The sequence below is a fragment of the Chelonoidis abingdonii genome, chromosome 3 (genome assembly GCF_003597395.2).
Source record: "Chelonoidis abingdonii isolate Lonesome George chromosome 3, CheloAbing_2.0, whole genome shotgun sequence".
Classification (NCBI taxonomy): Eukaryota; Metazoa; Chordata; order Testudines; family Testudinidae; genus Chelonoidis; species Chelonoidis abingdonii.
Window position 1 is genome coordinate 121,580,232 of NC_133771.1, and position 144,179 is coordinate 121,724,410.

At 41.8% G+C, this 144,179-nt stretch overlaps 2 protein-coding genes across 2 annotated transcripts in view; one reads left to right on the forward strand and one right to left on the reverse strand.

Moving 5' to 3' along the window:
* The first annotated feature begins 58,712 nt into the window (after positions 1-58,712).
* OPRM1 (opioid receptor mu 1) lies at positions 58,713-94,903 on the forward strand. The gene is made up of 4 exons (XM_032770825.2): positions 58,713-59,080; positions 83,972-84,324; positions 88,821-89,341; positions 94,120-94,903. Exons 1-4 carry the CDS (start codon positions 58,776-58,778, stop codon positions 94,156-94,158), a joined length of 1,218 nt encoding a protein of 405 aa, XP_032626716.1. The 5' UTR covers positions 58,713-58,775; the 3' UTR covers positions 94,159-94,903.
* Positions 94,904-139,515: 44,612 nt separating this feature from the next.
* IPCEF1 (interaction protein for cytohesin exchange factors 1) overlaps positions 139,516-144,179 on the reverse strand; it is a 125,659-nt gene continuing 120,995 nt past the window's right edge. The window contains exon 12 of the mRNA XM_032770821.2: positions 139,516-140,519. Coding sequence (XP_032626712.1) covers positions 140,355-140,519 — 165 coding nt within the window. The 3' untranslated portion in view covers positions 139,516-140,354. The remainder of the gene's footprint in view (positions 140,520-144,179) is intronic.

A 144,179-nucleotide genomic window follows, 5' to 3' on the forward strand; every position in this document is an offset into this window, starting at 1 on the left:
CACTTAACTTACTTTAATTATCATCATTATCAAAGTTATGGTAGCACCTAGGAACCCCAAGCAAGGCTAATGGCTCCATTGTGTGCGATACCATACAAACAAAAAGACAATCCCCACCCCAGAGGGTTTATGCTATAGGTAACAGACAGAACCAAAGAACCAAACAGGGAGGGAGGACAAGGTACCAAAACAAACAAAAGGTAACAGAAATCACAGCCTCTCATTTACCTAACCAGCGTTAAACAGGAGCAACCTACAGGCATCACTTTTGAAGTAGGTTCTAAGGAGGAGGTTAAAAGAGGACAAAGTGATAGCTTAATGAATGAGGATATGAAGTATAGGAAGGCACTGTGGGGAAAAGCTTACTTTAAAATTAGAGGTTACTATATATAATTTTTCATCTCAAAATTCTCTCCCTTCAAGATGGTATAGGGTAAGACAACCACTTTCAACCATGGACATAGTTTAGGGGGCTGGAGGAGAAATTGCACCCCCAAACTACAAGCCTCAGGCATGCACAGAATTTGCATCTCCCAAGACACAGCCCCATTGGCCTGACTGGCGTTGCCGTTCCATCCCCAAATATAGAAGTCAAATTATGCCTGTGCGTTAAACCATTATCAATATTGCATGTTGGCAGCCACAGGGTTCAACACCTACTTGTCCTAAACACACACTTGCTAACCCAGCTTTGCCAGCTAGTGCTGATGACTAGTTGTGTCTGGGCCTACCATTAACCCACATTCCTTGCCACCAGTGCCAGAAATACTACTGTGTCTTGCCTCGAAGGTGTATGCAAGGGAAATCTCAATACAACAATACAGTCTGAAGGGTGAACCACATTATCAAGCCATTATCATTTAATTATTCAACACATTCTGGCTCCCTCCAAGCTGCAAATTCCTCACTGAACTGGCTTGTTTGTTATTTTAACCCAGTGTTCCACATCTTTTTTTCGGTTGGAGCTGCTTATTTCTGACATGTCTGCATCCAGGCTCCCCAAATCCCTGGCACTGTCGCTGCATCTCACCTGGATTTTTTGCCCATAGTCCCCCTCTCTCATTTGTCTGTCTGTTTTCTTTTTTCTCTCTCACTCACTTTTTTTTTTAAATAAGTATTTCTGCAGTTTGCTTTTTAGTTTTACTTCCCCACCACCACCACCACGCGCACACTTTTGTCTCTGGGCATATCTACACCACTATCAGGTGTGATTGCAGCACTTGTAGATGTACCCAAGCAAATTCTGAGTAACAATGGCAGTGGAGCTGTGGCAACATGCAGCTGACAGGCTCACCCTGTTTGTTCAGGGCCCCAGGTATACGTGAAAGCAGCTTCTGCCTGGGCTGCCACGGCTTCAGTGCTATTGCTATTCAAGCTGATTTAGATTTTTATCATCAGTTCAGGAAGGTAGGTCACTAGGAACTATGACTGCAATAAAGTATGGCTGGCATCTTCTTGGGTGTTTTCTCATCCCTAATTTGTATTGTGTGACAGATAAAGACCCATATTGCTGAAACATGGTCTCTTTGACTGTGATTTCTAGAACTCATTACTTTCCCCACTTCCAAACAACAATAAATGACCTCAGTTCAGGAAAGCACTTAACACATGCTTCAGTCCCACAGATTTCATATATAGAAGGATTACATACTTTCCTGGCTTTCAAAAATGGTAAAGAAAAAAGAAAAAAAAAAGGAATCACTCCAAGAGCTACCTACATATTCCAAGTTTCAAACAAATCAGTGAAAGAATTTTTTCCCCCTAAAGTTGCATATTAGGGGAGGATCTGGAATCATTGTAAGCTGTTTGGAGCAGGGACGTCTTTTTGTTCTGTGCTTGTACAAAGCCTAGCACAGTCGGGTCCTGGTCCATGGGCTCCTAGATGCTATTGCAGTAAAAATAGCTATACTAACAATAGTAGTTACAGTTGCCTAATACTTTCCATTGTAAGTCTCTCTTTTGATATATAACGTTGTGTATAATTCTGTTACTCAAGCTACCAGTGGGATAGACCATGCTATCTATGCACTACCCTGCACTAGGGGTGGCATGGTGCTGCACTTTTCCAGGGAGAGGAAAGCAGCTGAGTGCAAATCTCCCCAGTCCCAAAGCAGGTCATACAAGTAGGAAAGGCCTTTCAGTTCCCTGTGCTCCACTCCCCTCCCTCTGCAACCCCCCACAACATGTGCAGAAGGGCCAGGCAAAATGTAGCCTACAAAAGGGTCTGCTCCCATTCCTATGTGTCAATAAACAACTCTTACTGACACCAGTCACAGCGAGATTGGGCCTGGAGAGCAGAGTAACTGGAATAAAATGGCAAATTGCTCTTATGTGTTTCTAGATTCAACTGAGAAAATATATGTTAAATATTTGTAGATATTAAATTGATTTAGTGTCTGTATTTTATGAGTGGTATCGTAATTTTTCAAATGAATCATACGAAGATAGCTGGTGATGTTTCAATGCAGTGCCTGGACAATTTAGGAAAAAAATAATACATGGCTGGGTGGGAGGTGTGGGGATAGGGTTCTGTTAAATGGTTTTGCACTACTTAAAAACAATATAGCTGGTTTCTCCCTGTTTGGAGGAATCGGCTCAAGTCTCTCTATGTCATCTTAGTATCAATAAGCTGTTGCTAGGATGTGAATGTTTCCATGGCAATAGGTGAACTCTCTAGCTGCTCGACCAGCTAGAATTCCTTTCTCCCTCTCTCTCATATTAGTTCAGAAACTAAGAAATTCAGTAATGTATAAAATGAAAATAGAACATGGATGGGTAAATTCTGTATTGATTTGGACACTATGCAATCTGTTACTTCAATGTGACTGCAAGGGTTGGAAAGAAGCAAGAATCTGGCTGCAAGCATAGTTTGCTGCTTTCTTTTGATTCAGATTTCTAACATGGAGCCAGTACTGTAAGTACTATGCTCAGAAAATGGACAGAAATCTTGAACACAGGTTTTCTCATAAGAAGCTAAATTTTCAGTCCGGGCACTCTTTCCTCTCCCCTGTTTTGTTCTTTTTTTGGAGTACTTAAGAATGCAGAGCCACTTTTCAGCACACTCTGTGAACAGGAACAGGCTGTGGTGTGATTGCCACCTGTTGGGTCTGAAACTGCAACTGCAGTGTTGTGAACTGTGAGGTTTCTGGAGCTTCATGGATTGCGCTGTAGTGAAGTAATCAGGTGTCCTTTAAACAAGGTTTTCAGGCCCCTGGGGGATTTACAAAAAAAAAGAAAAACCCTAAAAAAAAATGTTTTGCTTTAGTTTATGTAACCCCTAAGCCTACGCTCCAGAGACTGGCTCCCTGAAACAGCTCTTGGCATTCTGAGCAGGTGAAAGTGGCAAAAGGTGGTTAGTGCAGATGCGCTACAAGAACCATGTCCCTGCCAGTTTTACAAAAAGCAGGATTTTGTCCCAGTTTCTGAGAAGCCCTCTTCAGAATCAGGTCTGCTGACTTTGCTGTTCCAGCTCCACCCGTGTAATTGATGGCAGGCTGGCTAACAAATATGCTCCTTAAAGACCACCCCACCAGACCTGTCACACATTTCCTCTCCTTCTTCCCACAAGACCTTCCAGTAATTGCTTGACCCTATCAGCAAAAGATCCACATTCCCCTCAGCTGACCAAATCCTCCTGGAAACACTCCAGGACACTCTGCTTACTGTGACTCAAGTATTTCTCTCCTCCTGGTGCGAGGTTTAGTTAGGGCGTTTTTAGCACTACACCATTTTTGTTGTTGTTGCCGCCAGGCACCTGCTTTTGCTTGTCACATTATTTAAACAAACACCCATTAAATCAGAAAGGGAAAAAAAGAGACACTGAAAACTCAAAAAAAAAAAAATCAAATGAATCTGCATTTTAACAAACTCCCTTACTCTCTCAATGGGAAAATCTCTTGCTTGAAAGTCTTTCAAATGGCATCAAAACTCTCTGTTGGGAAAAGAAGAGAGTAAGCCTGGTTGCTTTCATTTCTTAGTTTCTCTTCTTGCTGTTTCTTCTTAGATGAAGCAGAGACAAATGCACACAAGGGGGATGGAGTGAAGAATGGCAAAAGATAGGAAAATGAAGCTTTGGCCTCTAGTTTTTGTAGGTCATTTTCTAGAGGAGCACAAGCACAGCATATGACCCAACTAGCCACTGCTGGACCCTTGTTTCATATTCCTGGTTGTAAAAAAAAAACAAAAACAAAACAAACAAACAAACAAAAATAATCCATCTGTCTCGATCGCTCCAATTTTCTTCTCATCAGGCTTTAGAAGGCAAAACTTCCACTGCTAACAGGCTTCTCAGTCATTATGTTCAGCTTGCCTAACTGGTCACAGCAGGGAGTTGTTAGATGACATTTCTCCTGGCTACCTACAATGGACTTTTGTTAGACAGCAGGCAAAGAGAGGAAGGTAGGAGATATAAGCTGAGGTAAAAACAACACACAAGGAAGGGGGAATTAACAGAAACTTTAAGTTCACATCTTACATAGTTGCTCCAGACATGGCAATGGAGATGATCCCTTCTAGCTCCCTCTCTTTGTCTGGTATAGTCAGATCATCTTTCAGGAAGGAGGAGAAAAAAGGCTGAATGGACTGATGGTAAATCCCTGTAGCCCAGCAGGTAGTAGCAGTGGTGATGGTGAGCAATCACGGTGAGATGATTAGCCCTGCTAGAGATGACATCCCTGGGACTCCAATTACTTATGAAGACAACGCTCTTTGGTGAAATCTGATCTTTTCTGAATGCAAACTCACACAAAACAAAAATGGGGGAAGAATGTCAGACCCCACGTATGAGGTCGTCAGCCCACTACATCTCCCTCAAAATACTCAAGCTGAGCAATGTGCTAGACTGTCAATACGCTCAGCATATTTTTTAGGAACTATGTCTAAACATTTCTGGCATGTGATATTTCATATGTCTGTTTGCCAAATGGTTTGGGCACCATTCCTTGGTTATATAATATGAATAGATTTCCCAGGCATGCCTCCTAGGTAAACAGATTAAGGAAGTCACAAGCTAAGGAGAAATTTGTGTGGAACTCCTCTGCTAAAATATTTACAGTACATTGCTGCCTTTCAGCCTCTGCCCTAGGCTGTTCCTTTGTTTTCCAAAGTCAGTTGGACTGCATTCCATGGAGAAACTCCCAGTCAAAGGACCATCAGCAAATCCTAGGGTGTCCCAGATCACAGTGATGTTCCTCAGTATCACAGAACACATGACTGGGCAACAAAATGGCAAATGAAGTTTAATATGGATAAATGTAAAGTAATGCACATTGGAAAAAATAACCCCAACTATACATACAATATGATGGGGGCTAATTTAGCTACAAAAGTCAGGAAGTTCTTGGAGTCATCGTGGATAGCTCTCTGAAGATGTCCACGCAGTGTGCAGAGGTGGTCAAAAAAAGCAAACAGGATGTTAGGAATCATTAAAAAGGGATAGAGAATAAGACTGAGAATATATTATTGCCCTTATATAAATCCATGGTAAGCCCACATCTCGAATACTCTGTACAGATGTGTCTCCTCACCTCAGAAACATACTGGCACTAGAAAAGGTTCAGAAAAGGGCAACTAAAATGATTAGGGTTTGGAGGGGGTCCCATATGAGGAAAGATTAAGAGGCTAGGACTCTTCAGCTTGAAAAAAAGAGGATGATAGAGGTATATAAAATCATGAGTGATGTGGAGAAAGCGGATAAAGAAAAGTTATTTACTTATTCCCATAATACAAGAACTAGGGGTCATCAAATGAAATTAATAGGCAGCAGGTTTAAAACAAATAAAAGGAAGTTCTTCACGCAGCGCACAGTCAACTTGTGGAACCCTTACCTGAGGAGGTTGTGAAGGCTAGGACTATAACAGCGTTTAAAAAGGAACGATAAATTCATGATGGTTAAGTCCATAAATGGCTATTAGCCAGGATGGGTAAGGAGTGCCCCTAGCCTCTGTTTGTCAGAGGATGGAGATGGATGGCAGGAGAGTGATCACTTGATCATTGCCTGTTAGGTTCACTCCCTGTGGGGCACCTGGCATTGGCCACTGTCACTAGAGAGATACTAGGCTAGATGGATTTGGTCTGACCCGGTACGGCCATTCTTATGTTACATCTCCCCATACTTTTTGCTTTCCCTTACTCTGTCAGTCTATTGTTAATATCAGACAGATTATAGATATTGAATTTTGTGTTTTCCACCAGTATATGTGCTATTCAATGCCTTTGAAAAAACTGTTCCCGATTCACAGCTCTTCTGTTGTGGGAAGCCAGTGGAACAACACTGACCCATTTGCCTATCTGAAGTTTTCATAATTTTAAAATTGCTGTACTGATTTCCTATAAAGATCAGTTCCTCAGCTGGTGTAAGCATGTGTAGTGCCAGGAAAGTCAAAGACAGGCCTATTTACAAAAGATCCATGTAATTGTGCAGCTCTCATTGAGTCAGGCTTTGATGAAAATGGGAGAGTAGGCTACAGGATGCTAGGTCAACATCCTGTGTAATTGACATGCTGAGAAGCTGCAAGGTGAGGTTGTTGCTGGAAAAACAACTAACGATGTAAGAAAAAATCAGAGCTGCTTTTCGCTGTGAATGAAAAGGCTTCCGCCTGCCAAATTCAGACATTCATAGCTTTAAAATTTCTGCTCGTGTTGTTTTTGGATAGTTTCATTTAAATAAATGAAGGCTAAATTCAGAGGTGGCATAAATGGTGGGCTAAATTGGCTATCAGAATAAGCTGATTGCAATTTACAGCCCAAAAGTCTAATCCAAAGCTCACTGAGGTCCCTGAGAATCTAACCATAAACTTCAATGGATTTTGGAATAGGATCCAAGAGGGAATGAGGAGAAGGCGTGGCAAGAACATTTACTAATGAAGGCCAGGCAATGTAAGAAGGAATAAGTTCAAGCAGGGGTCCTGTGCTAATTTCATTTACACTAGAGAGCATTGCATGAAGTTCTGTGCAAGGTGCCAATATGTCAATAAACCCCAGTTTCTGTTTATTTCAATGACCCTGAGTGTACATGCCTTGCCTAACTGTTTGCAGGATCAGGCCCTCATAGAAGATTCATAGAGTCTAGGACTGGAAGGGACCTTGAGAGGTCATTGAGTCCAGTCTCCTGCCCTCATGGCTGAACCAAATACTATCTAGACCACCCTGGATAGACATCTATCTAACCTACTCTTAAATATCTCCAGAGATGGAGATTCCACAGCCTCCCTAGGCAATTTATTCCAGTGTTTAACCACCCTGACAGTTACAAACTTTTTCCTAATATCCAATCTAAACCTCCCTTGCTGCAGTTTAAGCCCATTGCTTCTTGTTCTATCCTTAGAGGCTAAGGTGAACAGGTTTTCTGCCTCCTCCTGATGACACCCTTTTAGATACCTGAAAACTGCTATATGTCCCCTCTCAGTCTTCTCTTTTCCAAACTAAATAAACCCAATTCTTTCAGCCTTCCTTCATAGACTCATAGACTCGTAGGTCAGAAGGGACCAATATGATCATCTAGTCTGACCTCCTGCACAAAGCAGGCCACAGAACCCTACCCATACACTTTTATAACAACCATATGTTATAACCCATGGCTGAGTTATTGAAGTCCTCAAAATTGTGTTGAAGACCTCAAGCTGCAGAGAATCCACCAGCAAGTGACCCAGGCCCACACTGCAGAGGAAGGTGAAAAACCTCCAGGGCCCTGCCAATCCGCCCTGGAGGAAATTCCTTCCCGACCCAAATAGGCGATCAGCTAACCCTGAGCATGTGGGCAAGACTTACCAGCCAGCACCCAGGAAAGAATTCTGCAGTATGCGAGCTCTACAGATCCACTCCATCCAACATACCTCACACCAGCAGCACCAGCCATTGAGCAGACTTATCTGCTGATAATCCAAGATCATTGCCCAAATTAAACTATCCATCATATCATCCCCTTCATATACTTATCAAGCTTAGTCTTAAAGCCAGACAATGTCTTTGCCCCACTACTTCCCTTGGAAGGCTGTTCCAGAACTTCACTCCCTAATGGTTAGAAACTCCAATTTGTCCAGATCATTTTGAATTTTGACCTTGTCCTCCAAAGCACTTGCAATCCCTCCCAGTTTGGTATCATCTGCAAACTTAATAAGAGTAGCTGTCATTTTCTCTTCTTCATAATAGGTGATGGAACATCTGGCTGTCAGAAGTCCATGTGACAGTCATTTTTCATGTCATGAATGAAGCCCTAGAAACTTGATCAGGAATCTGAGGATAACCTACTATTAGCAGCTTTTTTCATTTGTCTGTGTATCAAAAAAGCTAGCGTGTTTGAATGTGAAACTATGGAGACTTGGGCCTCCCTTCCTGTCTCCAGCATCTTCTAACCTACAGGAGCCCCAGAATTTACCTATTTCACCAGCATCCACACACAATGTCCCAACAGCCCTCTAAAACCGTAACTCTGTTCTATGGTGACACCATGAAGAAGGGAATGGGAAAAAAATATATCAATCTTATCTAAGTCCGCAAACACTAAAATATCTGAATAATTTCATGGTTTTTGAAAAGTGTCACTAGAGGGCAGAGTTAAGGTTTCTGATGAAGAAAAGTTCCATTATTTTTCATAAAGGGAGGGGGAAATGGGCATAAATCCTTATATAATCCAATGTGACCACTGCACAAGATTTCAGAGAGTTTTACTGGAGGGAGATTGGAATGCTATGTGACAGGGCAGAGTTAAGGTACTTTGGATGTCATAACTCTGCATTCCCGTACCTTGCTATGTTTGGATTTCTTTTAAGTTTATGCATTTATAAAATTCACAGTTAAGTTAAACACTTTACAGGGATATTGTAATGATCCCCAAACAAACCCTAAATTACTACTATGTATTTTCAACTTCAGAGTTTTTTTGGTCTGAGGTTAGATAGAGAGTTTGAATCACGACTGTGTTACTCCAGTTTTATTCTACTGTAATGCCATTAAAAGAATCAGATCACACTAGTGTAAAACTGGAACACAGCAGAGCATCAAACTCCAAATCTTGTACATAATCTCCAGCATTTATCCTTCACTTTCCCTATTTCACTTGTTTCAATCAGCCAGTTTAAACAAATTTCCTCTCATTACCAAGCAACTTGATGTCAATTTTCCAGTTGTTTAGCTATTTAAATTTTTTTTGATTCAAGACTTTCCCTGCTGTGTCATAAATATTGTCCTTTTATCTGCATTCATAGGGTTTTTATGCCTTGTTGTATAAGGTTCAGACTGTTCCCTTTTTATTGTTGTTACTCTAATGAAGCTCTGACACTTCTCTACTTAGAGCATCTCTATTTTTCCCCTGAGTAATGTAATGTAATACCTAATTTGTATGAACTGGAAATATGGCAGATCAGAGCATCTGTATTCCAGTTTAAGCTGAACAAGATCCAGCATCTACCCTGATTAAACATCTGGTGAAATAAGCAGATTCCAGCGTTTTCAAAGCCAAGCATCCTTTCCCTGCATTTGAAAAGCTTCTTTTCATGCCTCAGGAATAAAAGGGACCAAAAAATGCAGGTTGATGTCTAGGTGACTTAGTATCTTGTTCTTGGGTTATTTTGTCAGTAGGAAGTGATAGGACTCAGGTTTAAACTTCTGGTGAAGCTAAGTACGTTCACTGTCTGCAGGCCTGGGTCTCCTAGGGGAAGCTGAGGAGCTTGAGGGCTGCTCTAGTTTATGTCAGCTGCTAACTGCCCCAAGGAACCAGAACAGTAGCCATGGATCAACACAAAGTCCTGACCCCATGCCCCTCTACTTCCACACCAGTAGAAGGGAGAGGGTGGCATAGGAGCCTCTCTTTGGCTCCAGCCCCTCAGGGGATCCTCCTTACACCAGGCTAATTCTTCCTGGCCCAGATGTGCCAGCTTTATAGCCAGATTCTGGCAATGCAAAGAGGCCCCACCACATAAAATTTAGTCCTAACTCTAAAAAACTGCATGGAATGTTATTCTTTGCAACATGTGCAGGTGTTCTGTGGACCTCATCATGGGCTACCCAATACAATCTCATAGCATTCACTGACATCAGAAATAATATTCAGCAACAACATCTACCATATTGAAGGCAGTGCTCCTAGGGTTATCCTGATGGAAAGAAGTCAGGATCAGGATGAATTTTTATTCCACAGAGCTTTCATTTCTCTTTGAATTGTTCATACTCTGGTGTGCAAAACTTTGGGGAACCTCACCCATTCATAGAATATCAAGGTTGGAAGGAACCTCAGGAAGTCATCTAATCTAACCCCCTACTCAGAGCAGGACCAACCTCCAGCCAGATTTTTTGCCCCAATCCCTAAATGGCCTCCCTCAAGGATTGAGCTTACAACCCTGGGTTTAGCAGGCTAATGCTCAAACCACTGAGCTATTCCTCCCCCCATTCTTAAGCTAAAGCTGTCTAAAGAGCAATGCTCGTCCTGTGGAAAAATATACATGTAAAGCTATTTGGTGACAGGGATACAGGAGACCTGGGTGGTCTTCCCTGCTCTGCCACTGTCTTGCTGGAGGACCTTGGGGAAGTCATTTCACCTCTCTGTATCTCCATTTGCCATCCCACCATTTCACTTTTTTGTCTATTTAAACTGTCAGCTCTATGTGGCAGGGACTACTGTTTACTGTGTGGCTCTACAATGGCTAGTATACTGAAGCCCCCACTCTTGGTTGGGCCTTCTAGGTGGTATTTTTTTGCAAAAAAATTAGTAATTTTTGACATAGTTACATTTGAGGGAATGTCTTCCATCAGCTCAAACAAACCTCATATGGATGAAAAAATGCAGTTCGAAGTTTCTTCTTGGACCCAGAAAACGATGTAATACTGCACTGATTCCTTTTAATTATTTGTATTGGCTTGCTATAACTCCTCTTACAGTGGCTCAATAAAAAGTCTGTGTGGTATGGGTTCTCACTCTGATGTCTTGACAAGGTGGTGATGTCAGATCTGTGTCTTGTTTATTGTATGTCCTATGTTTTGGTGATAGGTGTCTTTGCTTTGTTAGTACAGGAAAAGTTTACAAGACTTTTTCCTTCAGGATGTTGAGAGTAAGGGGGTCTAGGATTTTCTTAAATAATTTGTAAAAGCAAAGAGTCCTGCAGCACTTTATAGCTTTCATGGGTGAATACCAACTTCGTCGGATGCATGTCATGCATCCGACAAAGTTGGTATTCACCCACGAAAGCTCATGCTCCAATACATCTGTTAGTCTATAAGGAGCCGCAGGACTCTCTGCTGCTTTTACAGATCCAGACTAACATGGCTACCCCTCTGATACTCAGATTATTTAAGTATCTAAGACACACTGATAAGCTTGTCTTAGATTTCTGCTTCACTATAAAAATAAAGCTTACATTTTTTCCAACTCAAATGCATCCTAGAATGATGCATCTCCAAAGTTTTCATGCTGTGGGCTACTCTGAGAAAGAAATATCCTGTTTGACTCCCCTGTCAATACTTCAGTCACTCAGGCTTAGTTCTTAAACTGTTTTAATTTTGAGGACAAGCTACAGATGATTTGTAGGTACCTGGTAATCCCTGACCACAGTTTGAGAATCACAGAAATCCCAGATTAAAGTCTGTGGATGTAATAGTTTAAATCCCATCATTACAAAAAACATCAGACACTTTAGTTCAATTGAGGATCAAATTTGTGAAACCTGGGGGATGAGTCACTATTTAGATATACTAGATCTTCTATATATGGGAGATTGCATTATAACCATCAAGCTGGTTGTTTAAGAATTGACTCTAAGAGCCATAGAGATAAGATCATAAAATCTCTACAGCTTGACATAAAGGACTAAGCCCCTAAATGGGCATCTGTACCAAACTCACAACTTTGATGGATCAGGCACAGAGAGGGACCTAAAGTATACACCAAACTCTGGTTTACTTTTGCACCTAGTTTTCCTTATGCCATTTTCATCAATCTGACTTTCATGAAGGTTTTATAAAATCAAAGTTTTAAAAAGTGTTTATTTGAAATTTGCAAAATGGAAGAGGTTTGCAGATGTTGTGCAGGGCTTTTCCATGTGTCACCAACATCTCTCTATGCAGCTTCAGAGGATCCAGCTGGACAGTAGTTCAGAGAGACCCCAACATCCCAACCTTCTATTCACTCTCATTTGATTAAAAACACTTACAAATAAAGTACTTGGAAAGCTGATTAGAAGCTACAGCTATGAAGAAATCTAAAGTATACAGCAGAGGCCAATCCTTACTTTGAGGGTTGACTGAATTCTGAGTTCATGTTGACTTCAGAGGGAATTATTTGCACAGAAGGAATGCAAAAAACCTCAATTTATTTATAACATAAGAATGGCCATACTGCTTCAGACTAATCCATTTAGCTCACTATCCTATTTTCCGGCAATGGCCAGTGCCAGTTGCTTCAAAGAGAATGAACACAACAGGGCAATCAAGTGAGGCAGACCCTGTTCTTCAGCCCCAGCTTCTGCCACTCAGAGGATTAAAGACACCCAGAGCTTGGGGATACGTCCCTGATTATCTCGGCTAATGGTCAATGGAGGACTAAGGTTTGTTTAAATACTGTTGGCCAGATTTTCAGCAGTCCTCCCTAATTATATCAACAATATTGGTAGACATCTGTTTTGAAAGCATAGGAGAACTAGGAGATCTTCAATTATCTGAAACTCAAAAAAAAAAGTCCTACAAAAAAAGTGAAAGCTAGGTAAAGTTACACAGAATGACACCACACAAACATGTTGGGACAAAATTAGAAAGGCCAAGGCACAAAATGAGATTGAACTAGCTAGAGATACAAAGGGTAACAAGAAAATATTCGACAAATACATCAGAAGCAAAAAGGAAGAGCAAGGACAGGGTAGGCCCATTACTCAATGAGAGGAGAAAAAACAGAAAAAGTACTAAATGACTGTTTCAGTTTTCAATTACTACTCAGCTTTTTGGTGAACATCTAACTTAATGCCAGGAAAAATGAAGTGGGATCAGAGGCTGAAATGGGGACAGAACAAATTAAAATTAGACAAGTGTGATATCTTCAAGTTGGCAGGGCTTGATGAAATACATCTTAGAATACTCCAGGAGCTGGCTGAGCAGATATCTGAACCCATAGCGATTATCTTTGAAAAGTCATGGAAGACAGGAAGACTGGAAAAGGACAAACAGTGCCAATCTATAAAATAAAAAAAAAAAAGGAGGAATAAAGAGAACCTGGGAATTATGGACCAGTCATCTTAACTTCAGTAGCTGGAATAAATAAAAGCAATCAATTTGCAAACATCTAGAAGATAAGGTGATAAGCAACAGGCAGCATGGATTTGTCAAGAACAAATTGTGTCAAACCAACCTGATAGCTTTCTTTGGGTATGGCTACACTTACAGCTGTACAGTGCTGACACGGGAGCATTCCCACGGCAGCGCTTTGAAGTGCAGTGTGGTTGTGGCGCAAGTGCTGGGAGAGAGCTCTCCCAGCACTGCAGGTACTCCACCTCCCCGTGGGGATTAGTTTACCACCTCTGAGCGAGAAAGTTGCAGCGCTGTAAAGCGCCAGTGTAGCCAAGGCCTTTGACAGGGTAACAAGCCTTCTGGATAAACAGAAAGCAGTAGATGTGGTATATCTTGACTTTAGTAAGGCTTTTGATACTGTCTTGCATGACGTTCTCATAAACTAGGGAACTACAACTTAGACAGAGCTACTTTAAGGTGGGAAAACCAATCCCAGAGTAGTTATCAGTGGTCCAGCTTCCAAGGTGGAAGGGCATATTGGGTGGGGTCCCACAGGGATCAGTCCTAGTTCTGGTGCTGTTCAATATCTTCACTGATTTAGATAATGGCATAGAGAATATACTTAAAGTTTGTGGATGATACCAAACTGGATGGGAGGAGGTTGCATGTGCTTTGGAAGGATAGGATTAAAAATTATCAAGACAAACTGGGGAAATGGTCTGAAGTAAATTGGATGATATTCAATAAGGACAAATGCAAAGTACTCCAGTTAGGAAGGAACAATCAGTTGCACATACACAAAATGGGAAATGACTGCCTAAGAAGGAGTACTTCGGAAAGGAATGTGGGGGTTATAGTGGATCACAAGCTAAATATATGAGTCAGTGTAATACTGTTTCAAAAATTAAGAAAAAAACCACACATTCTGGGATATATTAGCAGGAGTGTTGTAAGCAAGACATGAGAAGTAATTCTTCTGCTCTACTCCATGCTGATCAGCCCAGGGACGCCTAGAGGAGGTGGGGGCAATTTGCCCCAAGCCCCGGGGCTCCGCAAGGGGCCCCCAATAGAACGGCTGAGGCTCCCACCCTGGCCCTGGCCCGACCCCACCTCCACCGCTCTCACGGAGCCTCAGCGCATTCAGGACATCCCTGGATAGTGCTGCAGCATGGCTCTGGCGGGGCCAGAGCTCCTCCCCGCTCAGAGCTGCATGATAAGGGGGAAGGGCTGCGAGCTTCAGGCAGATGGAGCTCAGGCCCCACTGGAGCTCAGAGGGAATCACATGAGAAGAGCAATAACCTACACCACCTACCTCCTTCCCAACCCTACCAAGGGAGACTCTGCCCCCCTGCATCCCCTGAGGCTTCAGAGGGGTTAATTCAGTGGTTCTCAAAACTTTTGTACTAGTGACCCCTTTCGCACAGCAAACCTCTGAGTGCGATCCCTGCCCCCAATAAATATATTGAAGTGTTTTCAGTTTAACACTATTATAGATGCTGGAAGCAAAGTGGAGTTTGAGGTGGAGACTGACAGCTCACAACCCCCAGTAATAACCTCGTGACCCCCTGAGGGGTCCTAACCCCAGTTTGAGAACCCGGTGTCCATTCACATGCATATGATATTTTGAGCATTTCAGTTTTCACAATTTAGGCTCATCCTGGATTCTGGAACAAGCTCAAATGCTCAGTTCATGGAGTATGTACATAAACTATGATAAAGACAAACCCATAGTAACCGTCTCCAGTTTGTGAGGGACCCCATGGAGCCAGTCTCTAGGAAACAGATAAATGCATGGAGGTTAAGTCCATTAATGACTATTAGCCAGGATGGGTAAGGAATGGTATACCTAGCCTCTGTTTGTCAGAGGGTGGAGATGGATGACAGGAGAGAGATCACTTGATTGTTACCTGTTAGGTTCACTCCCTCTGTGGCACTTGGTATTGGCTATTGTCGGTAGACAGGATACTGGGCTGGATGGACCTTTGGTTTGACCCAGTATGGCTGTTATGTTCTAACCTAAATGAAACCAAAGTTAGGGAGACAGATGAGTCAAGGAAGCCAGCAGAGTATCAGAAACCTGCAAAAATTTCTGAATGGATGGGCTTAGGCGTTTGGTCACAAGCTGATGTGGTTCAAAAGTTTGGGATTTTTTTTAAGTAGAATTTTTTTTTTATTGTTTCTTTAAGCAAACACACACAACAAGCAGCAAATATTTGGCCACACATTTCTGAAACCCTAAACCATATTCAGGTTTTGGTAGATTAATTTCAGTTTTTCAATTAAAAAAAATTTTGAAGGAAAGCAGACACTGTCCGTGATTTTTTTCTGCTTTTTAAAAACCCCTTGTTTTCAATCCAAAAACGTTTTGATGGAAAATTTGTCCAAACCTTTTAATGAGCTTTAGTGCTTTTTAGCACTAGCTGATGCTGAGAACCAGTGATACCGTGTAAAGAAGTTCTCAAAACTGGGTTTGTGCTGAGATGTGGAAGGTTTATTTTTCCCCAGGGCCGCCTGTGGCAGGGGGAGCAAGTGGGGCAATTTGCTCTGGGCCCTACAGGGGCCCCCCACAAGAATATAGTATTGCAATTTTTTTTATAGAAGGGGCCCCCAAAATTGCTTTGCCCCAGGCCCCCTGAATCCTCTGGGTGGCCCTGATCAGGCCTCAACAGGAGTACTGTGTACAGTTCTGAGTACCACATTTCAGGAAATATGTGGACAAATTGGAGAAAGTCCAGAGAAGAGCAACAAAAATGATTAAAGGTCTAGAAAACATGACCTATGAGGGAAGACTGAAAAAACTGGGTTTGTTTAGTCTGGAGAAGGGAAGACAGAGGGGACATAATTTTCAAGAACATAAAAGGAAGAGGAGATAGAAAAATTGCTCTTGTTAACTTCTGAGGATAGGACAAGAAGTGATGGACTTAAACAGCAGCAAGGGAGGTTTAGGTTGAACATTAGACAATTAGGAAATTTTTCCAAGGTGGTTAAGACTGAAATAAATTGCCTAGGGAGGATGTGGAATCTGTCAGATTTAAGAGCAGGTTAGACAAGCATCTGTCAGAGATGGTCTAGATATTTAGTCCTGCTCTGAATGCAGCGGACTGGACCAGAAGACCTCTAGGTCCCTTCCAGTACTGTAATCACAACTAAAATTAGCATTTATGATTACATAAGTACACTAAAAATTCAACATTTGAACATTCAGTTATCAGGTATGCTTGCTTAAAACAAATGCACTGGCAACTATCACATCCTGTTAGAGAAGCCCATTATATATAATTTTATTTGCTACAATTCTGTAACTGATGCAATGTTTACACTACAGGGACTATCCCAGCATAGCTATGGCATAGTTATGCCAGTATAACCCCCCCCATCATGTCGATAAAGTCCACACCAATGGAAAGGGATTTTTCCATAGGTGTAGGAACACCAACCTCACAAGCCACGTGGCTACACAGATGAAAACATTCTTCCATTGACCTATTTGCATCTACACTGGGGGTTAGGTCAGCATATCTACCTTACTCATGGCTGTGAATTTTTCATACCCTGTCAACCTAAATTTTAAGTGTAGAGCAGGCCATAGGTCCATACCTAGGCGTATTCTGAAAGCCAGTATGAGACATTGAAATGACAAGAAACCAAGAAAAATAGCACTGCAAAACAGACAGGCAAGATTTTATTTTTTATTAGCATATTGGATATGTCGTCAGTAAAAAGAAATCCATTTCAGATAACTGTATTTATGAATAAGATTCCAAGGAACTGGGAACTGATAGTACCTCATGCCATTTCATGGTTGAAAAGGTGATAAAAATAACAGTTGAGTAAAAATATCAAGATCTCTGGTGAACTCTCATTTTTCAAAAATATGAGAGAAATAGCTTGACAGATTTGTATTAAACAAAATGTGGAACAAAGTTTCTCTTGAAGATATTATGCAATATTTATTACAGCTAATCTTTCATGCACCAACCAAGAATAAGTTACACAGCAGGTCTCACATTCTTTTCCTGTTCCTTCTACATTTCATAGTGTAGAAAATGTAATGGGGCCAGGCCACTTGTTTTAAATATAAAAACTGGATAATGTATTGTGAAATATAGGCTTCATTTGTCACATATTTTGAAGGCACATTTTGATAGTGTTTGATTAAAGCTATAATCAAAGTATTAAAGACATCCATGCGTTGTGACAAGAGTCTAGTGCCTTGGATGCAACACACCCACTGTGACTTGTGTTGCTATACACACACTTGTTAGCAGAATTACACTAATTTCTACAGCTGTATTGGACCGGTCCAAAAACTAAGAGCACACATTAGATTGTGTGCTCACAGAAAGAGAATCAGATTGTAGTCTGTATATTTATTTTCAAAAGTGTACTTCGTCATGAATGAGCCATCTTTTTTTTTATTAGATTGCTTCCCCCCAGTACTGCGTTTTGTTTTTGTTTTTTTAAGGAGTACCCTACATACATATTTGAAATGCAGTATTTTTAAATCAGCAGGAAAAAGACCACACTAAAGCACTAGCACTGATTTTGTACTTCTCTAAAGAAAAATGTGTCTCATGATTTCCCAAATAAATTCCGCAAGATACAGTTATGCTGGCTGTTAATGCCTGCCACCCATTAAGACTTTGATATGGATAGCCAGACTCAGTAGTAGTAGCCAGAGTCAGGAAACAGGAGTCAAGACTCAGCTGGGTCAGGGTACCAGGAGGTCAGAGGAAAGAGTCAAACTGGAGATCAGGAACCACATGTCATATCCCAGAAGTCAAGGTGGGTAGAGGGAAGCTGAGGAAGAGGGTGCAGGAAGCACAAGACAGATGGACCAGAGAAAGGTGGAGGCCAGTTGTTCAGACAGCTTCCTGTTTCTGACTTCAGTAAGGCCAGTGGACCATTCAGCCAGTCTGAGATTCTGCCAATTGGACCTCAGGGGGGAATCCTCTCACTGGGGCTGGGTTTCATGGGTCCCAGCTAATCAATTGTCAGCAGGCTGCCAGGTAGAAGGCTGGAGCATGGCTGATACTCTGAGCCTCAGTTTGAGATGGGTAGGGTTCTGTGGCCTGCTTTGTGCAGGAGGTCAGACTAGATGATCATATTGGTCCCTTCTGACCTACGAGTCTGTGAGGCAGAGTCATGACACTTATGTTAGGGTTGCCAGGTGTCTGAAATGCCCAGTCAAAAAGGGACCCTGGCGGCTCTGGTCAGTACTGCTGACTGGGCCATTAGAAGTCTGGTCAATGGCGCAACAGGGCTAAGGCAGGCTCCTTGCCTGCCGTGGCTCCACACAGCTCCTGGAAGCACAGCATGTCCCCCCTTCAGCTCCTACATGTAGGGGCAATCAGGGGGCTCTGCATGCTGCCCCTACCCCAAGGTCCAGCTCCGCAGCTCCCATTGGCCAGGAACCACAGCCAATGGGTGCTGTGAGGGCAGTGCCTGCAGATGGGGGAGCATGCAGAGCTGCCTGGCTGCACCTCCATGTAGGAGCTAGAGGGGAGATATGCTGCTGCTTCTGGGAGCTGCCTGAGTTAAGCACCACCCAGAGCCTGCACCCCCAACCCCTTCCTGTGCCCCAACCCCTGCCCCAGCCCTGATCCCCCTCCACCCTCTGAACCCCTCAGTCCCATTCCAGAGCACCCTCCTGACACCAAACCTCTCAGCCTCAGCCTGGAGCACCCTCCTGCACCCCCAGTACCTCATCCCCAGCCCCAAACCAAAGCCCACACCCTCAGCCAGAGCCTTTGCCCCTGCACGCCAGCTCCTTGCCCCAGCCCAGAGCTCCTTCCCACACCCTGAACCCTTCATTTCTGGCCCCACTCTGTAACCTGCACCCCCAGACCAGAGCCTGTACCTCCTCCCACATGCCAACCCCTGCCTCAGCCTGGAGCTCTCTCCCATGCTCCAAACCCTTGGCTCCACCCCAGCACCCCCTCCTGCACTCCAAACCCCACGTCCCAGCCAGAACCTTCATCCTGTCCCACATCCCAACCCACTGCCTCAGCCTGGAGCCCCCTCCCGCACCCTGAACTCCTTATTTCTGGCCCCAGCCTGAAGTCTGCACCCCCCAGCACCCTCACTCCCTCCTACACTCCACCCACCCCAGCCCAGTGAAAATGAGGGAGGGAGGGTGGGAAGAGCAAGCGACAGAGGGATGGAGTGAGCTGGGGCAGGGCAATGGTGTTCAGTTCTGTGCAAGTAGAAACTTCGCAGCCTTATTTTATGTAGAGAGATAACTGAAAACAACAGAAGCCGCCACTTAAGGGAATGAGCCACATGACAAGATCTGAAGGGTGGGGGGAGAAACAGGGAGAATCAGTGCTGTATGTGCCTTGCAAGTGTGGACGGTGAGTAAATTGCAGTGCTGTAAACCCACCACCAGCGCTGCAACTCTCCAGTGTAGCCAAGGCCTAATCCATCAAAATTGAAACAGCACTTAACAAGACAAAACCACATCCCTCAACCTTTATGCCCTCATTTGATTCACAGACAAAGATTGAAACAGGAGTGTTGTCCTATTGACTGCAGAGCACATCTGACACCACTTGGACTACTAGAGGATCAGACTGCTAATACAGACTGATAGACATAGGGCATGGCTACACTTACATTTTTGCAGCGCTGGTAGTTACAGCTGTGGTCGTACAGCTATGTAGGGTCAGCGCTGCAGTGTGTCCACACTGACAGTGACCAGCACTGCAGTGTGGCCACATTTGCAGCGCTGTTGGGAGTAGTGCATTGTGGGTAGCTATCCCAGCATTCAAGTGGCTGCAATGTGCTTTTCAAAGAGCGGGGTGGGGTGAGAGTGCGACAGGGATGCTTGCGGGAGACAGAGTGTGGGATTTTGGAGCAGAAACTGTGACAGCTCCGCCTGCCTTGCAAGTTCAAAAGGGAGGTGGGGTGGAGTGTGACAGGAGGTCAGGGATACAGAGAGAGAGTGATTTTTGGAGTAGACACTGGTGACAAGCTTCCCTGCCTTGCAATTCTGGCCATGTCCTCCCACCCCTCTCTGCGAATCACTCTTAAATGAAAGCTTCAGACCAGATAAGCAGGCTTCTCCGACGGGACTTCCCCCCCTTCCCCCGCCGTGCGTTTGTCTCCTCAAGCAACAGCTGTGAATTTCCAAAGCCTCGGCTTGGCTCGCTCGCTGCCAGCAAGGCAGCTGTGGTTTTTTTAGATAAGAGCTCCGAGGGGTACCTTCCGGTTTTGTTGTATACAGGATTGTGGGATACCTCCTATACCCTGGAGGCCAATAACAGCACTGGTGAGTGTCCAACACCCTGAATGAGCAGCCGCGCTCAGCAAGCGCTGGATTCGCTACACCCGTAGCGGACCAGGTGTACAGCCAGCGCTGCAGAAAGGGAGTTGCAGCGCTGGCTGAGCTCTGTAAGTGTGGACACCTGGTAAGTTGCAGCGCTGTAACCCCCTCACCAGCGCTGCAACTTGCAAGTGTAGCCAAGCCCATAGATTCAGAAGATGTTCCTCCCCTCTCAAAGCTGGATGTCTAGCTTGAGAATTTCTTAGCACTGAACAATACAGAGGCTGCTACACAGACTGTCTATGGCCATGACAGTCAACAGGAGAAAGTGCTTGATGTAATTGTATATCCCCAAAGGAGTTCCTTCCATGCAGTTGTTACTTGCAGACAGCTTTAACCCCATATACTACACCAGAGCTAGTATGGACTTTAATGCATCTGCCATCTAAGGTTATGGATCATATATCTGAAACCCAGTGTATGAAGATATATCTATATAAATACATACACATTCTGCTATGTATCCCTCTGGCTCAACTGCAAACTTTGAAAAGTCTGCAGACTAAAAGTTACAGATTTCCCAAGCTTCATTTAGCATGGTTGTATAGTTTACAAGCTCTGCCTTCACAGATTTGGACCACCACAAATAATTCCAACATTTATCCACCAAACTTCCCCCAAAAAGGGAAATGTGTTACTCTTATGAAGACCAACACGACACAAATATGGCATTTCTAGGATGTGGTGTCATCACATTATGAGGCGGCAAAAAGGAATTTTCCAAAAGTGAAAATTTATGATTTTGCAAATTGTTTTATATGACTAGCATTTGCTTTAACCACCTTCACCCCAAGTGCCTACAACTGCCCTCTGATCTCTCCTCCTGCAGTTCTTCTATAAAAAGGATGACAGTGGAGCTAGTTTCAAGCATATTAAGTTCAGTTTTGGCACAGTAAGAAACAAAATTGGACTTCTGATGGAAGACTACATGCAACTTTAACGGCCTCTCCAAAGGCATAAATTATGAATGTGAAAATGCATCTCTGCCACAAAAAACTACTTATTGTGGCAGTACAGAATAGTATTCTGAAGCAACAGGGATGCTGGGTGTGTTCATTTGTATGTCAGCCAGCATATTCTTCCAGCTAACAGTTCTCTATTTATGGTACTTGTGTCTGAGTGTTGGGAATAAACATGAAAGGTTTGAACATGTTTCTAGCTTCCATTCTGTGCATTTTTTAATCCTAGACTATGCAAAATTATATACATTTATAGTCATAATAACTTTGTTGTAATTGGATTTTCCATCTGCTGAAAATGTTACAATAGACGCTGTTAATCACACAAATCAGAGCCAAAATTTTAAAACCAAACTCTGGCTTCTTTCCATGAAGATCTATTTAAGTCCAAAGTGGATACTGGAATTAAGAGTGACATTAGATCAATCAGTCATGGGTCAACAAGTAAATATTAAGAGTGGTCTTATACAGTGAATGACACCACCAAGAAAATGCAGCAATATTATCTATTGTGATTGGAAGAGGAACTGCTCTGTAAAAGGGTTTTGCAAAAGTGCTAAATCTCTGAACAGTAAAACTCCTGCCTTAATTACACTACCCATCTCTAACAGTGTTCTTGAAGAGAAACTGACTTTTGGAAATACTGTAAGTATAGACAGAGTTTAGTGTCTTTCAAACAAGCAATGGCTAAATGCAATATGTACTTGATTAATTCTATTTGTGATTGAGGGTGGATTTCTGACAAATCAGAGAAAATAAAATGGGACATGGGTCAAGGCTATTTTCACACAGGGAAGAGGTTTCACATCCCTAGCTGATTAAAAACCCTACTAAATACAGGATGAAGGTGTTGGAAAGAAAGATAAGCACTGGGAAACAGATGAAAGGATACACTTAAATGGCAGCAAGAGCAGATCCATTGTCAGGACTTCATTTATTATACTGTCTTACATGTGAAGCAGCAAGAGTGTGCTTGGCTCTCCACAGGTCACTATGGCTTTGATCTTGCTGAGTGTTGAACTTTCTAGCCCAATCCAGCGCAGCGCTTAATTCAAGAGCTGAAAGGTAAGCTCATGCTTGTCCAATTGGCTTAGTGGGACTACTTACATGCTCTACTTTAAGCACACGCTTGGATAAGGCTAGTGAGATCAGTGCTTTGCAGGCTCCAATTCAGTAGACAGTCCCTACTCAAAGCTCTTAAGAACATATGTGCTTCACATGAAGCATGTGCTTAAATACTGTTTCTGAAATGGGGCCCAAAATGAAGTTACCCTCTGGTCTGAAAGACTTATGTGCTAAAAGAGAGACAACAAGATATTCTGGGAAACCCAAAGGAGGGGCAATTTGTTCGATTATTGTTGGTTTATTTGAGTATAATAGGGAAAGCAATCTTTAAGGCTGGACTTAGATACAGAGAGTGTGGTGAATTGGTATGAAAAAGGCATTCCATGCAGAAGAGGGGTGTGGTAAAAAGCATAATGCCCCATTTGTCACTTTCTCTCACTCTGTATTGAGACAGGTCCCATTGACAGCATGCAACTGGTAAGAGAACATGACTAGATGAGGTCAGAGATGTAGGTTGGAGTAGACTCACTTAAAGCCCAAAAGGAAAGAAGAGAAATCTAAATTTGATATGGTGGGCTACTAGAGGAGATAGACAACGCTCACATGCAGAACTGGGGACAGTATATTGAAAGAACAAAGAATTTAGGAAAAGGTTAAGAACGTGAGTTATGGACATGGTGACCAACACTGATGCAGGTTACTTGAGCTCTAATGCAGCTCACAGGGAATCGCCAAACATCATCCCTTAAAACCCGCCATCCAACCCCAAGAAAACCCTCTAGCTCTGAATTTCTCTCAGTCTTAAAGCACTGAAAAAAGATCTGCTCCCCTGCCTTCTGCAAACAAAGTAGTGCCTGTGCCTGATGGAACACAACTGATGTTGAAGTACCACTAGGTGTCTGCAGATAGTGTTGAAATTAAATCTATAGTTTCTACCCCACAAACCACCATGACTGAGATTCAGAGTGCACAGTAAACTCTATCCAGACAGATGATAGAAACAGAACTCAGAATTTCTGAAATAGGAGATAATTTCAAAAGAGAACAAGTTACAGGTTATGAAGAACTGTAACGATACCAAATATTGATGCCTACCTCATTGATATGGCTGACCTTGCAGCTAACAATGATTGGCATTCCATGGAAAGGAATGCTTGAAAAATGAAAAGCAATTGGGGCTGACTTTGGAGGTCTAAGATATGTCACTTTCTCTCCCACCCTTTATTCTAACTCTTACTTTATGCATTATAATGAATCTGATATTTGTTGTTTATGGAAAAAAGTTAAGTACACAAAGAACATGGAGTTGAGTGGTAAACAGTATTAATATCAGCTACTGTGCGTTTCATAAGAACGGCCATACTGGGTCAGACCAAAAGGTCCATCTAGCCCAGTATCCTGTCTGCCAACAGTGGCCAATGCCAGGTGCCCCAGAGGGAGTGAGCCTAACAAGTAACAATCAAGTGATCGCTTTCCTGCCATCCATCTCCATCCTCTGACAAACAGGCTAGGGACACCATTCCTTACCCATCCTGGCTAATAGCCATTAATGGACTTAACCTCCATGAATTTATCCAGTTCTCTTTTAAACGCTGTGCTAGTCCTAGCCTTCACAACCTTCTCCGGCAAGGAGTTTCACCAGGTTGGACATGTGCGTGTGTGAAGAACCACCTCCTTTTATTTGTTTTAAACCTGCTGCCCTTTAATTTTATTTCATGGCCCCTAATTCTTGTATTATGGAACAGTAAGTAAGTTTTCCTTATTTACTTTCTCCACAATCACTCATGTCATATCTCCCCCTTAGTCTCGTCTTTTCCAAGCTGAGAAATCCTAGCCTCTTCAATCTTCCTCATATGGGACCATTCCACCCCTGATCAATTTGTTGCATTCTCTGAACCTTTTTTAGGTCAGTGTATCTTTTTGAGATGAGAAGCGCCAACTCTGTACACAGTATTCAAGATGTGGACATACCATCGATTTAGATAAGGGCAAAAGATTCTCTGTCTTATTCTCTATCCCCTTTTTAATGATTCCTAACATCCTGTTTGCTTTTTTGACCACTGCTGCACATGCGTGGACATCTTCAGAGAACTATCCATGACGACTCCAAGATCTTTTTCCTGATTCGTTGTAGCTAAATTAGCCTCCCTCCCCCACCATATATGTATGTATAGTTTGGGTTATTGACCAATGTGCATTATTTACATTTATCCACATGAAATTTCATTTTCCTTTTGGTGCCCAATCACTTAGTTTGTGAGATCTTTTTAAAGTTCTTCAGTCCGTTTGGTCTTAACTTCTTGAGCAGTTTAGTATCATCTGCAAACTTTGCCACCTCACTGTTTACTCCTTTCTTCAGATCATTTATGAATAAGTTGAATAGGATTGGTCCTAGGACTGATCCTGGTGTACCACCACTAGTTACCCCTCTCCATTCTGAGATTTACCATATAATTCTACCTTTGTTCCCTGTCTTTAACCATTCTCAATCCATGAAAGGATCTTCCCTCTTATCCATGACAGCTTAATTTACGCAAGAGCCTTTGGTGAGGGATCCTGTCAAAGGCTTTCTGGAAATATAAGCACGCTTGTCCACTGGATCCCTTTTGTCCACGTTTGTGACCCCTTCAAGAACTAATAGATTAGTAACATGCGATTTCCCTTTACAGAAGTCATGTTTACTTTGCCCAACAATTTATGTTCTGCTGTGTGTCTGACCATTTTTTTCCCTTTACTGTTGTTTCAACTAATTTGCCAAATACTGATGTTAGACTTACTGGTCTGTAATTTCCAGGATCACCTCTAGAGCCCTTTTTAAATTTTGGTGTACATTAACTATCTTCCAGTCATTGGGTACAGAAGCCGATTTAACGGACAGGTTACAAACCATAGTTAATAGTGAAGTTGTGGAACATTGAGTTCCTTCAGAACTCTTGGGTGAATGCATCTGGTCCTGGTGACTTTACTTGTAAGTTTATCAATTAATTCCAAAATCTCCTCTATGCTCCAACGTAGTAGGCGTGTTTGGGAAAAGACCTATCTGGTTTCCACTTTTGGTTCTGAAAGCCGACGGGCATGATCCGGGGTTATCCCATTCTGTATCTTCCTTGGTTTGAAACAGTTTATAATCGTTCATTTTGTCCTTTGGCATTTCAGCTGCCACCTGTTCTAAGGGTCCACTGAGGTGTGACCTTAGCTCTACCATGTACTGGTCTTCAGAGATGCTGTACCCAATGCAGGCTCTTTCAAATTTTCTAAGGAGGTCTCAGTGTCATCACCTGCCTTGTAGTTGGGAAATTTCTTGTGCTGTGAGGAATAATTGGCGAGGGTTGTTAGGAGTGGTTGGGTTCTGTTGCTTAGCCTGTTCTAACTCAGTGCCTGCGATGGGCCTCCTCTGTTTTTCCATCTCTTGTTGGTTTTTTTCCCTTGGAGTTCTATCTGTTTTCTGTGGGCTGCGATCTTGTTGTTGTTTCTTTGGTGAGCTGCATTTTTGGCTTCTTGATTCTTTTTATGGGATGCTCATGGGCTTCTTGTTCGGCCTTAATAGTTCCATTCCTCTCCTATGTTCTTTTCGTTGTCTATGGCTTGTTGCAGTGCTCGGTCCTTTTTTCAGGGGATCTTTGGTAGTATGGTTCCTGTTTTCTTGTGTTGGGGTGCCCTCTGGTGGTATTGTCTGAACTGCTGGCTCTTCTGTTGTCTCCTGGCAACAGTGGCCTAGCAACCGTGTCCTTTTCTTCTTTCTGGCTACTGTTTTACTAGATAAAACCAGTTTATTTGCATGTGTGTATTGCTGGGTACTATATTCCCAATTGGCTTCTATTGCTTAACAATAGACCTTAATGTCTCCTTGCTTAAAATGCAACGCAAGCTAAGCAGAGAGAAAACAGAAAAAAATTTCTCTCTGACTCCTTTTTAAACCAAACCTTTCTCTCTGCTAAACCCCTAAGGGGAAAAGAAAATAATATCCTACTGGCTCTGGATTCTTACATCCCACCGCTCACCAATATCATAAGCATCTTTCTCAAATCTGGACCTTAGCGTCCAATCTGGGTGCTTAACATGAACCTCCCAGTTAATTACCAGCTTGGATCTTATCTCGCTGCCACAACCAGGAATCAGGGCCTGGTACACTTGAGCCCTCAAACCTTCTGGGGAAACCCCAAGACTCAGATGCTTTGAGTCTCCAACAAAGGGAAATAACACCATTCCCTTCCCCTCCTCTTCCCACCACACATTTCCTCTCTGGCTAACCTGAGAGTATTGATGCAATCTCTTTCAAATACAACAAGAACATGTCTCCTTTCTTTCACAAAGAGACAACCAAACAACAGAAACGGGAAAGATTCTATCTCTCTTCTCCCGTAGCTCTTCCGCTCCTGGGACACTAGGAGAGTAAACAGCAGCGAGGTTTCCCTCCCCCTGTCTTTCCTTCTCCTTACCAGAAGAACTCAAACGTTAAAAAGAAAGCTTTTATATAAAAGAAAGAACAAAGACATCAAATATATTGCTGCATCAAGATGACAAATAGTAGGGTTATTGCTTAAGAAAATCTGAATAACCCAGTCTGATTTCAAAGATAATCCAGTTTGAACATCCACATAGTTACACACAACTGTAAATACACACAAAACAACATAAAAGCCTATATTGTTTTCTCTACCCTGTACTTACAAGTTGGACACAGAAGATTAGAAGAAGAAAGAAGTTCTCATAGCTAGAAATGACTGAAACAAAAGACTCAGAGTCCAAACCACTTCCCTCCCTGACTTTTAAAAATCCAGTTTCCTGATTGGTCCTCTGGTCAGGTGTTTGGTTCCCTTTGTTAACCCTTTACAGGTAAAAGAAACATTAACCCTTAGCTATCTATTTATGACAACTTCAGTATGACAATTCCTCAGATTTGTCACTTACACAAGCCAGCTCAGACTGGGGAATCTCCCCAACATCCTCAGATGTGAAGACTGAAGCAAAGAATCCATTTAGTCTCTCCACAATGATGATCCTCTTTAAGTGCTCCTTTTGTATCTCGATCATCCAGGGGCCCCACTGGTTGTTTAGCAGGCTTCCTGCTTCTGATGTACTTAAACTTTATTACCTTTGGAGTTTTTGGCTAGCTGGTCTTCAAACTCCTTTTTGGTTTTTCTTATTACATTTTTATACTTAATTTGGCAGTGTTTATGCTCCTTTCTATTTACCTCACTAGGATTTGACTTCCACTTTTAAAAGTGGCCTTTTTATCTCTCACTTTTTTTTTTAAACATGGTTAAGCCACGGTGGCGCTTTACTTTGTACTGTGTTTTTTAATTTGGTTTATACATTTAAATTGGGCCTCTATTATGGTGTCTTTGAAAAGCATTCATGCAGCTTGCAAGGATTTCACTTTAGTCATTGTACCTTTTAATTTCTGTTTAACTAACCCCTTCATTTTTGCGGAGTTCCCCTTTCTGAAATTAAATGCCATAGTGTTGGGCTGTGAGATGTTATTCCCACCACAGGGATGGTGAATATTATATTATGGTCATTATTTCCAAGTGGTCCTGTTACAGTTACATCCTGGACCAACTCCTCCATTCCACTCAGGAGTAAATCAAGAGTTGTCTCTCCCCTTGTGGGTTCCCATACCAGCTGCTCCAAGAAGCAGTCATTTAAAGTATCGAAAAATTTTGTCTCTGCATTTTGTCCTGACGTGACATGTTCCCAGTCAATATGGGGATAATTGAAATCCCCTACTATTATTGAATTCTTAATTTTGAAAGCTTCTCTAATCTCCCTTAGCATTTCATCGTCACTATCACGATCCTAGTCAGGTGGTCAATAATAAATCCCTAATGTTATATTCTTATTAGAAATTTCATGCTCTATCTATAGAGATTCTGTGGAACATGTGGATTCACTTAAGATTTTTACTTCATTTGATTCTACATTTTCTTTCACATATAGTGCCACTCTCCAACCCCCACAACCAGTTCTGTCCTCCTGATATAGTGTGTGTCCCGGAATGATTGTGTCCCATTGATTGTCCTCACTCCACCAGGTTTCTGTGATGCCTATTATATCAATATCCTCCTTTATCACGAGGCACTCTAGTTCACCCATTTTAGACTTCTAGCATTTATGTACAAGCACTTTAAAAACCTGTCACTGTTTATTTGTTTGCCCTTTTCCGATGTGTCAGATTCTTTATGTGAATGTTTGTCTGATCTGGCCCTTACATTATCCTCCTCCATCCTCTCCTCCTGACTTAAACCTAGAGAATCTCTATCAATATAGACTCTCCTCCATGTGCTCCTCTGCAGCAGTCAGCTTCCCCCCAGCCCCATCTCCTAGTTTAAAAAACTGCTCTGCAACCTTTTTAATGTTAAGTGCCAGCAGTCTGGTTCCACTTTGGTTTAGGTAGAGCCCATCTCTCCTGTATAGGCTCCCCCTATCCCAAAAGTTTCCCCAGTTCCTAATGAATCTAAACCCTTCCTCTCTACACCATTGTCGCATCCACACATTGAGACTCTGAAGCTCTGCCTGCCTACCTGGCCCTGCGCGTGGAACTGGGAACATTTGAGAATGCCACCATAGAGGTCCTGGATTTCAGTCTCTTCCTTAGCAGCCTAAATTTGGCCTCCAGGAGGACTCTACTATTCCCTATGTCATTGGTACCTATATGTAGCACAAGCACTGGCTCCTCCCCAGCACTACACATAAAAGTCTATCAAGAGATCCGCAACCTTTGCACCAGGCAGACAAGTCACCATATGGTTCTCCCGGTCATCACAAACCCAGCTATGTTTCTAATGATCAAATCTCCCATTACTAACACCTGTCTTTTCCTAGTGACTGGAGTTCCCTCCCCGAGAAAGGTGACCTCAGTGCACGAGGATACCCTAACACAGTGGTTCTCAAACTATTGTACTGGTGACCCCTTTCACATAGCAAGCCTCTGAGTGCAACCCCTTATAAATATATAAACAAGGGTTTTTTAATTTAACACCATTATAATTGCTGGAGGCAAAGTGGGGTTTGGGGTGGAGATTGACAGCTCACAACCCCCCCCATGTAATAACCTTGTGACCCCTTGAGGGGTCCTGATCCCCAGTATGAGAACCCCTGCTCTAACACCATCTGGAAGGAGGGTCCCAACTATGGGAAGGATTCCCTCTGCTCCTGTTGACTGCTCTACTTCCCTGGGCCTTTCATCCTCCTCAACAATGCAGGGGCTGTCTGACTTGAGGTGGGACCATTCTACAGTGTTCCAGAAAGCTTCAACATACTTCTCTGCTTCCCTTAGCTCCTCCAGTTCTGCCACCCTGGCTTCCAAAGTCCATACATGGTGTGAGGGCCAGAAACTCCTTGCACCGAATGCATACATACACCTCCTCCCCTCTCACCAGGGCAAGCAATCATACATGCTGCACTCAGCACAATAAACTGGATTTCCTATTGAGGAAATTATGGAAACAGGTAGTAGTCTTTTCAAATGAGAAATAGTCTGCTTTGTTTGTTGATGAGCTAGGGGAAAAAGTATTGATTCTGGCTTGATCCTTCAAAACCTTGCTTGTGCAAGTTGTCCCAAGGAACTTAAAATGTCGTGAATGAATCTCAATGGGCTCAATGTCACAACTGAATGAACAGCTTGCTTTATCAGGCCTTTGAGATTTTACAGGGTTAGAAAATTATATTTGGCAGAAATTGTATGCAATGAGGGGAAAAGAGAAACTCTGCCTTCAGAAAAATGATTCATTTATATGATCATAGCACCCAGGAGCCCCAACATGGATCAGGACCCCATTATGCAAGGTGTTGTACAAACAGAACAAAACGGGAGTCACTACCCCCAAAAAGAGTTGCACATCATTAACAAGAGACCTGGTAGATAAGGTCTCATGGGATGGAAATTTAAGGGAAAAGGGAGTTCAGGCAAGCAGGCATTTTTTCAAAGAGACAATATTAAAGGTTCAACTGCAAACTATCCTAATGAGAAGAACAGCAGCATGAGGCCAGTATGACTCCATCAGGAGCTCTTTAATGACCTGAGAAAGATCAGGAATTCTACAAAAAATAGAAACACATTCTGAAAAATTGCATTGCTAAGGATGAGTGCAAAATAGTAGACAAGAAGGGACAAAAATCAGAAAGGCTAAGGCACAAAATAAGTTACACCTGGTGTGGGACATAAAGGCAATAAGAAAAGGTTCTGTAAATACACTAGGAGCAAAAGAAAGATGAAGGAAAGTGTTGGTCCTCTTTCCCGTATCAAGTTTAGGGTGACTGGTGTATAATTATCTGGGTCCTCTTGGTTCCCCGTTTTAAAGGTAAGTACTATGTTTGTCCTTCATGAGTTCTCTAGTCCTCTGGGACCTCACCTGTTCTCCATGAGTTATCAAAAGGTAATTGCTAATGGTTCCAACATTGCTTCAGCTAGTTGCTTAATTATAATGGGGAGAATTTCATCAGGCCCTACCAACTTAAATACCTCAAAATTATTCAAATATTCTTTAACCTGTTCTTTCCCTGTTTTGGCTCAAGTTCCTTCCCTCTTGTTAATGTTAATTTTAACAATTAACAAAAAAGGAGAAAGGAATGAAAGTCAAAATTGAGGGGAGGGGGGAAAAAATCAAGGAACCATGAGGATCTGGGGAATTATAGACCAGTCATCCTAAATTCTATACCTGGAAAGATAATGGAATAAATTCTTAAGCTATCAAATTCTAGGTGCTTACAAATTAACAGGGTGATAAGTAATGGAAACATGGAGTTGTGAAGAACAGATCATGCCAAACCAACCTTATTTTCTTCTTCAACAGGGTTACTGACCTAGTAGGTAAGAGGAAAGCAGCTGATACGCTGTATCTCCATTTTAATAAGGAGATGGACACAGTCTCACATGATACTCATAAGCAGACAAAGGCAATGTAGTCTAGATGAAATTTCCTTCAACCAGTTTTGCACTTATCTTCTAGTACATATCATTAGATAAGTCCTCCTATGGGTATCCCACAAGAGTCTGTCCTAAGTCTGGTACTATTATGTATTTTCACTGATGACTTGGATAAAGGAGTAGAGAGTATGCTTGTAACATTTGCAGAGGATACCAAGCTGGGACGCGGGGGTTGCTATCACTCTGAAGGGCAGGATTATAATTCAAGATGTCCTTGACAAATTGGAGAATTGGTCTGAATTCAACAAGCTGAAATTCAATAAAAAGTACTATACTTCAGAAAATAATCAAATGCACTAAAACAAAATGGGGAATAACTGAGTAGGCAGTAGTATGGCTGAAAAAGATCTGGAAGTTATAGTGGATCACAATTTGAATGAGAGTCAAAAATGTGATGCAGCTGAAAAAAAGGCTAGTGTCATTCTGGTGTACATTAACAGGAGTGTCATATGTAAAACACTCTATTCAGCATAGGTGAGGCCTCAGCTGGAGTGCCACACTTTTAAAAAAAAAAAAATCTGTGGACAAATTGGAAAGAGTCCAGAGAAGTGCAACAAAAAATATATATAAGGTTTAGAAAACCTGACCTAGGTTAAAAAAAACTGAGCATATCTACTCTTGGAGAAAAGATTGAGGGGAACCTGATGAATCTTCAAATATATCAAGGGCTATTATAAAGATGATCAATTGTTCTCCATGTCCACTAAAGGCAGGACAAGGAGTAATGGGCTTAATCTGTAGAAAGGGAGATTTAGGTTAGAAAATTTTTCCTAATATTTAACTATAAAGATAGTTGAGCACAGGAATAGGCTTCCAAGGGTGGTTGTGGAATCCCTGTCACTGGAGGTTTAATTAGTTATACAAACTAGCGTCTGTGATGATCTAGGATGTGGGCCTTGCTGGTATAATCTCTTAAGATTCTTCTAGCCCTACAGTTCTATGAAAAGGTAATCTTATGTTGGTGCATCTTTACTGTAAAGATCCCTTTGAACTACTCAAGCCTATACTCTAATAGACTTTATGATTTTTTTAATTGATAAACTAAATCCCACTTTTCCAAATAAGTTTCGTGTTATAGCCAGAGGCACACAATTCCCCTCCCCGAAATCTGGCTGGAATGCTACAATGCTTTACCAATGGCACAATGAAGCCTCAATCATTCCACTATACAAACATCTGTTTGACAGAAAGATTATATCTATCTTGATGGTTTGAAATAGTAGAAATTAGCTCATTTCAAGAGACAACTGTTACAAAAAATCAATAACTGCTGCTTTGAAAAATAAGTGTTTTGTACTAGCTAGTAATAGAAGACTTATCTTCTGACTTCTATCCCATTAATGGTGTTTCATAACTACACAGAAGCAAGAGATCAGGACTATTACAGTAATTATGTATGATAAATTTCAGAGTGGTAGCTGTGTTAGTCTGTATCAGCAAAAAGAATGAGGACTACTTGTGGCACCTTGGAGACTAACATTTATTTGGGCATAAGCTTTTGTGGGCCAAAACCCACGTCATCGGATGCATGTAGTGGAATATATACCTATAATATCAGATAATATAAAATGTTTTCTGGATTTTTCCAGGAAGAAAAATTATGTAAACATAGAACGAAGTTCCGGCATGTGCTAGGTGTGTGTGCTAGAACAGGCACCAGGTACAATGGTCAGCTTATGCTCCATTGATGCACAAAAAACCCAGCCTAACACTGCATGCTAATATACCCAGCAGTGCTCCTTAGTGCATAGGGAACATGAGCAGACATGCAGCTTGAGGCATAATCCAGGGCCTGGGCCCTCTGCACACCTGGCAGTGCATGGAAACAGAAACTAAGTATAATGCACAGTTCTTTTTTTTTGGACATTTCTCAACAAATGCCACTAAGTGTGCTGCCCCCTGGCAGGCAGAATGACTCATGATGCCTTCACTCAGCTAATCCAGCTCCTCTATATCCCTTTCTCACTCACTGGGCCTCTGGCAACAAAAGCCAGAATCTAGCCCCCAAAAAGAAAAAAAATTACTATTACGAGACAAGACATGAGTAGATTATAGAATTAAAGGGAGATGATATCATGGGCCAGATCCCCAGCTGCTGTAACAAAGCACACCTCCACCAACTACAATGAAGCTAGGTCAATTTTGACCCACAGAAGATCTGACCCTATATATAGTTTACACCACCAAGTGAGATAATCACATGTGGGGAATGAATAAGAACATGTAAGAAATCCCAGTAGATCATAACTCAAGGTTCATTGCCCCAACAGCAGATACTTCACCTAGGGGCAACCTGAACCCAGCTAGCACAGTATCAAAAGTGTGTGTGCAATCCTGGGGGGAGGGAGGGAAGGTTTCCAAGAAGAGCTATAGGCAGAGGATAGGGTAGAGTATGTGCTGGTCAAGATGGTATGGTCTAGCAGATAGAGCACTAGGCAAGGAGTAAGGAAACTTAGGCCATGTCTACACTAGAGAACTTATAGCAGCATGGCTGTACCAGTGCAGCTGCGCCACTGTTAGATCTTTTTTATCGGCATAAAGCAGCTACATGAGAGAGCTCTCCCATCAGCATAATTAAACTGCCCCCAACAAGCGGTGATAGCTATGTTGGCAAGAGAAGCTCTTCCACTGACGTAACACTGTCCACACCAGTGCTTATGTCAGCGTAACTTATGTCGCTTAGAAGGGTGGTTTCCCCCACCCCTGAGGAACACAAGTTATATCAACAAAAGTGGTAGTGTAGACATAGCCTCTGGGCTATGTCTACAAAAACAATTAGTTTGTTGCCAGCTGGGGTGGGAATCTAGCCTGCTACAGAGCAGCTGTCCATGTGGATTCCACTGACATGCATTAACACTGTGTTAATGCATTTTGATCTAGTTCTCTTTGAAACTAGATTAAAATGTATTAACAGATTTGTTAATGTACATCAGCAGAGTCCATATTGACAGCTGGTCTGCAACACATTAGTATAGGATAGATTCAGACCCAGCTTGCCATGAACTAAATGCTCATGAAAATATAACCTGAGTATGTATTCCCAGCTCTGCTATTCAACTGTTGTGTGATCCTGGGCAAATTACTTTGCTTTTCTGTTCCTGTTTCCTTGTTGGTGCAGTGGCTGTCTCTCAGTGTGTGATTGTACAGTGCCTAGCACAAGGTGGCCCTGATTTTGGTTGAGTTTCATTGAAACCAGTCGTAATACAACAATAGCAATATAGTGTTAATCTCTGTTGGTGACACTTCTATGGTATCTCAACCACAAATGAAAGCTTCCCTCCCCCACCAGAGCACACAGGCGAGGGAATGCCATTGCTGTGTCAATGTGTTGCAATTTGCTTCTCTCTGCAATAGTGGTGGTAAATTGTGCACCACACTCCCACTCACTCTGCCTCTAGAAATATCTAGCAGTGTATCAAAGGAGAGTCCCCGACTGCTGTTGAATTTTGTGTTATATGCTTGTCTGAGCATTTGCTTAGATTTTTATTTTGTGCTTGTGCTCTACTCATGAATTCTAGTTGATGGTACAATGCTCTGGGAGGTCTATCAAATGAAGTGACTAATTGAATGAGTTATTGATAGTGAGTCACTGAGTGCTTTTTTCACCTCTCTCAAACTGGCTTCTCCAAACCAGAGAAAAACCTTTATATATCAGAGATTGCAACCCTACTTCAAGATTTCCAGCTCCACAAATTAGTCACTAAGGCAGCAATGACACTTCAGATTCCCTTCAGTCTGCCCTCCCACAATCAGCCATATCAAAGGGCAAACTTTTGTCTGTTGATAGAGATCTCAGGTCACTAATCCCTTTTCTAATTGTGTCTGTTGTTCCTGACCTAAGAAGCATTGCAGGGAACTGGCAGACAGATTCTCAAGTCAAGCAGAATCTACAAGTTGGCTGCCAGCTGTTAGAATCACAGTGCCAGTTTTAGCCTTTGTTTCCTTTGCATTAGAATTGGTGTTGACCTTTTAGGTTTTTGCAAATTTCAAGACTGAGAATTCTTAACCTGTGTTAGGCATGTGTGAATAAAGTGTCTGAATAATGAATATCTCCACCTCAAACTGACGGTTTTCAACGAGCAAAAAAATCCTTAAACTCTTCACACTGGTTTTGAATAGCGCTACTGCACAACTTCACGTGGTATTCTAACCAAAGAATGCTTTTGCCAAGAGTAACGATGAAATGGTATATATGTATGAAAAATTCTGCATATGATATGAAATAGTAATGCTGTGCATATCTACAGCAACTCATCTGGGGACCACAAAACACTTTATCTAAGAATGTTATGTAGTTAATATTTATAAAGGATATACAGAGATCCCTAAACCACTATTTAAATACAGCCACCTCTGGGGTGGAACAAGGCAACTGCTTGACAGCACACAAACACTACTCCACAACAGCTTTAGTCCATGAAATGAACAACATATCTGTTTGAAACCATGTGTGGGGAATATAAATTACCTGTTTTGTGGTAGCAGTACTTTGTAGAGGCTTCAAACAGAACACCACGGTTAACCACTCTATTTTTATATATGAATCATTTTTATTAATAGAATCATTAATGACCACAAGTGCTTATCAGAAAGGCTCCATCTCCAGTAGCAGTGACCTCTAATATTGGGATATTGGACTCTGACAGAAGAGGGTCAGCTAGTGAAACACCCGCACCAATTACTGGAGCACCATCACTGCTTCTTGGAGGCATCACATCTAAATATTGATTCAGCTCAACCCCTCCTGATCTTGTGTGATTAACAGGATCACAGCCCAAGGTGGCATAGCTACAGAGAATGTAGTGTAGGGAAAGTGCTTCCTGCTATCATCATTTGTTTGTATTGTAGTAGCACAGAGATGCCCCACAATCGAGGACCACAGCCCTTTGTGCTAGGCCCTGTACACATAACAAAGAGAATCTGTCTAAAAATTTTACAATCAGATTACTCATTAGAAGCCTTCCCCAAGATAAGAATAATGCATCTGATGCTGTTCTCACATAGTGTAACTGTATTGCTTTCAGCTGAGTTCTTTACTTACCCCAGCATAACTGAGTAGAATTAGGCCTTTCTGACTCAACCACATTAAATTCACTCATGTGAAAATGTGTTTTCATATTATATAATGGGACATAAAGGTGATGGCACCTGAGTACTGATTAATTGCTGTTAGGCCAAGTCTGCTACAAGTAGTTGCTTAGCAGAAGCAAGTATTCACTGGAGTAACAAATGCTGTTAATCTCATTTCAATGACCACTCAGAGGCACTGAATTCATATAAAAAGAATTATACAAATAATCTTGTGAATATGAGACCAGCCATGCTTTTATCATTGTATCTCCTCCCCTGTATTCCCCATACTCACTCTTATCCATCTGGCATAAACCCAGACTCTTCATGACTCTTAATTCTCTCAAGCAAAGACAAATATACTCATGCACCAGAGGCCATAAACCTACAAAAATCCCAGCTCAAAGGAAAACTAGACTACAAACGTTTCATGATGAGCTTGTGGGGAGAGGGGGACAAGGAAGCCACTTTGGTAATACCAGTAGTTTTGTTCAAATTTGAGTGGATGATTTTTTAAAAACAATTAAATTTTATCATTTCTATGGTTATATCGAAAAATAATGATCTTCCCCTCCTTGAAACTTCAGTAGTCTTTAGGGAGCAAGGAACCTAACTACTTCCAATGGCTGCTAGCACCCAGATTACTTGCCCTGTTAAGAAATAATATTCAGCTCCTGCATGGCTCTTCATGTTTTCATAGTCACAAACATTAATTGACCAAACTTCACCATGTTATTAAAGCTAGTCAGTTTTTTCTGTTTGAAACTTCTCAACTAAATGACTCTTCGGAAACATTTAAAAATGTTCCCATTTAAAAAAAAAGGGTTTTGAAAGCAATGGAGTTTCTTTCCCTTCCCTTGTTTTTTCTTAAACCCCTACTACCCTTTTTAAAAATAAGAAAAAGTCCCACTTTACCCCTGAATAAAAAGGTAGGGAAGGGGAGAAAAGGGGGGGAAACAAAATTGAAAAATTTCCAGCTTTCCTTGTTGAAAAACATTGAAAAATGTTTTAAATTTTCCAGGAAAAAAATTTGTAATAAGAAAAAAAAGTTTCACAAAACAGTTTTTCCATCAATCCTAACAAGTATTATTATCGCCATTACACAGGTGAGAAAACTAGAACATTGAGAGGTTAAATAACTTGCACAGGGATACAGGGTGAACTGCTACCATCTGCTTTTAACACAAACCAGCCTTGTCTGCCCACTGCTGGAAACTCTACCTCAAACTATCAGCTGCTGGAATCCACAAGCCCTGCTCTTTCCCTCTGCAGGCTAGCAATTTGTACACCTCAGTCCTTAGGCCCTGTGTGAGTCCTTGGGACAACGCAAAGATAACAACCTGTGGCTAAATCTATGGAGATAGTTAGCCCCCCGGAGTTCTGCTCTGGCCCTGTGGCAAAGGTCCCTCCAACCTGTCAGTTCACCTCATTTTGTTACACTCAAGTGCCAGTCCCTTGACTTATGGACACCCATAATGCACACAGTTGTTGCTTTCATGAAAGTCAGTTCACTAATTTCACCTTAGTTTAACCTCAGCACACTTCACTTGGTCATGTCTATAGTAAAACCAAAGAAAAGTTTGACAAAGCTCAAGATAAAGATTCAAATAGAAGTATAGGGATTAAAAACAAGAAAAATATCAAATGTAATCTAGAGCCTATAATCATTAACAAATCCCTTTCCTGTCTAATCAGGTATTTCTCACCCAATAGTCAGTCTGAACAGCACTTGTCCAGTTGAAAGAGCTGGGATCCACTTTTTTCTCAGACTCGCAGAGAGTCACCTCTATAATAGATGCCATCTTGCATCCTTATTTTTTTCTATTATACAGTTCCCGACCTTTTGTCTTTTTTCATACCCAAGGCATTTGGTTAACTTCACTTCCTGATGGTTCCCCTATTCAAGATCTTTTTCCTGGGCTCTTTTGTGCTTTCAAAAGGCACAAGCCTGCAACTTGTCAAGATTGTCAGCATTTGGCTGGGTTGGGTCAAAAGATGCCAGTTATTCTGACTTTTCCTTGAGTTAGATCTGAGAGCCACACTGCTCTGGGTCAACCAGCTGAAAATTTGGAACACAATATTCTACATGTACATAAATCCTGCAATAGCCATGGAAACCAGCAAGTACTTAGCTATCGGCAGGGGCCACAATATTTCACCGAAGGGGGGCATATAGGAAGATGGTGAACCCAGAGGAAACATGGGCCATTTCTAGGCCAAGTCCCTGGGTATAGACTGTGTATCCCCAACATCTGTGACCAATGTTGAATAAGCACCACACATTTTTGTGTTCCATTGAAGTCCCCAGCCATATAGTGCAGGGAGAGATAGGACCTCATGTTCCTAAGTTGTACACATTGTGCTAAAGCTCAAGTGCATCTAGTGTTCAGTCCAATAGCTCCCATTAATGGTTATGGACCAGACCATTCCTGGCTATAGTATAGGTGAGCAAAGGTGAGGCATCCCTTCCACAAAGGCCAGGGAAAAGAACACTGGGAAGACTACTACTCCTGTAGCTCCTAAGGTGTGTCAGTGACCCAAAGATGGATATGTAAGGAACACACTTTTTCAGCCTGTGGAGCTAGCTGGACAGAGATGGCAGCACAATTCTAAAGAAAACTAGGTGCACACCAAAGAAGGGAACAGGAGATCTATGTGCCTGTCCTTGGTGCAAAGTAAGGCACAGAGACACATTTCAATGAGCTTGAATAAATGTTACTATGCAACCCTGAGTGTTCTATAATATAGCACGAATGAGTGGAAGAGGACAAGCTCTGAAGGGAAAGTGATGTTTTTTCCCCATAAGATATAAAGCAAAGATCAGGAGAGGGGTGAACTGAGGTACCCCCCACTTCAATGCCATATCATTTGTAGAAGCAGAACTCTACAAGATGGAGGGAATGTGAAATAAAATAGGGTTGGGTGTTTTTATAGAAGACTTCAGGAAATGGTGAACTTAAACCTTGGGCCAGATTCAGCAGCACAAGTCTGTTTTGCATTACTTTACTGATGCAAAAGCACCCATAAACCCAGTTTAGCTGGCAGGTTAAGATGGGTTGACAGCTACTTTTTATCAACTGGAATGGCACAAAGCAGCCAAAGCATAGCAGCAAATCTAGGCATGTGTCTTCTGGTGTTGGACTTATTTTTCCAAATGCGCTGCTTGCTACTATAAAATAAATGAGGTAAGATGCAAGAGAAAAAGTAGGGAGAAAGCAAAAACAAAATGACTTTGTGACTGAGAGTGTGGTTTGACCTTTAGTTCTTAAATTTAAGATGTACTGAACCGTATTGTGTCCATATTGCACTTCAGACAAATGATACAAAATATAGGTTTAGTAGTCCTCACTAGGATCCAGATGTGTTGCTTTTGTTTTGATTGTACCTAGTCTATGAAAACAGCAAGAGTCCTCCCTTCCACAAGGCCTAGCTTAAACCTCTTCCTTCATACTTCTCTGATAGGTGAGCTTCTCCTCACTCCTTGCAGGGGTTAGGTCCTGGGTTCTTTATTTCAGCCTGATGCCTCCAGCCAAAGGTGACTCCTCCCTGTGCTTAGGACACAAGAGGTGCTGCCCATATCACCTCCATGTCCACCAGGAATATAACCCATCATATGAACAAAACACAATACCCCACCAATGAAATGCCACACTCAGATAGAACAATATAACACAGGGGACTTGACTGGAGACAGGAAACAAAGGATCTAGGCAAGGAAAGTATTAAAATTATCTAAAATACTAGAATATAACAAATTCTCCCTCTCTCTACATTTCCCACTGCACACATACCCCCATTCCCTGGCTACCACCTTTCCAGGCAGATAGGACACTGGGGATAAATGCTGCAGCACTAGAATGTTGGGCAGCTTGACAAAAAGAAAGGGCTTCCCTTATTGTGTTTTCACCTCAGGACAGGTTTCTCACCCAAATCCCTTATCTGGAGTCCTGTGGAGGTCTTGGCTGGCTCTAGGTAGTCAGTAGTGGATTGGTTCTCTGTCTCCCTGATTGCTGGTTTTTGCAGGATATGGCAAAGTACCTTCTCCTCAGAAGGCTCAGTCTTTTTTCTTTGGAGACACAGGCTTGGGCAAAGCAAATCCTTACCAGTAGCACAAAGTCTTGCTATTCCTTTCCCCACCCAGTCCCTTATACTTGTTTTCCTTCCCTTCTGGGGAGGAAAGGGGAGAGTACAGCCAGCCTTGAAGGGTTTGGTGTATTGCTGCACCCAGCCCACTAGGAGCTTCCATGCAGGAGAGGGTTTGAAAAGGTCTCAAGCAGTTAGAGTCAGCTGAACCTAATTAGTACCCTAGTAACCCCCTTTCCAGCTAAACCGTATTTCCCTATGGTAATCTCCCCTCAGTGGATTGGGAGAGGCCTTTTAATCCCCTGGGACTAATTACTACCCCCTCCCATTGTAGCGGTTGGTCCTGGGTTTACCACAAGGGCTAGCACAACCTGACCACATACTAAATCCCACAATAATTCAGTCTCCTTTTGTGTGAGGAATGAGAGCTGAAAGTTGCTCCTCTCTCCGCTCCATAGATTTTAAGACCAGAAGGGACCATTGTAATCATCTAGTCTGACTACCTGCATAACAAAGACAAGAGAATTCCCCCAAAATAGTCCCTAGAGCAGATATTGTAGAAAAGTATACAATCTTGATTTTAAAATTGCCAATAATGGAGAATCCACCATGACCCTTGTTAAAGTTTTCCAGTGGTTAACTACTCTCACTGTTAAAAATCTGTGTCTTACTTCCAGTCTGAATTTGTCTAGCTTCAATGAATTTTATTATACAATTTTCTGCTGGATTAAAGAGCCTATTATTAGATATTTGTTCCCCATTTAGACTACAATGAAGTCAACCATTAACTGGCTTTTTGTTATGCTAAATAAATTGAACTCTTTCATGTTTTCTAATCCTTTAATCATTCCTGTTGATTTTCTCTGAACTCTCTCCAATTTATCAACATCCTTCTTGAATTGTAGGCACTAGAACTGGGCACAGTATTCCAGCAGCAGTCACACCAGTGCCAAACAGAATAATACTTTTACTCCTACTCAAGATTCCAGTTCATGCATCCCAGGATTGCATTAGCCCTTTTGGCCACAGCCTCATAATGGGAGTTCATGTTCAGCTGATTATCCTCCACAACCACAAATATTTTTCAGAGTCACTTCTTTCCAGGATAGAGTCCTCCATCCTATAAGTATGGACTACTTCTTTGCTCCTAAATGTTTACATTTATGCTAGCAGTATTAAAATGCATATTATTTGCTTGTGTCTGGTTTACCAACTGATCCATATCATTCTGAATCAGTGAGCTGTCCTCTTTATTATTTACCGCTCCCCCAAATTTTTATGCCATCTGCTAGTTTTGTCAGTGATGATTTCAAGTTTTCTTCCAGATTATCGACAACACTGTTAAAATAGTGTATGGCCAAGACCCCTTGAGGTTCAGAGATGTGACCAGTTCCTCTTTATTTGTTAAGATAAAGTCAAATAAAGAATTCCCCTCTGGTGCCTGCAACACTTTTTGCATTAGAAAATTGTTTTCTAGAATGTTTAGAAATGCCAATGATGTTTTAGTATTCCAAACTCAAACAGCCTGAAAGTGAAATCAAAATGAGTCCCTTTGTCTCTGAGGCAGCCTGAATTCACCCATCTCACCCCCTGAGACTAAGCAGCCCTCACTTCTCATTGGCCTAGCAAACTGTCTATATAAATCACTCCATCCAGAGCTCCCCATTGGCTTTTGTAGGCCTTGCTAGTCTACTCTGTCCCCACCCAAGATCCTAAGCTGTCTGAGAGATGGTGTTTGGAGGTTATGGAGCCACTGTTGCTGTAGTCCAGAGGGTAGCATCTCAGAGGCTCAGTTCAGTGTTCTAGGAGCTAGAAAATGCCTGTCTACCCTCCAAGCACTACAGTGATGCAGCTGTAGCATTGCAGCTATGCCACTCTAGTGTAGACATTAGCTACAGCAACAGAGGGGAGGGTTTCATTGCTGTAGTAAATCCACCCCCTGGAGATGCAGTAACTATCCTTCCATCAACCTAGCTGCAATTAAAGGGGATGAGGAGTGGCTAGTCTGACCTAACTATATTGCACAGGGTGCAACATTTTTCACAGCTTTGATCAATGTAGCAATGCCTATCTCACTTTCAGGTATAGACCAGGCCTCCTGAGGTGGTTACAGAAGTATGAAAGGAAAAAACTCTCTCTGGAAGGCATATTTAAATGGTAGACCACTCGTGTTTTATTTGGTCTTTAGCATTGCCTCCATCTTCTAGCCTCCCTCTGTAAAATGCAAGCAAAATGTACAGGCACAGAAAATGGGAAGTCTTCCAAATTCATTTTGTGAAAATGAAGGCACATTACTTGCAGTAAAGACTCTCTCTCTCTTTTTCTCTCTCTCTCTCACACATACACTCTACAATGAGACACGGAGTTTCCATTCTGAGTATTTATTGTAATGGCAGGCAATTTGAGTATAAAACAGCAATTGTGGTCAGGAGCAAGAGATGGTTAAATCCAGTAAAGAATCTTCTCTTGTACTAATTGACCTAAATATTCATCTACTACGACAAAGAAAATTTAACTTGACAACATAGGTCACTCTGGAATGATGAGAAAGAAGTCCATGCAATGCATATGCTTCATTGCATCCACTTGTCCTTATTAGTGCTACCTGTTGCAGCTATTTATTATGGATCACTGCTTTTTCAGTCTATTAGAACTTCTGAAATTATTTCCATAAACTAACACAGGTCCTGATAAATGAGGTGCACTGTACTTCATCTGCATCTGTACCAGATGATTGGGAGATAGCTAATATAACCCCAAATTTTAAAAAAAAGTTCCAGAGGTGATCTCGGCAATTATCAAACTGGCAAGTCTAACTTCGGTACCAAGCAAATTAGTTGAAACTGTAGTAAAGAACAGAATTATGAGGCGCATATGTGAACATAATATTTTGGAAATGAGTCAACACAGTTTTTGTAAAGGGAAAAAATTCTTCACCAATCTATTAGAATTCTTTGAAGGTGTCAACAAGCATGTGGACAAGGGTGATCCAATTAATCTAGTGTACTTGTCCTTTCAGAATGCTTTTAACAAGGTCCCTCACCAAAGGCTGGTAAGCAAATTAAGCAGTCATGGGATAAAAGAGAAGGTCCTCTCATGGTTCAGTAACTGGTCAAAAGACAAGAAGCAAAGGTTAGTAATAAATGGGCAGTTTTCAGAGTGGAGAGAGGTAAATATCAGGGTCACCTCAAGGATCTGTACTGGGTCCTGTGCTGTTCAACATATTGTGACAGATCCAGGCCAGTGGGTACAGGAGTCTGGTAGAGGGCAAATATACTGGTCACTGGGTGAGTAGTTTTCTGTTTCCTTAGTGACCAGAGCAGGGTCTGCACTAGAGTAATGAGGAACTTGCTAGGACCAATTAAGGCACGCAGGCTGATTAGAACACCTGCAGCCAATCAAGGCAGGCTAATCAGGGCACCTGGGTTTAAAAAGGAACTCTCCCCAGTCAGAGGGGGAGGAGCCAGAGGAGAGGAAGTGTGTGAGAGGAAGGTGGAGTGTTAACGAGCCCTCAGATGAGACCGTGAGAGTGAGAGTGAGAGTGTGTCACTAACGCACGGCGGAGGACTAAGGACTCACAAGTGTTTATCCAGACACCGAGGAGGAAGGGCTGAGGGTGAGGATAAAGACAGGTGTTTAGAGGCCGGGGAACCGGAGAGCCTGTCACAATTCAATCACTGTTACATAAGGCACTTATAGACCAGCGCAAATCCATAGGGCCCTGACTGAACCTGATACAGGGCGGGCCTGGGGTTCCCCCAGCCAAACCTCCCAACCTCCCGATCCAGTCAACAGTAGGAGTTGAACCTGACTGTGGGTTCCCCAGGGAGAAGATCTGAGTGAGCAAATCTGCAAGGCGCGCGGGCGCGCAGGATTCCACCAAGGAGAGGAGGAACTTGTCACAGTATTCATAAATGATCTGAAAAGGGGTAAACAGGTGAGGTGGCAATTTTGCAATGATTACAAAATGTATTCAGATAATACAAAAGGGATCTCACAAAACTGGGTGAGTAATGCAAGAAATGGGAGATGAAATCAATGTTGATAATACAAAGTTATGCCACATTAGAAAATGTAATCCCACTATACATAACAAAATGAAGGTCCAAAAATAGCGTACACTGCAGGAAAGGTCTTTGGGAGTCTCGTGCAAGAGTTTTCTGAAGAACATCAGCTCAATGTTTTAGGCATAAACGTAAATAAACTAGAGCACTGTGGAGAACTAGCATAGTGCCACTATTAATGACCGATGGTACTCTGCTTGTCGTTTCCCATGCCTTGATACTGCATTGCATTCGCTGGTCCCCCATGCCTCATACAAAAAATTATATATTAAAATAGAAAGAACCGTACAAGTATGGGCACAAAAATGATTGGGAGTAGAAACATGCTTCCAATAGGAGCGTTTAAAAAGAGACTGGGAACTGTTCATGTTTTCTAGAATAATGAAGATAACTATGGGATATGTATAGAGAATCTATAAATATCATGAATGGTGTGGATGAAAGTAAATAAATGAAGTTATTTAATATCCCTTTCACATTAAGACAAGAACCAATGGGTCACACACTCATGTGTAAAATTACAGACTCCATGGTAAAGAAACAGAAGGATTGATTCACTACAACACCAGTCTATCTGTGACTTTAGCATTGCCACGAGATGTTATGAAGACTCAATAAGAATAGACTGGTTCCAAAAAGAATTGAGATAAGTTCATGGCATAGTCATCAAGTGGCTGTTAGCTTTCCAGATGGACAGGTTTTGATCGCAAGACCTCCATGCCTTTTGGGGTGTGTGTAAATCTCTGACTATTGCCAGAGCATGTGGACTGGATTCAACAGGAGGATCAGGTCATAATGTCCTGGGTACTAGTTGTCATGCGCACGCGGAGTCGCCCACTGAGTCTGACGTGTCATAGGTTTTTATGTCAAGATTTGATCTCTTTATGAGTTCAGAAACTATAGTGATGTCTAGCATGAAACCTCCTAACTTAATTACCTGAGATAGATTCTTGGATATGTGTTTCCCATCCTGGAGCTCCAAAAATCCAATATTGTTTGGCTCACCTTCTTCTCCTGTCCAAAAACTTCCGTGGGGGATCCCTAATGACCAATGCCCTGAGTCTTGATCGTATACACAAAGGGAAATAAACTCCCCCTTCTTCCTTAGTCTTCCTTCTTTATACTTTCTCTCCAGGCTTTCCTCCGTGGTTTGTCCTGAAGAACCAGACTTTAAACATTTTTGATTACAAACCAAGAAGGGAATTTAATTCCACCCTTTCTTCTCTTTTTGCCCCCCATTTGCTTGCCAGTCCTTTCCCTGAAGAGAGACCGTAATCCTGGCACAATCAGGATCATACGCCCTTACGGACCTCAGCTTAGAAAAGAAAATCCACAGTTTTTAAAAAGAAAAAGCTTTATTTTAAATAAGAAAGAAAGACAACAAAATGCCTGCTGTTCAAGATAACAATATCATGCGGGTTCAATGTCTTAAAAGAAAAAAAGACATAAACACCTAATCTCAAAAGAAATACAATTTAAAACATCGCCAGCAACGTACAACACATGTGACAATACAAAGAAAAGACATAAAACAGCCTATTGTCTTCTCATCTCGTCTTGTATCACATACTTGGAACTGAAGATTAGAAGAAGATAAGAAGATCCTGCTTCTCATACCGAGAGACAGACGGAGACCTACGGACGAAAGGAGACACTGAACTAAGACGGGATGCGAGTTTTAAAAAATCTTGTTTCTTGATTGGTCCTCTGGTCAGGTGTTTGGTTCCCTTTGTTAACCCTTTACAGGTAAAAGAAACATTAACCCTTAGCTATCTGTTTATGACACCTCTGGCACTGATCACTGTTGGATGACAGGATACTGCGCTAGATGGACCATTGGTCTGACCCAGTATGGCCATTCTTATGTTCTTATGCATATGGAAAAAGGGTGAGTTAAAATTATAAGGGGAGGCATACTGAATTATTTTACAGGGACATCAGTCTACTGATCCATAACTGAACTTCCTGGGAGTGTAATTTAGCGCTGCCTTTTAGAGAGAAGAGTATGTTAACTGCAGTGCTTCTAAATCCCCATTTCAAACATTTTATGGATTGAATTCTGACTATAACTGGACAACTAATGCAAATGTGTTCATAAAAGATTCCGTGATGAAATTCTGCCAATCTTCTCTATGAATATTAACAAGCTCAGGGGGTGACCCAGCGACCTGGGATCAGTCCTAACATGCATAAGATAATGCAAAGCAATAAAAGCAACACGACGTAAATTGTGCCTCTTTCTCTGACAGAAAAGAAGAATCTTCTGAGTTTTAAAACTATGTCCCTTCTATGCTTTATACATTAAACAGAAGTCAATGATATTGAAGACTACTTATAGATAATAATAAGGCAAATAGTGTTTATTAAATCCTGCAGCTTTACACTGGATTGGGCATAATGAGAGTTATACCACTCAAGTGAGCACAAAAGCTACTGACAGTGTTTGTGTCTCCAAAGGGGACAGGGAGCACTGATCATGCTCTACCATGCCTTTCTGAAGTGCAGTCCTTCCCAGGACTCCCTGCTGGAACAATGCAGTTCCACATTTCTCCCAGCAAGGCACTTGTGATGCTTTTTGGGCATATCCAGGATTTTGTGGCATCTCACTACCAACCACTTGCCCTTAGCATGAGAAAGCCTTGTCTGTGCCTGCTGTGGGTCAGTTCTCCAGCACCACCAGCCTCTGACAATGCTAACACTGTACTCCAGGCCACAGCCCTCACTCTCTCTTTACAAGTCAACAATAAGGACACTCCAACCCAGGGATTACCCTACAACCCCTGAATTTCCCCAACACCAGCCTCCTGCTCCCTCCGGTTTTGTGAACTAGTTACTTGCTAGTTGCCAATTTAGTGATTGTTTGGAAATTTGAATTGAAATTGAAACATTAATACACACTTTAAAAGCATATATGGTTTATGATAAAAATGTGTATCTGAAAAAGTATAATAGACTTGAAAAGTATAAACATAGACTAGCTTCCTTATACAGTTGTTGTTTTTTATGACAATGTCAGTAGTGACGTTGACCAACCTAATAATTTCAAATTATGATTTGTAAGCAAAGTCTAAATGAGCTCTCCCTGACAGCTAATGTTGAGCTGGGGGGTTGTGAGGAAAGGCTTCAGGAACAGATTGTATTTACATTCACACCTAATCTGCCTAGGTATCCAGCAAACAGAGCTGTGTTGCCCAAAGGATAGATTTTGGCTGGGGTTGGGTTACAAATCACTTGAATGGGGTGCGGGGGGGTAAATGAAATTTTAGTATTCTTATTGTGTGAGTAAAGGGCAGCAGAACTGTACTTAGCCTGTGCTGATTGAGGGCATCAAGAGAATGGGTGAGGACAGGTGTTTTACTTGATGATCTGCCTGAGTCACAAGTACTATTTGACCTGCCCCCCTCCACTGTTTAAAGAGAGCTGATTAGGCTCCATAGATAGTGTCTTGTTTTGTTAAGTGACCACTACAGCTCAAATCACTGATAATCAGGTCTAAGTGCTTAGACCTGCTGTGAGACAGTGTTTCTGTGGAAGAGACAGCCCAGTCTGCACTAGCAGTGAGGTTGCCCCACTGAGAGCTCAGCTGAAATCACTGGGTGGAACCTCAAGAGACCAACTCGCAGAGGTCACAGTGGCAAGTGGCAATAGAAGGTGACGGTGCAGGGCCTTTTGCAACAGATCGATGGAGTGAACGGTGGCACAATGAACAACAGCGGCCAAAGCAAAAAGTGAGCAGCTGGAGGAATGAGCAAAGTGCCTTCTTGCCCCCCACCTGGGAGGTGAACTCATGTGAAAGCACCTCTGAACTCCGAGTCTCCACTGACCAAGGACAACACCAGTGAGTGTTAATGAGTCTGTTAAGAATGCTGGAGACACAACACAGTTCATGCGAATACACATGGCTGTGGCATCACACTTTCTATTTAAGCAAGAGATACCATGCACTACAAACTGGAGGCCAATGTTGAGTGCATTGTCCCTTGTTCATCCTGAACTTGAACACTGGCTCCGAACAAGACCAGCAAATGGTCACTATCTTTCTGCAAGAAACTCAACCGACTGGCTAGAAGCATATGGTGCAACAGTGAAAGACTCAACAGCTGAAGAAGTGAAGAACTCTTTCACCACATTCAAAAAATTTGCATACATGGATGATGAATGCACCGATGCAAATGGGCAACAAGTATTAAGCCACTGTATATATTATCATGATGTCAATGGTAGGCCAGTAGATGCATTTCTAGATGTTCATTATAGAAGACACATCGGCTGCATCTGTGACAACCCACATCTTAGAAGAGTTAAATGCTTGTTAAGTGGACCCCATACAGATGGCTGCTTGTGCATTTGATGGAGCTGCAAACTTCTCTGGAAAACAGGGAGGAGTACAAACTTTGCTCAGAGAAAAGTGTAACCCTAATCTCTCTTATACACACTGCAGAGGTCATCTACTCCAACTAGCGCTAGTACGAGCTGCAGATTCTTCAAAAGACATTTTAAAAGCTACAATGTAATGTCTTCATTATATTCTTTTTTCAGCAAGAGTCCAAAAAGACTGAATATCTTGGAAAATATAGAAGATACACTGAAACTGAAGTTCAAATTAGTCCAACCTGGGAAAACCCTGGGGCTTTCTCATGAGCGATCCTTGGTTGTTGTCTTAAAATTACTCCAGCCATTATTACTGGCTTTGGAAAGTATCTACCAAGATGGGATGGATGTAAATAGTGGGGCTGGTCGATTACTTTTGCTACTATGTTCAGAGAAGACTATTGCCATTCTCTCTCTTGTAAGTCTAATGTTGAAACTACTTGGTTCATTAAACAATGCCATCCAGGCATCTGCTACAACAGTAGTAGATCTTTGTCCAGCAATAGAAGTGACATTTGGATCAGAGAGCTATCCATTGAAAAAGTACTGGAAGAAGCAAAGACTTTAGTCCAGAAGTTGACTAATGAAGGCATTTATATTGAATCCTTAAGTGAAGAGGACAAGAAATGTTTGTTAAGACAACTGAAAAAGTACCCAGACTTGATTCTTAAAAATCTACAACAGTGAGTTCTAGATTCTATTCAACCTCTATGTAGCTTTTACAGATCCCAGTCCTATAAAACACCGACAGTTGAGCGGAGTGAGGCAGTACCAGCAATAGGGCTGCCATGTGCTCAGGATAGAATAGAGAATTTGAACACAGAGTGGAATATCATATGATGAATGAATGATTTGACTTCAACTTCTTTTTTATCGTCACTAGTGGCTTGACCCGATCTTTGTGCTATGTTTCCTGGGATGAAAGAAGTAAGAATTCATCTCTTGCTACTCCCAGTCACAACAGCTACAGCTGAGCGTTCTTTTTCATCATTGAATAGAATTTTGTGTTCTGAAAGAAGTTGCCTTCTGCCTGATCATGTGAATGAACTAATGAGCATATCAATTGAAGGAATGGAAGTAGTAAAGTACTGGACACACGAGAAGCCACCAAAGATGAACGCATTGCATTCAAGAAGTTCATCATCAGAGTTGTGCAAAATAACAAAAAACCAAGAGGGATGTAGATGTAGTGCTTCATAGGAGGCTTGAGTAGCCAACTTTAATTTGTGTGATGATTTTAAAACATGAGTTAAATCTAATAAAATGGTCATGTAACATTTTTCAGTTTTTACTATGGTGCCATACAGCCCACCTTCACCCTCACGGTTTCACCCCTCATTGGTTCTACCCTCCTCACAGTAAATTTGAACACTCACGCCCCAATTTCAATTCCTGGGAAAACACTGCTCCAATCCTTGAGCACTCTGAGCATCCCCATGTCTTCCCATTTAGTGACCAGCAATAGGGCTCTTCTCTAATCTACAGACCAGGCCAGGCCTGCCTTCCTTCCTTCCCAGTGCTCAAGCAGGCCACAGCCCTCTTACAGTCCCTAGTGCAAGTCAAGCTCCTTGTTCTACACAGGACCAGCCTGCCTGCTCTCCTTCACTGACAGTCCTCAGTTGCTTGGCATTCCTCCTCTTAAGTCTGACACCCACAGCCTAAGTGTAGTGGGATGGGGCAAACTGAGCCAAGGGCTGCTTTTTAACCCCTTCCTATCTGGTGCAGGATTTGTCTACCCTGTCACAGATGATATATTTAAAGTTCCTATATTCAGGCACAAAATATTCCTTTAAAAAATACCTTTTGATTAGAAATGCAACATACTTGTTCTGAGTCTAGATGAAGATTTTGGAGAGAAAGTCTGAAAAAATTCCGTTTGGCCATTTCTGTATAATAGACAAATACATACCGTACTTTTCAGCATTCCCTATGCAACTCTGACAATTCAGAATGGCTCTTTTTTCTAAACTGAAAACTTTGCTTGTGTGTAATCATCCCTGCAATTTGAAGAAGATTGATCTAGGTACACTGAGATTATAAACTGTGACTCTCCAGGCCCACACTATCCTTAACTTTCAAAGGCATGCCAAAGTGCAGTCTTCCAGAGAAATTCATGCATCTATGTTTGTATTGCTGCACATTTATTTCCAGGCATCAACATTTCCTTTAGTGTTTGATCATTTCATCAGTTCATACAAAATGTTAAAATATATGCCATGAATATATGGAACTTGGCTTTCACATAAATGCCCTATGGATCAAATGATGTTTTTTTCCAGAAATTATGCTCTGACTTGAGCCAAATGAACGGAGACAAACACCACAGGAGAGAGACTGAGGACACTGGCAGTATCCAAGGTGACTTATTCCTTGAAATAACTCAAGGACTCTTTTAAAGGTCATCCTAACTCATTCCTGCAAGAAATGCCTTAGGCGCCTAAGCCATCTGATTGCAGGTGGTGAGTTCCCATTTATGGATAGCTAAACAGACATAGGCATCTGCCTGAAGCCTGGATTTATGCACTGGTATCTGAGAGGCGGCAGAGCTTATGGCCCCACACTCTGGTTAGTGTCTCCCAGTGGCTAGGTTAGATGACTTTCCCACCTAGCATGATGATTTTTGTGGGTAGCATTCTTAGGCACCTCTCTCTCCCTATTCAATATAGAGGGATCTTGGGTGCCTAACTCAGCCTTGTGAATTGCAGTATTGTTCCTGGATTTTCTTGGTGCTCTGACATTCAACATTGCAATGCCTAAGTACCTTTGTGTATCCCACTCCACGTGTCTCAGTTCCTCATCCTATGGCTAGTGTTATGCTGGAGATCACATCATAATGGTCTCTCCTCATCTTATAATCTATTACATCAATTAACCTATTTATTTGTAAATTTTTAGGAATATTCATTCTGTACATTTGGGGTGGATACACTATATTATTTGTACATAATAAACAGATATGGGGACCTCATTTTCCACCCCCTTTGACTTTATATAGTTGTTTACACCTGCGTATTTCGTTCTGATAGCATTTTACACCGACTTTGAACCTGTGTAAATTACAATGTGCAAACCATTGGAGATTCCAACACACCGGTGAAACCCTGGTCCATTTGAGTAGTGGGGCCAGGAGTTCACCTACTATCCCTGTTTTAAGTGGAAATATCACAAGTACCCCCCAAATTTGAGAGGTTCAGAATGACATTGTCCATAGGTTCTCAGGGATGTGCAAGCTAAAATCGATGTCTCTACCTCCTGTGTGTGCCAGCTGTCCCTTCTCACCTGACTCAGCAACTTTGCAAGTGTATACTCAGCAGAACTTTGACTATCCAGGCCTCAATTATCCTAAATCTCCTGTGATCAGAAAGAGGGTCACATGCATTAATCATGTTAAAAATCCACTTAATTAACTGAAACCTTGATTATTCACATTTATTCAGTGTCTCCCATGCCACTTGAGTAATAAAGTTTGTACTGTGTTTGTAAAATGCTATGTTTAACCAGTTTTCTTTTTCTTTCACTTAACTCTGAAATTTTGGTTAATGAGGCTTTTTCTTAAAGGGACTAATCCCTGGGGCTTCTTGCCAGTCCTCAGTGCAGTCAAGGTTTTCACCTGTCAGAAGGTCAATTTCATTTAATGTGTTATTTTTTCAGTTATGTAACAGATTAATATGTTCTACCACCTTTAGGCATCAATAACTCATTTTAATGTCAAAGGTCCTCCTAATGACCAGTCTGATGAGACACTGATCTTCATTAAAATCAAAGACCAAAACAGGCAACAGGTGGCTGTGATAGTTAAGGGGCAAGAAGGGATGTGAACAGGCTCTCCCAGCTGCATTAGCTTCTGCCCTACACTGTATTTCTAGAAAGGAGCTAGGCACAAGCACATCAGAAGGATTACTGACTACCTGGCTCCAGTCCTGAGTTAAGCTGTCAAATGGCTTTAATGGGGGCTGAGGGAGCAAAAGGAGGGGCTGCTCCACTGCATGCATGCTCCAAGATCCATTGCATTGACAGTGGCCCAGTTTCAAGGTGAGGGATCTGCAACCTTTGGCCCGTGGCCCGCCAGGATAAGCCTCCTGGTGGGCCAGGCTGGTTTGTTTACCTGCCATGGCCACAGGTTTGGCCGATCACAGCTCTCACTGGCTGCAGTTTGCCGCTAGAGGCCAATGGAGGCGGCGGGAAGCAGCGTCCAGCACATCCCTCAACCTGTGCTGCTTCCCGCTGCCCCCATTGGCCTGGGACGGTGAACGGCGGTCAGTGGGAGCAGCGATCAGCTAACCTGCAGACGCAGAAGGAAAGCAAACCAGCCCACCAGGGGGCTTACCCTGGCAAGCCACATGCCAAAGGTTGACGATCCCTGTTCAAGGCCTTATTCCCTACTAATTCTGCACGCCAGAAAGTCCCTCTTTTCATTAGGGAGAATGAGGCATCAACTCTGAAAGGATAAAATCTCAGAGTTGTTGCTGTACTTTTCCCCCTCCTGTAGATTTTCACACTGAATAGGGATGTTCCTATTCTAAAGCACCATTTAAAAATATTATTCTAACAGGCTATGCCCAGTCCACACAGGCCAAAGAGCTTTTGAAAATAATCACTTGGGTGTAGAAAAGTGCATGCTGATAAGCACCAGTCTGCACACACAGCAGGTTCTTTGACCTTTCTCCTCCATTTCCCTTACAACTCCAATGCCCCCTGATGAGATGTCACTTTAGAAAATAGAAGAATATTTCCCATTATCCAGACTTATATACCTCAAAAAATTATTTTCCAACTGTGAAGTCCTATAGCATCTTTTCCCCTCCTCCTCCTCCTGCTAATGAACTAAGGTACTTCATCAGAATTTGCTGCTCCCTCTTCTATCGTAGCCACTTTAACCTCCACTAGGAATGCAAATATAGCACCTGTGTGAGATATATTGTTCTTGGTATGGAGTGAAAATAACTCCCATCCTCCAAAATGGATGCTACTCAGCCATCTTGCCTTTCCTGGACGTACACTGACTAGACTTTAGAGGCCTTACACAAGGGGCACCACTTCAGATTGGAGGGGAGGCAACTTTAACCATGATTCCAGGGGCTACTTAGGCATCTGAAAACTGTAGGGTTTTTTTTAAATAATAATTTAGAAATTAGCTCATAGGAGCACTATATCAAATTCCTATATAAAAAGATAATTAAATATTAGACCCACTCAACTCTAATATTAACATTCTCACATCTTGTGTTAAGTCACTTAAGGGACAAGGGACACTGCTCAGGTTTAAAATTTTAATTTATATTCTTACTTTGTTGCTAACTCTTGAATACAACAATTGAAACAATTGTAGAAAAATCTGGATTACTTTCTATCATCTTGGAATAGATCATTTAACTTTGGAAAGATCCTACAGGGCAAGGTCCCATGAGTTTATACTGCACCTGCCTGGGGCTGTAGGAGTGTTACCCCACTACAAATAATAGACTAGAAACTGACCTTCAACAGGAGAGAAACTGATACTTTTCAGTATCAGAGGGGTAGCCGTGTTAGTCTGGATCTGTAAAAGCAGCAGAGAATCCTGTGGCACCTTATAGACTAACAGACGTTTTGGAGCATGACCTTTTGTGGGTGAATACCCACTTCGTTGGATGCACATCTACTGATACTTTTGAGTCACTTCCACAGTATTGCCAATCCCAAATATTCAACAATCATGAATCAGGCACAACAAAAATCATGAGATTGGCTTTAAATCATTAGATTATGTGAAAATGACAGACTTAGTGTTCTTTTTATTTGCCTTCTGCCTTTTGACCCTTTACGGTGCACTGGGGTCAAATTTTGAAGCTTTCTCCACAGCCACAAGGACTAGAAACTTCATTTTTCTTTAAGAATGAAGGCTGAAATCATCACATATCCACTTGACTCCAAGTGCTGGTGATTTAAGGAAAACAGTAATTATCATAAGGAGTCCCTGTGGCACCTTAGAGACTAACAAATTTATTTGGTGTGGCAAATTGCCAGTACTAGTATGATGTATCTCACGCTTTTTCTTCTTGGGAGGGGGTGTCATAGGCCATTTCTTACCCCTGAACTGGGATTTTAACTGCCTCACTAGAGTCCTAGTGGAGAGGGAGGGTCCCAGGCCTGCCCTCTACTTTGGGTCCCAGCCCAGGGGCCCTAGGGATAGCAGTAAACCACTTGAACTAATGTTTCCTTCCCCTGGGCTACTTCCCTCTCCTGCCCTTCAGCTTGTGGGGGCTTCCTGCTCTCCCTCTGCACAAGCCAGGTGTCCCTTTACCTAGGGTCTTAGTCTTCTTAGCCCACCGCAGCACTTCTCCAAACTTTCTTCTGCTTCCTTCTAAACTGCTTTCTGTTCCAACTCCAATCCACTCTGTTTCTACTCCTTCAAACTGTTCTCTGCTCCAACACCTTCCCCTGTCAGATTGAAGCAGGGGGGTTATATCAGGTGACTGACTTCAGGTGCTTCAATTGGCTTCAGGTACTCTAATTAATCTATAGCAAACTTTCTTCCCTCTACAGGGAATAAGGCTCCCTTCTAACCCTCTCCTGCTGCCCTCTGGCCATGCTGTATCACATTGGGCATAAGCTTTCATGGGATACAACCCACTTCATCAGATGCATGGAGTGGAAAATACAGGAAGCAAGTATAAATACACAGCACATGAAAAGATGGGAATTGCCTTACCAAGTGGGAGGGGGGTCAGTCTAACAAGGCCAATTCAATTAGGGTGGATGTAGCCCATTCCTAACAGTTGACGAGAAGCGGTGAGTATCAACAGAGGGAAAATTATTTTCTGAAGTGACCCAGTCTGTAGCGTAGTGTCGGTAGGCCTGAATAAAGACTTGGAGTGGTTGTATCACTACAAAAAATAATTTTCCCTCTGTTGATATTCACCGCTTCTTGTTAACTGTTGGGAATGGACAACATCCACCCTAACTGAATTGGCCTCGTTAGGACTGACCCCCCATTTGGCAAGGAAACTCCCATCTTTTCATGTGCTGTATATTTATACCTGATTACTGTATTTTCCACTCCATGCATCTGATGAAGTGAATTATATCCCATGAAAGCTTATGCCCTAATAAATTTGTTAGTCTCTAAGGTGCCACAAGGACTCCTCATTGTTTTTACTGATACAGACTAACACGGCTATCCGTCTGAAATAATTATCATGAGACTCATAACAAAATCATGAGAGTTGACAACACTGCTTTCACTTCTGTTTAAATGCGAGTTACTTTCCAGAGGGCTCTTAAACACAACACTACAGTGATTGAGTTGCAGTTCTCACAGGAGAATATTTAAAACCAAAAACCAAGAGAATTCCACATTTTAAAGTTGAGAAAAAAATTGAGACTTTTGAGGTATAGGAAAGGAAAATAAACAGGCACAGGAGCTCTGGGCAGCTCTTCCACTTGAAAGAAAGTTGGAGGGTCTAATCTTCTAGTCCTTAATCCAGTAAAACTTCTATTGCCATCAGTGCCTCCACTCATAGATATTAACATGTGCTTAATAACTATACCTTTCATACTTAAATATCTGACCCACATTTAAAATGTGCAATTCTCTTGTTTTTGGCCCCTTCTTTTCACCAACACCTCCAAATCTCCCCCTTTTCTCAATGTAACCTTGGCTCAGAGTTGCTTGGTTGTATTTTTTCTGAGTCTCTTGTGTTCCCTCTAAAAGAACCCCCTCAATCCCTCCACAGAGAGATTCCTGTTTTACAGGCTAAACTTTCAGATCCTTAATTTAATCACTTCCCTTTCTTATCTTAATCACCCTGCTTCTGTTTGTAAACAAAATACTGACTCCCTTCCCCCGGGGCACATCTCCTACACAGAATTTACATTTCACACTAATGATGTGCTGTAGTTAAAACCTCCATCTAGGAGCTCACACACTTCCTGTACAGAAACTCAGGGGGAAGTATCCGTCCCCCGTACCCCCATGGCACCCCAGCCTTACACACTCCTATGCAACTCTGACACATCTACGATGACCAGATGTACCAGTATTAGGGGCTTTGTCTTATATAGGACCCTATTACTTCCAAACATCCCCCATTCTGATTTTTCACACTTGCTATCTGGTCACCATAGACATACCCACTTTTCCCTGCTCTGCAGGCAAGAAGTGCATTGATGCTGAGCAGTGGCTGAGCTAGGCCTGAGCGAGGTAATGCAGAATATGGAGCAGTCACACTGTCAGCTATGTTTCCTGCTTCCTTTTCACTGGGAGTTAACTTTTTTCTCTTATTTTCAGTGGAGCCCCTTTGACTTCAGGAATGTGACAGCAAAAGAATTTGGTACAAAAAATGCTGAGCTGGCAGGCTGCTTCTGGAAATGCACAGGAGTATTTCAGTGCAGCTTTGGAATGAATGTTCCACTTAAAAATGCCAACCTGTCCAAACAAGAAGTGTGTAAATAAAATACATGCTTACAGCCTTCAAATATGGTGTCTTTGGGTCTGTTCCTTGTAATGTTAGCAAATCTTGTAAAATCTCCACACCTTGATAAAATGGTCAAGCAGAACTTTCTCTGGTCACAATCCTTAGGCGTCATTAAAAGCAGAACACAAGTCTGTTTGCCAATCATTTCACAACCTGTTGCCATATGGTAAATCACGTTTTACTAGATACAGCAAACTCCCACTGAAACTATCTAATAAGAGGGTAACCCAACATTAAGATCCTCTGGCTCATTATGTTAATCAATTGCATCTTACACACCTTATAAGAGGAACCTGTTGAATCTCTAGCTTCAGGTCACATTTTCTCTATTGATGCTGGTGCTTTCTTGTGCTCCAAGATCTAAGAGGAGCAGGTACCAGCTGCTGGGAAGGGCAGATTGGAAATGACTTTATTATAAGTGCCATTGCTGCCACTGACTGGATCCAAAAGAATATATTGCATTTGGGAAAGATAGCTGTGTGGTTTGTCCAAGTAGCTGCCCTTCTGTCCCTCCTTCCCCTCGGTGAGGAAGAAGGAGTGAGCAGAACAAAGCTGGAGGTAACGAAGGCAAAGGGGATTTGTAAAACGGGAGTTCAGCCTCCCCCTTCTCACCTCCCGTTTCCTCTGCCCGGGAGAGGGGTGGGGAGAGTTGATAGTCACCCAGCCTTGGGAGGCTGGGACACAGCAACCGGGTCACATGTCCTCCTTGCACAAGTCCCTTAAAAAGAACAAACGCCAAGAAGAAAAGGCGACTCGCGTCCCTCCCCCTTTTTCTTCCCCCCCGCCCCCCAGCCAGCCGCAGGCTCCGCCTCTCCGCGCTCGCCCAGCCAGCACACACACGTGCCGCCCATCCAGCTGTGGGAGCGCACGTGCGGGCGCGCGCATCTGGCGGGCAGGCGAGTTAGCGAAGCTTTGGCGTTTCTTTTGCGCAAGATCCCGCTCTCGCTCCCTCCCCAGCCAGCCGCCTGCTCCCCGCCGCCCCTGCCCTGCAGCTCCCGGGTGCTCCGCGTGGGGGCTGAGGTGGCAGCTTCCAGCCGAAGACAATCGCGTGTCAGGCGCTGCGAGGCGCGGGGTGCATGTGTCAGTTCGCCTTCCCCCGCCGCCCGGTGCGCCTCGCTGGCTGCAGGCTGGCGTCGCTCCCTCTCCCCCTGGAGGCGGCCTGCGAGGGACGCCGCTGAGCCCGCCCGCTGCCCGCCTAGCGATTTACTTGCTGCACCGGAGAGCGTCCTGCGCGCTCCGCCGCCCAGCACCATGGACAGCTCCTTCCCCGCCAACTCTAGCGCCTGCGGCCCCTTCGCGCCTCCCTCCGCCGCCTGCCCTCCCCTGCTGCCGGGCGTCTGGGGCAACCTGTCCGGGCGCCCGGAGGAGCCCGGCTGGAACCAGTCCGACCCCTGCAGCGGCACCAACAGCAGCCAGGGGGGAGGCAGCGGCAGCCCGTGCCCGGCGAGCGGGGTCAGCCCCTCCATGATCACAGCCATCACCATCATGGCTCTCTACTCCGTCGTGTGCGTGGTGGGGCTCTTCGGAAACTTCTTGGTCATGTATGTCATCATCAGGTAAGGGGCTGGGCAGGGGCCAGGGGGAGCTGTGTTCGCGCACGGAGGCTGGGGGCCGGAGGGAGGGAGACCAGGGAGGCTATAAAGCGCCAACCACTTTTTTTCTTATTAGTCACTTTCCTCGGCACCGCTCGCAACCCGGGAGCAGTTACATGGCGCCAGACAGTGCGATTGCTTGACACCGGGGTGTGGAGAGAGGGGACATGATGTCTTTGCCTTGATGAGGCTGGCTGGAAGGGGGCGAGGGAATCACTCTTGAACTGGCTCGGCTGAAAGTAGGGTCCTGCTTGGAGATACTTTCCACACCATGCTCTGTGTCTCCCGCCACGGTTGTGCTGGCCGGCTGGAGAGGGGCTAAGATTCTTGCAAGTTGCCTCTTCCTGCTTCAGCGACATGGGAGGTGGAGGGGGAAAGATCCTTTAGACAGACCTCTCTGTTTTCCACTTTCTGCTTTGTGGCTAATCGCAGACGATATTAATACAATGTATTGCTAAAATGACGCCTCTGCTAGGGGTAAACTGAAGAGGTTCTGGGGAAAAGTTGTATTCCAGGTCTGATAGCGAGAGAAAAATATTGCACAAAGATCAGCTCAGAGGAAGGCAACAGGACCTTTCTGCCTCATGAAGGAAATTTCAGCAAGGCTCAGAGGTGAGCTGACTAAACGAATAATAATAAATTAGAGAGAAAGAAATTAACACAATGCACCACAGAGGCAAAAGTGACGTCTACTTGTTTAGGTGGCAATTTATAATCTTCATGGCTGTGATTTATAGTCTGGTAATCACTACCTCAGAGTCCAGAACAAATGCTCACAAATAAGTGGAGATAAATGCATTTGCTCAGAACATTTGTGATGTGCGTTCACAGAGAACTCTAGCACACTAGCTATGGAGACAGAAGGATTAAAACTATGATTCTGTAACACTACACTCGTGAATATTATAACACCTAACCTTTTACACACACACACACTCTCTCTCTCTCTCTCCTTCCCTCCCTTTCTTCCTGGGGCTCTGTAGTCTTCCCTTTGAAATTAATGGCAAAATTTCCACTGACCTCTACTAAGGAAAGGATCACTTTTTCGATGTTGTTGCAATTTTTCTTAGCTTTCCCACAGATAATCCCAATTCCAGATAAATATATTTACTAGTGGGACAACTGTTATTCGAAGGAGCAACTTAAGATTTAAAGGATTTTTTTAAATAAGTTGCAGTTGTTTCATGACTGAGTCCTCTAAACTTACAAATCAGATTTCTTAATACTAGGCAAGTAAGAGAGGAATGAAAGAATGGTGTCCCTAGCCTCTTTATCAGAGGATGGAGATTGATGGCAGGAGAGAGATCACTTGATCATTGCCTGTTAGGTTCACTCTCTCTGGGGCACCTGGAATTGGCCACTGTTGGTAGACAAATAGTGGGCTAGATGAACCTTTGATCTGACCCGGTACGGCCGTTCTTATGTCTAACATTTGGGAGAAATCAGATTACAATCACTTTCTCTGAGAAAACAGCACCATCTATTGAAAGCAATGATTGCAACAGATGGAATTGCTTAGGAAATTGGGGTTTCATTTAGAATACATATTCTTGTGAGAAACAACATCTTTCTTGCATTAATTTTAATGTAATTTGTAAAGGTTTTCATGATATGATGAGAAGAGGAAATAGAAATAATTCTATATATTAAAGCAAGGTGATATGTTGTTATCCTGAGTGGTCCTGAAGTTATAAACGGTTAGTGTTTTAAAGAAATAAAAATAATATGATGCCTTATAGATTCATAGATTCTAGGACTGGAAGGGACCTCGAGTGGTCATTGAGTCCAGTCCCCTGCCCTCATGGCAGGACCAAATACTGTCTAGACCATCCCGGATAGACATTTATCTAACCTACTCTTAAATATCTCCAGAGATGGAGATTCCACAACCTCCCTAGGCAATTTATTCCAGTGTTTAACTACCCTGACAGTTAGGAACTTTTTCCTAATGTCCAACCTAAATCTCCCTTGCTGCAGTTTAAGCCCATTGCTTCTTGTTCTATCATTAGAGGCTAAGGTGAACAAGTTTTCTCCCTCCTCCTGATGACACCCTTTTAGATACCTGAAAACTGCTATCATGTCCCCTCTCAGTCTTCTCTTTTCCAAACTAAATAAACCCAATTCTTTCAGCCTTCCTTCATAGGTCATGTTCTCAAGACCTTTAATCATTCTTGTTGCTCTTCTCTGGACCCTCTCCAATTTCTCCACATCTTTCTTGAAATGCGGTGCCCAGAACTGGACACAATACTCCAGTTGAGGCCTAACCAGTGCAGAGTAGAGCGGAAGAATGACTTCTCGTGTCTTGTTTACAACACACCTGTTAATACATCCCAGAATCATGTTTGCTTTTTTTGCAACAGCATCACACTATTGACTCATATGTAGCTTGTGGTCCACTATAACCCCTAGATCCCTTTCTGCCATATTGCTTCCTAGACAGTCTCTTCCCATTCTGTATGTGTGAAACTAATTGTTTCTTCCTAAGTGGAGCACTTTGCATTTGTCTTTATTAAACTTCATCCTGTTTACCTCAGACCATTTCTCCAATTTGTCCAGATCATTTTGAATTATGACCCTATCCTCCAAAGCAGTTGCAATCCCTCCCAGTTTGGTATCATCTGCAAACTTAATAAGTGTGCTTTCTATGCCAATATCTAGGTCATTGATGAAGATATTGAACAGAACCGGTCCCAAAACAGACCCCTGTGGAACCCCACTTCTTATACCTTTCCAGCAGGATTGGGAACCATTAATAACTACTCTCTGAGTATGGTTATCCAGTCAGTTATGCACCCACCTTATAGTAGCCCCATCTATGTTGTATTTGCCTAGTTTATTGATAAGAATATCATGCAAGACCATATCAAATGCCTTAATAAAGTCTAGGTATACCACATCCACCGCTTCTCCCTTATCCACAAGACTTGTTATCCTTACCAAATGCAAACCCAGATTAGTAGTTATTTTCTAAAATTGTTCTTTTTCACTAGTTTAGAATACAAGCAGAAGGGAACTTTTTAATGTCTCATTCAACCTGGGACTAATTTGACAGATTGGTGCAGCAGGGCACAATTAGCAGGAATAGCATGGAAACTAGTTGCTAGTGATGAGTGCCATATTGTAACTGAAAGGGCAGAATGGAGACAGTCCCACAGCAACTGCTTGTATTACAGCAGCAACCGCAGAAACTTCACAGTGGACATGTTTCCCAGTACTGAAAATCTTAACCACAAAAGTACAGGATTTGAGATATTGATGAGAGTAGAAATTTGTCTCACCCACAGTATGTATTTAAGAGTAGTAGTGTCATGCTAGTGAATTTATGGCACACCAATTAATAAGCCAACTTGGCTGACAGGGTTAAGGTAAATGGAGATTCAATAATATACATCAGTGGCTCCAGCTGGAGTAGTCCTATCCCAGGCTAGGGAGCTGCTGTTTCAAATTACCCTTTGGGGACTGGATTTTAAATTGAAATAGCTGGAAAGATTGTATATCACGTCGTGATTTTATCCAATCAGCAAAACATGCCGTTTCCTGGCAACTTTCCAGCTGTACAAATACTTCTAAATGGCTTGATGACCATATTTGTTTGATACACGTATTGAATGTTTTCCACTGGGGAAAATCAGATGCATAATATAACAGAGTAAGGATGCTTGTAAATAAGTATTGGTTTGAGGTTGTTTAGTTATTCCAGCAGAACCTGTTAAATATCCAATAACTGATAGAACCATTTTCACAATCTTTGCTTTTATTATTATTTGTATTACAACATCACCAAGAAGCCTTGGTGTCCTAGACATGGTACATACTCATTTTAAGGAACAGTCTCTGCCCCAGAGAGCTTACAATCTAAATAGACAAGACAAAGAGTGGGAGAAAGGAAGTATTATTATTTCATTTTACAGATGGGGATATGAGACACAAAGAGGTTAAGGGTGGGATCCATAAAGGTACTTAGCCACTTAAGCAGGGCCGGCGCTTCCATTTAGGCAGCCTAGGCAATCGCCTAGGGTGCCAGGATTATTGGGGGGCGGCAGGCGGCTCCGATGGACCTGCCGCAGTCGTGCCTGCGGAGGGTCCCCTGGTTCCGCAGCTCCAGTGAAGCTGCCGCAGGCATTCCTGTGGACTGTCCGCTGCTCCCGCGGCTCCGGTGGACCTCCCGCAGGCACGGCTGTGGCAGCTCCACCGGAGCCGCGGGACCAGCGCGCGGGGCGGCAAAATGTCTGTGCGCCTAGGGCGCTAAAAACACTAGCACCGGTCCTGCACCTAAGTCCCAGTTTTAGGCACCAGTGAGATCCACCAAACTCCTGCTTAGCTGCCACATAACCTTATAAGTGGCTACAGTCACTCAGCACCTATGTTTTTGCAGTAAAAGTTCCCTATGTGCCTGTGTTCCTGCCTGTGGACATGTGCACTCCTGCCTCATTCTAGGTATCTGGGTACCTACCTCCTGCCTAAGCCCCAGAGTGATTCACAAGCCAGAGGAAGATATGTTTGGCGGCATAAGTTTGGGGCGGTGTGGGAGGGGGATTTGATGCAGTGGGCATACTCAAAGGCTGCCTACCAGATTGGACTCCTCAGATGAGTTTACACAAAACAGCAAGGGATGAAGGGAATGAGGCATCCCTTATAACCTTTAGCCCAGTGGTTAGGGTATGCAGGTGGAATAGGAGAGACTCCTGGTGTAAGTCCCCCCTCTGTCTGATATGTAAAAGGGATTTAAATAGGGATCTGCCACTTTGCAGTTTGGTGCTTTAACCACTAAGCAGTAGAGTCATTCTAACTATCTGGGAGTCAATTAATATTTAATTATTTAATTAAAATGGAACAACTTCAAGTGGAGAGATTGAGGGAGATCTGCGTCAGAATATTCTATTATTTCAACGGGAGTTAGGCACCTAAATACCTTTAAGGAATGGGTGTACCTTGGAGGATCAGGCCCAACAAGAACAGTAATGAGTTGATCTTCAGAGGTGTTGAGCTTCAGTAACTGCCAATAAACCTGGCTCCTCTGGAAATGTGGTCGAAAGCACATGGAGTTGCCTCACAGTTAAGCTGAAAGCTCCATTAGAAGTATTCAAACATCTACCCCCTAGCTCCTCCAAAAAGAAAAGTTCTTTCTGAAATTTTGCACACCACATCTCATCCCTGGGGACATTATCGTTTCAGGAAGTTTGATAAGGTTAAGAAAAGGGGTTTTAAAATTATGAGTTTTGGACCTTGATTGTGCAAGTCCTTGCATAATGTTCAGGGCTAACTATAATCCTCCATGTTACTACTGAAGCCACTTCTGCATCTGGTCACTTATTCTCCTGAGCAACAGGTTAAAAGAGGACAAGTTGAAGCGTGGCAGACATAGGCTTAAATGTGAATCTCAGTATGCAAATTAGGTGCTTTGAATATCTGTTTGCTCTTTTCCTTGGCCAAATTTTTGCCACTACGAAGGAGTGACTTGGCAGCTACTCGGCAGTATTCTCATTGATGCAGGATCAGATTCTCCAGCGCACCCTGACTTTCTCATCAGTTTTTAACTTGAATGCATATGTACACCATTCTGTACCTGCATCCTGTCCAATCAAGTCCTGTGTAGCCAACTCTAAGCTGTTTCCGTCAGTGATGATCAAGCAGCTCCTCTGCTGTGTTTCTCAGTGATACAATAGAACTCAGGTTTTATCACCCTCCATTGATTTCTTGACTATTGTGGTGCTATATTAGCTATTTTCTTTATGGATTCCATATGAATATTAATTCCAAAATGAATTGGGTGCTGTAATGCTTTTGAAAAGACATGAAGGCGAATTATAATTTTCTTCTTAAATTAATATTTTAGTCGACAAATGTTAGGCAACAACAAATGTGACTTCTCGCTATTGAGTGGCACATAGATACAGTGTGCTATTAGTAACACGGTGAATTCAGTTACCAAAGCAATCTGTGGGTGCTGTCCTGCTCCCATTCAAGTCAGTGGGAGATTTGTCGTGGACGTGCATGGGAGGAGGATTGTGGTCTAAGGGTCAGTTCTTCAAAGCTCTTTAGGCACGTAACTTCCACTGATTTCAATGGGAAGTAGCTGCCTAAATACCTTTGAGGATCTGAGGCTAAGACTTTAGCATGTCCCGTGTTAGAAAGATATAATATAAAAGTAGTTAACCATCCTTGACACTACACGGATGTTTGGAAAGATGGAATATTTACCTCAGAGCTCAATCCTGCAAAATGCTGAGAGGAGCTTAGTGCCCACAACACCCAGTAAAGTCAATGGGAACTGAAGACTGCACACTTCTCAGGATTGGAGCCTTAACTGAATTTCTCATAAATTAAGACTGAAGTACCCTTGGTGATGTGTTCTTTCAAGAAATGCCTTGTATCTTGACAGTAAATGATTTGCCTAGTACCATTTATTTGAAATTACAACATAAGAATGGCCATACTGGGTTAGACTAACGGTCCATCTCTTCCAGTATCCTGTCTTCAGACAGCAGCCAATGCCAGGTGATTCAGAGGGAATGAACAGGAGTGGGCAATTATCAAGTGATCCATCCCCTGTCATCCACTCCCAGCTCCTGGCACTAGAAGCTTAGGACACCCGGATAAAAGGAGTCTTTGCCAAATGATAGAAAACAAAATTCCTCCCTTCAGATGTCTCAGGACATTTTTTTACTAATGATTTAAAGAGAAGAGAAGCTGTGATTAAGCACAGTGAAATCAATGAAGTCTTTCAGTTGACTTCAGTGGGTTTTGGATCAGGCTCTGTAGGAACAAAAATAACATTGCTTTTACCTTTTATCCAAAATATGCTTTATATATTCAAACAATTGAAAATTGTATTTTCTTCTTTCAGTCCAGATATGGTGGTTAGAGCCCAACCTATTACCAGGGCATATTTCAGAGTCATCCCTTTCTGATCAGATGGAGAAGGGGAGCAGCAGGCAACAGCCAGTCCAGACTGCACATGGCTAATCTGTGTGTGTTAGTTACAGCTAAAACAGGTCAAATTAAAAAAAAAAAAAGTTATGGTTGAAAAATGGCCCTTTTTAAAACCAAACATTTCACACAAAACCCTTAACTTTCTCTAAAAATTTTGCTTGCCATGGCATTTTTCACATTTATCCCATTTTTTTATCAAAACTATTACCAACATTTTCCATGGGAAAGCTGGGAATTCTGATTCAGCGTGGGTTGGCATCTAGTAATGTAAGTAGCCATGACCCCTCGCTAGGTGATCCTGTGTTAGCATGGGGCAGGAGAAGAGGAGGAAGAAGAGTCCTCAAGGATCAGAAGCAGGAGGCAGAAGAAAGGCTGTTCAGGATTTGGATGAGGGGCAGTAAAGGAGGAAAAGGGGCTTAGCAGGATAGTGAGGGGCAGTGGTGAAGGAGAAAGGCCCCTCAGAGCTTGTGATGGGAGGCAGAGAGAAGGTCTAGGGTCAAATTAAGCCTATCCAGGGCACTAAGCACACCACACCATTAGAAATCAGCCCAATGCTATGGCACCTCTTTTGTAGCAACCAGGATCATCGCTCTCATCTGAAGAGGTAGGGTGGCAGCATTGGGGTCCCCCCCAGTACTTAGCTCAGTAATGGAGGTGCATCTGCTTGGGTGAGTTGTTTGGACACACTGCACTCTTCTGCTCCTGCCACACGTACAGTGATTTGCTGAACTAGTGTTGTTAACACCTTCTTGAGATGCATTGTGAGGTTCACCCCTCTCAGAGCGTAATTTCAGGGTCTCTGCAAACTCAGACTAATGTCTCTGCATCAGCTGCACTGCAGGTGCATTTTCAAATTTTTCTTCACAACCAAGAAGACTAGAAACTTTTTTTTTTTAACTGAAAGACAAGTTTCTCACATAATCGCAGGACTCCAGGAGCTGAGGCCAAAGTGCCTATGCCTCAATCCAGGCTCAGAGTGGGGTACCGAGGGGATTGAAAATGTTGATGCTGATGTGTATTTTTTATAGGAAGGCTTTTGGAAGGGGATTCAATGTTTCTTTTTCTTGTGTTATGTGTCAATGTTGGGTGAGGGTAATTTTTTCTTTGCTTATTTTGTGGAGAATATTGCTGATGATTTCTTCAGACTCTTTCTGCTTTTGACATGTGATATGTATGTTTTTCTTTGCTAATGGCACCAGTGGGTTTATCTTGCTTGGTTTTCTTAATTGCTTTTTTGAGTGGTGAAACAGTGTTTTTGGGAGTGTTTATAAGTTTTGTGGGATGGGAGAGGTTAGAATTTAATGTGTGTTGTTTGGAATGCTGTACATTAGAATCCCATTAATTTATTAATTACCAAGAGACCCACTGCTGAACTATTGAAATTGGCAAAAGGCCTGATCCAAAGCCCAGAGAATTCAATGGAAGTCTTTCAATTGATGTCAGTGTGTTTTGGATCAGGCTCGGTAGGAGCAAACAGTAGAAAAGCAAAGGTGATGAATCACAAAATATGGTTCATATATTCAAATACTTAAACTGTATGTTGTTATTAATTACTGGATAATGTTCCAGGATACACTACTACAGCAGAATTTGTAAAATGAATGAATTCTGGGCAGTATGTGACTTCAATGTAACTGTATTTGATAATAGGCATTTGCAAAGTAATGGAAAGAAACTGCATTTTTGTACGAATTATAGAGTGTGGGTTAGCAAATTCTACTGTGGTTTTTTTTTTGTTTTTGTATGTTATGCGCACGTTTCTGCAGTGCAGAGGCCCTGGTCTAATGATGGTGTTATCAGCAATGGAATTCTGTCAGAAATCTATTTGGACAACCCACCTCATGAAATTATACCTAACAGTCGCTCCAAGTGCAGAGCACTAAAATCAAATCCCACTGCGAATGTTTTGAGGGAGGAGGGGTTGCAATAGTGCTGCAGTTTTAACTTTCTTCAAAGTAAGATAAAAACTATGTGCAGTGTCTGGGACACTAACATCCCTTTTTCTATTTACGGTATTATTTTTAGGGCTGTCAATTAATCACAGTTAACTCAAGTGATTATCCTGAAACAAATTAATTCAATTTAAAAAATTAATTGCAATTAATTGCAGTTTTAATCGCACTGTTAAATAATAATAGAATACCAATTTATTACAAATATTTTGGATTTTTTTTTGTATTTTCAAATCTATTGATTTCAGTTACATCACAGAATACAAAGTGTACAGTGCTCACTTTATATTATTTTTATTACAAATATTTGCATTGTAAAAAATCTAAACAAAAGAAATAGTATTTTTCAATTCACCTCAGACAAGTACAGTAGTGCAATTTTTTTATCATCAATGTGCAACTTACAAATGTAGAATTATTTTTTTACATAACCCCACTCAAAAAACAATGTAAAACTTTAGATCCTACAATTTCACTCAGTCCTACTTCTTGTTCAGCCAATCACTAAGACAAACAAGTTTGTTTACATTCAGAGGAGATAATGCTGCCCACTTCATATTTACAATGTCACCTGAAAGTAAGAACAGGCATTTGCATGACACTGTTGTAGCTGGTGTTGCAAGGTATTTACATGCCAGATGTGCAAAATATTCATATGCCCCTTAATGCTTTGACTTGTAGATTGCACTATTATTTGTTTATCTTGTTTACAGTGCAAATATTTGTAATAAGAAATAATATAAAGTGAGCACTCTACACTTTGTATTATGCATTGTAATTGAAATCAGTATGTATGAAAATGTAGAAAAACATCTGAAATATTTATAATACATTTAAATTGGTATTCTATTATTGGTTACCAGTGCGATTAAAACTGTGATTAATCATGATTAATTTTTTTTAATGGTTTGACAGTTCTAATTATTTGTTAGTTTTAAGAGTCATAGCAGGGTACTGACTTTCTTAAGCTTTTCCTTTAAGGCTATACTAATATTTTATCAGAGCCGTCTGGAGGACAACAATTCTGGTTTGTGGCAGCTTTCAAAATTTTTGTTCCGCACTAGCACAAAACCAAAACCTTTTGAATGTTTTCATGAAAAATAGAATTGTGTTGAAATGTCTGTTTTCAGATTGAAACATGAGGTTTTTCTGGTCAGGAAGGTGTTTTGAGTCCAGGGCTCACTGATTACTTCAGACAGCAACTCTCATGCTCTATAGCTTGGTGGGTAGAGCACTGGCTGGGCTGTGGGAGATCCTGCTTCAAGTCCCTTGACTTAGAGTGGTCTGGCATGGCAAACTCTGCTGTGAATCAAGGACCTGAACCTGGGTCTCTCTCAGCCTAGTGCAAACGAGTGATCAGCAGGCTATAGAGTATGAGTAAGTATTTCAGCTTTGACAAAATGACACTTTGTCAAAAAATGTCTCTTCCAGCACTAATTTTTACTTGCTCACTGTCTTGAAGCAGCACAAAAATTGAGTGCTGCAGACATGCTGTACTGTTGGCATTGCATCGTGCAGGGATAGCATGCCAGGGCTGCTGATTTGGTATGAACTACCCCCTTTGATTCATACCAATTTATACCTTTTCATTCCTTTGTGTGCTTTGCACAAGAGGGTGGGATGTCTGGGCTCAAGAACGGTAGTTTTGGTCTGAATTCTGATATAGATAGGAGGTCAGTGAAGGTGATGGAGAATGCTGTGCGTGTGATGGAAGAAGACTCGACAACTCTTTCTCTGACAAGATGTAAAGCTTTAGTTATTATTCACAGGGAAGGATAGGGGCTAAAAATGACAGATATCAAGGGATTACACATTAAGGCATTCATAGACTAAGACTTTGTCAACACTAGCACTTTTATTGGCAAAACTTTTGTCAGTCAGGGATGTGAAAAAACACGCCTCTGACCAACATAAGTTTCACCAACAAAAGTGTTGGTGTGGGTAAGGTCTCCTGCCAACATAGCTACTGCCACTCACTGGGGTTGGTTTAATTATTCTGGCAGGAGAGCTCTCCCACCAGCATAGAGTGGCTATATGCTGTGCCTCTGTCAGATCTGTAGTGTAGCCATAGCTTAAGGTGGGAACTGTTTGAACCAGGCATAGGTTGAATAACCAGACAAAAATTACTGTAAAGGAAATTTTATCAATATTCATGTGCTGGTTGGAAATATTTTAGAGCCAAGCTTTTTTTTTTTTTTTTAACTTTGTATACACATTGAGGAGTCAGAGACCAGCATTTGAGGGAAGGGATAGCTCAGTGGCTTGAGCATTGGCCTGCTAAATGCAGGGTTGTGAGTTCAGTCCCTGAGGGGCCCACTTAGGGACCTGGGGCAAAAATCAGTACTTGGTCTTGCCTAGTGAAGGCAGGGAGCTGGACTCAGTGTGGTCCCTTCCAGTTTTAGGAGATTGGTAATCTCTTATTATTTATAATATGGTACGTACAACACATTCTTACTTTTTATTCTCTTACTTTTTATTATTGTTCTCCCTGGCCTCTAACTTCCCTCTCCTAAGTTTGTCATTAACTCTGTTTGTAACCCTTCTTTATTTAGGTCCAGAGACAGCCACACTTGTTTACATTATCCCCAAGGTACTCAAAGTAAGGAAGGACAGTAGAATGTAAGTCCTTAGACTGTAAACTCTTTGGGTCAGGGATCATGACATTTCTGTGTTCTTAAAGAAGCTGAGCACACTTTGGAAGTTAGATAAATGGTAAATAGCAATTAATGTGGTACACATTTTCAGTATTTGATTGTGGGTTAGGTGTGGGGGGGGGTTGGAGGGTCATTTTTGTTTCTATCAAAAATAGATTAATTGAGAAGAAAATAGTGCATGTTTTGAGTACTCAAACCATCACAGTTCCTGATTAGTAGTTAGCCCACTGGTGATATGAAAAATGCATCCTAGTTATATGTTGCATTAAAGTCCATATGGCTAGCATTATTACTATGAAGTTATTGAACAGTTATGAGAAAATACCACCTGGTATTTCACATTAAATAACCTGAACACCATCGTAGCTATCAGTGTATTTATCCATGTCCTTTACATTTACAGAAAACAGGTGTCTGTGTTTGCATACCATCTGTGGTTGAAATTTAGCCTGTATAATCTCTACAGCTTGGTAAATCTTTGACTATCACGCTATTTTTCGCCTAGAGATCAAGGAAATCAAATTGATGAAAAGCATTTCTACCTTAGTATTCATTTTATTAGAACTTGAACAAAGGATGAACATGACTCAAATGCTCTTTTCTCTGCCTTTATTCAGCCTCATTAACAAAATCTATATTAACATTTTTTACATTGAAATATCACATTTAGGATAAATTGGGTGCCCCGGGGGATTGGTAATGGGCCACATAAGATTTCGTCTTATTTAAGTCTAGTCCAGACTCCCACTGACCAAAAGTTGGTTACCATTTAGAGATTAATTCTGTGAGGTTATCTGATACCAAACCTCTGCTACACCCTTGGATGATTTGGTGCAACACATGTTATGATATCATACTAGGAAGCAAATACTGTGTGTAGAGAATGTTGCATTTCATAAAAGGAATGCTATACAAATTGCCACCACCATGCAACACAGGAACTCTGGGAAGAACTGTGCTTCAGAGGAATTTCCCTGAAGCACAATGCCTCTCAGACCAACCTCAGGACAATACATCTGTATCCCACGTCTTACTTTGCCTAATTAGCTTTATTTAGCTTTGTCACTAGATGCAACTGTGTAAAATCCTGCAACTCTATGTTAATTATAACAATTGGTCAGATAACAGTGCCAGGATGAGATCAACATTTATCATCTAAAGTTATTTGTCTTGCAAATATCATACTAAGTGATTTAAGCCATTTGTATTCACTTCACATACAACTCAGAGTGATGAGTTTGATGATTTTCTTTAAAGCTAAGGACCAAATTATATCCATGAAGCTGCATGCACATGTGATGACCAGTTTTGACCCATATATTACAAAGCCAAAGTCACTCCACGTTGCTACTTGTTGTTCTCAGCTAATAAATTAGAGTTATTATTGACCCAAATTCTGCCCTTACCTCCACTAATGGAAATTTGTAGTAAATCAATTTGCTCTAGAAGGATTACTCAGAATTTACCCTGGTGAGCCTAAGGACAGGATTTAGCCCACGACTCGAAGTAATTAGCTGTTAAATACAGAATAATTCTATTTTTATGGACCATGATTCATATGGAAATTTCCATCGAAGTTCAGACCAATAATTCATCTAGTCAAGTTTGCTGTCTGATCGTGGCTGTGACAATCAGATCCACACAGCACAGGGAGAGAACAGATTTACCCCTGCCCCCAAATTGAGCAGTTGAATCAACTGATTGCATACTTTATTATTGTACTACACAAGTATCTCGAGTAAGGCCTTTTATGAAAGCTTGTGATATTCTGAACTTGATGGTTATTTTGAGGTACATGTTATAGACTGTGATTATGAATCGGTAGAAAACTGCTCCTAACTACTACAACTTCAGCTACACCTCACAGCAGGGAGGGGCACCTACCAAGGCAGGTGTTTACAGGAAACCAGCTTCAACAAGTACCCAACCCTTGCCCAGCCCACGAAAAGGCAGTGGTGGACCATTAAAGTTAATGGCAAGACACTGAGCCATCAAGTTCAGCTATCAAGTCCAGAGGGAATTTCCCCCTCTCTGAATAACCATGCGTCACTATGCTAGGGGAGAAAGGGAGGAGGGAGCCTTTTTAAAAGGCTTGAAACAGTTTTTTCATCCAGAAACTAGCGGGGCAGCCTCTAAGGGGGAAGCTATCTGTGAAATGCTGGATCCTTGCTCAGGGTAGGGGGCTTGCTGAGAAACTATTTAAAGGCAAAAGGTGACTTGTATTAGAAAAGGGAATTTATCTAGTACTGAAGTGCAAAGTTGCACTTTTATGTTTATTTTCTATGTAACTTGTATGTGTTTGCTCTCCCTGACTAGTTCATCTTTGAATCTGTGGCTTTTCTATGACATAAACTTACTTATTTTTACCCCAAGCAGGTCTCTGTTGTACAAATTATGTGAAATATGCATGCACTGAAGTGAGCTGATAAGCGGGGGCTGTTTCATGCCTTCAGTGTTACAAATCAAAAGAGACAATTCAGTAGTTAGGAGGAACTCTGGATTTGAGGAGATTGTGAGCTGGAATACTGCTGGTGTCACCCTGCAAGGAGTAACTAGGGTGGTGGAAGCCAGCGTGAGACCTGGTGCTTGTGGGCAGCATACTAGTATCAGGGATCTGAGCCATAGCAACACAGAATTAAAGCACCTCAAGGCTACAGGGAAGCCGGTGACAGAATGCCTTGGGGGTCTGGGTGATCCCCAGAATGTCACAGTGGCTGACACTAGTGGGTTTAGAGGAAAAGGCAAGAAACCCTGGAGTTAATTATGGAATAAGTAGAGCTGGGCAAATAATGAATTGATTTGGTTTGATGGCCATTCCAAAAATAGATAGATATAATTTTGGCTCAAACTGATTTTTTTTTTTTAATTGTTGGCAAATTGACAAGTCAAAAAATTGAATTGTTTTAGGACAAGCAAAAGCGTTCTTTTAGACAAAAGGGAAGTGTTTTGTCTTGAACCATGTTTGATTGGTGGTTAAAATATTGTTAAATAAATTTTGAATTAAAAAATTTCCCAGCAGCCATGAAGTATTGCTTGTGTGCACACAGGTCCTGTGGAGTATTCCCGCAAATGTTGCATTTGTTACCATGGATGCAACCACTGATTTTTCTCCAAAATACGTTTCACTGGAAGCATGGGGGAGGGAAGGAAGGTGAGTAATTGAAGTTGAGAGTGGTTTTCTGGCAAAGCAAAACCTAGAAAGGCCCCTTGCTAGATAATGAGGATATACTGTATGTATTAGCAACATTCGTCTTTTCTCAGTGGTGTATTACACAGCTCGTATGGAGCAACAGCTACTACTGGAGACCCACCTTGTGTCATCTACCTACTTATAATGGGACTGAGTTAAAGGTGGTTTGACATTCTTACCTCCTTTGACTGCAGGGAAGTTTCACCCATTTACACTATAGTTGATATGGCTCCAAATGTTCTTACTGTTTATTAGTTTGTGTATCAGAGCATTCACTTTACAGTAATTTCTTTTTAAAATGAAATTTCTCTTCACTGCAAGTCTGGGAAAAGAGGAGGATTAAGACAATAAGAATATTTTTGCACTGAAACATAGAAAACTATAAAGAATTTTTTCCCCTTGCAGTACTTTCTCTTTTACAGATGTATTGTAATAAAGAAAGAACACATTATCAAATTGTTTTTATTTAGTGCAGGCTCCTGCCATGGCTCTTTCCATACATATATGTGTAATAAAAAGAGGAAATAAAATCAGGAGATAAAAACAGTGGTAAAATAATTACATTATATAAGCTCTGCAGCAATTACACATTCAAGCTAAAATAAATTCCTTACTCGCTGACTGCTAGATTCTTTGCAGTCAAAGCAAAAAATGTTGCCTCAAATGGCAGATAAGATGTCCTCTCTGAATGGAGATAAACTGCCATTCTTTGAGAAGAAAAAAGCTTTTTTGTTCCATCTGGAGGAGGACTAATACCAGTAAATAATTCATAATAAATCATGGACAAAATGTGGGATGTCTTTCCATTGGGAGAAAGTGATGGGAGCCAGGAGGAGAGGCACCATTAAAAAAAAAAGCGACAAGTGAATTAATGAGCAGCTTGAGCCCAAGGCCCAACACATTAAAACAATTAATTAAAAAAATGAATATCAGACACCCTCAGTGAGACGTGCAAGTGGGTATCACATTATTCCCTACAAGAGCAGTGGCAGGTGGCTAAAAATTAACTGGGACCAACAATTACCTCAGCTTTCATGCTCTCCTTTTCAGAAGCTGGGTCGCTGCTGAAGCTGCTAATTGGCCCTGAATGCACAAGAGAGGGAAGTGAACGCACAGCCTTCTCCAAAGGAATTTTTAGTCTTTTAACGCTACTTCTTTCTCCTACCCTGCAGGTGTTCTGTGAATACAGGGTGGGGATTAGCATTAGTATGGAAGGAGAATAGCTCAGAGGGCAGAGCCTTGGAGGAAGAAAGAAAATGTAGGGGAAGAGACACCTTGGGGAAGGGGAATAGAGTCCAGGGGAAAGAATGAGGTGAAGAAAGGATATTGTGGGAAGGGGAATCCACAGAATAAAAAATCAAAGAAATGGGAGGGAGGAGTTGGGTGGACAAAGACTGGTCTAACCTAACCTAACCAGTTGACCTACACCAATATAGTAGCTATGCTCTGGTCCAGTACATTCTACATTCAGATCTACTGTATATCTTTTCAAATGCCTCTGCAGAAATTCCTTTGAGAAGCTGCACATCATCTAACAGTTATGTGGGGAGAGAAGGGGGTTGTCTCCAGCAATAAAGCCAGAACTTGGATTATTTGGTGGCATTACTGCATTCCATGCTGAGCACAGCAAGAACTATAACTGTTCAGTGTGATCACAGTTCTGGTACACCCTCCCATCACTCTGTTGCACGCTATGCCTTTGCAACTCTTTCCTTTCTGTGAGGTTCCATGGCTCATTGCTGAATTATAGAGCAGGTAGTGGAAAGCAAATAAGTTCCACATTTCCAAAAAAGCTATTTGGACTGTATTATACATATTGTGCAGTTATCTAAGAATCAGTGCAGTTTTCCTGGCTTCCATACAGCATTTATCATTTTTTTAAGTATTAAGTAGAAATAAAGTATTGTCCCTGCATTTACACGTGCCTCCTTGACTATGACTAGCAAAAGTCCATGGACAACAAACAGAGTCTTGTCAGCTTGGCCTGGATCATAAGGATTGCATGGTCCATTTTGTTAGAACAGGGGTTTGGCCCAACATCCTATTCAAAATGTATCCTTCTCCTAACCAATGTAGTCCACACAATTGCCTCCTTCCACCCCAGAAGTGGCTGCATATCTATTAAACTTTTGCAGAACAAACATTTAAGTCTCTCCTTTGAAATTGGTCCTGATCCACCACCCTAATAACCACCACCACACTTCTTTGGATTCCTCTAACTAAACAACCACAGTCCCTAAAACCTAGAAGTACATTCTTCTCTCTCTCTCTCTCACACACACACACACACACCATTTTGAACTCTTATAATTAGACACATAGCTAGTTAACATCATCATCATCTAACTGGGCTGGGCCAGGATAAGTTGATGAAACCACTCAGGTCTCTCAGCTATGTCCATTTTCAGCTTTTGTCAAAATACTATTTCAACCAGCTCTTCCCAACTCCCTAGTTGTGTTCTGTACATGCCCCTGGTGACCCAGGGAAGCAGTCCTGGCAGTAAGGGGTATGGCAGGAGCTACTGAGGGAGCTGGTGAGTCAGGCATGGAGCATGAGGGGTTCAAGTTTTAGGAAGGTGGGGAGGGGTTTAGTTGGAATGGAGAAGCCTGCATGCAGAGGCAATGTCTGTGTGAGAGGCCCAGAGCAAGGAAGCCTTATGTCTCTTTGCCACTATAGTGGTACTCGAAGGGCTTCCCCTGGTGCTTCTGTCTCACTTTCTCAGAGCCCAAAAGCAGCAGTGCTGTACAAAGCCCATCAAGCACCAATGCAGAGATACTGAGCTCCTTCTAAACTGTTGCTTCAGCATGCAAATACACCCAGGCAGCCATGACACAGGGAGCCCATGTCACTTCTTTTCCTTGGCACAGAGACTTTGTGTTTCCTCACATCCCAGCCCTCACCTGACATTACCCTCACTCACTTGAGCACGTATTTTTGGGGCTCAAACTTTCCCTTTCAATAGTCTCTTAATGACATCAGTTTCTGAACAGGAGGGCTTGGGGAAGGGGGCGGGGCGGCAGAATGGACAGACCTTTGCAAAAAGATTTCTGAGCACTACATAGTTGTGCTGTTTTATGATCAGGTACAAGGCTGAAAACAGGCTCAAAGAGCTGCAGCCATGCCTAATGCCCCCACAAATAAATCTTGCTCACCAACTATATGTCGGATATCAAAGCTTTATTGCAGATAATACTGTGCCACAGCATATAACTGCAGCTAGGATTGAGACAAAATGATATACCTGAGTTGAGTATATACTGTACTAGTGGACACAGGTCTTCTATTCTGGCAAGTGGTACATATGCAAAGAAAGGGGAAAAGAAATATACCTATAACACTGTGGTGTGGTCACCACTTGATTGTATACCTCAGGGATCATATGGTTCTCCATGCACACAGCTGAGTATGGAACACACAGTTTTGACTCCAGACATGCAATTTTTTTCTTCTATCATGGCACAAAGATGAAATACTTAAGGGGATGCTGAGGTTAGTAATTACCAGCTCTAGGCACCAGCAAAGCAAGCACATGCTTGGGACAGCACAATTCCAGGGGCAGCATTCCGGCCATGGTGGGTTTTTTTGTTTTTTTTTGCTTGGGCAGTTGCGCTTTCGGAGCTTGGGGCGGCGAAAAACCTAGAGCCGGCCCTGAAGTCAGTACTAAATGCAAAGTGGACTTTGCTCTGAGAATTAAAAGCCCAGTAAGAATTGAAAGTATTTGGTACTCAAAGACTCACTAAGAACCGTGCAGAACTGGGCCCTGAGCCTACTGTAGGCCACAAATACTGTGCTTATTTTATAGTTTGGGGACATGTAGCACATATCTTCATGCCATCAGGTACAAAACGAGGCTGTGGGACAAGGCTGGCCTGGAGAAGTGTCTATTTCCTAATCCATCTCTTTAACAGTATAACACAGAGCACTGCTGCTACCACACCATTGTGCTGCAAGATTTGCTGTATGTGTCAGTATAAAAAGCATATCTCACTAACACTCATCTGATACCTCTGAACAGAATGATTCCTTGCAGTTCCTTTCAGTAAGGAAAGGAACAGCAACTTCAGTAAGTTGTACCACTTGTGTTAAAAGTGCCATGAATTAGCAATGGTAAAAGCCCCAAAAGAAAACATGTCCTTGCTAATTATTGCTTTATTAGGGGGAATACATTATCTAGGCCTCTCACAAGATTAATCAGAGCAGCCATGAAAATAAATGCTAATTTAAATTAGTTCAGCTTGGCATATTTCATGCATTTTAATCATCTGAAGCCCACTCAAGGAGACCTCAACTACATAAACTAGTTTAATGCATGCATCCATTTGAATGTAATAAGTCTTCATTTGTTTTAACAAGTCATTTGTGCACAGAGGGTGTTAGTTTGGGGAGATAATTTAATGTCCTCGAGCACAGCAGAGAGAGATTTGTAGGAATTATGTCCGTTATTTGTATACAGGTCTTTCCTGCACATTTCCTAATGGCTGGTTTGTCTTGTTTCAGTGAGCACAGCAGCAGCCTAACATTTTCATAAGAGCCTTCTTCCTGCAAAGAAACTCCCAAAATGACATCACAGCCAATTTCTCATTTATTTTCCAGCTCCTGTGCTCTCACCAGACCAGATCTTGGCCCCTGCTCTGGCCCCTTGGTACCAATCTGGTGGCCCTAAAGCCAGAAAGTTGCTCTAATAGGACCGTCGAGGATTCCTCTAGCTTGGAGTTACACCAGCTTCACCCCCCTCTGATGTGACAAGCACACCCAGGGAACATTAGGAACAAAGTTGGGTGGGGCAGGAGCAGTATTCAAAATGCATGCGTCAAGCCTGGAAAAGTCATATAATCATGATACTTGAGCTAATTTTTAGTTGCCTTCTGGCTTTAAGTTTTGAATGTTTCTAGGGTTTATATTTTCAAGCATTTCTGTGCAATCCTGAGGATGAGAAACCTAATGTGTATTTTAATGAAAGCTGCGATTTTCACACTGCTGCGTCTTGCCTTCATTTGTGTTGAGATGATGTGGAGGACAGCTTAGGATCTGGCCCATTTTTGGACAGATATAAACAACTAAACAAGATGCAAGGCATTCGAGAAGCAAACCTGTTACAAATAAGAAACTTCAACACCTGCAACCCGTAGTTTCAATTTAAAAAAAATGAATGCATTTCTGTCCTGTAGAAATTTGGATCCATTTCCTAAGGGTACCCAGGAGAATAGTAGTTTGGTTCCCATTTTTCATTGAAAAAGGAGACAACATTGCTGGTAGAATAAGTTTTAACATAAGCAGTAAGAGAGTGAGTGTCAGCTATGCAGGAGATGGGAATGCAACTTAAAGCATGACAAATATAGTTGAAGGCCTACTGTGAAGATAAAAGTGGTTTAAAGTAATAGTCATGCATTAAATTGCCAAGGAAGATTGACAAACGATGACTCACGTCTCATCAATATTACAACAAGTTTTAAAATTCACGTTTATTTTGTTCCAAAATACCAGTGTATTCCCATTGTTGCTGCACTGAGACCACATGGGCCATGCCATCTGCTTTAGTCAAATAATTTCCAGTTGTCTGGAATCTTATGCATGGTGAGCTGGGATGTCTGTGTCCATTAATATTCTTCTCCTGCAGCATGACAGTGATCCAGCAAAGCACATGCTTAACGTTAAGTACAGGAAGTCCCATGGAAGTCATTGGAGCTACTGACGTGCTCAAAGCTAAACAAGTATTTTAAATACTCTGCTGGGCTGAAGCCTAAATGAGGGCAGAATTTACCTTGCAGCTCCTTTAGAAAGGTACACCACCTTTTCTTGTGCTAAGTCTGGCCACAATGCTCTCAAAATTAAATAAAGATGAGATTTTTTTTTTTAAAAAAAAAGTCTTATTAATGGATGCTGATATTATAATTTGCACGTGGTCTCTCTGATTGGTAAGTATTAAAACCAGCACTGAGATAAAATATTCACAACCTCAATTTTTTTTTGAAGTATTGCAATTCTGTGAAAATATAAGTAATGTTTTGCAAAGTCAAATCCTGCCCTTGCTTACAAACAGGCCTATTGCGATATAAACTCCTCAGCATTTTCAGAATTTCAGCTGTTGAAATTCCATATGCCATATATTGACGTTCAAATTTTCACAGGTTTGATGCAAAGCTTTTTTTTTTTTTCCCTAAACGCAAAAGCTAATTAAAAGATAGTTTTCAGGCTTCATAAGTTGCCTTAAATAAAATTCCAACTTTTAAAATTCTTAATAATTTACACTCTCTATCATATTATTTTACAAATGTTACTACATATATTTTAACTTATGTAGATGTCCTACAATACACATACACACACATACTTACTTCAAGGTACTGTAACTCATCATAGCTGCCCGTAGGACTGGATAACAGAAGAGTCTATGCACAATACTCACACAAGCAGGTTGATACCTAGACAGAAAACATACATAACAGCTATGATGAAGTCTTTGGAGATCTATATTTTAGGGAATTATTGTTATATTTGTATGATGTTAAAATTCTTTTAAACCAGTTACATCAGTAATCTATTTGCACACCGACATGATGCTGGACATATGAATAATCCCCTTATTTGGACAAATAATCACTTTTAGTGCAGTGCATCTTTTAGAAAAAAGCCATTTATATAATCCAAGAGTCAGCAACCTTCGGCACACGGCCCATCAGGGTAATCCGCTGTGGGCTACAAGACATTTTGTTTACATTGACCATCCACAGATGCGGCTCCCCCGCAGCTCCCAGTGGCCATGGTTTGCCGGGATAGTACCCTGATGGGCTATGTGCTGAAGGTTGCCGACCCCGATATAATCTTTAAAATGTACAGTAGAGACAGATATTTAAGACCTGATCAGGCCCTTGAGAGCCATATACTTTCAGTAAGCATGAAGGCTCTGCTTCCTTTATGTTTAAGAACAGATCACTTAGATATTTGACGATTACATAGTGCATCAAGTAAGATCCTCCATCAGTGGTTTATGTAGTTCATGAAATGAAATAATTAACAGTCTATGAACTTTTAAGGCCCTACTGACAATGAATAATACAAAGACAGCAAGAATGAAAGTATCTGAGCCTGGTCTGCCCTAGGAAATTAGATCAGTATAACTGCATTGCTCAGAGGTGTGAAAAATCTCATCGATCCATCTTCCGCCACTCAGGGAGATGGATTACCTACACTGATAGGAGAATCCATCCCGTTGGCACATATAGTGTCTTCACTGAAACACTACAGCAGTGCAGCTACAGCATTTAAAGTGTAGAAAAGCCCTTTTATGTGGTATGGCATGTTGTCCCAGCTTGCTCCCCTGTGGCATTGCAGCAGTGCTACCTCAGTTCCCACCCCACATCCTTTGGGGTACCTTGTCCCTCAGCCAAACCACTTTGTAGAGCCCCACCCCTGTCAGGGGTGCAGCTTCCTTTACCAAAGTCCAACAAAAAATAAATAGAAAACCAAACCTTCAGCTCAGTTGGGCTCAGCCAGCCACCTCTTCCTCACAAGTAGCTTTCATCTGCTATAGTTTGTCCCTACCCCAAGCCTTGGGCTCCTGTTCTCTCAACAACCCCACTGTTCAGGAGCTGGCACACTCCTCCCCTCACTCAGGGGTTCATGGAGACTACAGTTTCTCAAGACCGTTGTCACCCCTGGAGTAGCTTATCTGCTCTCCTTCCTCCATCTCAGCCTTCTTTCAGGCTGCTTGAGAGAGAGAGAGCACAAGCACGTACATACAAAAGTGAGTACACTGAACACTTCCCACCTCCATTCCTGTGGGCTTCTTCCTTCAGGTGGGTTCACCCACCTCTTTATGGCAACAAGCTATATTCTCCCCCAGCTGAGATTTATTTCCAGTTAGGCCTGGCCCACCCTCTGGTGCAAGCAGGCTGGTTAACTGGCTCTCAGGCACATACTAACCCTTTCCTTCCAGCAAACCATCACCTACCAGCCAATTTTTTCTCCCTCCTCCCTATCTGTTGTTTTGATAGCTCTGGCTTTTTCTGAATCTCTCCCACATGGAATCTCCCACAACAGCTTCAGTATCACTTAGGATCCCAGCAGCTTCGTCTAAATACCTCTTCACAGGAAAGAAGTATAGGTACTCTGAGAATCTTGCACAAAATCTATGTCTCTCTTTGATCACATTTATGTTTATTGAGTAACATAAGTACTCACCATTCTGTCCTGGCAGAGTGGGGAATGGCAGTAGAATGCACAGCCTGGGTACTTTTTTGTTTCAGAATGCATTCTGTGCTTAGGTTTATAATTTAGATACAGAATTATGTATCATAATTTCCCAAAAGAGCAATATGAGTATGATACCAACAGCTTGCTGTTTTAGTTTTAAACTATAAGAAAACTATTAAAAAAACAAAAACATTAAATGTAGGTTGCTTATGGATGTAGATACACAGTGCTATAAAATGAGAAAATTAGGAGATTAGTAGCTGCTTCCGATATTCTGCTAGATCAGAAGTTTTCAATGAAGTTCTTGAGACCATGTTCAGGTGTGCAAATCTGCCTAAACTAGTTAATGGTGGCTGCCAATTCCTTACAACCAGCTGCTGTTCAGTAAAACTTCTAAACAGAGCAAAGCAAGAGAATGAAACACAGAATATCTTCCTTTACATCTTTTACGTCTTTCCCCGGAGGGCCTCCTAAAAAGAACTTTAGTAATTTGTTTCTTTTACAAATCAGTCCTTAAAATGTAAAGACATTTTCTGTTTGGTAAGGCACTTTATATGTTATTTTGTGGGACCACAAAGGAGTTTAATTTAAAAAAAAAATCATATGACCTACTGAGAACTGGACAAACAATGGGCTTAGCAACCTAGGAAGCAATCAGAATTCCAGAGCAGAATAGCCTGAAACTTACTTTGAGAGAGAGAGTTTCATTTTACCTCTGCAAACCTTCTAGACTCAATGACCTCATGCGGTATCAAGTGGCTTAGTGAATAGTAAACTACAGGACGTTCACAAAGGTTAATGAAACAAAGGGGAAGTTAATGCACCACTCAGAGCAGTGTTAAGGGTCCAGCTATACAACAAGTATTACAGGAGCACAGTTATAGCGCTGCAGCGATCCTGCTGGAGAGTTATAGCATAGAAACTTGCTACAGTAAAGGAAGGGGTTTTACCATCCCTGTAAATCCACCCACTAGAAAGACTGGAACTAGCTGGAAGAATCCTTCTGTCCATTGACCTAGCTGTGTCTACGGGATTAGGTCAGCCTACTTATGTCATATAGGGCACAACATTTGTCACAGCCCTAAGCAATGTAGCTAGGTCAACCTAAGTTTGAGGTGCAGACCAGGCCTAACTCAAATTAAAATACAAAAAAAAATACCCCAAAACCCTGCCTGTTCTGCTGTGATTGAAAGATACTTGGTAGATTTAAAACTAACTACGCTTCTAAAGAGTTAGTCCTTATATTAACAGCAGTTCTCTTCTCATTCAATTTTTCCTAATTATGTAAGTCACTCAGACCAACATACCAGCTCAGGATATGACATTGTCTTACATTTTCCACTGTTGTAACGTAATTATAGTAAATTTTGTTATTTAATATTGTAAGTTTTAAATATAACTTTCCTAAAATTACTAGCAGGCCAAAAAACTCTTAAAATAAAATTGGATTTTTAGACATATTGGACATTTCTCTTTGTTTACTTCTTCACTAAGAATCTAGTCCATTGCAACACCACAATATATATGATTTAGGTCTCCATTTTTATGTCCCGCAATTTCAATACTTAGTAGATACAGCAGTTTTTTTCATCTAGTGTGGTGCCCAGTGAATACTAAAAGATATTTGTTCAATCAGTTTTTGTCTCAATTGTGCTTCAGCCATAATAGTTCTTCTGCAAATTTTCTCCTACATTGTACTGTCACTTATTAGAGCAATGCTTCGTTTTGTTTTACAAACATTCATGGAGGTGTTTAAAAATATTTCATTTGAAGCCTGTGCATTAGACAGTTGCTTGATTAAATAAATTGAATCTGAAAATCTCAAAGCCAATACTGTTGTTTCACAGATGCTTCCTACAGGTAAGTCACGGGTATTGATTTTATTTAATACTGATAGCTGTGTTCATTCACCCACTTTGCTGATTTTTCTAGGTACACCAAAATGAAGACTGCCACCAATATCTATATTTTCAACCTTGCCCTGGCAGATGCCCTAGCAACAAGTACTCTGCCATTCCAAAGTGTGAATTACTTGATGGGAACATGGCCATTTGGTACAATCCTTTGTAAGATTGTTATTTCCATAGACTACTACAATATGTTCACAAGTATCTTTACACTCTGCACCATGAGTGTGGATCGCTACATAGCTGTTTGCCATCCAGTCAAGGCTCTTGATTTTCGCACTCCCAGAAATGCCAAAATTGTCAATGTCTGCAACTGGATTCTTTCTTCAACCATAGGTCTGCCGGTTATGTTCATGGCAACCACAAAATACAGGCACGGTGAGTCTGACTTTCATAACAGGAACTGAGTTAAACTGAATGTTTAAATGCTCACTCTCTTTCTTAAGACCTAAGCACTGTCTCTCTTTATTTTAGAGGTTTAGGCCTCAATTCTGACCTCACACCTGTATAAATCAGGAGAAATCATTGGTATGAAATTAGTGGAAATGAAAGCAGCATCAGGCCCCTTCAACATGTTTAAAATAATACCTGCCACAAATTCAGTAATGTTATAGAAAGGCTTTCTATATGAAGTATAGTTTGGTATTCTAGACCTATGATGATTGTCATATCGGGGGAAAACAAAATGAGATCTGTGGTTTGGCTGACTAAAGAGAGGGTATATGTAAGCAGCAGTGTATTTGCTAAATCTGATGCAGGAAATAAGATGGGAACTGTGAATTGGGGAGGCGAGGGGAATGGTAATAGTTTCAAAATTCAAAATCTTTTGAATTTCAAATTGTATTTTCAACCAACACTATAGTTGGTCAAAAAATGGTGTGGTGGGGGAAGCAGGAGAAATTCTTTAAAATTCTCTACATTTTTCCTGTTTATTTTTTGAATATCAAATTTTTGATATTTCGTCCCAATTCAGAAAAATGTTGGCCAGCTTTAGCATTCACTGTAACCTATGAATGTTGAGGCATTCCATTATAGTCAAGCAAGTCCTTTGGAGCCAGTAGGGTTCCATAAGGACAATACTTGATTCTATGGTATAAAGTCTTATCCTCCACATCTACTCTGCCCCATCAAAAAATCAAAAATCTATCTATACAAAATATACACCAAGTACTGCAGATGAACACATATGTAGATGAAGCCTGTCACGTCATGAGATGTCCACAAACTATAGTTGACAAGTAAGGAACATACTTTCAAGGGCTTTTGTTTCTTAAAATATGCTTTCAGTTTTCATGTATGAAAAATTATTATTGACCTATTAAGAGCCTCATCCAAAGCCCAAGGAAATCAGTGGAAAGACTCTCATTGACCTAGGATCTGATCCTGAGCCAACTGAAGGTAGTAACAAAGTTCCCACTGGTTTCAAAGATGCAGGATAGATCCTTAATGCACTGAATCAAACCTTAACTATCAAAAAGTGTACAGTGCACCACTAGTACAAACAAAAGCGTTTATAGTCTAATCCAGCAAACAGATTTGCCCGCACTGACTTTATTGGAACTCCTCATGGGGTTCAGGAGTCCCATATAGCAGATTAAGTCTAAGTAAAAATATGACAAGGGAGGGGAGAGGAAGGATGATAGAAAGAATAGGATTATAGATACAAGAGCATGAGTTATCTTAGTGATAAACCATATCTTCAGATTGTATGCAGTAAGAACATAAGAACGGCCATACTGGGTCAGACCAAAGGTCCATCTAGCCCAGTACCCTGTCTTCCAACAGTTACCAGTGCCAGGTGCCCCAGAGGGAATGAACGGAACAGGTAATCATCAAATGATCCATCCCCTGTCACTCATTCCCAGCTTCTGGCAAACAGAGGCTAGGGACACCATTCCTGCCCATCCTGGCTAATAGCCATTGATGGACCTATCCTCCATGAATTTATCTAGTTCTTTTTTGAACCCTGTTATGGTCTTGGCCTTCACAACATCATCTGGCAATGAGTTCCAGAGGTTGACTGTGCGTTGTGTGAAGAAATATCTCCTTTTATTTGTTTTAAACCTGCCGCCTATTAATTTCATTTGGTGACCCCTTGTTCTTGTGTTATGAGAAATATAAACAACACTTCTTTATCTACTTTCTCTATACGAGTCATGATTTTATAGACCTCAATCATATCTCCCCTTAGCCATCTCTTTTCCAAGCTGAAAAGTCCCAGTCTTATTAATCTTTCCTCATATGGAAACTGTAAGGTGTTATGTTAACTTGCGTTATGGTAATAGCTGCACAATTTGTTTGTGTATATTATATATGGAAGGGGTTGTATGTCACTTTCTATCTTTAAATATTTGAGAACTTTGGCTTAGGTCACTAAAGAGTTTTGTTCTCGCTGTATGTATGCACGTGCGCTCGCGCACACACATACGTACATATTAGATGCACAGAAATGCTGTAAATAAAGTTCTCCCATGACATATAAAACACCTACAGTGCAACCCAGTCTTTGCCTACTTTTCCTTTATAAAAATATTCCTTTTTTGTTACAGAACCTATTTTTGTAACCAAGCGCTCCTACCTAGTGATTTACATTCACCATAATATAAAACATTATATTTCCCTCGTATGCCAGAATATAATAGCATAATAGCACTTCAGAATTTCTTTTTAACGAGCACATTAACAGGAAATATTACCCAGAACAACACCAGTGCCATGCGGAAAACTCATCTGCATAATAATTCTAGCAAATGCAGAAGTAGATCCAGTGCAAACAAAAGAAAGGAACATCACATTGGAACAAACGTAGCCACCATTATTGTCACAATTTAGAGTTAAACACATGAGTCGGCATGGTTAAAATATTTTAAACACGCATGTAGAAATGCAGATTAAGAACTCCATGTGTAGCAATAACACAAATGAGAGAGAAATCTGAAAATCCACAGGTGTGGAGAGACCCATTTTATGGTGTGAGGGCAGTGTGGAAAATCTTGCATTGCAACTGCTGCCTTTACATGGATAACAGAAGAAGAGCTGCCTTGCCAATAAATTTCATGTGTGTTAAATACATTAAATTGCAAAGAAAACACTATCAAAAATATTTATGGGAAGGCTTGAGTTCTACCATTTTGGATTTCATATAAACTCACAAAATCACCTTCACTCCCAACATTCAGTGGAAATATTTATCACATTTGATCTGACTGATGACATCTTACTGATCATTTCAGCCAGTGAGTTATGTTTTTGAATGTGTATATTATTATCCATGTTTAATAAGACTGGTATAACCCCCTCCTCTCCAATCTCCTGGGCTCTTGCCTCTCTACTCTAACAATCAGCAACTAAATTAATCTTCCTTTCCCTCCCTCGGGCATCCATGTACTTCTTTAAGGCCTCAAACCTTCAAGGTGCTGACCTCTCTGACCCTGTTTCAACACACCTCTTAAGCACAAATTTAAATGCTGTAGTAACTAGGGATGGACTTAAGCACATGCTTATTGTGAGCATGTAGGTGACTGTGACAGACTGCTGGGAGCTAGCAGCTGGCCCAGCACTCTGTTCACTTGACATACTTTTACACAGGGATAAAAAAAACTGGTGACTGGCCTGGGCCAACTGACTTGGGCTCCGGCTCTGGGCTGAAAAATTGCTGTGTAGATACTCAGGCTCAGGCTGCAGGGTCCCAGAGCTCAGGCTCCAGCCCGAGCCCAGTGTCTCCACAGCAATTTTTCAGCTGTGAGCCTAAGTCAGTTGACTTGGGCCAGTCACAGTTTTTTTTATCCCTGCATAGACATACCCTTAAGGCTTCTCTGGGGAAAGTATTTAGTGCCTGACTGGGGGGCAGAAGACCGTGGGCTGATGAGCTATGAGGCTAACTATCCCATGCGCTAAAAAGATAGTTAAAAACCAAAAGAAGGAAGTGCGAAGGGAGGAGAGAGGGCTAGCAGGGCCCTGGGGAAGCCAGGTTGCTGGCTGGTGAGATTGCTTTGTCTTCTCCTCCTCCCTGGAGACAGGGCTGAGGATTGAAGGACACTGTAGGTGGAAGTGCTGAACAGGAATTTAGATGATGGCTTGGTGGAGGAAACAAATGAAAACAGAAGTGTTGACAATAAAGAGGCATCCAAAACTGTTTGCAAACCTGCCCTGTTACAATGGTCCAATTGATTTCAGTGTGTGTAAGCATGTGTCTGTGTGTTTTGCTGGATCAGGACAGCACGCCGGTCAGCACCTTTCAGAACTGAGCCCCAAATTCCTCCAAAGCCGTCTTGTCTCATTTTGCATAAAATTCAAACTTCTCCTGACTTTTGAGGTCCCTTGCGTGCAACTCATCTCCTGTCACTTCACCCACTCATCTTGTTGCTCCCTTTGGTCTCCTCCTCCCATTCTTGCTTTTGTGTCTTTTTCATGCTGCTTTCTACAGCTGGAAAATCATCCTTCTTCCTCATTATCCTTGTAACCCCCAAACCCTCAAGACAAAACACTGTTTAAACTGCCCTATTTCATCAGATTTCATGTTGAAACTGAAAATTGGCCCAAGTTTGTTTGCAAACCCTAAGTGAACTTTTTGACAAACAAAAACAAAGCAAGAATCCTTTTTTTTGGCTTTCTAACAAAAACATCACAAATCTCTAGCAATAACACTGCATTCTTCAGAAGATGTACAGGCCTGGGGTAAGGTACCTGCATGGCTGTAAACACACATGCATCATCCATTCAAAGCTGTTTTGTTTCAGTTACTCATTTTATAAAATTGCATCAAAGTGCTATACAGTGTTGCGGGGCAGGGAGATAGTGGGAGGAAGAGACTGAAGCAAAGCAAGTTAAACACTGACCTGTTCACTCTTCTCTGTAATTTTGTTTTACTTTAGGTTCCATTGACTGCACACTTACGTTCTCTCACCCAGCTTGGTACTGGGAGAACCTACTGAAAATCTGTGTATTCATCTTTGCCTTCATCATGCCAGTCCTGATCATTACCGTGTGCTATGGCTTGATGATTTTACGCCTGAAGAGTGTCCGAATGCTGTCTGGCTCCAAAGAGAAGGATAGGAACCTGAGGAGAATCACAAGGATGGTCCTTGTAGTGGTGGCGGTGTTCATTGTCTGCTGGACTCCCATCCACATTTATGTCATCATTAAAGCCTTGATCAATATTCCAGAAACTACGTTCCAAACAGTCTCCTGGCACTTCTGTATCGCTTTAGGATACACAAATAGCTGCCTTAATCCAGTCCTTTATGCATTTCTAGATGAAAACTTCAAAAGATGTTTCAGAGAATTCTGCATTCCCACTTCCTCCACTATTGAGCAACAAAACTCCACCCGCATCCGACAAAACACTCGTGATCATGCCTCCACTGCCAATACTGTGGATAAGACTAACCATCAGGTATGACTAGCAGTGGAGATGTCATCTCTGGATTCAGGCCTCCCTCCTGGAGATGACATGTGTTCCGAAGTTACAGTCTTTACTGAATTATAGCTATCAAAAGGTAGCTTAGTTTATCTTTACAGCTGGTGTGCACGTACATACAACCCAATCCAGTGAGAAGCTAAGCTCTCACAATACCCAATGAAGTTTGGAAGTAAGGGGTTCTCAAAAGTACCTTGCATGATCAGGTCTAGGGTGTGTGTGTGGGTTGTGTGTGGCTGTGCATGGCTGTGAACGCATATGCACACACATACAGAGTACACCAGAGAAAGAAACTGAATGGTCTTACTTACAGAATGTTTGCAACTTATGAACATTCTGTGACTGACTGATGAAGGATCATAGACTTTTCTATTCACACCGCTAGTGCATGGTGGTAAGCCAAATAGATATCCCTATCCTCCTCCCATTTTAAAGGTAACTTTCAAAGGCAGAAAATATATTTGTGCAATCCTTTTGCTTCTTTATGGTGTATGAAGAAGTTCTGAAAGGCTCTGTTTTTCCTGGAAGTCTATGCAAGCCTGGGCCCAGTCATCACACAGTTTTTGTACCGGTACAACTATGTTGGTTGGAGATGTGATATTTTTAGCCAATATAGTTATACTAGTGCAACCCCCAGTGTGGACACAGTTCTGCCAGTATAAAGAAGCTTTGTAACACCTTCCCATAGAAGAATAAGTTATTACAATGCAAGCCAAGTTTATGACAGTATCACCGTGTCCACATTTGTTGGGGGGGGGACGTGTCTGTGCCACTTCAGCTATACTGGTTTAATTAAAGCAGTACAACTTGTGTGTGAAGTCTGGCCTTAAAGAACTAGTAGGTTTATGGCATCACATATACCAAGGAAATCAAACCTGATTTACTGAGAGGGGAAGAGAGTTTTATTCAAGCAGTTTAAAAGGCTGGGGTTTGTTTTTCTGGGTTTTTTTTATTGACATCTATTTAATTCAATTGTCAAACTGCTGGATGAGAAGTTCTTCTGTTAGTGATTCAACACCCATGCCCTTTTAATTAGGTCTGACAGCTTCTATTCCACAACTGAGTCTTCCCAGGGAAACAACAAGCTAAACAGGGAAAGAAAAACATTAAACGTTCCTGTGATCAAAAAAATGAAGCAGAAAAATAAACCTCAAGATCTTCGGAGTCTTCTTTATAATTCACATACAATAGAAAAAGGCCACAAAACCCGCTAGTGCAGGAAAGATTCACTCCCCAACTTGCTGCAAACTTGAGTCTTTGTGTAGACTGGCCCTTAATCAGCAGCACTCTGTTTCCAGTATCCGCTGCTTCTACAGTACACTAAGAGGTTTGACAGAACACTATCACTATAGCTATACCAACAAACCTTTCTAGTGTAGACAAGACTTTAGAGGGCCTTTGGTATGAATACTAATTCCTTAGGGTACGTTTATACTACCCTCCGGATCGGCGGGTAGTAATGGATCTATCGAGGATCAATTTGTTGCATCTCATCTAGATGCGATAAATCGATCTGTGAATCTGCACCTGTACTTCACCTCGGCAGGAGGAGTAAGCAGCGTCGATGGGGGAGCCGCGGCAGTCGACTCGCCACCGTGAGGACGGCCAGGTAAGTCGAACTAAGATACTTCGACTTCAGCTACGCAAATAGCGTAGCTGAAGTTGCGTATCTTAGATTGACGACCCCCCGCCCCCAGTGTAGACCAGCCCTTAGACTGCTCAACACAATTCATATCATTTTCAGTGGAACAGACAGGGCCCTAACAAAGTGCTGACTGAATGCTCTTCGCTCTCACTAACTGAGAACTGAAGGCACTCAGAACCCCAGCAAGATTAAGCCCAAAGTGCTTGACACTAGAGCTTCTTGGGAATTTGACAAAAGAATTGTGTGTCAGAAAGTGACAATTGGTTGAATTGTTCTGAAAAGATGGCAGGATCTCACTTGCGTTCATTGAAGTAGGTGCTCAGATACTGTGGTGATGACTTAATCAATTAGCTAGAAATGAATCCATCAGAATGAATTGGACTTTTCAGAATTCAGCAATCAACACAATTCATTAACAGTTGATCTTTGTTAAGATAATAAGCAGCTGGCAAAAAAGAATAATGAAAAGGTCTTTTTCAATAACAATAGGATCATTAGCATCCTTGGTGCAGAAAAATATTCAAGTAGATTTTAACCTAGGAAACAGAATCTTGCAGATAGTGTTCACCTGACTGGGGTAAGAACTGGTTTTAAAATCTTTGGACCAGATTCTTAGCTAATATTAACCAGAATAGTCCCATCAAATTCAACAAAAAGCCAGTATGCCATTTACACCAGCTGGGTGTCTGGCCTTTCCTTTATACTCCAAACCTATGTTGGGTCACTCAGAGAAGAGTCCAAAGTACTTTAACATTGAGCAGTTTTATTTTGGGAAAGGGATTTCCTCAGGATCCCTCCATTTCTTCTTCACTTTTTATTCCTTCCTCACTTGCACATCACTGTAAGTGCATTTATACTTTTACATACAGCCCCACAGACAAACAAAATCAAAGTGTGCCAAGCTTCCCTTAGCCAAGGAGGTTTAAACAATTACACACTTCAGAACCCATCAGCTCCATCCCTTCAGTCATCCTGGGAAAATCACCGAAGAGTGGCACAAGTTGCTTCATCTCCCAGGAGCTGAGCATGCCACCCTTGCATTATGCCCAGTGTTAGCAAGGTAGAGTAGCCACCATCTTTTTTCCCATTAAATTATTTTGCGCCATCTCATAAGTATGCTGTGGATCAAATTGTGCTTTGCATATCTTAAGGGAGAACTGAGCCTGATATTATTATATTATTAAAGAATGGGCATAGCCACACTATAAATAATAGCATACTTCAGTTACTATAAAACAGTGTTTTTTTTCTAACGGAATACTCCTAAATAATCTTGTTGGCAGAAAAGTGTCATTTTGTGTGTATTTATTGCTAAATTCAACAGATCTTTAGAACTGGCCCCTATTCTGTAGCTCAATAGCTGTTGTACATGGAGTGGCTCTAGAAATGAGCCCATTACTTTTTCTCTAATATATGTGATTCTTCAATCTGTTTGGCTTGCTACTCATGAAGAAAATCAAGAATAAATGACACTAGATGGACTGGAACTAACTGATTATCTTATAAAAATACATGCACTTGCTGAAACTATTTTTTAAAAGTATGAAATGAACTAAATGATCAGGAAACATACATGTTCATTAGTGTATGAAAAATGGAAAGCTTTATCTGATCTGTAAAATTTAGAGATGGGCGTAAGCCACAACATTCATTTTTGGATGCACATTTACCCAAAGCATAGGGATATTCAGATTTGAGGATTATAATCCATTTCTAACTAAGTAGTTGCTAGTGGAATTTCCACCACAGAGTTGCAAACAGAACTGAAATAAAGCTTGTGAAATTTTGACACTGCTAAACCTGAACTTCAACTTGGATTTGACTTCAGATCATATCTTATTTTAAACCAGGAGTTAAAGAAAACACCTCCTTGCTGAAAGAAAAGTAAGAGGTTCCTCTCCTGTATTTTGTTTGGGTGAGCAGGGCTGCCCTGAAGCACCTCCTCCTCTGTGACTGGTGCAGGGAGAGCTTCTCCTTTCCTGTTTCAAACCGCTTTACCAAGCGGTCTAAATCTAATCAGGAGCTCTACTTTTTGAGCAACAAACACTTCACTTGCAAGGTGTTTTGCCTTGATTTCAGCTTGCTACAACACTGAAAAATACAGCCCATTGTCAGAGCATAGAAATGATCAATGGCTTTCAAGGAGAGAAAAACTGGCAGGTTTTGCTGTTGAAATTGTTGGTAGTGCACTTCTGTGCAGGTGCAGCACTGATCACATGAAAACTGCATCTTTCTACTATATGTATATGCTATTGGGGGCTTTGTGGGCGAGGGTTTAGTTCCCATCTTTTCATCTCAAACTGAACTTTTGGACTATTACAGAGGAACTTTAAAAAAGTTAAAACTCTTAACTTAGCAGAGTGATAACTGATTGTATTTGGCACAATAGGAAGCAAAAATCTTAAAAGAAGATGCTCATGTATCTCAGAGAACACTAATTTTTCAGCAAAGACTGCAAAAAGTGCATTGAAAGGACCAAAGTTGTTCTGTACTAATGAAATTCACATAGGATTCTCAGTATAGAAAGAAAACTGCCATCATTATGTGCTTGACACATAATGTATTCTAGTTTAAACATGGTAACATAGAGTATGACATGGAGTAGACGTTTCTCTGTTTTAATTCCCCTGTTGTAAACATATTGGGCTGGATCCTCAGCTGGTGTAGATCAACATAACTCACTATTTGATTCAGACCAGCTGAATATGTGGGTAAAATCAAATTTTTTACCCACATATTTTTTACCCACCCATTCAAATATGTGGGTAAAAAAATTAATGAACACAACTGTTGCCACCTTATGTTACTGAGAACCAGCAAGAGGTTTTAAGTGGAAGAACTACACTTCTGTTGAAATCAGAGTCAGGTCAACTAGGAATGTGCATATTTCTCTTTAAAGATCTTCTCAGGAAGTTAAAACCACTATTTTTGTGGTAGTTTCCTTTACCTTCATGATGTAAACTGAAAGGAAATTCTTGCCTTCAGCTTTGCACAGTGAGATAGTAGGAGCAAATGCTGAGTAAATTCACCCAAATAAACATTTACAAGAAACTCCTGGGAGGGGATATCAATGAAGTACTCATGGTATTTACAATTTCTTTCCTTTCAGTTGGAACTTCTGGAAGCTGAAGCCACACCACTGCCATGAGAGTGTCTCCTGCTGCATAGCCCTCAAAGCAATCACAACACCAGTGCCAAGGTGTGTTTGTGGGGAATGTGTAGGACACACTTTTTCCCCCCTAAAGGAAAGTGCTTGCTTTAAGATCCATCAAAGTGATTTGCCACTATGGCAACTCTGCATTGCACGTTACAGGAACATGAAACCTAATAGCAGGCAGAGTCAGATGAAATGGAGGTTTACTATGCTCCAGTGTACAAAAATATACATATTCATCCAGAATATACACATTTATCTAAAAGGGGGCTACTGGACATTACTGAGGTCAGATGGCCCAAGTTTTGCTCTGAATGGTTACAGTAGCATTAGGTTGGAAGCAAAAACTCAAGGGATGAGCAAACATAGGCTGCTTAATGGAGGTGATTTTCTAATAAATGGAAGCAGAATTGCATACAACACACCTAGGGATATTTTGGAACAGTTTCAGCTAGAAATGTGCTTTATAATGGTGGTTTATTGCATCAGTTACAATACATATGTTTTTTTATAAGAAAAATCATCACTAAGTTAGCTACAGTAACAAAGAAGATCAAAGCTACCCGTGTGACACAGATAACTTTCTCAAAAAAGTATGACCCTTTTAGCATTTTAATGGAAAACTACTCACTTTTTTCAATGCTCACTTCAAAAACCCAAACCTTAACTTCCTCTTCCACTTTTAACATACAAAAATATTTTCATAATAAAAATAATACATACTTCTTCCTGAACAAAGGAGAAAGTGGGAATAACTGTTGGGAAGGTTTGAAGGTCCTCTGGGTTGTTGTTGCTTGTAAAATGGAACAATAAAGGGACCGCAGCTTTTTCTGTAAATTCCATTGTGACTATATGTACATTGTTAATCCTTTCAAAGCTAGCACAGTGTGTGTATACATTCTCTTTGAACTCTTTCAACTGTGCAATCAGCAACATCTCAGACTCATCCAAGTACTCATTTTTTGTATAGCACTCTGGGATCCTTCAGGATGAAAGGAGCTATATAAAATGTAAATCATTATTATTAAATCTGTGAAGAGCTTTAGCAAATACAGAACACACTTTAGGCCTTTTTAAAAAGAAAAACAGTAAAGTTACATTTTGCAAGTAAATTAATTTTTTAAAACCAAACCTGTAACATTTATGCTTTTCTAACCAATGTAATAAAATTGGAGTCTGTATTTCCATTTTCTCTTGGCTGCTAAAGCACTTTAAAATGTACAAAAGAAAGGCTGTACAGAAGCAATTGCCATGTAACCTGCTCTCTGGTATCAAAAACAACTATTCATGTAGATAATTTGTGGTAATACGGTATTTTGTAGCCACTGTTTGGTATTTGCTGTATATAATTAAATGGTGAAGTTATCCATGAGACAAAAAGTACTTACATGAATTTACGTGCATTGTAAAATAAAACCTTCTCTCTCTCTCTCTCGTAATTAAAGTGCATCTAAAATTCTAATATTTTAGTGTGAACATGTTTGTTTCTGTCATGAATAGTGTAATACAGATTGACAGCCAACCACCCATCTGGTATAAATCAGGGTAGCACTACAAAAGTCAATGAAGCTACATCAATTTCTCTCAGCTGAGTATCTGACCCTATGCATCTGCGACAGTAGAATACATAAAATGGAACCCATTTTTTCCTCTTTCTATTGAAAGCTGTCTCATGCTGCCACAGGATTTAATCCAGGGAAGCCACCTCTTGCAGTGACACAAAACTATGAAACTCTCACATGGGTCATCATTACAACACAGATTTCCAGGAGTAAGCCTTTGATCTGGTTGCAGTGATGGGTGAGCTTCTAGAGGGGAATATGATGCACACTTTGCTAGTATATTGTATTATTCCTTGGCTAACAGCAAAAAGTAGAAGCATCTCACACGTTATCTGTACCAGGAAGGAAAACTGAATAATCTTAAGACTGCTTGGTTACTGACCAACAGTAACAATGTCACTATTCTGCAATAGTCCATTTAATGGAGTTTAAGAAACTCGAAGTGAAATATAAAGAGCAACAACTTCTTAAAGCCCTTAGTGATAAGCCAGAAGAGCAATATATTAATTAAAAACAGAAGCCATGGCTTCCTGCACTCATTAGTTTTCCACTCAAAGTGCTTAATTATTTAAAACCCCAATTTCTTTTGGTCTGGGAATGGAATAATGTTCACAAGTACAGTAATTTCACTCTTCGTGGATAGTGAAATATTTAAAAAATGTGGCTTCCTACAATTCAGTAATTAACTTAAGTACATTCGTCATTATTCAGTGTGAATACCTATTAGCAGACATTGTAGCAAAGCATTAGAAAAATGCTTTTCCTTCATTTTTAGCAATAATTTAAAATAAGTCACAATTTAGTATGACTTTTAGTTGTAATGCATTAATAAAAAATAGTTGTGCTTTTCATTCATGCACAATGTACTGTATGCCAAATAAGAACAGGAGTACTTGTGGCACCTTAGAGACTAACAAATTTATTTGAGCATAAGCTTTCGTGGGCTACAGCCCAATTCTTCGGATGCATAGAATGGAACATATATTGAGGAGATATATATACACATACAGAGAACATGAAAAGGTGGGAGTTGTCTTACCAACTCTGAGAGGCCAATTAATTTATTATAAAAAAACTTTTGAAGTGATAATCAAGATTGCCCAGTACAGACAGTTTGATAAGAAGAGTGAGAATACTTACAAGGGGAGATAGATTCAATGTTTGTAATGGCTCAGCCATTCCCAGTCCCTATTCAAGCCTAAATTGATTGTATCTAGTTTGTATATCAATTCCAGCTCAGCAGTTTCTCATTGGAGTCTGTTTTTGAAGCTTTTCTGTTGCAAAATTGCCACCTACAGGTCTGCCATTGAATGACCAGACAGGTTAAAGTGTTCTCCTACTGGTTTTTGAGTGTTATGATTCCTGATATCAGATTTGTGTCCATTAATTCATTGTCTCTCCTCAAATGGCTGCTACTCTGAAACCTGTATTCCAAATGGCATCCATTCAGCAAAAATGTCTAAAGACTTGTCTCAATGTCCAAGCTTTTAGCTTAGTTATGAAACAAGGTTAAGATCCAGTCTATACTACAAAACTGGAACTATTTAACTACCTCGTTAGGGATCAAACATGGTGTAATCAAGTTCCTTGATATTTGTATATGGATAGGCCTTTTTGGATACAAGTGTCACACTTCTGGCACACTAGTATTCTGTCACATGTCCTCAACACAATTCAGTTGAGAAAAGTAAAAATGAGTGCTTAAAGTTGGCTCCAAAATGAATATTTGGGAATGTAAGTAAGTGCCCTGATTTTCAGAAGTGCCCCTTCTTAGACTCACCTTGAAGGATCAAGTCCTTAACTATCCAGCTGCCTTCGAAGAGAATCAGTGTTCTTTGTACAACAATGGAAATGTCTTATGTTTTATTATAAAAACAAAACATATGGTCCAAACTCTGCCTGGACTTGCACCGCATGCAACCATGCTGAAATTAAGAGTCTTACACAGACTATAGTGTTAAGTCAGAATATGATCCCGGTCAGTCAGGCAAGATACAAGTTAGGAAAATTATTTTTACACAAAGTATAACAAATTCCAAATAATGTAAGTAATACCCGATTATTTGCTAGTTACATAAGCTGACTCCATACATTCCCCTCCCCCAACTCAAAAGAGTTCTAAAAGACTTTTGGTCATCTATAGTACCCAGCTACTATAAATGACAGTAGTACTATACTTCTGTCCATTCAGAGGGTTCTTAACAAACAACCCACATGGCATCTGCACTTGGAATTGCAGATGTAAGCATGAACTTTGTATCCAAACATGCAGGGTTCAACATCTGACCGGGAGTCAAATTCTGTGTTTATACTTAAAGTCGGTTTAGGACCAGAAGGGACCACTAGATCATCTAGTCTGATCTCCTATACGTGACAGTCCACCACCACTCACACTAAACTCAACAACCAAAAATTGGACCAAAGTATTAAGCTCTCAGAAGACTAAACTATTATGTGCCCCTGGCAGAGAACAGAAGGGCCTGGGGAGCACCATTGCGTCTGGCCCCCACAAAGACAGGGAAATGATTAAGTGAGATATATGCAGATAATCCTGGCAAATGACTCGCATCTGCACTTTGCAGAGGAAGCCCAAAAAACCCCAAGGTCACTGCCAATCTGACCTGGGGGGAAATTCCTTCCTGTCCCCACATATGGTAATCAGTTAGACCCTAAGCATGTGAAAAGAAACCCACTAGCCAAGCACCTGAGAGAAGGAATGCTTGGTCCCACCTCAGAGCCTTGGCCCTCCCCACCCTAGGTAGAGCTTTCAACTTTATCATTTATGATAGAGAGGTGTAAATTTGATTTTACTTCATATTCCATTCATTCTGTTAACTTATTTCTATAACTCTGAAACCTTGGAATCTTTATGGCAATTTGATGTCTTACCTATAGGTTGGCTGCTGCTACAACTCCATTTATATTATCATTGAAATTCCTCTAGATTTTTACTTATACAATTACACTTACTCTTTAAGAGTCCCCAGTTTTAATTTCTAAGGTTCCAGGTAGGAACTCCTGCAGAGGCCTTCTCATTCCATCTTCTTTATAGATTTCCCAGCTACATTTAATTGTTACATCACTTGTTGCAATTCCTAGCTCTAAAACATGAAAATGTTCCAGCCACTGAATTAAACCTAGAAGGTGCTCCAATGTTGAGCTGTACCAGATTGTGTACATCAATGAACTGTTCCAGGCATTTGCCATTATAATCAGTTTTTTTGCTTCCCCATAAATCATTATAGCTATTAAGGTCTCCACAAATAATATATGGGCCTTTGACACCTTCAACTAACTCTTCCAGTTCTAGATTGTCTAGTTTTTTTACATGGATTGTAAACATCCTAGATACGTATTAAGGTGCTATTATTCTGCAGAGGAACCTCAACAGTATTGAACTCAAAATTTGTATTCTGTATATCCATGTGAATACCTTCCTTTATATATATATACACACACACCCCTCCTCCTGTTATTTCTTGGTCACATCTGAGGATATCGTATGCTGCCAGTTTAAACAAATGTAACTTTCTCTCTACCTAGGTTTCTTGTGCTCATATCACATCAGGTTTGCTTTCCTGTTTTAGAAAACTGTTTTCTTTAATTCCTGTCCATGTGTTATTAAACTATGTGCATTCCAGCAAAAACAAAAAACCCACCATTAAAACCACATTGCTTAAACTACATTTTTACTTTCATTTAAATTTGCATGCATGCAGCCTATCACGAGATTGGCTATATGCAAATACTTTCCTGTGGCTTTTGTTATAATTTTTATTCTTTCAGTCTTCTTCCCTGTCTGTAGAGTACAATTAATCACTTCTATCATAAATGCCATAAATTTCTCATTACCTACAAGCCATATATCTTCATCTATTCTCCTTATGTTATCTTTCCTGCCCTGAACTGCATATTATTTTACCAGTAGCTCTTTTCCCTCATTAGCATTTTCCTCTTTCTCCACATTATGCTTTGAATATTTTTGGTAGCTTTTGCATAGGCTATTTTATGGATAGTTTTATGTATCTCTCTAGCTCGTTCCGCTACCATGCACCTTTTGTATGCCACACTGTGCTTATCCCCACCACAGCTGCATTTTAGTTGTTTCTTATACAGTTCTCATATAAGTGTTCTTCTCCACATTTCCCACACCTTGTTTTCTCCTTACAGAGAGCCACCACATGCCCAAATCTTTAACATTTATAACATCTCAAAGGGGCCATGCTACGTGTCTTAACTCAGAAGAGCAAATATCCTATATTAACCCTATCAGGCAGCACTGCACCTTTGAATGTTATTCAGAGAGTTGTAGATGTTGTGTGTTCTCCCCTCTTTTGCTAATAGATCACTTAACAAGAAGCACTTGGTCCTCACTTATACTCTTTTAATTTAGTCCTCAGTCATACCTAGTGGATCCCTATGTTACCACTCTTGCTTCTGTCATAAATTTAAGTGGCTGGCAAATTACTCTGACTTTTCCCTAAAATTGTAGCTTTAAGAGTTTTCTCAGCCTGTTTCTTGTGTGTGCATTCCACTAATAAGCCTCCAAGCTGCATTCTTTTAGCTCTTAATAGACCTGCAATACTTCATCTGACCCATTCTGCTGTTTTCAAGGGATTAACATCTCCTGTTCTTGTATCTTCCGCTAATGATTTGTTGATTAAAATGTTGATCCTGTTCCTTGCTTTTTTTTTCATTCCCTGCCTGCTCCCGGTTTTTCAGATACAGATATTTCTATTTCCTCCCCCGCTTCTTCCTGCTCTGAAGCCATTCCTCATCCCTTGCTTCTTCTCCCTCGTTTGCCAACATAACTTCCAGCCTCTCTCTTTCAGCCAGTATTTCCGGCTCTGTTCAGCCAGCAGAAGCTCTCAGCTTATCCCAGCCAGCCAGCCACGGTTCCGTAGCCCAACTAGGGTTACCAGGTGTCCAGTTTTTGACCGGAATGCCCAGTCAAAAAAGTACCCTGGTGACTCCAATCAGTACTGCTGACTGGGCCATTAAAAGCTGGTCAGCTATGCAGCGGGGGCCCAGAGTGAAGGCAGGCTCCCTGCCTGCCCTAGCTCTGTGTGGCTCCCAAAAGCAGCTGCCAGGTCCTTGAAACCCCATGGCACATGGGGGGCCAGAGAGGCTCCACACCCTGCCCCCACCCTGAGTGCCGGCTCAGCAGGTCCCATTAGCTGGGAACCATGACCAATGGGAGATGTGGGGGCGGCACCTGTGGGCATGAGTCTCCTTGGCTGCCCACATGCCAGGGGCTGCAGAGACCTGGTGGCCACTTCCTGGGAGCTGCAGTAAGCACTACCATGACCCTGAACCTCAAAACCCCTCTCGCACCACAATCCTCTGCCCCAACCCAGAGTCCTCTTTAGGGTTGCCAGATGTCCAGTTTTTGACCAGAATGCCTGGTCGAAAAGGGACCCTGGTGGCTCCAGTCAGCACTGATGACTGGGCCGTTAAAAAGTCCAGTCAGTGGCACAGCGAGGCTAAAGCAGGCTCCCTACCTGCCATGGCTCCACGCAGGTTCTAGAAGCAGCAGCATGCCCCCACTCTGACTCCTGCATGTAAGGGCACTTGGGGGCTCCACACACTGCCCCCAGCCCAAGTGTTGGCTCTGCAGCTCCCATTGGCCAGGAATCATGACCAATGGGAGCTGGGGATGGGTTGTACCTGTGGACAGGGCAGCATACCACAGACACACCTGGCTGTGCCTCCACTTAGCAGCCAGAGCAGGGACATGATGCTGCTTCTAGAAGCTGCTTGAGGTACGTGCCACGTGAAGTCTGCACCCCTGCCCCAGTCCTGATCACTCTCCAAACCCCTTGATCTCAGCCCACAGCACCCTCCTGAACCTCAAACCCCTCATTTCTGGCCACACCCCAGAACCCACACCCCCCAGTCCAGAGCCCATACCCCCTCCCACACTCCAGTCCCCTGCCTCAGCCAGGTGAAAGGGAGGGGAGAATGGATTGAGTGGGGGATGGGGCCTCAGAGAAGGGGTGGGAGTATTGTTTTGTGCCATTAGAAAGCTGGCAACCCCAAGCCCAGACCAGCTGTCTCTTACCCACAACTTTCTCTTTTTATAAGTTTATCCCAGCTCCTCCTGCAGCTGGGCTTCATCAGCTATTAGGCCTCATGACTTCCAGATGCAGCCTATAAAATTAATCGGCCTTTTTCATCTCTTCAGGCTTGTAGGAGGGAGTGGATACCCCAACATATAGAGTAATTCCATTGCCCCAATTTCAAACCTCATGTGAGTATCTTGGAAATTTTTGGTGGGAGGCAAAAGCATTTCTCTGACTGTTGATTTTTTTTTTTTTAAATGGTAGCTGTTTGAAGCAGCTCAGGGTTTTGAATAGTTAGAATAAGCCCAGGGCTCTGGAGTCATGGGCAAAGATGAGTGAAGTAAATTTATTGCAATTTACCACTTGAATTTTATCTCCCTCTTCATTCTAGCACTTCCTAACCTTTGAGCCTGTTTTTACAACTTTAATGTTATTTTAATGCAGTATCTTGTTCAGATATAATTGTTTCTATGTATTTTCTCTTGGCTCTTTATTTAAGAACATTTGTATGAAGAAGTGTATTTAAGTGTTCATCTGCTGCTGTTCATTCCCAATCAGTTGACAGTCCTCTCTAACATCACAACTGGTTGCCAGTCAGAATCACTGTACAGCTCAGAATTATAAAGGAATGATCACAGTACTTATTATATTCCTATGGACATGAATATGATACTACAAACAGAAGAGTTTAACTTCAGGGAAGGGAGAGGTTTAGGTGAAGCTCAGCAGAGCACAAGGATTTTTCAGAAATAACCCTCCTGCTTTTATGTCAGTGTCCTTGGAAAAAAGTAAAAGAAGCACAGAAAAGTACAGAAAATGTGAAATAAGATAAAAGGGCAGACTCACTTTTCCAGATGATTTTCCATGAAGTATCAGCAGTATTTGAAGGAATCCCTTCATATTCTAAGCAAAATCCATGTGCTATCCATATGACTTGGAATATATTTTTCAGATTTCATCCATGCATTCTGCCTTTCTTGCTTTGTTAATCTAGGAATACACCCAATCTGGGAAAGTAAGGCCACATATTGTATGGTGAAGATAAAGGAAATTCACCCATACCGCTGAAAACACAGCACTTTTCTTTTAATATTAAAATTGGGGTTGGTGCTTTAAAAGACTACCATTTAATTTTAACACTTATCTTTCCTTATTATTGATATTTATAGCTCATCGATTGCTGTCTATCAAAATTACTGGTGGTTGGAAAATAAAACAATCAAAAGAAGCTTGAGAAAGGTACAAAAAGAAAAACACAAACACTTCTGTAGATGTCAGACTTCTGGAAGAACCACAAGACTGTGGCATGGGAGGAAACTTATAGACCTTTGGATGGGGACTGCTGTGACTCCAGTGAGAGGAAAATATAACAGCGGAAGATAATGTCAACAAAATACTGGGAACCCTCAAACGTGTCAGTCTCCTTTCAGCTCTTCTTGCATAATGATGAAAGCAGAGATAGCATAGAGACTATGGTGAGCACTGTAGGTTTCATAAACCTGGAGCTCAGAGAATGGTTTCTCAGAAACCAGAGTTCTCTATGATGTTGTGAAGCACTCAACTGAAGGAACACGTTAGGAGCTATTTTAGAAACTGTCAGGATCTGGGGGCAGGGGAAAAGGAGAGGTGAAACTAGAAACATCCAGATTTTGCTGCTGTCCACACAGTTTAACTCAAGCCCAGCCTTCTCCTGCTTGCCTTATTGAATTCCAGGAGGCAGGCAGGCACAAGCCTGCCCGCCTCTAAAGGCCGCTCCCCAAACCATAGGGGAGGATCCACTAGACCCAGGATTCAACTTAATACTAGGGACAACTAAGGAACAACAGGTCATGAGTGGGGGGTCATAAGTTCAAAAGCAGGGCTCCAGAGGGGGATACTGAGCAGAGCACCCCAGATAGCATCCACTTCTCAAAGCTGTGTAGGGAGTCAGCGGACACTGCCCAGAGGACCTCCGCCCAGCTGCGTGAGACAAGGAAGGAACAGAATAGGCCCGACAATCACAGAGCACCTCCCCTCCAGGATCCTTCTCCCAGTATTGTAGATGGCAACTTTGGCCAGCGCCAGGAGGTGGTTGACGAGGAAGTCTCACGACTTCATGGAGCCACAGACAGGGTGTGTGTATATGAAGAGGTGTGGGGAAAAGTGCAGCTAGAACCTCAACAAGAGGTTCTGGAGGAGCTGAAAAATGGGCTTCAATGTGGTACATTCCAGATAGACATGCGCCACAGTCTCCTTCATGCCACAAAATGGACAGGTATCAGTGACTGGGGTGAACCACGCCGGGTACACACCCGTGCTCATGGCTCTGTGAATTTCTAACCAAGTAGTTTATTCTTAATCAGGACTCAGGCTGAGAGGGTCACGCTAAAGGGAAAATATCATGGGATTTGAGTAAAGAGCAGTGATTAAAAATAAATTGCCTGAACGTGCTAATTCTCTGAGGTTTCCATTAACTGGTTGTTAATGGTTGGACCTTTGCATTTAAATTTCATAATGTTCCTGCCCTTCACCATTCATGCAAAGGTTAATGGATTATTCTGGTGCCTGTTGAACCAGAGGTTTCAGATTTCTGTGCATCAGGGGATATTGTGTGTGTATGTGTGTGATGGGTTGGACCCCCCTTCTGGGATGCCACCTCATGTACTGGGATTTCACTGAGCCTCTCCTGCTTCACCGGCCTGGGTTCCTGCTCTGTTTTGCTGAATTAGGCACTCTGGCCTCTTGCAGCACACACATACAGGTAGGGCCCTACCCAGCTGCAGCCACAGACTGAAGTCAGCTCTGTGTGAGAGAACTCCCCTAGCACTTACATGCACACCCCTTGGGAGACAAACCCAAAATAATACTGGCTTGCACTACAGAAAAATCTGCACAGTGCAAGCTCATAAAAATCTGCCCTCTTCCTCAATGTGAAGAGAGATGTGCATGGCTTCTTCCTCCTCCTCATTAGAAATTAAATAAACTGGGTTTAATAATAAACAAAATAAGTTTATTAACTACAAAAGGTAGATTTTGAATAGCTAAAGGGATAGCAAATAGAACAAAGCAGATTACCTTAGTAAATAAACAAAACCTGCAAACTGAGTTTAACACACTAGATAGGTAGGATATAAATTAACAATCTCTCACCTGGAGTGATAAAAAGCTGGTAGATTCTTAAGGCACAAGTTGCCTTGGCTTTCCAGGTTTTATACACAGGCTAAAGATCTTAGCTTGGGACCATCACTTCCCACAGTTCAGTCTTTGTTCCTTGGGTGTTTTTAGGTGTGTTGTTGTAGGGAGAGTGAGGACCCCTCATGTTCTCATTGTCCCTCTTGTATGTCTTCCCGACACTTGCTGGAAAGCTTTTTTGCTGTGATCTGGGTCAAACAGTTCCCATTGTGCAGAGCTATCTGTGAGAGGTTTCTATTGAACACAGTTCCAGGGATGATCATTATGCTAGTGTGCATTTCTTCAATAAGTCCCCAACATTGTTTGGCCTCATCCTACATAGCACATTTGAAATACAGAGACAGGGTCAATATTCCAGGCTTCAGATACAAAAATGATAAATGCATACAAATTAGATAAACACTTTCAGTAAATCATAACCTTTCCAATGATACCTTACATGTGCCATCTTGCACAAAGTACATTTCAGTTATGTCATATCCATATCATAACCATATTTCCATGAAGAATATGGGGTGTAACATAGGGTGACCAGACAGCAAGTGTGACAAATCGGAATGGGGGAGCGGCTAACGGGAGCCTATATAAGAAAAAGCCCCAATATCAAATTGGGACATCTGGTCACCCTAGTGTAACATCACAGCGTGTTCTGTTAATAATTAGCACTGCTATAGCACTTTTCATCTGCAACTTGATTATAAACAATGATTATTTATTGGACATTTACTCCAAAGAAACTTGTGAGCATATTGGAATGAACTGCGAAACAAGAGAGACATTCTGCAGTCAGATGTAGGCAGTGACCTTTTGACAGCCATTTTGTGTTTTATAACATACTATGAAGAGCAGTCCGACTTAACATCCTTTTACCTTCCATTTTGTATCTTGTCTGGATGACAAAACTGACCACATCTAGAATCAGTCCCATCTAATCACACATCTGGCTTTTCCTGAAGTCAATTCTGAATTTTTTTAAGACAGTCACAATTTGTCCCCTCTCTGCAGGAAGTAGCTCATTCTTTTTTTTCTTTCTTTTTTTTTTTTAAATGAGTATTCTGTTAAAGTCAGGCCCCTCACTCAGCCAATGCTAGTGAGACCACCGACATCTTAGTTGACATCAGGAATAAATGAGGGAACCTCAAAAGCTAAAAGCATGAGCTCCTACAGCTTAGGCTAGGTCCGGAGATTAGGCCCTGTATTTGGGAACTAGAAGAGACAGCCGCTGAGTGGATGCAGGTAACATACTGATGAGTTGCTTACATTAATGTACTGCTGAGAGTCATTAGACAGCCTTCACAGTTCAGGATTAAATTAATTAATTTTGTGAAATTGATCCTTTTTCTGCCTTTTAAAAGAAAAACTATTGCTTATTACATAGCAATAAGTCTGGTTACCTAAGATTTGTGGGACTATACTTAAATAAAATGTCTCCTCCTTTAATTGAAAAACTGGTGATAAATTTCTCTCTCCTAAGCTGCCTCCTCCTCCTCCCTGTCTCTCTCTCTCTCTGTGTGTTATTTTTATTTATGGTGTGACACTTTTCATCTGCTTGGACTAAGTATGCATTCTTTTTTCCCCCCTTTTGGTTGATAGATGAAAGAGTCTCACCTTAGGAAAAATTGACAGTGATAGTGTGTTTGATAGTTTCGGGCTTTATATTTTTTAGAATGAAAAAAGTTTGTAAGAGTGAAACACTTGCTGGACCCCAATATATAGGCTAAGAAACATTGTTGTGATGGGTTTCCCCCAGGGTGCCACTTGGAACTGGGGTACCACTGAGCCCACCTGATGCACCAGCCTGGGTTCCCTTTACACTGTACTGCTATGCAGCCTGTCAAGCCCGTCATCAGGCTTCAGACTGCACTTAACCAGAAGACATACAGCTAGGGACACACTCAACTGCAACCATACACACATGCTGAGATAGGTTACATATTAGAAGAAGCATTCTAATTAAAAGAGTAAATAAGCTCCGGAACAGGCTTCCAGGGGAGGTTGTGGAATCCCCACCATTGAATGTTTTTAACAACAGGTTGGACAAATACCTGTTGGGATGGCCTAGGTTTACTTGGTCTTGCCTCAACTCAGGGAGTTGGACTTGATGATATCTCAAGGTTGCTTGCAGCCCTATGTTTTTATGATAATCCAAGCCATAGACCCTCACAAGCCTGTATGGTCTGTTTGAGCTATATTATATCTTTTAGGCCATGTCTACACGAGGCCTTAAATTCGAATTAAACGGCTTTAATTCGAATTTATGGAGCACCCATCCACATGACGCAGCCCTCTAATTCGAATTAAAGGGCTATTTAAATCGATTTTAGTACTCCTACTAAACCACAGGAGTAACCCTAAAATCGAATTTACTAATTCGAATTTAGTGCAGTGTGGACGGAAATCGAAGTTAATGGGCTCCAGGAGCTATCCCACAGATCACCACTGACCACTCTGGACAGCACTCAAAACTCCTATGCACTGGCCAGGTAAACAGGAAAAGACCCGTGGAGGTTTGAATCAGTTTCCTGTTTGTCCACCGTGGGGCTCTGAGCAGCAGTTAATCACGCTGCACCTTTAAAAATGCAGTCTCCTGAGAATAGAAAAAGAGCTCCAGCATGGACCACAGAAGAGCTTTGGGATCTCTGGAGTTGCTCCTAAAACATGCAGGTTCTATGCAGAGCTACATGCAATTTTTGGGGGCTTGGCTACCAGTCGCCCATCCTTAATCGTGGATTCAGATGACCTGATTTCAGTTTCAACTGTGGCTGAGGATTCTGCAGAGGGGGAAGATCAGGAAGAGGTACATGAGGGAGACATTGCTGATAGCACACAGCTCTCAATTACCAACAGCAGCCAGGAGTTGTTTCTGACCCAAGATTTAACCTTGCAACAGGCTAATCAAGCCACTATCACAGAAAGTGAAGCCATGGAAGGGACCAGCGGTGAGTAAATGTTTAGATCAGTCATATTTAAAAACTAGCGTTTTTTAATTATCAATTTTTAAGCATGCGTTGTCATTTCTTTTTAGCCATTACAGTTACATGAAAAGTTCCTTAACATGTCTGGGGATGCAATGAAAATCCTCCCAAGAAATCTCCATGAATTGATATTGCAGGAAATCAAAGAGCCTTTTCAGTAAATTTCGGGGCAATGCTGCCTTAGCCGGTCCTCCAATGAAAGATGCTTTGCCCCTCCAGGCATGCATGACGTAATTTGGAATCATTGCTTCACAAAGCATAGATGCATAAGCGCCAGGACTCTGATCACAGGCATGAAACATTCGCTCTGCCTCTTCTGCTGTAACTCTCACCAGAGTTCTATCGTTCATTGTGACCTGGTTGAAATAAGTAATTTATTTGTAATTAGGAGAGCAAACATGGCCATTATGCTACTGTAATGCCACTCCATGTAGCTGGGTGGAGGGGAGTTGTGCTACGATGATGCTTTAGCAGGGAGGGGTGAGACAAACATAAAGACTTACCATGGCTGCTTGGAAGCAAATTTATAATGGCAGTACCAGCAAGCTGCATCTGTACTGTGCTCTGAGCCCAGGGACAGAGTCTCCCAGTATTAAAAGATGAAAAATGTGACCTTGGAGTGAAATCACATGTCCTGCGTAAGGTGCATAGTTTTGTGCTGTGTGAGTGAGTGGAATCATTGTTCTAAGAAATGTATCTTTTTACATACTTCTCTCTCTTACCTCCACCATACAGCTGTGCAGTGTTCTTTACTCACTACCCCATCTGCCAGGCTACCCAAGAGACAGAGGAAAAAGAGAACGAGAGACGAAATGTTTTCCGAAGTCATGGAAGTCAGCCACAGTAACACAGCTCATCATAGTGATTTGAAGGAACTGATAGCAAAATACAAGAAAGATGCCAGTGACCGGGAGGACAGGAGAGACGCTCGAGATGAGAGGTGGCGAGAGGAAGACCGGCAGGTAGAAGAGAGGTGGCGCAAGGAAGACAGGCAGGAAGATCAGAGGAGCAGGGAGGAAGATAGGCGCTGGCGTGATGGAACGCTGGAGCTGCTGCGTGATCACACTGATATCCTCAGACGCATGTTGATTGTTCAGGAACAGCAGCGGGGTTACAGAGTGCCACTGCAGTCCATGTTTAATCACCCTCCAAGCTCCCCAGGTTCCATATCTCCCTCACGCAGACGTGTTAGAACGCGTGGGGGAAGGCTTCCTGCACCAGCACACTCCACCCCCATGGAGAGCCCAACCAAAAGGCTGTAATGAAGCTGAAATGTATTTCATGGGCTTTTCCTTACCTGTGATCCTCCTCCCAAAGCACAGCTTTCAGGGATACCTAGATAAATCTGTGCCTCTGAATATAGTTCCTTTCTAATCAGACATACATCCAAAGGGGGGAGGGTGCTTTTATTACAGGGAATGATCCTTTAAAAATGAACGCATGTTTTTAAAGCAATAACAAATGAGTTTTAATAAAGATTAAATGATTTTTAAAACATACTGGCTTTCTTTCCTTCAGCCACATGTAATGAAAGGGTGGGGGGTTGATTTTGAAAGTCCTGCAGCAAGCTGTAAGTAAAGGGGGACGGTGGGTTGCTTACAGGGAGTCAATAGAGGCGGGAGTGTTCATCAAGGGCAAAGAAGCACTGCAATCACACCATACCCTGGCCCGCGACAAAACACATTTTCAGGGCTTCTCTGATGCGCACCGCCTCCTGGTGTGCTCTTCTAATCGCCCTGGTGTCTGGCTGCTCGTAGTCAGCGGCCAGGCGATTAGCCTCAGCCTCCCACCCCGCCATAAAGGTATCCCCCTTACTCTCACAGAGATTGTGGAGCACACAGCAAGCAGCAATAGCTACGGGGACATTCTTTGGGCTGAGGTCTGAGCGAGTGAGTAATGATCGAAAGCGCCCCTTTAAACGCCCAAATGCACACTCTACCACCATCCTGCACTTGCTCAGCCTGTAGTTGAACAGCTCCTGAGCACTGTCCAGGCTGCCTGTGTATGGCTTCATGAGCCACGGCATCAAGGGGTAGGCTGGGTCACCCAGGATAACGACAGGCATCTCAACATCGCCCACTGTTATTTTCTGGTCTGGGAAGTAATTTCCTTGATGCAGTCGTTTAAAGAGAGTACTGTTTCTGAAGACGCGCGCGTCATGAACCCTTCCTGGCCATCCCACGTGGATGCTGGTGAAACGTCCCTTGTGATCCACCAGTGCTTGCAGCACCATGGAAAAGTACCCCTTGCGGTTCACGTACTCGGCGCCCTGGTGCTCTGGGGCCAAGATAGGGATATGGGTTCCATCTATGGCCCCTCCACAGTTAGGGAATCCCATTGCAGCAAAGCCATCCACTATGACCTGCACGTTTCCCAGAGTCACAAACTTTCGTAGCAGCAGCCTAACGATTGCTTTGGCTACTTGCATCACAGCAGCCCCCACGGTAGATTTTCCCACTCCAAATTGATTCGCGACTGACCGGTAGCTGTCTGGAGTTGCAAGCTTCCAGAGGGCTATTGCCACTCGCTTCTCCACAGTGAGAGCTGCTCTCATGTTAGTATTATGGCGTTTCAGGGCAGGGGAAAGCAAGTCACAAAGTTCAAAGAAAGTGCTCTTACGCATGCGAAAGTTATGCAGCCACTGGGAATCGTCCCACACCTGCAAAACTATGCGGTCCCACCAGTCTGTGCTTGTTTCCCGTGCCCAAAATCGGCGTTCAATGGGCAGAAGCTGACCCATTACCAGCAGTAGCTCCAAAATGCTGGGTCCTGCGGTTAGGGAGAGATCACTCTCTATGTCGTCATCATCACCATCATTAACATCGCTCCTGTCGGTGCGCAGCTGCCTCCTCAAACTCCAAGTCCTCCTCCTGTCCCTCCTCCTCCACCTCCTCCTCCCCCTCTCCTCCTGAATTTTCAGGTCATGGCTCAGCATAGACAGCACGAGAGTGCGCGAGCTGTTTAAAACTTGCACGATTGCATTACTGGTCTCATCAGGGTCCATGGTCTCAGCAGGGTCCATGGTCTCAGCAGGGTCCATGCTTGCTGTGCTATGGCGTTTGCTCTCTTCACCCAGGAAAAACGGCGCGGAATGGTTGGCTGCTGCTTTCACAAAGGGGGGGGTGAGGCTGTACCCAGCAGCACCCGGGACAATGTTTTTGGTCCCAGCAGGCACTGGGCTGAAAACCAGGAAGTGGGAACTATGGGATAGCTGTGTCACAGCTACCCACAGTGCACTGCTCCTGAAATCGAAGTAAGACATGGGCCATGGACGCACAACTTCGATTTGAGATTCATGGTGTGGACGCTCTAATTCGAATTTATAAATTCGGTTTTATAAATTCGATTTAGATAACTTCGATTTACTTCTGCCGTGTAGACAAGGCCTTAGAAAGATATCCCTAAAGACTTCCAGTAATGGAGAACCCATCATGTCCCTAGGCAATCTGATCCAATGGTTAATTACCCTCACAGTGTAAAATCTGTGATTTATTGCTAGACTGAATTTGTCTAGCTTCCAAACATTAGATCTTGTAATACTTTTTTTCTAGATCAAAGAGCTCTCTGCCATTAAATTCTCGTCCTCATATAGGTACTTGTAGACTATGATCAAGTCACCTCTTAATCTTCTCTTCTAGGTAAAGCACTACTATTTTTTAATAAGAAAAATATACATATGATGTGCAGTGATGTGACAATGAGCTGCTTGCAGACATGGAGACCATATATAATTATCACCACCACTAGGTGGCCCACCATTCAAATTGCTCCTCCAGCAGTGACACACTGTCTTCTGCATTACCAAGAGATAATGTCATTGTACACACACTGATCCATCACAAGTTATCGCTTACAGTTGGCCTTCTGTTACCTTTGACTGGCTTCTGGATATGGTGGCCTAAGTTGACATGGCAGGCAAAAAGTAAAAAAGGCACATGCAAAGTTGCAGCAGATCAGAAGTTAATACAAGTCATTGCTGTACAGGAGGATCACCTGATCAACATCATGATGAATCAGTATCTCTCTAAGATCCTTTGTTTTTATTATGTATCTAGTCATTTATAAAGCTCCAGATTATATTGTACTGTATTGCTTTTTTTATGTGTGGTGCCAGAATATACAAACATGTTCTTCTGTATTGGAATGTTCTTGCATATGAGATACACTGAGGTTTACAAATGAAGAAAAATAATTAAACCAGAACACTTTGTGCATTTCTCTAGGAACACTGTCAATTAGAGTGAATAAATGCTCAAAAGAAAGTGAGAAACCTGTATATTCATAGGACTCCATTAAATGCTAAGAGATTCTGGGTTACTTACAATCGTATCCAATAATATGGTGTATCATCTGAACTTCCTTGGAGTGCAATGCAATAGCAGAAGCACTCTAATTGGTACCTAGAGGAATAACTTCTCGTCACATTCTGTGCACACACCAAAATATTAAAGGTCATCATTCTATCCCTATTCTTTGTGCAAAGGTCCCGTTGTTAACAATGGGAGTTACCTGTATAGTATGAAGGCAACATATGCCTCTAAGGAAAGGTGAGAAACAAGAAAGGAAAAGTGGTTTTACATCAATGTGAAGATCACGGGTGACAGTTATCCTGGCTGACAAAAATGCTATTCCATTTAGCCTGCTAAATAACCAGTGGGGCCCCTTGACAATCAAAATACAAAAGGAGCGCTTAAAGACGATAAAGTCATGGCAGAGAAACTAAATGGATTCTTGGCTTCAGTCTTCACGGCTGAGGATGTTAGGGAGATTCCCAAACCTGAGCTGGCTTTTGTAGGTGACAGTGTCACTAGAGGTGGTTTTGGAATTAATTGATAAACTCAACATTAACAAGTCACCGGGACCAGATGGCATTCACCCAAGAGTTCTGAAAGAGCTCAAATGTGAAGTTGCGGAACTATTAACTAAGGTTTGTAACCTGTCCTTTAAATCGGCTTCGGTACCCAATGACTGGAAGTTAGCTAATGTAACACCAATATTTAAAAAGGCTCTAGCAGGTGACCCGGCAATTACAGACGATAAGTCTAACGTCAAGTACCGGCAAATTAGTCAGAAACAATAGTAAGAAAATTGTCAGAGCACGTAGGAAAACAATTTTGAAGCATAGTCAACATGATTTCGTAAAGGGAAATCGTGTTTACTAATCTATTAGAGTCCTTTGAGGCGGTCAACAAACAGTGACAAGGGGGACAGTGGACATAGTGTACTTAGATTCCAAAAGCTTTGCAAGTCCCTCACCAAGGCTCTTACCTAAATTAAGCTGTATTGGATAAAAGGAAGGTCCTGTCATGAATTGATGAGAAACTGCGTTAAGACAGGGAACAAGGTAGGAAATAATGTAAATCTCAGAATGGAAGAGGATAACTAGTGGTGAGTCCCAAGGGTCAGTCAGGACCAGCCTATGCAATTTATTCAAAATGAGTTTTTTCTTGGGCAGGAAGAGGAAAGGGTAAACAGTAAGATGGTTGCAAATGTTGCAGATGATACTAACTGCTCAAGTGAGTTAAGACCAAAGCCATTGTGACAGAGAACTTCAAAAGATCTCACAAAATAAGTGATGACAAATAATGGCAAATGAAATTTAATTGGATAATTAAAAGTAAATTGCACATTGGAACAAATAACGCCAACTTACATACATATGCATGGAGGGCTAATTTAGCTACAACGAATAGGAAGATCTTGGAAATCATTGTAGGATAGTTCTCTGAAGATGTCCCAGTGGCGAGGCAGTCAAAAAAGCAAAACAAGGGGCAGTAGTAATCATTAAAAAGGGGTGAGAAAAGAGAGATAAATCTTATTGCGCTTATATATCCATGAGTACGCCCACATCTCAAATCTGTTAAGATGTTGGTCTCCTCACTCAAAAACGATATTATCTGTCAGTAAAGGTTCAGAAGCAAGGCACTATGAATTGAGGGTTAGGAGAGGGTCCTACCACGAGGAAAGGATTTAGAGATGTAAGCCTCTTCAGCTTAGGGAAGAGGAGACTAGAGGGATTAATGTGGTATATAAACTACTGAGGTGTATGGAGAAGTGGTAAGGAAATTTATTTCTTATTCCATTAATTACAGACGATGGCGGCGCACCAATGAAATTAATGGTAGCAGTTTACTAAACATATAAAGGAAAGTGTTCTTACACAGCAGCCCGTCATTGTGGAACTCATTACCCTGAGGAGGTGTGAGGTGGGGCTATAACATGTTTAAGAAACTGGATAAATTTCATTGGGATAAGTCATAAATGGTATTAGCCAGGAATGGGTAAGAAATGGTGTCCCTAGCCTCTGTTCCATCAGAGGATGGGTGGGGGAGGGCAGGAAGGAGGGAAGGGAGGGATCAAAAAACAATTGCAATTTAACCTTTTTATGCTGCCCTGCGTTAAAGGTTCACTCCCTCTGGGGCACCTGGCATTGGCCACTGTCTGTAGACAGATACTGGGCTAGATGGACCTTTGGTCTGACCCGGTACGGCCGTTCTTATGTTCTTACCAATCAACTACTATATGGGGATATCAACAAATACATGTAATTTTAAAAGCAGTAGCTCAGTTCAATCCCTCATTGCAACTTCAGAAAGGTGAAACTATAAAACAAAGGCACACAAAAAATGATGTGACAAATCATTGAAAACTATGACTTGCAGGGACTAGATAGTTCCCAGACCTTCAGGGCTGTCTGCTTGGAACCAAGTGCAGCTTGAAGTTTGGGGAAGAGGAGAGCTACAAAGGTAACTGTAAGGTTTCATGATGCTTTGGCCACTGGAAAAAATTGCAAATATTTTGTTCTTGTGGATAATTTAAAAAACTGCTCAGAATTTTAGTCTGGGCAGGGGACTAGGCTAAAAATATAAATACATGCTTGGATTAGCATTCAGCCAAAACAGTATAAATAGTTTCTGATTCACTCCATTCTTCTGATATAAATCCTTGACATTTAATAACTGGAAATAGAATTGGGGAGGGGGCAGGAAAATGTTTCAATTGAGGAGCAGGTTAGAAACTTTTGGGGAGAAACAAGAAGATTAAAGAGCTGATCTGGCTGTCTGATTTAGAGGTTACTATAATATCTGTCATTGTACTAGCTATTTCCAACCAATTATCGGTTCCCACCAGGAGTACAGTTGATCCAGTTCTAGAAGTCGTAGGTAAGTATTGTTATATAAGCCAGTGACTCAAGTAAGTCAGTAGTGCACTCTTTTATAACGTCTGTAGTACCAGAGAATCTTCTGAAACACTACCAAACACTAAGAGAATAGTGAAAACTATTAATCTAGGTCTGAGTCATTGCTGGAGAAATGAGTGAGGTTTCTTTTGAAAATAATTGCTAATATTTTATATGAATTCCCTAAACAGACCAATGTGGGTTTTAACAAACTGATATTAGTGCAACAGAAAAGCCAAAAGCTTTACATTTATCAGAAGAAATTAGATTTTTGAAGACTAACTCCAGTTCTTGTCAGATTCTTTTCAGAGAGACACACCAGGGCCAGATTCTGATCTCACATGTGTGACAACAACATGTCATTCAGTTGAACTCAGTGGAGTGAAAGTGATAAAATCAGCATCAGGCTCAAGAATCTCACATTTTGCAGCTATGGAGTGGATATAAATATAGGGACAGTGGATAAAGTTACACCCAGAAAGCCCAGGATTTGGGCTCAGCTGGCTCCCCAATAAATCCTCTTTGTCCCGTACAACAATGCACAAGAGGGAGTCTAAACAGGAAATCTCCTTGACATGTTCTCTCACTCTGTTCCACCACAACATGCCCTCTGGTAGACACAGCATGTGGTAGACTAATCAGGCAGAGGGAGTGACCCACAAAAGGAGCTGCTTACGTGCCCATCCCCAAGATCTGACAAATGTACGTTGCTATCCCTCTCTGCCCCGTCTGTCTAGTAGCTTCAAAGAACATAAGAATGGCATACTGGGTCAGACCAAAGGTCCATCTAGCCCAGGATCCTGTCTTCCAACAGTGGCCAGTGCCAGGTGCCCCAGAGGGAATGAACAGAACAAGTAATCAAAGGGACCCTCCCCCTGTCACTCGATGTTCCAGCTTCTGGCAAAACGAGGCTAGGGACACCGATTCCTGCCCATCCTGGCTAATAGCCATTGATGGACGCTATCCTCCATTAATTTATCTTAGTTGTTTTTTTTTAATCTTGTTATAGTCTTGTGCCTTCTCCAACATCCTCGTGATAAAGAGTTCCACAGGTTGACCTGGGGTTTTGCGTTGTGTGAAGAAATATTTCCTTTTATGGTTTAAACCTGAGTTGATAAATTCAGTTTGTGACCCTAGTTCTTGTGTTATGAGGACGTACTTAAAACACTTCCTTATCTACCTTCTCTACACCCAGTCATGATTTACAGGGATCAATCAATATCTCCACTATAAGCCATCTCTTTTTCAGCTGAAAAGTCCCAATTCTATTAATCTCTCCGCATAAGGGAAGCTATCCAAATACCCCTAATCATTTTTGTTGCCTTGTTGAAGCTTTTCCAATTTCAATAAGTTTTTATAAGATGGGGCAACCACATCTGCACACAATTCAAGGATGTGGGCCATACCAATGGATTTATGAATGATGCAATCTTCTCTCAAGATTCCCAACATTCTGTTATTTTATTTTTTTTTTTTTTTTTTTTTTTTGACTGTCGCTGAAAATTGAGCAATGTTTTCAGAGAATTATCCGTGATGATTCCAAGATGTCTCTCTCTCTTTCTTGAGTGGTAACAGCTAATTTAGACCCATCATTTTATATGTATAGTTGGGATTATGTTTTCCAATGTGCATTACTTTACATTTATCAACACTGAATTTCATCTGTCATTTTGTTGCCCAGTCACCCAGTTTTGAGAGATCCCTTGGTAGCTATTCCCAATCTGCCTAGGTCTTAACTATTTTTAGTAATTTTGTATCATCTGCAAAGTTTGCAACCTCACTGTTTACCCCTTTTTCAAGATCTTTTATGACTATGTTGAATAGGACTGGTTTAGGTGCTTATAAAATCCTCACCACTGTAGCATTTGAACACCCCACAATTACTAATGGATTTTTATGTTCACTGGAACCCTGTGAGACAGGCAAGTATTATCTCCATTTCACAGTCGGAGAATTGAGACACTGGATAGATTGCAAGACTTGACCAAGGTCACACAAGTAGTTTATGGCTGAGCTGGAGATTTAACCCAGGTCTCCTGAATCCCAGTTCAGTATCCTATCCTTTAAGCCAGCCTTCCCATCACTTGCAGATCTCTTTCACAGTATATGTGTAAATAAACGAGACGGCAGTGGGGGGAGTTAGTTACAGGACTTTGGCTGTACCATAAGCTTGATTGCTCTGGGATGAGATCAATATGCTTTGTTGTGCAGCTCCTCCAAACTCTTCTCCCAACCTACTGCCATGCAGTGGCTCCTCAGCTGCTACCAAATTTCTGCCCCGGTCCACACTACAGAATAACTTCAGTATAACAACATGGCTCGGGGGGTGAGTGACGTAGTTATACCAAACTAAATGCTGGTGTAGACAATACTCTGTTGGGAGGAGAGCTCCTCCTGCTGACTTAGCTACTGCCTCTCTCAGAGGTGGATCAACTAATCCAACAGGAGATGCTCTCTCCCGTCGGCTTAGAGCATCTTCATTAAAGCATTACAACAGCACAGCTGCATTGGTGTAGCTGCACCAATGCTGCATTTTAAACGTAGACAAGCCCTCTGCAACAGTTAGATTATAAGGCAGCAGGATGTTAATGTCGATAGAGCCCCAGGTCCCTGCTCCAGTAGGTTTTCTATGATTTTGCTCCTATCGGCATCATACAGCAGAAGGAAGCACATGTCCCACAGTTGGAGATTTCAGCCAAACACTCAAGCGGCCATGGATGTAGAAAGTGACTGAACTGATCCTATCCATAGCTCCAAATCGCAGAAACATTCCCATCTGGAAAATCTACCAGCCTCAAACTGTGTTCCTGCCTGATAAACTTTACCTAGAATAAATATCACTGATTAGAGACCAGCCTCACAAACACCAATTTGCAATATAAACACACAAAGAGAGCAAAAGTCACAGATTATCTACAGCTGCAATCTGCCCCTCACCCTGCACTGAGAAAGCTTTCAAGCTCCCTGTGTTTGACAGGAGTCAGCTGGGAGAACATTAAAACATTCAAATAATGAAGCAAATCCAAGTCATCCTTCTTCAAGGCCATTCAGGGCTCTTTTTTTTTTTTTTCTTTTAACCTAACCAGGTCTCCACACACATTTGCTCAGTCCCACACCTTCATGTTCTTAAAAGCCATTCTATTACTCTTTCTTCCCCACAGCCAAACTCATTGACAGACTCTAAAGCCTCCCGCTCCATCTGTTTCTACTCTCACAAAGCATCCCATAAACTTTTATCCCAGTCCTGCCTCCATCAGCAGCACAGCTGGTCGAGTGCACAAAGCTGCCTGTTAAGTTAAAAATAACATTTTAAGGATAGTTCTATCATCTGTGCAGCATCTATCCAACAAAGATGCATGTTACTGTCCTGCCTCTCTTGTGCTAGTGGGGTGGCGGGGAGAGAACTATCTATACACTCCACAGAGCAGGGCTGCCCTGAGGATTCAGGGGGCCTAGGGCAAAGCAATTTTGGGGGCCCCTTCCATAAAAATGTTGCAATACTATAGAATACTATATTCTCATGGGGGCCCCTGCGGGGCCCGGGGCAAATTGCCTCACTTGCCCTCCCCTTTGGGTGGCCCTGCCACAGAGTCCCAGGGTAGGCACAGACAGGTCAGGTTTCAAAAGAGAGACATATCTGAAATGGAGGAAACCAGGTCCCAGTTCTTGCCAGGGCTTTAGGCCTCAGCCCAGCACTGACAAATTCATTGCTGGAAACTCTGCATGTTAGTATGATTAAGATGGATATTGCACTTATAACAATGGGTTTAGGGTTTAGACTTTATGAAATGCTTGGAAGTTGCTGCATGTATTAATCTCACATTATATTTTTATCACATACTAGTAAGTAATATTTATGTTTCTGCTTTATAACTGTAAAAAAACGTTTTTGCTAGAACTGTGAATCAATCAGGATGGATCTTCTCCCAGCCATCAAGAAGGCCTAACAAAACTGAGGGATATTACAATACAAAGACTTTAATTGCCCCTTTACACTCATGAAGAGGCTGTGGAAAAGGGCTTGTCCCATCCAGTTGAATTATGGAAGAAAAAATAAAAATAGCTGTTAAGAAAATTTTTCATCTCTCTTTTGCTGTTTAGACTAATGGCCAGAGCTCTGAAACAGAAGCAGAGATCCCCAGGGTCAACCTGGGTTAGCCCTAAAAAACATTCAGTGCTGACTGACTTCCACAGCTGTGTCACCTTTTGGAACTGTAGACTGTAACTTATTTGTGCATATATGTTTGCCTGCTTTAACCTGTAAATAACTCTCATTTCTTTTTTCCTAGTTAATAAATCTATAGTTAGCTTACTGTAGGACTGGCTACAAGCATTGTCTTTGGTGACAGATCCCAAGTACAAATTGACTTGAGGTAAGCGACTGGTCTCTTGGGACTGGGAACAACCAGAATATTTTGTGATCTTTGGTGCATAGTAGTCAACTCTCACTAGGTTTGACTTGCTTGGGTGGCAAGAATAGACTGGAATGCCCAAAGGGACTGTCTGTGATTCTATGGTAAGACTGTGATAGTGCTTTAGGAGTTCACATTTATCACCGAGTTCGTGAAATCTAATAATAAAACACACCATCAGTTCGGGGTGTGTGCCCTGCTTCTTAACAGTTTGCCCTGAAGTCAGCACTCTCAGTTGTGAACCACTCCAGACAGCGTGACAACTCCCACAGACTATACACATAGACAAGCACTGTAATAATCCCCACCTTCATTACCATTATGGTTAAAAACCAAAAGTAGAACAGGTTAGAGGCAAAAAGCTAACTTGGTATTAGCAATGATCAAGAAAAGTATTCTATTTTCTATACCAACAACTTTTTAAAAATGAAACATTCTCAGTTTGGTCAGCAACAGTTGCGTTTTCCAAAACAACCCAAAACTGGAAAATTTTTGCTTTTCAACAAAATCTTGAAACCGTTCAAACTGCTATATTCAGCCCTGGCGATACATCCTAATGGCAGTACAGCCAGTGGCGCCACTAGACACTCTCTCTGCAGGTATCAATCAGCCTTCAGTCTGGTGTCCTCCCAGGAGATTCCTAGAGATAACCACAGCTGTCTGCAGTGGTGGATGTGGAGGGCTAATTTCACACCTGGTGCAATTTTGCATAGCTCAGTTGAAGTCAATAGATCTACACCAGCCAGGAGTCTGACCTTCAGTCTTTAATGGACATCCCCTTCAGCAGCATTGGTGGGCCTGCACTCTCTAGGGAATGGTAACTGACTGTGGCTATGCACATTATTTTTATTCTATTACATAAAATCATCTTTAAAAATACAAAACAGTTATAGTGAAGCAGTTCCCCATCGTATGTGTGATGGGTTGGATCACTGAACCCCCCTTGGGAGCTGCCAACTGATGTGCCAAGACTACTACTGCCCCTGCTTTCCTACCCTACCAGCTTAGGACTTCAGTGCCCTGCCTGGTTTGAGCCAGACTCGCTAGCCTGCTGCAAACCCAGACCCAGGTCTGAATTGCATCCCCTAACAGCTGTCGGCTTACCCGAAAGCAGCTCACAGAAGCGTTCCTGCCTTTAACACTCAGATGCCAAACTCCCAGTGGGGTCTAAACCCAAATAAATCCATTTTACCCTGTATAAAGCTTATGCAGGGTAAACTCAAATTGTTCACCCTCTATAACACTGATAGAGAGATATGCACAGTTGTTTTCTCCCCCAGGTATTAATACATACTCTAAGTTAATAAGTAAAAAGTGATTTTATTAAATAAAGAAAGTAGGATTTAAGTGGTTCCAAGTAGTAACAGACCAAACAAAGTAATTCACCAAGCAAAATAAAATAAAACAAAACATGCAAAGCTATGTTGTTTCTGCAGACTAGACACCTTCCAGGCCTGGGCACAATTCTTTCCCCTGGTACAGCTCTTGTTCCAGCTCAGGTGGTAGCTAGGGGATTCTTCTTGATGGCTCTCCTCTCTGCTTCGTCCTGTTCCACCCCTTTATATATCTTTTGCATAAGGCTGGAATCCTCTCTCCCTCTCTGGGTTCCCACCGCCTCCTTCTCAATGGAACGACACCAGGTTAAAGATGGATTCCAGTTCAGGTGACATGATCACATGTCACTAAGACTTCAAGCCTTCATTTCTCCCAGCCTGACTCACAGGAAGGCTTGCCTGCAAACAGAGCCATCCACAGTCAATTGTCCTGGCTGACGGGAGCCATCAAGATTCCAGACCACCATTAATGGCCCACACTTTGCATAATTACAATAGGCCCACAGAGTTATATTTCATATTTTCTAGTTTCAGATACAAGAGTGGGGTACATTTATACAAATAGGATGACCACACTCAGTAGATTATAAAATTTGTAATGATATCTTACAAAAGACCTTTTGCATGAAGCATATTCCAGTTACATTATATTCACTCACTAGCATATATTTATAAAATCATATATTGTGCAATGTCATACCATGCACAAGACTCCTACATCCCAGGCCAACTTTAAAAATTAGAGGTTTTCACGAAATCCTAGCCCCACTGAAATCAATGGCAAAACTCCTATTGACTTCAGTGGGAGAGGGGTGGTGCTCAGGATTTAACACCTTATCTCTATATTCGGATTACTGCTAACCTTCTTGGCCAGCTTGTTACCAGATTTGCCCCTTACTTTGGGGTATGCTTATTTATTAGCATTACTCTTCTGGGGGAGGGATGTCTGTAATTCTTTCAAAGAATTGCTTGTGTCACTTGTGTTCTCATATGGTCTTTCGTGAGTCAGGCTGGGTACTGTGCCCTGGTTCCCCAAGAGCACAGAGCTGATAGGTAACAAGCTCAGAAGAAAGGAAACATTAAGGTGATGTAACATGAAGCTCAGCTTGATCCTTCATGCTGACTACTAGAGTTTCAAATAACATACTCCCAGTCAAATGTTTGTGATCAATCCACCCAGCAGCACAGAAAATAAATACGTCTCTTTGGTTAAACTGCAACAACAAATTCAAGGAAATCACACACAGCTCACTGATGTTTCTTGAGAAAGGAGAGAGGCTAAACTAAGTGTGTGCGCCAGTCAGTCAGTTCTACTTCATACCCTTGTTCTTACATGGACAGTGTTGTTTTACAAGCCATTCCTTGCTATATCCTCAATGCCCATCTAATTTCCTGAAGACTGAGGAAACCATGTTTCCTTGGTAAGCAAGCTATGTGGGTCTCAAAGTCACAGCAAGCCATCATTTGTGTCACGCTCGGAGGCTCTGAGTTGTGTCTGCAGAGATGGGATGTGAGCATTCTAGAGTTGCTGCTCCCAGCCAAAAGTATTAGCAATGCAATTCAGCATTTTACAGTATAAGAAAATGCGGTTCAAATCACAGGATGATTGAATTTGAATTCCCTTTGCTTGTCATCATGCAAGCAGGAGAATTTCTAGGCTGAATAATAATACAGAGACAATATCAACTGACAATTGGCCTCAAGGTGAAATAGCAAACAAAGGCCACACAGGTGGACAAACAAAGTAACGCACATTTTTTCTAGTTATGTGCAACATTGTATATGGTTTCTGTTGGCACAATCCCCCCATTGCAGGGTTGAATGCTGCTCTCCTTCAGTAGAACCCCCCAAGAGTGGATAGCAGTGGCAACATTGTCTTCACCACTCATGCAATTTGTGTCACCATGTGCTAGCAGGAGCGAATGTAATTCACTGTCTTTAAGAAGACAGACTAAAAAAATGCAGCAGTGGATCTGCAAAGAGAACAGTGCTTGAAGCGCCATAAGGAAAGATGGTTTTGTAGTAACAACACTGGATTATGATTCAGGACAGCTGAATTCTATTCCTAACTCTGCCATAGACTTCCTGAGTGACCTTGGGGAAGTCACTTCTATTTTTTAAGCATAAGTTTCCCAATATGTAAAAGGGGAAATTTCCCTACCTCAGAGTGAGATTTGCAAGGATAAGTTCATTGATGTTTGTGAGGTGCTCCACTACTACTTTGATGAATGCCATAGAAAAGTCTATAAACACAATATCTGAAGGGCACATTGCATGCTCAGCAGACCTGTTTCACAAGTTCATAACTTCGATCATTTCTAACCAAATTTTCTAAGTGCAGTAAGGTGGATACACCGTCAGTTCTAAATTTCATATTTCAAATCACAGCTGTGGTTTAAGCTATTTGTAGGAATTAAAAATGCAGCATATTTTTAGAATGGGAAGAGTATATTTTTTTCCATGCTCTCAGTAAATTAAAAGCAGTTGGATCCAGCTTGCTTAAACTTTCACCAGAAAAAATCATTATTGAGATTGAGACAAAGCATGGGCATCTCAAAATAAAAAGCAAATGTTTTGAGAAGTTCTGATGTATTGTGAGAAAACCATGTATTATAACAGAAAGAACACAGCAACCCTCACGATAGCATTTGCTATGTATGAGCAAAATAGGTAAGGGAGAGAAAATAATTATGTATAAGAATATAAGTGAGGGACCATATATTTCCATACCAGTTAATACCTTAACTAGACTTGAAGTATGTTAGATAATATAATGGTGTGTTTTGTGGAGCTTCTGATGTCATTTCTACAGTTAGTTAGGACTGACTAATACTTAAAAATATTTTTTTCTAGCCATTTAAAAATTATTAGTAGATTCTAAAATACAGAATTGCTTAGATATTTGTTAGCGTCCTTGCATTTACATTTGCTTGTACCAACTTAATATATATAAGGAAGCAACAACAACAACAAAAACCCAAGGAGAGCCAAATAGAGCATCTAAAAAAATCAAGCTTCTGTCATGGAGATAGATACTGTTATACCATTTAATTATTAGGCACCAACTTCTTGTAAAAGCCACTGCAGATAATGGATGTACCTGAATCAGGGTTGTGGAATGATAACAGCCTGATCCCAAAAACAGCTCCACCTAGAGTGCTCCAATACAGAGGTCTACGGAGGTTCCATGTGAGCAAAGAATCTGCCTGCCTGGACTCCTCGCAGGATCAGGGCCTAACTTAGCCATTTATGTGGCACGTAGCAGAAGCATAACTGACATACAGCCTGCATAACATGTTTTGGGGTTGTTGTTTTGCCAGGGAAAGTGAGTTGGCCAACTGACGTACACAGTTACTACAATTAGGTTTCAGCGCTCAAGTTCAAGTACCTACAGATGTGACAGTGGTTTTTGTGTATAATGCCAAGACTCTGAGTGATGCAATAAAAACACAGATGGGAAAATATAAAGATATAAAAAGGAAAACAAATCATTAAGTCCTATGAATGAGCTCATTGCATTAGTTCACTTGCAATTTCACTAAAAGCCAGCAGGCTGTGCATGTGTACTAGTTTTCTTAATTAAAAAAACCCCACTATTTCATAAAGCTATCATAAAACTGCCTTTTCCCAAAAGCAATAAAAAGGTAGTTTTAGCCCAAACTGCTAAATGGTCAACTGCTTTTCCTTTGTTTTACTCAGATGTAAGAAAGGAACATAGGCTGAGGATCTTGCCCCAAAACCATAAATTATTGGGATATATACAGAATGATATACACATACACACACGCTTTATGTATATGTAGCGCACAGTCTCCCATATATTTAAATCTTTTACTTACAGATAAGGTACATGCACAGATCAAAAAGAGTTCCCTTCGTTTACATTCTTACCAAAAGAAGCTGATGAGCAGTTACCCTTTATGCCACCAAAGGACAGCGGAACCTGAAAACTCGACGAGAAAGGAGGAAATGGAAAAGACTTAAGTTTGCTTCATAACAGTGTCTGATAACAGGCATCTGGACGAAGCCTATTTCCTATGCAGCTGCATGTGTTGCCTTTCTAAAATGAAGTGAAATTTCCCTTATGCAACTCCCATCCCCTTCATTATTTTATTTTAGTAAAAAGAGCTGCCTGGCTGTGCTACATATATGAAAATATAAACATGTCACATGTCTTTCAAGGGTGTTCATTTGGCATGAAGGTACAGGTACAGCTGCCAGTTAAAGGGACTGTTTCAGCCAGGCCGTCCAAAAGGTACGTTCTCTATCAGACTGCAAGGCATTTTTCAAAATAGCCATTCACAGAAGCTTCCTGATTCTAAAATAAACAGGCTTTGAAATAATAATCCCCAGGTAAATTTGCCTGTCTTAAGAACAAGCTGTTTTTATGTTACCACAAAGCAGCCATGTTAGGTTGGTTTGTTTGTTTTTTGAAAACCAATTTGGGAAAAAAAACGTCTGAGTTAAGAATTCTGTCTTGCGTGTTTAACGCAGAAGTACCAATGTAGGAGGCTATTTCCTCTGGGCTACATGTATGTCATGTCCCCTAAAGTTAGGAGTTACATGCATGCACCAAGATGCAAAAAAAATAGTACTGAGCACACTTATAGCACTTTAAATTTTAAAATATTGAACAAATGTTAACCTAATTAACTGGACTGGGGCTCAGAAGATCTGGGCTCTGTTCCTGACTCTGCCAGTGGTCTACTGGGTTACCTTGGACAAGTCACTTCATTACTCTGTGCCTTAGTTTCCCTGTATGTAAAAAGAGGATAATAATACTGCCCTTCTTGGTAAAGCGCTTTCAGGTCTATTATTATTATGCATGTGTGTAACTTTATTCATCTGAATCATTCCATTGACTTCTCATGGGTAAAGTTACTCACCTGTGTAAGTGTCTGCAAGACTGGGTATTAATCAATCTTCACATCACCATATGAAGTAGATAAATATTTATATCTTCATTTTAGAGAAGGGGGGAAGTGAGCCAGGAAGGATAACTTGTGAGAGCAGCTACAGTAACCTGTTCAAGGCCACACAATATCTGGGACAAAGTGAGCATAAGCACTCAGATGTTTCCTAAGTTCTTGACCAATCGACTAATGCAAAACTCCTGTCTTAGAGAAAATTTACCCCCTGTGCAGATGGTCCACAAAGAGGAGTTCACTTAACTCCTCAAAATAGGTTCTATGTGGGATATTAGTGGCACGTCAACTTGGTAGCGTCCCTCTGCAGAAGGGGAATTTCACTCTAATAGTAGCCCCTTCTGTTTAAAGGCTGGGCCAATGTAAAAAAGAAAGCAAGAAGAGTAAACTGCGGAACTTGCTGAGAGTTCAAGGAAATCATGACTGACATTTTAAAGTGTATGTTCTTTGAATATGTCCCACATAAAACAGGAAATACCACTTTGGCCCTACCACTAGAAGAAAACCACTCCATTTCCTGTTATTAGAGTTTAGCTTTTCTCATAAATGACACACGCTGCCATTGCAACCCATCACAGTTGAGCCACAAAAAAAAATCTTCCCATACAGTGCAGGGAGACTCCTCATTTGGAAGTGCCTTACATTTAGAGATGGATTTTATCAAAAAAAGCAGTTGGTATACCAAATACACAGTATTATACACACATCCATGCCCATATATGTAGACATGATACCCATGTGATAAACTGCATTTATCTTCCACATTGATTTACCTGCACTCTGCCCATTAACTTCTCCAGCATTAATTGCAAAACTCTGAGTAGATTTAAATTAGCTCCATTACCCCACACACAAACACTTCAACATACTGCCACAAAAATGTTTCCTCCTCTCCCCCTCCCCCAATGGTAGGATTTCTCCCCCAAAAATGACATTTGTCTGAGGCACATGGCTGTTGCCATTCAGTCCTGGACCAGTGACAGCTATTCAGTCCACTCTCTGATGAAATAATTACAGCTAGAAATGGAGCTGTGGGATTTTCCCCCATTTCAGTGGATTACAGCATTCACATCTAGTCCTAGTAGCTCATGAGCTCTGGAACACTGAAATAGAGACAAATCCTTGATTTACAGAAAAGCCATTCAAAATGGATTTTAGAAGTGGCTAAAGCGGTTAAGTTCTACTTTGCCAATCACTCCAAGGCCTGGACAGCTGGACTTCCTGTACTAATGTAGAGATGGACCTTACAGACAAAGGAATAATAATGAAGCTTTTTATTTTTTCTCTCTCTCACACACACACACACACACTTAATTCTAAAACATTTCTAACTAAGTTCTCCTGAACAATATGTGCACAATACACATGATCGAGGTAACATAATGCCACCCATTTAGGACCCGATGCATAATTCCCTGTATACTTTGCACTTTAGAGTTATGCTACCATGCCCAATTCATGCCCCAAACCTTTTATACAAACACAACTGACTGCAGATACCACTGCGCAGAGAACATGGTGCTCAGTGCTCTCTTGTACTGATGTGATTAACAGTTACATACACTACTTGTGTACGTCTGTTCACATAGGATTCATCCCCTCCAGTATCTCCTCTCATTCTGACTGAGAGATTTAAGCTTTTTGAGCTGTTTTTGCTGCAATTATTTCAGCATCAGACAGTAGAGTTATTTATCAGCTAAGAAGATTGGAATGTTATCCCTTAATGAAAAATATGTCCTTTTATTCTGATTCTATCTTCACTTCATATTCTCCATGCTTTCCATTTCCTTCAGGTCTGGGAGGCCTCAAAACCATTTGAAGAGGCAGGAGATGAGTTCTGATTGCTGCACTTATAGGTACAGTAATTTTACTCTCTCAGACGCAGGAGTTTTTTGCCTGTGATATTGGCTACATTAAAGTTACCCTGTGCTGAGAATTCTCTGTTCTGTTTTAAGGAAGAGTGATGTGACCCACCCTCCGCTAATTGTGGAAAAGTCAATAGTTCAAAAATCTATTCACCAGTTAACAGGGCAGTATTCCAAAACAATTTCAGGCTACATGACCCTATTAAAACCAATTGTACTGCGTTTGTCAATCCAAGGACATTGTTGCATCGCTATATATTATACAGATATACACACATCTACACATACACACCTGTGTATGCATGCATTCACTCTGAGGCCACATCTATATGACGCACCGTATCGGCGCGTTACAATCGATTGCTCGGGGATCGATATATCGCGTCTCATCTAGATGCGATATATCGATCCCTGAGCGCGCTTACATCGATTCCGGAACTCCACCAAAACCAACGGAGGTGAAGACGGGTGAGTAGATCGATTTTAGATAATCGATTTCAGCTACGCTATTCTTGTAGCTGAAATTGTGTATCTAAAATCGATTTTCACGCGTCGTGTAGACCTGGCCTGAGAGTAAGACAATATGAATCACTGGGCCAAGCTGTGCTCTCATTTGCACAGTGTAAATCTATTTCAACCAATGAAGTTACTCCAAATTTGCAAGGGTCGGAGAGCTCATCACTGCTGCTGCTGATCACTCTGGCCCTGATTCAGAAAAGTACTTGAGCGTGTGGGCAGTGGAGGTGTTTAAAGTTAAGCAAATGGGAAATCAGCAGTTTGCAAGACCAAGCCCTAAATGACTGAAATTTGGCCTTCATTTATTGGTTGATTGTTTAACACCAACAACAGGTTTAAATTTCACTTGGACCCCAGAGATTAATCCCCAAGCTGGTACCTCTGAACATGAGGATACCACAAATGGGCTAAGTAATTATTTCATGTAATGCCAAACACATGGGCAGAGATCCCTCTTTACTTCCACATCTTTTCATTTTCACATCTAATCATGTAGTTCTCATTTGGGGAATTACATCCAGGCATCAGACACCTGGATTTTTCCACCTTCTAGAGGTTTTGCTGGAAATGATGCAAGATAATGAAAACCACTCCATTTGCTGTTATTAGGGTTTAGTTTTTTTCACAAATGACATATGCTGCCATTGCAATCGGTCACTCTTGAGCCACACAAAATCTTCCCATACAGTGCATGGAGACTTCTCCTGTGGAAATCCTTGACATTTCAAGAGATGGATTTTATCAAAAAATAAGTTGGTATACCAAATATACAGTATTATATACACACCCATGCCTATATATGTAGACATGATACCCATAAAATAAACTATATTTATCTTCCACATCTGAATGATTTACCTGCACTCTGCTCATACCTTCTCTAATCAGGATTAATTGCAAAACTCTGAGTAGATTTAAATCAGCTCCATTACCACACACACACATACACACTTCAATAATCTGCCACAAAAAATGTTTCCTTTCCCCCAAAATGGTCAGATTCCCTCCCCCCACAAAATGATATTTGTCTGCGGCAAAAGACTGTTGTCATTCAGTCCTGGAGCAGTGACAACATTTCAGTCCACTCTCTGGTGAAATCACTGCAGCTAGTTTAAAAAAAAAAAAACATGTTACAGGTAAAAAAAAAAATATACACAGATAAGTCAGCCATGAGATGATAACTGGTAGATAAAATAACTGTCTCTTTCTTCATTGGAGTCTATACTGCTATAAAGCCAACAATTTAATTCTCACTCTCAGATGTATGCTAATCATTTATATTTACATTGTTTGTTTTACTCCTGAAAACACGTACACAAGGGTTCTCCACAGGTAAAATCCACTCCTATGCAGAGGGCCAATACAAGGCCTAGCCACGACTTATGTCCCACTTAACATTATTTTGAGGGCTTGCATGGGACTAATGTGGTGGATGGGACTTGTATCTAACCCTATGCTGATATTATCCAGCCGATTTAATTTCAAGTTCATCTCATGCACTTTGGGAGGTAATTTTGGCTGTCAAGCTAAACAAAATGTACTGACAATAAAATGTTATGTCATCAGTAGAGTTTAAGGCCTGGTCTACACTACGCGTTTAAATCGATTTAAAGAGCATTAAATCGATTTAATGCTGTACCCGTCCACACTACAACGCCCTTTATATCGATATAAAGGGCTCTTTAAATCGATTTCTGTACTCCACCCCGACGAGAGGAGTAGCTGCTAAATTCTGATTATAACATATCGGATTACGTTAGTGTGGACGGAAATTGGAGTTTATTTGGCCTCTGGCGGTATTCCACAGTGCATCACTGGACGCTCTTGGACAGCAATCTGAACCGGATGCAGTGGGCAGGTAAACAGAAAAGCCCCGCGAACTTTGATATACATTCCTGTTTGCCCAGCGTGAGCTTGATCAGCACGGTGGCGATGCAGTCTCAATCAAAAAGAGCTCCAGCAGGACATACGGATAGACTTAGATGATCGCTGTATGGGAGACAAATCTGTTGTATCAGAGCTCCGTTACAGAACACAAAATGCAAAGCGTTGAAAAAAATCTCCAAGATACAACAGCCTGCGTGACAAGTGTAACAGGAAGCCAGAGATCATATGACACTCATGGAGGGGAAGGGACTGAGGACTCCAGCTATCCCACAGTCCACAGCAGTCTCTGAAAAGTATTTGCATTCTTGGCTGAGCTCCCAATGTCTTTAGGTCAAACAGTGTCTGGCGTGGTTCAGGACAGCTCCTCAATCTTCTTCCCCCCCATACCACGTGAAGCAAAGGAAAGAAATCATTTCTTGACTACTTTCAGTGTCACCCTATGTGTGCTGAATGCTGCTGGTGAACGCGATGCTGCAGCAGTGAAGAGCATATCCGCTCCTCTCCCTCTCCCCTCCCCGGTGGTAGATGGTGCAAATAGGACTAGTAACCGTCCTCATGAATATCTAACATGTTTGACAACGAGGCCCAAACATTGCTGGTTACCTTCAGTAATAGGACAGAACGGCTAAAACCAGCTTCATCATAGCAACTGGGGCTTCAGCCCCTCCCTTTCCTTGTAAAGAAAAGATTCTGTACTGCCTGGACTGTCATAGCAGCAGCATGCTGGGCTCCTTCCCCACACGTTTAATGTCCTGCCGTGACATATCATGCCGGGAGCCTGCCCCCCTCATTTATGTCACAACACTCCAGTTTCTATTCCTGATTCTTATACTTCATGACACCAAATGGTCAGGACACTGTCACGTATCCCAGAAGGTTGGGGGGAGGGGAAGCAACGGCGGTGTTGCAGGGCACCCCGTGTACTGACCAGACACTGTGCTCTGATACACGGTCCTCTAATACACTTCCCTATTCTAGGCAGGACTGACTCTATTTTAGAAAACCATAAGGGGGATTGACTCAGTCCCAAGTGAGTCAATCCCAATTTGCTTTTGCATTGCGCCCCCAGCTGATTTAAGCCAGGGGCAGTCATGATAGCAGCGACAGTACAGAGGAGAAAGATAACCGTCATCTCATTGCCAGTTTTCTCCGGCAGTAGATGGTACAAATGACCAGTAACATCTTGCTATCATTGCAAAAGCAAAAGTGAATAGCTGCTGTGTACGCGCTGGAGTATCGCCTCTCTGTCCGCGGCATCCAGTATACATACGGTGCCGAAAAAAAAAAGCTGAAACGGGCTCCATGGTTTGCCGTGCTATGGCGTCTGCCAGGGAATCCAGGGAAAAACGCGTGCGAAGGATTGTCAGCTGATGATTTCCAGAAGAAGAGAATGACTGACGACATTTTACCGACCACCCACGACAATAATGATTCAACCCAGAATTCCAAGGAGCGGGGAGACTGAGGAACTATGGATAGCTACAGAGAGCTACACAATGCAACGCTTCAGAAATCAACATTAGCCTCGGACCATGGACGCACAATGCCGAATTACTGTGCCTAGTGTGGCGCATGAAATCGAATTTATAATATCATTTTATAAAACCGATTTAGCTAATTTGATATTATCCCGTAGTGTACTGGCCTAAGACTAGGAGGGATCAGTATGAAAATTATATAACCAAAGCACGTATCAGAGGTTGGGTGAAATTATTTATTCAGCTAACGAGCAACACTGTGACAAAACCAAATTGAAAAGTTAGGCAATACACTCTCTGTCTCTGTCTATATATAATATATCCCCTCATTAGGTCTACTGTTGTAGTGCATTCCATTAATTCCAGTTTCTTGTCTCGTCCATGAATGGTTTGTTCCAGTAGCCCACTTATCGTCAGATTGCCTGGTTCCTCAACATCTGACGCGGACCTTGTTAATCCGGCGACGTCCGAGCCGGCCATGACTCTCCTTAGTTCGTGTCACTCTCAATTTGAGGTAGGGTGAAGTGTTTGGGGTCTTTGCCAGGACCCCTACTGGAAAGTTGGTACCCACCAGGATTTGAACCCCAGTCTCTCGTTTCAAAGGGCGGTCTCCCGTATCAAGTGCGCTCTTAACCACTACGCTATCCTCGCTATCCAGACAATGAGAAGGCAAGAAGACAGCAACATCCAATATCACCAAAGGATAAGACAGGTCCTGAGAGCCAGCTCAGTGGAAGAACAAGATCCACGCCACCAACAGATACGCCCTCCGGTCATCAGATACCTGCCGGTATAGTGAGCTGGCCAAAGAGGAAGAACTGCCGATGTGAAGACCCGAAGCTCCTCACAATGCATGGAGTTTCCACCCCAAGTTCCAACACCCAGAGACTGTATACCAGCCAGAAAGAAGGCGGCGGGGCTTGGTGAGCGTCAAAGCCACTGTCCTGATGAAACCCGGAACATTCAGGAGTACATCAGTAAGATGCCCCAAAGATGAGCTTGCTGAGAATGCCTGAGGCAGCAGCAGACATGGAGAGAAGACCAAGCAGAAGAAGTGCCATGGCAAGACAAGACCCTGCATGGGATGTACCATCGACAGATAGCTGATGGTGGCTGACATTGGAAATCCTACCAGTGGCTGGAAGAGAGCTGGACTAAAGACAGCACTGAGGCACTGATCATAGCAGCACAAGGAACAGGCACTGCGGCACCAGATCCATTGAAGCAGGGGTCTACCACACTAGAGAGGACCCAAGGTGCAACTGTGCAGAGAGGCCTCAGAGACAGTTCAACACATAGTGGCGGGATGTAAGATGCAGGCAGGAACAGCATAACACTGACGGCACAACCAAGTGGTTGCATGTGTGTACAGGAACATCTGCACAGCGTAGGTCTAGACCTCCCAAGACCAATGGAGATCCACAGAAAGGTTGTGGAGAATAGCAGGGCTAAGATATCTGTGGACTTCCAGATCAGATGGACAGGCAGGTACTGGCCAATCAACCAGACATCGTGTAATAGACAGGACCAGAAGACAGTGGTGGTGATAGATATAGCAGTGCCAAGTGACAGCAACATCAGAAGAAGGAATATGAGAAGCTGGAGAAGTACCAGGGCCTGAAGAGGAACTAGAGAGGATGTGGAAAGTGAAGGCCAAAGTGTCTCAAGTGTGGTAGGAGCACTCGGGGCTGTGACTCCTAAGCTGGTTAGGTGGCTTCCAAACAGATCCAGGAACAACATTCCATGAACTTCTCCTTCCTTCCAGAAAGTGCAGTGTAGAACAGCTAAGATACTGCGCAGAACCCTCAAACTCCCAGGCCTCTGGTAGAGGACCCGAGGTTGAGGAAGACACATACCACCCATAGGGGTGAGAGGGGAATTTTTTTTTTATATATATATTATACACACACACACACACGCATATAAAATGTGCAACAAATTTCTGCATTATCTTTATATTTTTCCAAGGCTTTGGCCAAGTTCCTAAAGTGAGGTCCAGCAGTTTGGTATCACTTTCCCAGTGGAAAGCAGCCCTAAACTCAGCCCCTAAAGAGACTTTCCTGGACAGATATATCCTTGAGAAGTGCAGAGCTCCTATATGGCTCCCACACCACCTACTCTGACTGTAAGCGTAGAGGATGTGGCTAGGGGCAAGTTGTATTATTTGGAGCTTCCATAAACTTGGCTGCCATATAGACTCTTGGGGCCACTAGCAGCTGATGAAGGTGAAAGGCTCTTGAGACTGTGGCCTGGTACAGAGCAGCCCCAGAATCAGGAAGTCCGAAGGGCGCTGCACCAAGCACTCTATGCCTACAGGTGAAGATCTGTCCCTTCAAAGTTTAGTTATATGGTTTACTTTAAGGCTTTTTTTAAAAAAAAATGTTCTTATTGTCTAAAATCTTGACAATTGATTTTTTTTAAGAAACAAGAGGAAATATTCCAAGTGTGAGTGAAAATATTGGTTTAGCCTAATTTTTTGTTTACAAAATAACATATGATTAGCTTTAAGGCAAGAAGTCTTACAAGGATAATAAATAGCACTAAAAAATCTGAATTTTCTTGTTCACTAGGAACAACTGAAAAAAATATGCTTGAAGTCTAAAAACATAATGAGGAATTCCTTACTTTCGTAAGTCAATATTTTCTTGATTTATCCTAAACAGAATGTTCTTTAAGTTACTAAAGTATTTTACAGCTTTGGCTGCATAATGTCAGTGTGCAACTGGCAAAAAAAAATAATAAACCTTCAGTATTGTTGCTTAAAACAAGAGAATCTATACACACACGCAGAGACATAAAACAAGCCTTCATCATGTTACAGTTAAGGTTGCTAAGTGCAATTCAAGAGAATGATCTGGATGGGAAAGGCTGGTGTCAGATCTATTTTTGTCACTTAGCCTGTGGTTTCCATAGTTTAGGAGGTTTAGTTAAAAGATTTTGTGGTTTTGTTTTTAACAGCTGTGCCCAGGGATGGTTTCAGTTTCTTTCTCTGATTCCTATAATAGTTCTTACCATCCAGTTCCAGTTCCCAGCCAGTCCTTGTTCTCTAGCTCTCCATAGTCCAATACTAATGCTGATTCAACAACCAGTCCCACTCCCTAGTTCCAGTCTGGAGGCAGTGCTGGTATCCCAAATCCAACCCTGCATCCGAGCCACAGCACCCAACCACCTTCTATGCCTCCCCATCCCTCAGTTCACTCTTCTCCTCCCGCTAATATCTGCAGAAGGGAAAAACTGCTTCTTGGGAACTTATACAGTCCACCTAGGCAGGGCTCCCTTCAATCAAACTTTAGTAGACTTACCAGCTGCCAAAAGTGCCCATACATCAGAGCTCAGAGCCTCATTTCTTCCTGGCTTCCTCCTGCATTCAATCCCCACATCCAACCCATCTCTAGTGATCCAACATCTCTGGGATGTTCTCGGACATAGCTAAGTGTTTAGATCTTAAAACAGTAATTGCTTAGTAATGAAATATTTCCAAGCAATTAAAACTAATTGCTAGGCAAGTGGAGGAGAGCCAATCTGTTCCAGTGAAGATGGTTAATATTTGTTTTCATAATCAAAATTCTAGTAACCCACACTGTGCATTCAGGTAGGTCAATATCTGCATATATCTGATTTTGGGTATTTACAGTGTATTCTGTTTAAAGCTAGATGAGTCCAAAAACTTCTGAGAACATTTTTACACACTGGCTAACTGGAGTGCATCTCCTTCACACCAGAGTATTTGGGTGTATATCTTAAAATGCTAGTTCCTGTGATGGGGATCCATTTAATAAGGAGGATTATTTCTTAAAACTCAGTGGCTTTAGAAAGTCATATATACTGAAATGTGCAAATCAAACTATACTGCACATGGCCCAATGAGGAGTTCAAATGCATATCCTGTGCTGAGAAACCTAAGGCTGAAAATTATGCCACTTCGCAGGAAAAAAAAACAACACTTACATTGTTTATTAACTAGTATGTTAATCATAACTATGCCACCTGTGGTTATGAAATTTTACAGTAAAATATTTTCCTACCTTAGAATACACAGTGAAATTTTCAAACAAATCTCACATTGAGATCAAAAAGTAGAAGCAAGGTAGTTAAAATAAAGCTTAAAAATGCGTCCATAACTTTGGAATGATATGAATAATATAAATTTATATTAATTATATTTGGGTATGAAGACTGAGCAGGCATTTCTCTTGAAATCAACAGATAAACAATCTCATCTATAACATGTGGCCCTTTTTACAGTAGGAAATGTACAGAACATAAATATATAAATAAAAATATATACAGTACATGGTCACACATTCACATAAGCGATAAAGTGACACATATTAAATATATATATAAGCAACTATGTTTTATATGTTTGGATCTGCCCAGCTCCACCACTGCCTGCTGAGTGTCATCAGGCAAGTCACTGCCATCCTGTGCCTCAGTTTCCCCATCTGTAAAATAGGGATAATATACTGACCTCATTTGTAAAGCATTTTGTGTTCTACTGATTAAAAATGCTATATAAGGTCTACTATTATGACTATGAATTCAAGATAAACTTGTACTTTACATATTCACTACTGTCAAAAATATGTAAGCAGAAAATTGTCCTTTACTGAGTCCTACATTCCATAAGAAAAGTTGAAACTTGATGAGATACAGGCCTGGTCTACACTATGCGTTTAAACCAAATTTAGCAGCGTTAAACCAATTTAACCCTGCACCCGTCCACACAACGAAGCCCTTTATATCGATATAAAGGGCTCTTTAAACCGATTTCTATACTCTTCCCTAATGAGGGGAGTAGCACTGAAATCGGTATTGCCATGTCGGATTAGGGTTAGTATGGCCGCAAATCGACGGTATTGGCCTCCAGGCGGTATCCCACAGTGCACCATTGTGACTGCTCTGGAAAGCAATCTGAACTCAGATGCACTGGCCAGGTAGAGAGTAAATTGCACGGATTAGTAGGAAGAAGCGAGTGGGCACCCCGGGCCAGCCCAAAACTTTTGAATTTAATTTCCTGTTTGCCCAGCATGGAGTTCTGATCAGCACGGGTGGCGATGCCAGCCCCAAAATCCAAAAATAACCATAAAAAAATACGGAAGGCGCCCCGGGCGCCTCAGCGCGGAGCATGGCATCCAGCATGCCGTTGGAGGAATGTACAGGAAATAGTAGTACGATTATATTTGCTTACCCATTAATATGGTTTTAATGCCAAACCTCTGGCGTTATGCAATGTGATTCTCGCTCCCTGAGGATGTTCTGTACCGTTTTATGGGTTGTCTTCGGTGTAATATCCCATTAGATTTGTCGCATCTCGATGATGTTGAATAAGTATGGACTAGAGTCTGATTAGCGCCTGCATGCGTGGAGGAGACAAAGTATTGTATCTATCAGAGCTCCGTTACAGAGAGAATCTAGGAAACAAATGCCACAAGCATATTGGAAACACTCTCCAGGCTCTTGACCCGCGTCCACAGCACAGTGCTAGATCATTGTCCCGCGTTCCTGGCCGCCCCGCTCACGCCTCGGCCTGCTCTGTGTCCGGGGGAGGGTTTCTTTTTTTCCGGTGCTCTCCCCCAGTCCCCCCTCTCTCCCAGCATCTCCCCTTTTGTCTTTACAATGAAGCCTCCCCGCGTCTGCCCTCGTGCCTGCCGTCCCTCCTTTCCCATGGTCGCGGCCTCTAGTTGTACTATATTCAAGTAGATAATCAGTCTAGAGTATCTGAGGTGGGCGTCCTATGCCCTTTCACCGTCTCTATCCCTGGCGGCCGCCCCACCGTCCTTTTCGACTCGGTGCTCCAGCACTCGAAGCCTCCTGGTCCTGGCCATCTGGTTGGGGACCTGGCATTTTAATTTATGTTAACGGAGTCTTATCCAGTTTTAACTAAACTTTACCTTTAATTAAACAATAGTTTTTTTTTATAGGACCTTATGAAGAGCCCTTTAAATGGTTAAATGTTTACTGGCACGTAAAAAATAATTAAAAGTTGTGAATAATGAAGGAATCAGTACTTCACACTTCTGGAAAGGTTGCTCTTCCTGTAGTAGGATCATTTATATATTGCATAATTACACATAACTGTTTAGTTGCGTTGTAATAAAGTTAGAGTACTAAGACGATGTGATATGGGAAAATGTTCAATTTAGCGATAGCGTGCGAATGTTACTGCGCGTATCGTACGGGACGGACTCATGGACTAGTCGTCTCGTTTCAGTGTCAAGCAACACGTCAGCAATGTCCACGCGCGTTCCCCAGCTTTGTCCCGGTCTGGGTCCAGTTCTTAATGTTTGGTAAGTGGTGAAGTGTGGATCTTGCCTTACCAATTCCAGAAGTTTCTGGTGATCACCGAATCATGATCGCGTGATGCAGGGTAGTCCGCTGAGGGGTAGATCATTTGGCTGTCAAGTCCGTCGTTGAACCTACCATTTATACGTTATTTAAACAGCTAGGATTGCACATCAACAACTTAGGAATATATATTAAAAGAGAAATTGTCGTGCTGGCCCTCTGTCTGGGTAATCGTTTTTTATTTTTTTGATGTTACTTCCATCGCATTTGTCAAGCGGTGCAGTTAGTTGGTCTTTGATGTGTGATATCAACCCTAGGAGTACAGAGCTAAACGAACACAGACCTTCCTGCTTGAAAAACCATTTTATGATAATAGAAAATGTTATTGAAACGTACATGGTGAGGGACAGCTTGCTGGTGTGGACGCGTGAGAAGGACCCAGATAGCTGTGTTATCTTCATTAGAGGCGTGTCACACACCCGGTTTTTTTTTTTTATTTTTTCATGGGCTAGACTATTAGAAATGGTTAAAGATAATGTGACTGGCCCGTCTTCCGAGCAGGTTGAATATTATTGTACAGAAGAGGTGTAAGACTCCACATGGTAACTGTCCTCATCTAATAGTGCTGGTGATAGCTGAAATTATTCTGCTCGGTGTGGCCTAGGTAAACACTGAGACTTCATCAGTCGACCCCCTGTTCACTTTTTTCCCAACCCACCGGTCCAAAAATCCGCTTTATGTCTCAAAGTCGAAGAAAAAGCCATTCATGATTACTGCATACCTGGACTTTGTACCTATGCAGCTTCTTTGAGTACCAGACACGGTCTTGTTGTGTAAGATGATTCCTTTGAAATGCCCCCTCATGTGACTTCAATTCGGTTCTTGTGGGAAAGAATTTTTTCATATTAGTGACATCAATCTCCAATTAAACTCGCTAGGTATAAAAAGTCAAGTGTTTCTATTGTCCTCCTGCTTTTAGTGTTTATGTAAAAGTGTGCAGTGGTTACTATTGATACTTTCATTTTTGTCAATCACAAATAGGAATAGGACACACTGTCCACTCTCTGGTTTTACGCCGTTCTTTAGGTGGCTTTAATCTCTCTTTACATTTCTTGCCTCCTGCTCCGGTATGGTGGTTGTTTTTTGGATCTAACAGCCATGATTGGTCTATTTGTTGAAGACATCATTAATTAGACGTCTTAGATGCCATCCAGCAATCTCTGTGGGAGATGGCTATGTAGGACAGGAATGCCTTTATTCTGCAGCTCTTAGCCATCGGATGATCATTCTATTAATCATATCCCTCCAGATCCAGCCTGCTCCCAGTTTCCAGATCCTCCGCATTACGTGTCTCGCAGATACGAAGATGCCTATTTCTATCCCATCTTAGATCAATGTGAATGAAATGGTGCTGCCCAATTAGATATAAGAATGCGGGGATTGAAGACACAATTTAACTAACATTGCTGACTTTTTTGTTGAGATCCAACCTTGATAGAGGTGATGATGCGAAGCCTTCCCCAGCTGCTATGATAGCTCAGGGACCTGCCACTAGTAATTGACAGAAAGCAGTTTCTTTAACATGAAAGCAGGGGGGGGGATAGCTACCCACAGTGCAATGCTCCAGAACTCGACGCTAGCCTCGGTACATGGACGCACACTGCCGAATTAATGTGCTTAGTGTGGCCGTGTGCACTGAACTTTATACAGTCTGTTTTACAAAACCGGTTTATGTAAAATTGGAATAATCCCGTAGCGTAGACATACCCAGAGTTTTCGCATTGCAGAACAAATTTATTTGTCACCAACACACATTAAGGGACCCTCTCCAGATGATGTAGGAAAACAGCATCTTGATCTTGTCCATACAAAATTAGGAAATGTTTATGGTGTCCATTGACTGGGTGCCTTGAAAATTATTTAAAATTCAGATTTATGCATAATAATTATCTGAGTTGCCACCATTTAAATGGTAATGTAGTCAAAACAAGTGTAAGTACAGATAAAAGTTCTTATTTGTAGTTATCTCGAAGAGACAAGTGGTAGGAGAGAGGATTGTATCTTGTTAGCATTTTCATAGCTTTTAAGAAGTTCCTTTCATCAACAGGTTACATGAATAAAATGACCCTGAAGGTCTAGTATCTACAATATGTACATTCCTCTATGACTTTCAGGTCTGTGTGTGCTTGGTTTACCTCTGACGAAAGATCAGCCATTCTTGGACGTCAATCCATTTCCTCTCTGCTTCAGATAATGTTTGCCTCAGACGTGTACCCAGAGAAGGCATTTTTTTTTAATTTTTAGGTTCCATTTTACTGGCATGAAATGAGTTTGGAGAAAGGAAATAATGCTTTGGTGAATGGGTTGTTTTCCTTTTAAAAGGGAAGAGATAAGCACTTGGAAAAAACAAAACCTGAAACTGTAGTAGCTTAAAGCATCTGTAGGTAAAGAGGGACAGGGAGGAATCCTGTCATGTACTGCAGGTTCCACTGTCCTCAGATAGCGTTTTCAGTTAAAGAAAAGTGGTAGATTCATCTATGGCTCCTTGCTATTCCCTTCCAGCACAGCCAGGGCATCCTGCTGCTGATAGATCTCCTGGATCAACATTGTGTTTATATTCTTCCATTCTCTATACTTCCTTGCTGTCAACTCAGGATCCTCCAGCAATTGGTTAATCATGGCCAGGTCATGCTCTTTACACTAGTAGGAAATCAAGAAGGTTACTAAATATATATATTTTCATACAAACTGTATACCGTATTTCCCTTAATAAAAACTGTATGAACATAAAGATGGCAAATTGCTCATCTTGGCAATGTGATTCCCTTTTTGAGTATGGGAATTTTAAAACATACTCCATGGCAAAAGTTTCTTCCAATTAAAATTACGGTTCTGTTTATACCTGAGTATTTAAAATATCCCAGATTTTTCACAAAAGCTCAAGGGAAGAGTTACATGAAGAACTGATCACTTTTCACATCATTTTACAAAAATGCTAAAATTTAAAAAAACTGGTAGCAGCAGCAGCAATTACTGCAATTCAAACACAGTTTTTGACCTTCCAGAAAAACACTCTTCCCACATTGTAAATACCCTACTTTAAGTCCTAGACATATTCAATTTAGATGTGATCCATACTCACAGAGGGTAGCTAGCCATCCCACTCTAGTGGCTAGACCACATAGGGAGGTTTACAAGGCTGCTACTACTTTTAAGTTAATGCACCCAGTTCCTTTAGCTCAGTATGTAGAGGCTCACATTTTTAGGCCCAGAGATCTCAGCTTCACCTCTCACAGAGGATGTGAGCAGAGACATCAGTACATGGAGAATAAACACCTCAAAGTATAGGGATGGTGCTCCTAGCCTCTGTTTGCCAGAAGCTGGGAATGAGTGACAGGAGATGGATCACTTGATGATTACTTGCTCTGTTCATTCCCTCTGGGGCACCTGGCATTGGCCACTGGCAGAAGACAGGATACTGGGCTAGATGGATCTTTGGTCTGACCCAGTATGGCCGCTCTTATGTTCTCTATTGCAGAGCTCAATTTTTCTTTTCCAGGTCTATAGTATCTTACTATCCTGGATTTCAACTATGGACACGTAGACTTCAACAAAACGTTCTTAGTAATTCTAGAGCTAGGACAAAGGGATCTGAACTGAAATGGTTCTCCACCAACCATCATTTAACTATGCCAGCTCCGGGAAGAAGCCTCAGTTGAGACAAATTAACTGCAAAAGTGGCCACTTCTCTCTGGCATATGCTCGGAGCAGGCCTCTGCACGAGATGGAATTCTAGCATTATAATAAGAAGGGATAAGCAAACACCCATTCTGGATAGAAAAAAATAATAAAAACAAACAATGTATGTGAGGCAGCGGATCCCTCCATTGGCCTATGTGAAGCACCACTCATCAGCCTCAGGCAAGGGTCATTACAGAAGAGAGGCAAAAGTAAGACAGAGAAGGTTTCCAGATCAGAGCTAGAAGGATGAGATAGAGAGTAAGGGGGAAATAAAAGCAGGTAAGTGGGCCCCAGGGGCGGCTCAAGGTATTTTGCCGCCCCAAGCACGGCAGGCAGGCTCCCCTCAGTGACTTGCGTGCAGGAGGTCCCTGGTCCTGCGGATTCGGCGGCACGCCTGTGGGAGGTCCGCTGAAGCTGCGGGACCAGTGGACCCTCCACAGGCACGCCGCCGAAGGCAACCTTCCTGTTGCCCTCGCAGCGACCAGCAGAGCGCCCCCTCGTGGCCTGCCACCCCAAGCACGTGCTTGGCGTGCTGGTGCCTGGAGCTGCCCCAGTGGGCCCAGAGCTTTCTTGACCCCAAGAATTATGAACAAAAGTGGTCCTGACCCATAGCCTCAACAGTTTTCCCGGAAGGCCTGACCTCTGTGATCTGTGCTTCTTGAACCAACTGGAGCAGGGCAGCTTATTAAAAAGGGCAGATTACTCAGGTTCAACCCTATGTCTAGCTGGCAACGTTTATAAGAGGACAGCAAAAGGCACAGGACAGAGAAATACAGACAGGTGCTGATAATGTAGAAGAGGGGACTTTTTTCCCCCAATGGGGAAATTTTCTTATTTTGTAAATCTTTCTTCCATATCTCTGGAGAAAAGACTAATTTCCCCCATTCATTTAGCATGTGAAACACTCTGCACACAGCTTCCCTCTTTTCCTAGCCATCCGAAGTATGTTTTGCTAATGATATACTGTGGCAGCAGCAATGATTCATTGCTAGAGATGTAGAGTAGCAAGTCCAAACTAAGAATCCCAGTCAGCCTCAGTATGTTCATAAATCACTCTGCTTTAACCACATAAAGGTTTAGTCAAAGCACAGCAAATATGGATCCGATGTAAGACTCCCCTAAGTTCTGTATTTCCAATAGATCATGCAGGGTTAATTATGTCCTGCTTCATAGAATATTAAAAAGAAATTACTTTAAAAGCATACTTTTCTACTGATGCACAGTTTGGCATTTTCCTTACTATTAGAATGTGCCTTTCGCACTAGCTAATGTAAACATCATTGCTTAAAGAATTCTATTTGTCTCCATGTGAAATTCTCTAATGCCATATTTATTTTGTCGACACTCCAAGCTCCTGGTTTGATTACAGCAGAACTCATATTTTCTGCATTAAGAAAAGCAACCAAGAAAATGACCTTTCCATACTCAATTAGTGTTAGATCAAAACAAGAAAAAGTCTGAAGTTATAAAGAGTGCTATCCACTGTCAGGTCCATAATTTACTTATTTCTTTTCCCAGAGCGATGTGAATCCCTTTAGGAAATAACTCTAAAAACTCTAATAGCACTGAAGCTTTTATCCCCAACTCACCATTATCCCAGTCTGAAGATTTAACACTAACATGTGAGCTACCAGTCCACCTGGCACTAAGTGGTTCTGTTCTTTCCTTTACTGGTGACACACATTACACTGGAAAAGCTGTGTAATGTTTTTCTGTCTCTCGGTTTCCTCATCTGTAAAATGTGGATACTATTTATCTATCTTACAAGTGTGTGGGGGGGCTTACTTCATTAATTAGGAGATCCTCAGACAGCAGATGCTATAGAAGAATGGATTATTATCCGTCTCAGAACAGCTGATTTGGCATTAGTACCAGTGAGAAATCTCTTTATAAATTTCTCCAAAGTAGACATGACTTAAAGCTAAGTAAAAACATTTGAGGTAAGATTCTTGTTTCTTACTTCTAGTGACAAGCAAGAGGATGGGGAAGGCAATTTTTTTTAATGTTCATTCAAATCTCTATTTACAGTTTAATTTTATATTAATAAGTTTTTTTTTTCTCTCTCTCTCTCTCTTCCAGTAGCACCCAGAAACAGGACTAGAAATTCCATGAGACATAAATGAGGTCCAAGTGATTCCTATCCATCAGAGCATCACAGTCTATTTCTCAGACCCTCCAGGGAATGGTCTAAGAAACCCTCTCATCCTCTGCCCGTGGTAAGATTCTAACAAGAAAGCAGGATGCCTGTGTTATTAAAACTATTTTAGTTCCAGGAGGCCCTTAAAATAGCTTTAGCACATCCTGTGCACTCTGCAGTAATCCCTTAGGAAAACTTTCTTGGCTAAGGATCATTCGTCCAATACCATCAGTGTACTTTTTCTGCTCTCTCTCCTTTGAGGCTGCCCCATTCAGTGCACTCACCATACACCCATTGAAAGTGTGAATTTTACAACTGACTAAAATATGATCTCTTATAAATTCCTGACACCTTCTCCAATCAGGCTGGAACTACAGCAAGAACCAAACTATTGCTTCCACTTTCAAATACAGCCACAAAACATAGAGGCAGGAGAAAATGAAACATTATTTCAAAGACTTAACTGAACAACATTCACTTTG

Coding starts and splice junctions, on each gene's coding strand:
- OPRM1 (XM_032770825.2), top strand. CDS start 58,776: ATGGACAGCTCCTTCCCCGCCAACTCTAGCGCCTGCGGCCCCTTCGCG. Junction 59,081..83,971: donor GTCATGTATGTCATCATCAG/GTAAGGGGCTGG, acceptor TGATTTTTCTAG/GTACACCAAAATGAAGACTG. Junction 89,342..94,119: donor TGGATAAGACTAACCATCAG/GTATGACTAGCA, acceptor CTTTCCTTTCAG/TTGGAACTTCTGGAAGCTGA.